At 44.9% G+C, this 144,179-nt stretch overlaps 3 protein-coding genes across 5 annotated transcripts in view; 1 reads left to right on the top strand and 2 right to left on the bottom strand.

The window, feature by feature from the left end:
- Positions 1–19,247: 19,247 nt before the first annotated feature.
- RAB43 (RAB43, member RAS oncogene family) lies at positions 19,248–44,287 on the top strand. The gene is made up of 3 exons (XM_006258175.4): positions 19,248–19,540; positions 38,036–38,219; positions 40,020–44,287. The coding sequence occupies exons 1-3, from the start codon at positions 19,340–19,342 to the stop codon at positions 40,268–40,270; spliced, it is 636 nt and encodes a 211-aa protein (XP_006258237.1). The 5' UTR covers positions 19,248–19,339; the 3' UTR covers positions 40,271–44,287.
- Positions 44,288–70,701: 26,414 nt separating this feature from the next.
- LOC102560741 (haloacid dehalogenase-like hydrolase domain-containing 5) lies at positions 70,702–119,259 on the bottom strand. 2 transcript variants are annotated; one of them, XR_009456034.1, is made up of 9 exons: positions 119,106–119,259; positions 115,810–116,019; positions 109,319–109,431; positions 103,280–103,373; positions 85,916–85,949; positions 84,542–84,716; positions 79,528–79,716; positions 75,545–77,298; positions 70,702–75,203 (listed from the first exon to the last, which is right to left on the bottom strand). XR_009456034.1 is itself a non-coding variant. In XM_059715861.1 (8 exons), exons 1-8 carry the CDS (start codon positions 119,235–119,237, stop codon positions 76,899–76,901), a joined length of 1,347 nt encoding a protein of 448 aa, XP_059571844.1. In that variant the 5' UTR covers positions 119,238–119,259; the 3' UTR covers positions 70,702–76,898. The 2 variants fall into 2 exon arrangements, 1 of the variants encoding a protein (XP_059571844.1); XM_059715861.1 differs by having other exon boundaries at positions 70,702–77,298.
- Positions 119,260–135,171: 15,912 nt separating this feature from the next.
- ISY1 (ISY1 splicing factor homolog) overlaps positions 135,172–144,179 on the bottom strand; it is a 19,343-nt gene continuing 10,335 nt past the window's right edge. For both annotated transcript variants that reach the window (XM_006258174.4, XM_059715862.1), the window contains 4 exons: positions 143,885–144,007; positions 139,652–139,764; positions 137,722–137,808; positions 135,172–135,988 (listed from right to left, as the gene is read on the bottom strand). In XM_006258174.4, the coding sequence (XP_006258236.1) occupies positions 135,881–135,988; positions 137,722–137,808; positions 139,652–139,764; positions 143,885–144,007 (431 nt within the window). In that variant the 3' untranslated portion in view covers positions 135,172–135,880. The remainder of the gene's footprint in view (positions 135,989–137,721; positions 137,809–139,651; positions 139,765–143,884; positions 144,008–144,179) is intronic.

Below are 144,179 nucleotides of genomic sequence, written 5' to 3' on the forward strand. Positions count from 1 at the left end.
TTCACCAATTCAACCTCTTTTGGCAACGAGTTCCAGAACTTAATTACCTAGCTGAAAAAGAACTTCCTTTGACTAGTTTTAAATAGGCCTCCTAATGCCCCATTTACTTGCACACTACATGCCCCCAAATAGTACATGTACCTTGTTTTGGGGAAGGAATAATGAAGAAGAAAAGATTTTTTTCAGAATCTTAACTGCCACAGCATGGGCTCAGCATGACTGAATGCTGCCTCCTGGCAGGAGGGACATGCACTCTTCAGCATCAATCTCTAGCTGCAGCTTCAGACATACAGTTCTACTGTTCAGTGGCCATAACAGGGTTAAAACTAACTGTGACCCTGAACAGTACATTCTGCTCCTCTCTCCTGCCTGAGGAGAGAAGCACAGCCTGTAGCAGCCATTATAGGGAGCCATTACATGCTTCAATTCCAGCTTCTCTGCTAAAGATGCACACCCCAGCTTTGGAGGGCTGTTTTTTCTGAGTATATACAGTAATATCCTTGTAAGTCCCTTGTTCTAATATTGTGGGAGATGGTAGATAGCAAATCCCTATTGCTGTCTCCACACCACTCATTAATTTGTAGACCTCTATCATATTTACACCTCAGTTGTCTTTTTCTCTAGGATGACCAGTTCTAGCCTATTTAGTCTCTCCTCGTATGAAGCGTCTTCATGTCCCCGATCATGCTTGTTGCTCTTTTCTGTGCCTTTTCTCATTCTACCTTTTGGAGGTAGGAGGACCAAAACACTCCCGCACTTCATATAGTGTGTGCAACCATGGATTTATACAGTGGCATAATGACATTTTCTGTTTTGTCTTCAATCTTCTTCTTCATTCCTAACACTACATTTGTCTTTTGACAGCTGATGCTGTTTTCAGAAATCTATACACAATGATTCTTAGATCTCTCTCCTAAGCAGTAACTACTAATATAGAGCTTATCATCATGAATGTGCAGTTTTCCCATATACAGCACCTTGCACTTATCAACATTAACTTCATCTGTCAATCTGTTAGCCATTCACTCCATTTTATGAGATCCTTTTGCAATTCATCACAATTAACTTTATTTCTTATCACCATGAATAATTCAGTATCATCCATAAACTTAACCTTATTATTCTCCCCTGCACCCTTTCTAAATAATTTATGAACAGCACAGGTTGCAGAACAGACTCTTGCAGGAACCCACTGCCTCCCTCCCTCCATTGTAACTGACCACTTATTTCTATCTTTGCTTTCTATCCTTTAGCCACTTATTAATCGAAGAATGGACCTTGCCTCTAACGCCATGCCAGGCTAATTTTGTTAAAGGGACAGACAGAAGTGCAACTCCCCGGTCTACCTTATGGCATTTTTCAAAAAGTTAGACAGATCCTCCCAACCCAACAGATGTTCACTGTTGGGTCAGAGGTGTGGGGGATCGAGCTCAATTTGGAGCCAACCCAGCAAGAGAGGCTGCCTGCCTGCAGCCTCTTCCCCCAGCCCTGCGCCATCTCCCCCATCCCGGTGCTGTCTCAGGATGAGAGGGGGAGAAGCCAGGGGAGGGAAGTCCATTCTGAGGTATGCCTAGCTGCACTGGAGTAGGGGGGGGTGGGGGGGGAGTGGAGCAGGTGGATAGGAGCCCCTCACCTTGGGAAGCGGGGGCTCCAATCCACCTGCCCCTGCCTCCAGCATGGCTGGGCAAACGCCAGAATGGACCTCCCTCCCCTGCCTTTTCACCTTCCATCCCGAGACAGCACCAGGGACTGGAGCACTGGAGCAGACAGAAGTTAATGAAGGTGCTCTGCTTTGGAGTGCCTTCACTTGAATCTTCATATAATGAAGCTTAATTTGTGACATGAATGGAGCACTCTGCAGCCATGCTCTTCAGTTTAGGCACAGCTGTAGAGTACTTTCAAGGGGCTGATTATGTGACAAAGCTAATTATTGTCTGTGCCTTTAGAGCCTTTGGTACAGGATTTTGTCAAAGCTTTTGAAAGTCCAGATATACAACAGCAATTGAACAACCCTGATCCATATGCATATCAACACACTTAAAGAGCTCTAGTAGATTTGTGAGGCATGACCTCCCTTTACACCTGCTAGTCACACTTTTTCTGCAACTAAAGTTCTAGGTCTTGAATTCTCTTTCACCTATGCAGCCAATATGCAGCCTGTTGAGCATCCACATTAGAGAAGTACACAGTGACTAGTTATGCTGAACCCAAAAATGTGCACGAGTGCCAAAAATTGCAGTTAAGTGGCTATGTGTCACTTATGCACATGAGGGTGAAATAGGATCTGGCTCTCATCTGATCAAATGCCTAAGGAATCAAGATGATTATAATGCTACTTGATATATCAATGATAACCCTCGCCTGGAATTCTGTATTCAATTCTAGTCATTCTATCTTGGTAAGGGTATAGCAGAATTAGAGAGGAATTGTTTGCTGGGAGAGAAATTATTGCTGAGCAGCAAGAATTTCAAGAAAGGCAAGTATTCATCAGGATACCAAAGTAAATTTCTGGTCTCACAAAAAGCATCATGCAATCTTACATGTACATGAAAACCCTGCAAGAACTCATCTTTTAAGAAATGGACATTGAGAATGAACAGAAGTCTGAAAAGACTTTCATATGAAGAAAGTCTGTTAGGGAGGAAACAAATAAGAAGAGAATTGATACCAAAATCAGGCTGGCTGATAATTTCTATTCATTCTCTTAGTACAAGAATAAGAGGCTATTCAATGAAACTTTAAAATGGCTATTTTGAAAGCAATATAAATATTTTTTCCACATGCAATCAGTTTTGAAATTTGTCAGGTGACATTGTAGTTAAGACGTTAGCAGGATTAGACACTGACATGAGTAATGAAAAATACAGAGACATCACTGTAAATATTTTTTTAAAAATAATTTAGGGATATCATTTTTCAGGATTTACAGCATAAGCCAGTCTCTAATTATTATTGGTGGATCAGAGCAAACTTTCCACAGGGGCATGTTGTTTCATAAGTGTCTACTGCTAGATGTTTTGCACCTTCCTGTGAAACACAGGACAAGTGAGCTATATGGATATTGGACTAAATGGATTATCAGCATGATTCTGTCTGAAAATCCCTATATTTCTATGGAAACTGAGTCACCAAGAGTAGCCAGAGATCAAAAATCAGCCCTAGATTGCAGTTAATTCCCTGATCGAGTCAGGTCAAAAATATAGTCCTATGAACAGAGTATATCAAATGCCATGATAAAATTTAGCATAAAGTGCCTTAAAGGAAGATGAACTAGAAATTAACTGTAGTCTACTGAAATTTTAGATATTCTTAAGGACTAAAATGAAATAATTCATGAAATCCTGGCAACATCCTCTGTGCAATTATAATACAATATCTGCATAACTTCAAATGTATTGTATTTTATACAACACCTCTCATCCCAGAGGATCCCAAAGAATTACCTACATTCCATATATACAGCTCCCCTAAAATGAAGGTCCAGCAGCCAGTGAGAATATTACACTAAGCAGCAATAATTGCAAGAAGTGCAAGTACTCATCAGGATACCAAAGTAAAATTCTGTTCTGATGGAAAGTACCATGCAATCTTACATGAACATGAAGACCCTGCAAGAACTCATCTTTTAAGATTTCAAATTCATTTAGTCTGAAACAGTTTCCCCCTCTTAGAAGGATAAAGAGACAGACAGTTGGAGGTGGGGAAGGGTTGTGGATTATGTAAACTCCTAGGTCATTTCATGTTACATCTTTTGCATTTCACATAATAGAAGTAATAGGAAGAACTATGTGGGCACAGTGTGGGGTCCAAATAACTGTCAAGATATAGTTAACCATGTTATCTCTACCCTCTCGTCAAGATATACTCTTGACAGAAGAGTATGTAACCGGCTTCTGATGGCTTCTGGTTCACAGCAGTTGGGTGCTGAAGGAGGGAGAGGAGGCTGACTGGGCATACATGCAGGCTCTCAGCACACGTGTGCCCCCTGCAACATACCTGAGGTGGCAGAGGCTGAGAAGCAACAGCAGGGGCAGCAGCAGCTGATCCCCCAAAGGTAAGTGGGGCAGGAGCCAGTGCAGCTGCAGAGGATCCGGAGGGGAAGCCCCCGGATCCCTCTTTGCTGAGCCAGGCAGGGAGCCGCACTCCCGAGCTGCGAGTGAACAGAGCACGCAAACAGGTGCGCTCTGTAAGGGTGCGCCAGCATTCGCACTGGCATTCGCGCAGGTGGAAGCAGGCAGGGCAGCAAGACAGTCTTCCTCAGGAGGGAGGAGGCTCCACCAACAAGGAGAGAGGTAACGATCTGTAAGCCATGGTGATGACTCACAGTGCTGCCAGGGGCCCTGCCCCAGTGCACCCTTCCGGGGTTCCTCTGAGGCTTCCACCCAGACAGAGCCCTTGGGGGGCCTGGCGACCACCTGCCCCCCCGAGCTGTGGGGGTGGCTGGGTGGAATCCCCGGAGGTGGGACTGAGGTCTGGTGACTCCCCCGCCTGCCCCTCTTGTGAGCTTCTTCAGGCTCTGGTAGGTGGCAGAGCTCCAGGCTGAGGTGAGCATGCTGCGGGGGATCTGGGTGGTGGAGGATGAAATTGATATGTATTTCTGTTCTCTGCAGGGACACGAATCCACCGGAGAGACCCCGCGTGCACAACGCCCAACTAATCGGTGGCAGCAGGTTCCTGTCAAGGCCAGGGCAGCTCGTACAACTGCTGTGCCTGCTCCCCAGACACCCCTTGGGAACAGGTATGTGGCCCTGGCCCCCCTGGAGGAGGAGGCAGAAGAACAGGTCCCCAGAGAAATTGAAGCCGCTCAACCTACATCTCCGGCTTGGAAGAGGCACACCCTGAGAAGGAGACGTAAAGTTCTGGTCATTGGGGACTCCATCCTGAGGGGAACCGATAGTCCAATCTGTCGCTCGGAGCCCCTGTCATGGCAAGTCTGCTGCATGCCCAGAGCGAGGATTCACAACATTACAGAGACCATCCCTAAAATCATCAAGCCCTCTGACTACTACCCACTTGTTGTGGTCCATGTGGGTACAAATGATGCATCCAAGGGCAAGCCGGATAATATCATGGAGGACTACAAGGCCTTGGGACACCAACTGAAGAAGACGGGAGCCCAGGTGGTATTTTCCTCCATTCTCCCGGTAAGCGGAAGGGGTAGGCGTCATGAGGCCTGCATTGACGTGGTTAACCGGTGGCTTTGGAGCTGGTGCCACAAGGCAGGCTTCGGGTTTTTTGACAATGATCCATGTTTTTGTATGGAGGGCATGCTGGGGTGGGATGGGCTTCACCTCTCCCCTAAGGGCAGACGTATCATTTCTTCTAGGTTGTCTGATCTCGTATGGCGGGCTTTAAACTAGCTTCGCCGGGGGAAGGGGCTGCTTCGAGTGGAGAGGATGCTTCACCAGCATGCATGGTGACATGCTGGAAGGGAAGTCGAGGTAAGCATCAATGTCCTGGGAGTAGAGGGCCACAACTGTCCTGGGAGTGGGAGGGAGGCACATGCATCCTCAGGAGGCTTCAAGTGCCTCTACACTAATGCTTGTAGTACGGGGAGTAAGCAGAAGGAACTGTGCCTCCTGATTGCAAGTAAGAACCCAGACTTAGTAGGGCTCACAGAAACCTGGTAGGACCCCATCTATGACTGGGCAGCGGGCATTTGGGGATACACCCTATATAGAAGAGACAGGACAGAGAGGAAAGGTGGGGGGGTTGCGCTCTATGTCAAAGAGCACCTCATATCATCAAGGATTAGCTTTGGGTTAGAGGAGGGTGGGGCAGAGACACTATCGGTCAAAATACAAGGGAGGCGTGGCAAAAGGGACCTTATGGTGGGTGTCTACTACAGACCACCCAACCAGGGGGAAGAGCTGGACCAGGACTTCTCCAGTCAGCTTAGGGAGGATGTTAGGTCAAGGGATGTTATTGTCATGGGTGACCTAAACTACCCAGACATTTGCTGGGAGGAGCAGACAGCCAGGTCTGACCGCTCGCGTAGGATCCTGGCTGTATTACAGGACTTTCACCTTATCCAGGAAGTGCACAGCCCCATTAGGGGTAACGCCTTGCTGGACCTGGTCCTGGCCACGGGGGATGACCTGGTGAGGGGACTGCAGGTCCCTGACCACCTGGACAATAGCAATCATCACCTGCTGGATTTCACTATCCAACGCAGGATGTCAAGGGCTTACACCAAGGCTAAAGCCCTTGACTTCAGAAGGGCCAACTTCAATGAGCTTAGGAGACTAGTGGGGGAGGCACTGAGGGTCCAGAAGGTAGAGGAGATGGGAGTCCATGAGGGATGGTCGTACCTTAAGGGGGCAATCCTCCAGGCCCAAAGGATAACAGTCCCTGAGAGAAGCAAGGTGGGTAAGAGTGCTCAGAAACCCCCTTGGCTCAGCAAGGGCATTTAGCGATGCCTGAGGACTAAAAGGGGAGTGTACAACCAGTGGAAGGGAGGAGCTATCACCAAGGAGGAGTACTCCTCCTCAGTCCATGAGCGTAGGAGGGCTATTAGGAAGGCCAAGGCAGAGATGGAACTCAGGCTAGCGTCCAGGATTAAGGACAACAAAAAGTCCTTTTTCAAGTACATTGGGAGCAAGAAGAGGGCACCAGGCAATGTAGGGCCCCTGCAAGATGCAAATGGTAATCTTATGGCTACACCAGACAAGAAAGCTGATATTTTTAACAGTTTCTTTGCCTCTGTTTTCTTGAAAAGGGACCGGGACATCCCACCTACCAGAGGTAGGGACAGTCTCGAGGATAGCTCTGTCAGGGCTTCAGTCAGTGCAGATGTAGTTAGGGATCTTCTGGAAGGGCTAGACATTTTTAAATCTGCAGGTCCAGATGCCCTCCACCCAAGGGTGTTGAGGGAGCTGGCAGGGGTCATCATGGAGCCCTTGGCCAGGCTGCATGAGCATTTGTGCTCATCTGGCCAGGTGCCGGGGGATTGGAAACTGGCTAATGTGGTCTCAATTTTCAAGAAAGGGAGGAAGGAGGACCCAAGTAACTATAGGCCTATAAGCCTCACCTCGGTGCTCAGGAAGATCTTGGAGAGAATCATCAAGGAGCACATCTGTGGGGGGCCTGCAGGGGAGATCATGCTCAGGGGCAATCAGCATGGGTTCATCAAAGGCAGGTCCCGCCTGACCAACCTAATTCCCTTTTATGACCAAGTAACTAAATCCTTGGATGATGATGTCGCCATGGACGTAGTCTTTCTAGACTTTAAGAAGGCCTTTGACACTGTCTCTCACCCCATCCTCATCAATAAATTAAGTGACTGTGGCATTGATGCCTACACAGTTGGATGGGTAAAAAATTGGCTGATGGGGCGCACCCAGAGTAGTAGTGGACGGGTTGTACTCAACCTGGTGACATGTGAGCTATGGGGTACCCCAGGGCTCGGTTCTCAGGCCTGCACTGTTTAACATCTTCATCAGCAACTTGGACAAGGGGGTGGAAAGCACGCTGTCCAAGTGTGCTGATGACACTAAGATGTGGGGCAAGATGGACACACTTGAAGAGAGAGAGAGGCTGCAAATAGATTTAGACAGACTACAAAAGTGGGCAGGTGAGAATAGGATGGGGTTCAATGTGTCCAGTTTTGGGCTCCACAATTCAAAAAGGATGTGGAGAAGCTTGAGAGAGTCCAGAGAAGAGCCATGCGCATGATCAGAGGTCAGGGAAGCAGACCCTACGATGACAGGCTGAGAGCCCTGGGGCTCTTTAGCCTGAAAAAGCGCAGGCTCAGGGGTGATCTGATGGCCACCTATAGGTTTATCAGGGGTGACCACCAGTATCTGGGGGAACATTTGTTCACCAGAGCGCCCCAAGGGATGACGAGGTCGAATGGTCACAAACTACTTCAAGACCGTTTCAGGCTGGACATAAGGAAGAATTTCTTTAGTGTCCGAGCCCCCAAGGTCTGGAACAGCCTGCCACCAGAGGTGGTTCAAGCGCCTTCATTGAACACCTTCAAGATGAAACTGGATGCTTATCTTGCTGGGATCCTATGACCCCAGCTAACTTCCTGCCCTTTGGGCAGGGGGCTGGACTCGATGATCTTCTGAGGTCCCTTCCAGCCCTAATGTCTATGAAATCTATGAAATGTAGATAAATGCAGGGTGCTGCACCTTGGGAGAAGGAATCCACAGCATGCATACAGGCTGGGGAGTTCCCCTCTTGGAGGCACAGAGGTGGAACGGGATCTTGGAGTCATTAATTGACTCCAAGATGAACATGAGCCGCCAATGCCAGACAGCAGCCAGCAAGGCCAGCCATACCTTGTCATGCATCCAAAGATGCATCTCAAGCCGGTCCAGAGAGGTGATACTCCCCATCTATGCGGCTTTGGTCAGGCCGCAGTTGGAGTACTGCATCCAGTACTGGGCGCCACACTTCAAAAGGGATGTGGCCAGCCTGGAGAGGGTTCAGACGGCCACCCGCTTGGTGAGAGGGCAGCAGGACAGGCCCTATGAGGAGAGACTGAGGGACCAGAACCTGTTCAGCCTCAGCAAGAGGAGGCTGAGGGGGGACCTGGTGGCTGCCTACAAACTCATCATGGGAAATCAACAGCAAATAGGCAGAGCCCTTTTCTCCCCAGCACCACCTGGGGTGACAAGGAACAATGGTAATAAGCTGATGGAGAATAGGTTTAGGTTAGAGATCAGAAGGCAATATTTTACAATTAGGGTGGCCAAAATCTGGAACCGACTTCCCAGGGAAGTGGTCCTCGCTCCTACCTTGGGCAAATTCAAGAGGAGGTTGGATGATCACCTGTCTGGGGTCTTGTGAACCCAGCATTCATTCCTGCCTGTGGCAGGGGGTCAGGCTAGATGATCTGTTCAGGTCCCTCCTGACCTTAGCTACTATGAAACTATAGATAACAGGGCCACTAGAGGTCTAAAATAGGTACTGCCCAATTCCTATCTATTCTTGAAGATGCATCCTCAGCCACTAGTGGCAAATACAGGTTGATGTGCTTCTCCAGGAACCACATCAAGCTGACAGAAATTGATAACTGACAGTCCCCAGTAGTAATCTGTCAAACAACCTGACTCTGAAGACAGTAAACACTTACAGTTTCACCAGAATCTCTTTGGTTATTGGAACTTCAGAAATAATTGAGTAGATATATTTTACAAAATCTGTTTCAGCTAAATAAAGATGTTGGAAATTGGTATGGTTTGAATGGGCCCCCTGAAGTGCCAAGTCTGCTCTTCTGGTCTTCATGATAAAACCAAAGCACCCGATTGGTTTTCATTCTACGAGAGACAGACAAGGGAAAGAGCAGCATGACTGAGGCTGATTAAAAACCATAAGAAACTAAGTGGACTATACTTTGTATTTTATTCATATAGAAGAAGAATAAAGTCTATAGAAATAAATTATACAAGAGCTCTATACGGTGACAGTCTGGTGCCTACAACTGGGACATCTGAAACAACTGGAAATAGCTTTTGCCTTATAATACTCAGAACAATTAACTCTAGAAACTGCTTGTATATAACTAAAATTCATGTTGCCAGCTTGCTCTAACTCAGCTGGTAATAAATTCAACAGTTGTCATATTGGACACTTTAGCTTTTCAGATGACTGACTTTGCAAAGTACTAGTAGAGCCCTATCTTCCTGGTAACAAGCATCCATGAAGGAGACTAACAGATGTAATTGCATTGAGGGGTTGTTGGTTGTAGCCGTGTTGGTCTACAAACATAGGCAGGCAATGTTCTCTGGGTAGATCTTTTATTAGACCAACTAAATAGTTAGAAAAAAGTTTTTTGCAAGCTTTCTAGTACAAACACCCTTCTTCAGGCAAACTGCATCAATGCACTCAATCGCTGCAGCCACTTCTGGGAGTGGCTGTGGCTGCTTCTGGGAGTGGCTGCAGCAATCAGCTGGCACTTGCAGGGTGGGTACCGGCACTCCCACCTGCCCCCCTTGCCCATCACCTAAGCGGTGAGCGTGGCTAGGCAGGGGAAGTACCAGCGCTCTCAGGGAATGTACGCGCACCCCCTAAACATTGCCACTGCCTCCTTTGCTAGAAAATGTGGCTATAAAAACAAGTGATATTTAATCACTGGTAACCTGGCTAGGCTGTCATAGAATCACAGAAAATTAGGGTTGGAAAGGACCTCAGGAGGTCATCTAGTCCAAAGCCCTGGTCAAAGCAGGACGAGCCCCAACTAGATCATCCCAGCCAAGGCTCTGTCTAGCTGGGTCTTGAAAACCTCCAAGGATGAAGATTGCACCAGCTCTCTGGGTAACCTGTTCCAGTGTTTTGCTCCCTCCTAGTGAGAAAATTGTTTTACTATCTAACCTATACTTCCTTGAACCAGTAATCCAGATGTGGCCTCACCAGTGCTGAAAGAGGGGAATAGTCACTTCCCTTGACCTACTGGCAACACACCTACCAATGTATCCCAGTATGCCATTAGCTTTCTTGGCAACAAGGGCACACTGCTGGCTCATATTCAGGTTATTGTCCACTGTAACCCCCAGTTCCTTTTCTGCAGAGCTGCTGCCCAACCAGTGAGCCCCCAGCCTGTACTGGTGCATGGGATTGTTCTGTCCTGAGTGCAGGACTCTGCACTTGTCCTTGATAAACCTCAGATTTCTTTTGGCCCAATCCTCCAATTTGTCTAAGTCACTCTGAATCCTAACCCTACCCTCCAGCATATCTACTATTCCCTCAGCTTTGTATTATATGCAAACCTGCTGAAGGTACACCCTATGCCATCTTCCAGATCATTGATGAAGACATTGAACAAAACCGGTCCCATGACCGACCCTGGAGCTCTCCATTTGATACCAGCTGTCAACTAGACATTGAGCTTTTGATTACCACTCTCTAAGCCCAATGCTTCAGTCAGTTTTCCATCTAGCTTACAGTCCATTAATTCAGCCCATAGTTCCTTAGCTTGCCTGCAAGAATGTTTCCCCCACAAATTGTGCCCCTCCAGACCCAGGAGGCACCAGTCACCCCTGACAGAGGATGCAGAAAAGGCTGAAGTGCTCAATGCCTTTTTTGCCTCAGTCTTCACAGGCAAGGTCAGCTCTCAGATTAGTGCACTAGGCAGCACAATTTGGGGAGGAGGTGAGCAGCCCTCAGTGCTGAAAGAACAGGTTAGGGACTATTAAGAAAAGCTGTACATGTACAAGTCCATAGGGCTGGATGGGATGCACCTGAGGGTGCTGAGGGAGTTGGCTGATGTGATTGCAAACCGCTGGCCATCATCTTTGAAAACTCATTGCTATTAGGAGAGGTCCTGCATGATTGGAAAAGGGCAAACATAATGCCCATATTTAAGAAAGGCAAAAAGGAGGATCCAGGGAACTACAGACTAGTCAGCCTCATCTCAGTCCCTGGAAAAATCAAGGAGCAGATCCTTAAGGAATCCATTCCTAACCACGTGGAGGAGGAGAAGTGATTAGGAACAGCAAGCATGGATTCACCAGCAGCAAGTCATGTCTGACCAACCTGATTGCCTTCTGTGATGAGATGACTGGCTCTGTGGATGCAAGGAGACTAGTGGATGTGGTGTACTTTGAATTTAGCAAGGCTTTCGGTATGGTCTCCCACAACATTCTCCAGTAGTGCTGTGTGGCACTGTGATGCTACTGTGCAGTAGTAATGAGCTACTGTGCAGTCAGCATCGTCAGAAAGCTGTTTGGGAACGTGTGTATGCAAGTACTAAATGACTGTGCAGTAACAACTGCACAGTCCGCATCTTATGTAGACACACCCACTAAGTCCATGTCAGGCAACGATGGGAACAGGAACATAATTTCAAGTTTGTTTTTTTTTTAAATCACATTTTGCAGATAGCTCCTGTCCCTCAGAGATAAAATATTTCACCACTTTTTGGTGTCTTGTATATACCAGCATAGCAAAACAGGGTTCAGCTGTGAGCCTAGCAGGATATAAGGCTGCTAAAATACAAAACATTTCAAATCTTTTTTTCCATATTTAACCAAAAAACACTGAAGGAAAGACTCAATTTCCTAAGGATTCTCAACATATCAAACAACATGACTCCAAGATACAGTATATGAGCTGAAAAGACTGAATTTTCTTCAAAATTTGTCTTGGAAGAAAGTGAATGTAGTGTCCAAATATGGTTTTCATTAATCTCTTTGGCTACAGTTGTATACCAATAATGAAAGTTATTAAATAGTAACATTAGCTACTATATATACACCATTGTGGTAGTTATATAAACTTCTTACCACATAGCTACACATGGTTGTGGAATGCATTTAGCATTTCTTCCTGCATAAAGGTCTTACCTCCTGCTCCTTTGAATGGCACAGCAAATAACAAAGCTACAAAAGTATACAACTTTGCAAGTCATTTTCACAGGGGGCAAACCCTTTTTTAGAACCACTATATATCTTTATTTAGAAAGTGTCACCTTAACTCTATCTTACAGCCTGAGGGCACCTTCAAAACAAGGAAAGCTATGTTATAACAGGACAAATTCATAGTCCAAAATCCACCATACAATGCTGTCAGAGTCTATGACAACTACACCTGGACAGAGGCACTCCAGTGCAAACTCTTTCTGAGGCCTGAACACCACATCCTTCACAGACTAAACCAACTGATATGATTAGAGGTGGTGAGGAAAGGTCAAGGCACCCTCAAGATTCACTAATTCAACTCATTTCCTGCAGGTTTGATCTTATGGCAAACAAACCACCACCTCCCTTCAATGATGAATCTCTGTTCAAGAGAGGTGAAATGTAAAGTGGGTATGAATCAAGCCCATTTTGCTTTATCTGAGGTCTGTGTGAGTATGTTGTAGCTGCTGACAGCGACAGACACTAGGGAACAGTCAAGATAGAGATGTTAACATACAAAATATTTCTATTTACAGTTTTTAACTTACACTGGAGCTGATGAAAGATCCCACAGTTAATTATTCAAATTACTGTATTACTCCATTACTTCATGGGGACTCTTGGCAGACCCTACGATGACAGGCTGAGAGCCCTGGGGCTCTTTAGCCTGGAAAAGTGCAGGCTCAGGGGTGATCTGATGGCCACCTATAAGTTTATCAGGGGTGACCACCAGTGTCTGGGGGAACATTTGTTCACCAGAGCGCCCCAAGTGATGACGACTAGGTCGAATGGTCATAAACTACTACAAGACCGTTTCAGGCTGGACATAAGGAAGAATTTCTTTACTGTCCGAGCCCCCAAGGTCTGGAACAGCCTGCCACTGGAGGTGGTTCAAGTGCCTACATTGAACACCTTCAAGAGCAAACTGGATGCTCATCTTGCTGGGATCCTATGAACCCAGCTGACTTCCTGCCCTTTGGGCAGGGGGCTGGACTCGATGATCTTCCGAGGTCCCTTCCAGCCCTAATGTCTATGAAATCTATGAAATCTATGACAAGCAGCAGCAATAACAATGTAGAACAGACTGTAGTTTTGTGTTGTTCTGAAATGCACACTGAAGCAACACATCTAATTTTACAGTAAAGCTTTGAAAGCTTGTATAACTATACCAACCATGTAGTTGGTCCAATAAAGTCTATAACCCACCAAAATCCTTATCTCTCCAGTAAATCTACACCATACAGTTCTGAACATTTTCTTAGAGACTGTCATTCCTAGTAACATGCCTTTCTGAGAAGTCCACTTTTCTAATGAAGCTTAGATTCCATCACTGATCTTTTCAATAGTACAATATAAATAAATAGAAGCAAGTTAACAATACAACAACCCTGTAACAGGGGACCTTCTCAGGGCCGATTTGCCTTTGGCCTGCCCACCTGTTTCTGGGCCAGCCGCCGGCCTTCTTGCCTGCCATGCCTTGTTGTTATCTAATTAATGATCTTAATTAGGCTGGAGGCTGCCCATTTCTTGCCCTGATGCCAGGGAACACTATCTGCGGCTCTGTACCTCCCCTACACTGCAGCCTATGCCTCATAGATGGCATCCGCTGGTGTTAATCTCACTGGCCTCACACTGGGCCCCAGACTTCTCTAATTAGGACCCCACCAAGACCCCTCCATTCTGGCAGCCTACCCCACCTTCATTCAGGCTATCTAGCTCCCTGAAACTATTTTCCTCTCTCGGGTGTGGTTCCCCCCAGGACCTTTGACCATATAGGTCCTAGCCTCACCTCTAAGGCCAGTTGGAAACCCCAGGCTCTCTTAGCTTTGGGCATCCCTTGTGGTGGGTCCCTGGCCCTTTTGACCATTCTGGTCCTGGCCCCAGCACTGACCAGCCGAGGGTACTCTCTCTATCAGGTCTGACTCTCTAGTCCCACTCTCTTCCCGGGGGTCTGCCCTCTGGGCCCTAGTAGCAAGTGACCCACCTGGTTGTGGGGGCTGGGGTTAAGGCACCCCGACCCACCTTTCACTGGGGTGGTAACTAGCTTGGCATTTCCTGGGGGCTCCCACGCCACTGAGAGCCCCATCAGGCCACCCACTCCCGGCAGGTTGCAGTTTTAGGTCATGCCCAGGACCAGGAGCCTCCTAGCCATCCCCTACAGCTCCTCCCTTACCTCAAGTGTGTTCCAAGAAGCCTCACAGAAAGGAGATGTCACAGTGCTCAGCCTGGAATCAGCAGACAGAACTCACTAAATAGAGAAAACCATCTGAAGAGAGGTCATAGCTGAAGAATTTAAGAAATGAATTGATTCAATACCAGCTCAAAGCAACATTCTCAGGTTAGTCTCTTATCACATCTCAGTCATAAATTAAAGCTGCCTTCAGCTAGCCCAAGTATGAGAGGACAAGGCCTATCATCTCCCCTCTGTGATAATACTGCTAAATATATTTGCACATTGCAAGTTTCTTGCATGTGCAGCTATGGGGCCATTTCAGCAGAATTTAATAAATGTAACAGAAGATAAAATCTGGCACCTTTTTAGATACAAAATAAAAATCTTCTGAGGACATAAGTAATGTCAAAGTACGTCATTAGAATGGTCCAGTGTTATTAATGCACCTAGATAATAGCCATATATTTCATAAACAAAAGAGTGTGCCTGTTAAAGCAATATTGCATTTCACAGATAGTCTAACAACCAGGCAGTTAAAAATACAAGCAGAAATTTTCAGAATTTCAGATGACATTTATCTCAAACAGTTGCCAAGAAAATAAGTACATTTCATGTAGCCCTTGCTGGTTTGAGACATATCTGAGCAACACAGTACATTGCACACTGTGCAAAATAATATAGACCTGAGTATTATATTGCCATTCTGGAAACAAACCACAGCCAGATTGACAGCTATCAAAAGGAAGTCCAACAAGGCAACTCAACAAAACTTCCCATGTCTTATAAAAGAAGCTGATGAATAATGTTATAGTTGCACCTGTCCAACCATATGTATTAATATCTTCAAAGTATCTTCATATTCAATACCAATATTGATCTGGGTTCTATAATGAGCATAGTGTGGGTGGATCCTTGCACCCACGAGCGCTGAAGGACACAGCCACTGAACAATAATGATTAATGTCTCAAAAATTATTCATAATAAGTGAGTCCCTTTAAAGCTTTTAATTTACTCTCTGTCTACATGAAGATTAAGTCATTTGGGTCCCTGTCCAAACTGGAGCATTAGAAAACTCAAAATTTGAGCAACCCAATACTGAAACAAGTAAGGATAAGACTAGAACCCCTAGAAAAACTTTCTACTAAGCTAGGACCAAGAAAACCCAGCCTTATGCCCAAGAAGGCCACAAGTCAAGGCAGGGCTGAGTTCACTAAGTGGATGGGTGGGTTGGGCAGCAGGCTGGGTGGGATAGATGAAGTCAGGAATGCTGGGGGAAGGAGTGGGGCTACAAAAAATGGGTGGGATTTGTAGATTAAAAGGCAGAAGTGTTAGGTACATCAGAACTACACCATTGAAGAGATACCCTCTGTGCAAAGGAATTCTGTTTGTATGATAGGAATTTTCCCCAGTGGAAAAGCCTATCCTTGGTGGGGTAGTTCTGCAGTCCTGCCTTGCTGGGTGTGGGCAAGTGTCCTTCCTTTGGCTAAGACCAAGTGTGATGAGGGCATCTGAACTCCCAGGCCCAGGCATCTTACTATTCTTGAAACTGCCCAAGGAGTTTCACCTGACCTTCTGGGACCTGGCAGGGCCAGACCTGCTGGCGCTCTTCTGAGAGTGCCTGCAGGAGGGCCGGCTGGGCGCGGGGATGGACCAGGGCCTCATGACCCTCCTGTACAAGAAGGGTCTGAGAGGGGAGTTGAAGAACTGGAGGTTAATCACCCTCCTGAATTTCAATTACAAGTGGCTGGCCAAAGTTTTGGCCGAGTGATTCAAATTCATCCTAGGTGCAGTAATTCATGAGGACCAGTCATGTAGGGTGCTGAGACATTAGATCCACAGAGCCCTGGTGCAACTGAGAGATGTGCTCCAGCTGCAGAGGGAGAGATGGCAGAGCATTGCTGTCCTAAACCTGGACCTGGAGAAGGCCTTTCGACAGTGTCCCACTGGTTCCTGTTCCAGATGCTGGAGTAGATGGGAATCCCCCCGACCTTTGTCAGCTGGATCAGGACCCTCTACACAGATGGGAGCAGCTAAGACAACGGCTTCCTGAGAGCTCAGATCATAGTGGAGTGGGGGGTTTGGCAGGGCTGCCTGCTCTCCCCAGTCCTGTTGGTCTGCACCACTGAACCCCTGGCCCAGTGCCTGAGGCAGAACCCAGGGATCCATGGAGTCCACATCCTGGGTAGCAGCAATCAAGAGGCCAAGGTCCTGGCCTACATGGATGACTTGAACATCCTGTGCTGGAACACGTGGTCAGTACAGACAGCCCTGTGGCACGTGCAAGTATACGAGGCAGTGGCGGATGCCAAGCTCAACATGAGCAAGAGCACCTGCCTTACCATGGGTGAGCTCGGGGATCTCAAGTCCCTGGGGGTCTCTGTCCCCCGTGAGGGAGTCAAGATCCTTGGGACAGATTTTGACTCCAAGCTGAGTGGCAGACCAGCGTGGGAGAAGACAGAGGCAAAAGTAAAGCAGAGACTGGGGCTGTGGCACATGTGCTCCCTTTCCTTGGGGGGAAGGCAGTGTTTTTACCGGTGCTTTTGTACACCACACTGGTCTTCCCCACTTTGAGCGCATCAGCCACAGGATCCAGAGGGCTGTGTGCTTTTTCTTCTGCAGTCCAGATGAGAAAAGGTTGTCAGGAAGACCCTGTACAAGGACAAGAGAGCCAGGGGCAGGGGCATGCCAGACATCCTCCTGTACCTATGGTCAGGTACGCAAGCCAGATCTGCAAGCTGGTGACGGGCACAGAATCCAAAACCACCTGCCTGGTGAGCTATTTTGCAGGGCACATTCTGAGACATGTGGGGGGGGTTCACCCCAACCAACCACAGACCCTGGATCATGGGCTCACCATGGTTACACAAGATCCTAAACCACAGTTTGTATGGCCTGCAGAGTGAGCATGAGCAATCAATCACATGAAGATCCAGGAGACAGTGAGGCTGAGGGATATCGTGTCACCCATGGACCTGCTTCCGGGCAACATGAGCCAGGCCGTGTGGGAATGTATTGACCACAAGGACCTGTGCAAAGATCACAGGGACCTGAACTGGCTGATAGCCCATTGAGCCCTGCCAGTGAGGGCCCGGAGACATAGAGAGGGACAGCCAGAGAGACCCAGCTGCCCATGGCCCAACTGACACGGAGCCACTGAGACGATCAGCCACCTCCTCTGGCTCTGCACCTGTGCCAAGGAGGCATAGAACAGGGTGAAGCAGCTCTGCGAAGCGGTAACTGGTGCCAGCCAGCTAACCAGAGAAGCGGCACTGTACAGGCACCTTGCCAAACTCCTGGAAAGCCTGTCAGCCCATTTTGACCAGTTTGCGTTCTGCATCAGGAGTGCCCCGTGGAAAGCCAAGAACCTCCTGATGTACAGGCAAACGAATGTAGACGTGGTAGACTGTCTGAAAATGGCTCTGAGCGAACTCCAGACCTACTACCGAAATTGGCAGTAGAGGATGCAGCCAAAGCCACCTGGCACAGAGACACTTGGCAAAGGATTTTCCAACTCCCCCCTAGTGGGGAAGTGAGCTGTGACAGCGAGGAAGAGGAAGAGACAAACGGAACCGAGGACAGCAACAGCAGCAGCGAGTTCTCCAGCAGGAGCTGGAGCAACAGCAACAAGGACAACAGGTGAACTGAGTCTGTGACCCCGAAAGTGGGTTGGGGATGAAGGAAATGGGTTGCCTGGTCTAAGAGACCAGTGCCTGTGTGTGTGTGTGTGTGTGTGGTGCACAGATGCAGATATTGTAATGGTTTTGGGTGGCCAGCGGGCCTTTGTACAGGTGCACTGGAGCATGGGTGCGGATATTGTAACGGGTTATGGTTTTCTTTCTGGTGTGATACTAGGAGTGTAGATATATATAACCAGATAGATAGATAGATAGATAGATAGATAGATAGATAGATAGATAGATAGATAGATTTTTCTCTTTTCCAAAAAATAGTCTGAACTCCCAGGCTTCTGGGAGGATGCCAGGAGTCCTGAATCCCCAGGCCAGTGGACATAAGATGCTGGAGGCCTGGGACATAGGATGCTGACCCAGCTGAGGTTACATGGCCCACAGATACTTGTAGACAGTTACTGATCTTTCCACAATTGGATTTGGAATTGAATTGGCCACTGGAAATATACATATAAAAAACTCCTCCACAGTGCTGGAGAGAGAAACTAAAAATCAAGGCGAAAGGCAGGGTGCTAGCAATGCTGAAGAGTGAGAATGGGAAAGGGAAGCGTTGCCTTCTTCCTCTGAAGTGAAGAGTCTCTGGGCTGGTGGCGCATGGGGGTAAGAGAGAGCAGCAGAGCACAGGGCCAGAAGTGGGAATGGCCACAGTGACCCGAGGAGGGTCGGGCAAAGGCCAGGCGCGCAGAGAGGGGCCAGCAGGGCTGTCACAAACTGCTTCCTTTCCCCCAGGCCCCGTGTCCCCGCCGCCACCCGGGGGTGGCCATTTCTGACACGTCCCCACGGCTCCGGCTGTGCCCGTCCCGCGCTGGTCCGAGGGGAGCGGCGCTCTTCCCAGCCGGGAGCCCCCGGCGCCTGGGACCCGCACGGAGCGGCCGCGGCCGGGCCCCGCTGCCAGGCAGGGGCGGGGGCGGGGGCGCGGGGTGCGGCCGGGAGGCGCTGAGGGGAGGGAAGGGAAGGGAAGGGTGCCGCCTCTACCCAGCCCGGCCCCGGGGCAGCTTGTCCCTGCCGCAGGAGCCGGGCCGGCGGGCAGGCGCTGAGGGCAGGGGCGGGCCCGGGGCGGGGCCGGCGAGAGGCGGCGCTGCGCAGAGCCCGGCTCCGGCGCGGAGGGCGGCAGGCCGGAGTCCGCAGCGCCATGCCCGGCCCGGGGGCGCCGGCGGACGCGGAGGAGACATACGATTTCCTCTTCAAGCTGGTGCTGATCGGCGACGCCAGCGTGGGCAAGACATGCCTGGTGCAGCGCTTCAAGACCGGGGCCTTCGCCGAGCGCCAGGGCAGCACCATCGGCGTGGACTTCACCATGAAGAGCCTCGAGATCCAGGGCAAGCGCGTCAAGGTGAGGCCCGGCGGGCTCAGCCCGAGCCCTGCGCTCGCCCGGCCCGGCCCGGCCCGGCCGCCCTTTGTTCCTTCCTGATCTGGGAGGTTCCCCGGGGCACTCGGCCCTTCGGAGCCCGCCCCCGCGGCGCCAGCCCCGCTGGGCCCACACCTCGCCCGAGCCGGGCCGGGCCGGGCCGGGCCGGGCCTGGGAGCAGCGCTGGGGAGCGCGGGGTGTACCGTCTGCACTGCCTGCAGCCACCGCCTCAGCCTCCAGACACCCCTCGAGAGACTCGAAGCAGCCTCAGAAAATGCTGCCTCTTCGTTTTTCTTGACTGCCAAAAAAAAATGGAGCAGTTTTTTCTGCTACCAAGAGCTTGGACAGCCCCTGTGGGTCAGTGCTCCTAGCACTGCCGAGGCCTTCTTTGGCATCTGTTGGTTTAACTTGTCCATCACATATGTGCACTTGATGGTGCCAACATTGCCATGCGGCACCCCTGAAAGGCTCTCACGGCACCCTGGTTAAGAATCACTGCCACAGAGATGCTTGTAGTCATAGATGTATTTACCTGCAGCATGCTGGTGGGGTGCAGCCCCCTTTGCTCACCCTGCCCCCCAGGCTGTGCAGCTCAGCTACAGTCTAGAAAAGGAGCCCAACTTCATAAAGTTTCGTGGGATGAAAGGGGCTATATAAATGTCATGGTTAAGGTCCTGCTATTTTATAGCAAAATGACTGAATGCATGCATGGAAGTTTATGGAGAGATTGACACATGAATCGTGCCCTAAAGGCACTGCCTACTAGGGCCCCTGCAGGTGTATTTTGGTTTGTTTTGCAGCTATGTGCCAACAAAGGGATCATAAAACATAGTTTTGGAAGAGACCGTCCAGGCTGAGTCCAGTCTGCCGTGTCCACAGGCAACCAGTTTTTCAAAGGGGTGAGGGGCAAGCATACTTCTATCACTCATACCACTGTCCCAAAGCACCTATAAAAATGTAATGTGACAGGTAAAGAGCCCCACCAATGTTTTGCCACTGTGATGTAGAAAATTAAGTTAAAATGTCCTTAGATGACCCTAAGAAGAGAATCATGCTTCACAGCACAGGAAGGCAAAAAAAGCAAGCCCTCAGTCTATTCTCCCCTACTCTTGTTTTCTGACCCTGAGTCTTCCCATGAGCTCTTCTTCCTCCCGAGTTGATATTGGCAAGCAGAATGGGCAACAACCCCTGGAAACAATAGTAAAAACGTAGGGGAAAAAAGTCAGTTGTTGGGGCTAGGAATAGGGGGCTCAGAGTCAGGGAATGTTTTGTGTCTTACGAGGCATTCTTTGCAGGTATTTCAATCCATTTCCCAGTTTTGTGAACTGCTGGTATTAGCAGTTAAAGCAAAAAGCATGTTTCCTTCTTCATCTACATTAAGTTCCTCTTTGCTTTTCACTTAGTTAAGATCAAAACTTTGCTCAATTTATATGCCAAGCACACACACTGTGACAAATGTGTCTCTTCCTTGTGCCAGGGGTCGCTACTAGGGTCTCGAGGAATGAGGTAACTTCAGCTCAAGGACTAAACCAGACTTCTTAGAGACTCCCTTTCATATTGTCCATCTTTCTACCATACCTATTTCAGAACTTTTAGGCATTATTGCAGGGAAAATAATCTACACTTGCATCTAGTCTGCCTTTAGCTCCAGAAAGTAGGCATAGCTCTTAACTGTTTGAGTTAGACATGGAGCCAGAGATCAGATCAGAACATGCCCAGAATACAAGTGTTTGGAACTGAGGGGTTTTTGTTTGTTTTTTTTTTCTTTTTGGTCTGTTAAGATATATGCAAAATTCAGAACCAGATCTAAATCCAGAGTTTCCCAGACATGGTCAGGCCTATCTAATCTAAATAGGCTTGTTATTTAAGCCTATTTACAGGAAATGAAGAATATGAAAGCATTTATTTTAGTTGTGGTTAAATTGTAGTTAAATGTGACACAGTCAAGCTTGTAGGCCTCGTATACTTTCAAAAACATGATTTCAGTGCAAAAAAAAATTCCAGCAAGCAGTTTGATTTCTTTCTAGCTATATAAACATATCGCCTTACAACCCATAAACAAACAGGCCAGTACATGCAGTAGGACAGAGATGCTACATATTAATACTCATTTTCTTGCACATCATACAAAACTTATTTGTTGTGACCTGAATGAGCTTTTTGCAAAAAAAAAAAAGAAGTTAATTATAAGGCTATGTCTGAACAACAAGAGACATTTAATAAGTTTGTTTAAAGTAAAGGGTTTTTTGGCCGTTCATATGCTCACAAAATGATACTGGGTAACTCTTGCTGCTTCAGCTTCTGGATTTCTGCTGCTAAATGGAGCCTCTCCAAGCTCTGGAAAGTAGTTTAGGTATAAGAAGCAGTTAGAGTGTTTAGAAGGCCTTTCATAATTATAGCATATACTAAAAATTCCCACAGTGGTACCTAACCCCCTGTGGTCTGGCTTAATTGTCCATCTGGCTAGGTGACCTTGCAAATATAGTAGAGCATGAATCAGCCAGTGTGGTTTTTGGCCAGGCATTGAAACAAACAATAGATGTTAAGGTTGTTTGTTAAGCGAGCAGTGGTGCTTGCTGTCTAGGACATTACCTATCTTGGTAAATGTTCCAATTATTTAGCGCTTCCAATAGTATTTGGAGGACAGCTTTTTTAAAAACACAGCTGTTGCACCTTTCTTGCGCAAGAGAGAAAGGAGCGTATTGCAAAGTCATCCTCCACCTTCCTGTAGAATTTTAAATGTGGCTTTTTCTATTTATGAGTGCATGTGTCACTTTAAGTGTCTTGAATGATATTTCAGGTACTTTCTACTTCATCTGTGCCAAAGTTTAGTCAGCTTTGGGCTTACTGCTTGAGAAAGGGGTTCACAAAGTGTCCTATAAATAGAAGTTAAAGCACTGATGGAGCAGTAAAAACGTCCCCACTATGCCACAAGTCTGACCTGTGTGGGGGCATAACCTCCAGGGAATTAAATAATAAACACTCTTTGCGCAGTCAGTCCTTTGTTTCTTTGCTTGATCAGTCAGTCAGATTGCCAATTGTGCTGGGTTTTTTGAGATGTGGGCCTCTGTGTGCTGGGAATTGCACTAGCCAGCAGTGTGTGTGGCAGGCTCCCTGGAGCCTTGAGGCCCTGACTCTGGGGCAGTCTATGTGGCATGGAGCCAAGCACACAAGCAAAGAGCAGGATAGTGGGTCCTATTGGTACTTCAAGATCAAATAGTCTCTGACAGACACTTCTGTTCTGGCAAATCAGCAAATTCTGATGAAAAATATCTTTTTCTGAATGTTTCCTTGCATCTCCATTATAAAGCGAAGAGCCAGAAGCCCTACCTTCATCAACTAGTGTCAGAGGGTTCTGTTCAGCTTGTCTGAAAGTTTTAACACATAAGATGTAGCTATATTCCTTTAGCCAGGATAATAATCTTGAGGACAGAGGGTGGGGCTTTCAAGAAGTACTCAGTGTTGACCTAACTGTTCCTTGTTCAAGACAGTGATTATATTCCTAGCAATAAAATAATTTGGCAAAGATAAAATATTTTAGAACCCTTATTTTACCTTAAGAAAGGGATCATTTTAAAACCAGAGAAGTACAATTTTACATGATAATAGGCAAGGATGTTACTAAGGAAAATGCATAAATCATTGTTAGCATAATAACAAAATTCCCTTTATTTCTGTTCATTTGCCACTTTACAAGTAGAAATTTTCTTAGGTCACTTTTCAGCAACTTATTTTAGCAGAAAATTAACAATAATATGGATTAAATGTAACATTATACTGGACATTTTGAAGAACTGCATCTACTGCTGAATGAGAAAAGAAAATAACTTAAAAATACAGATCAGTTGATCTGTGTTAATACATGAAGAATATCCTTCAGTTTGTCCTAAAATAGAATCTCTCAGTTTACTTATTTAAACAGTCAAAGCCAAAATTAAAGCAGTAGTATAGCAAGGCAGCAGTTCAGAAGTCTTAATTAGGCTATTCATTGTACAAGCGCACACAAGCAAACATTCCTCAATTATTACCTTAACATAAGGTCTAAGATAAAATAGCTTCAGGTATCATTTGTAAAGACAGTTATACTTTAATGCATATTAAACAGCTTATTGCCCAAGGCCCCAAGTGGACTGACTCCTGAAATTGCTTTCAAAGGTTTGAACCACAGATATGGAACTTAGACAATGAAGTTAACAGTGACTTTCTTTGACATGAAAAGGACAACAGTTTAACTTAAACTTCTGTTTAAAAGCTTTGCCCACTATGTTTTTAGTAATGTATAAGCTTGTAATAACTCTAAGCTTAGAGTTTTTTTTTTAATTTGTGTACTTTGTTCTTTTAACAGCACTTTATGTGTAGTTAATTTTGTTTATGTAGTCAGTTTTCCCTGTCAGAGAATGTCTTTCATAAAGCAGAGGAGAGAGAAGCATTAAAAACAGGAAATAGCTTCTGTAACATGCATACTTTATGGAGAAGTAGATTTTTTAAATTTAGGTGTTGATTTGAATTCTCCCATCTCCCTGGGGCATCTCTGTCTGGGGTGATTATGTGTGTTAAACTTCTAGGTCAATACCCATAGTTTGGACTATTTTTAACCAAAAGTCTGATTATTTCACTTTAAAAAGTTGCACTTTTTTTACAATACAGAAATAAAATGTTCATAACCTGTAAATAAGACAACTCTGGTAGAATACAGATGGTGCTTTCAGTGGTGTCTTCAAATTATCATTTTCATCTGCTGTGTTTAGTCATTTTCCAAACAAGAGACACAGGTCCTGTCCTGTCCAAAAGGCTCACAGTTGGGGAAAAAATACAGACTTGATAAAATGTGTTATGTAAGCGGCAGGAACTCTTGTGGGTAATCTCTTTTACTGAATTTATTGAATGGTTGGAATAGACATAGGCAAGCTTTCAGGTAGCATAGCACCCTTCCTATGTTTATACCAACCATACAGTTGGTTCAGTAATTCTTGTGAGTGATTTCCATTTTTTACTTCTTGCATATCTCCTGGACCATCATGCTAACAGCACCACCTCAACACCAAAATGTGTTGTCAGTGATATGGGGAAAAATGGAAGTTCAGTACAATTTAAAGGACTAATATTCTTAGTGAAGCTTGAAGGTCAGGTATGAGTGTTATTTCCATTCCTTTTGAATTGATTAGATGTTTATTAGAGATCTAAATATTCCAATGTTATAGATTCATAGATTCATAGATGTTAGGGTCGGAAGGGACCTCAATAGATCATCAAGTCCGACCCCCTGCATAAGCAGGAAAGAGTGCTGGGTCTAGACGACCCCAGCTAGATACTCGTCTAACCTCCTCTTGAAGACCCCCAGGGTAGGGGAGAGCACCACTTCTCTTGGGAGCCCATTCCAGTCCTTGGCCACTCTAACTGTGAAGAAGTTCTTTCTTATGTCCAGTCTAAATCTGCTCTCTACTAGCTTGTGGCCATTGTTTCTTGTAACCCCCGGGGGCGCCTTGGTGAATAAATCCTCACCAATTCCCTTCTGTGCCCCCGTGATGAACTTAAAGGCAGCCACAAGGTCGCCTCTCAACCTTCTCTTGCGGAGGCTGAAAAGGTCCAGTTTCTCTAGCCTCTCCTCGTAGGGCTTGGTCTGCAGGCCCTTGACCATACGAGTTGCCCTTCGCTGCACCCTCTCCAGGTTATCCGCATCCTTCTTGAAGTGTGGCGCCCAGAATTGCACGCAGTACTCCAACGCGGTCTGACCAGCGCCCTATAGAGGGGAAGTATCACCTCCCTGGACCTATTTGTCATGCATCTGCTGATGCACGATAAAGTGCCATTGGCTTTTCTGATGGCTTCGTCACACTGCCGGCTCATGTTCATCTTGGAGTCCACTAGGACTCCAAGATCCCTTTCCACCTCTGTGCCACCCAGCAGGTCATTCCCTAGGCTGTAGGTGTGCTGGACATTTTTCCTCCCTAGGTGCAGCACTTTGCATTTCTCCTTGTTGAACTGCATCCTGTTGTTTTCTGCCCACTTGTCCAACCTATCCAGGTCTGCCTGCAGCTGTTCCCTGCCCTCCGGCGTGTCCACTTCTCCCCATAGCTTTGTGTCATCTGCAAACTTGGACAGAGTACATTTCACTCCCACGTCCAAGTCGCTGATGAAGACATTAAAGAGTATCGGTCCAAGGACCGAACCCTGCGGGACCCCACTGCCCACACCCTTCCAGGTCGAGACCGACCCATTTACCACGACTCTTTGGGTGCGACCCTCTAGCCAATTCGCCACCCACCGGACTGTGCAGTCATCCACATCACAGCCTCTTAACTTGTTCACCAGTATGGGGTGGGATACCGTATCGAAGACCTTCCTGAAGTCTAAGTATACGACATCCACCCCTCCTCCTGTGTCCAGGCGTTTTGTAACCTGGTCATAGAAAGAGACTAGGTTGGTCAGGCATGATCTGCCCGCCACAAACCCATGCTGGTTTCCCCTCAGCATAATTTGCCCTGCCGGGCTCTCACAAATGTGAGCCTTGATAATTTTTTCAAATACTTTACCAAGGATGGAGGTGAGACTGACGGGCCTATAGTTGCCCGGGTCCTCCTTCCTCCCCTTTTTGAAAATGGGGACCACGTTAGCCCTTTTCCAGTCCTCCGGGACTTGGCCCGTGCACCACGAGCATTCGAATATTCCCGCCAGTGGCTCTGCAATGATGTTGGCCAGTGCCTTCAGCACCCTCGGATGGAGCTCATCTGGGCCTGCCGACTTAAAGGCATCCAGTTCTTCCAAATGACTCTGCACCATCTCAGGATCTACATATGGAAGTCTGGCGCCTTGCTGCTGCCTCTCTACAACCCCAGTGAGAGACTTGTCGTGCCCCTCACTTAGGAACACTGAGGCAAAGAACTTGTTGAGGAGTTCAGCCTTGTCCCCCCTATCTGTCACCAATTGTTTCTGCCCATTTAGCAGTGGTCCTATTCCTCCCTGGGCCTTCCTTTTACTCCCAATATATCTAAAAAACAATTTCTTGTTGTCCTTTACTTGGGTTGCCATCCTCAGCTCCATGGTAGCTTTGGCCCGCCTAACTGCCTCCCTACAAGCACGAGCAGAGGAGGTATATTCATCTTTAGTGATCTCACCCTGTTTCCACTTCTTATGTGCTCCCCTTTTGGCCCTTAGGCTGCCCTGGATTTCTCTGGTCAGCCATGGAAGCCTCCTGGCCCCTTTCCCTCTTTTGCCTCGCTCGGGGATCATCTTGCTTTGTGCCCGAAGGATCGTTTCCTTTAGGCACAGCCACCCTTCTTGGGCACCCATCCCATCAAAACTCCTACTCTGCAGTGCTTCCTTGACTAATCGCCTGAGTGCAATGAGATCAGCTTTCCTAAAGTCTAGCACTTTCACCCTACTAGTTACCTTACCCACTTGCCGTCTTATGTTGAATTCTATTATAAGGTGATCACTGTCTCCCAGATAGCTACCGATCCGGAGGTCCCCTATCATGTCATCTCCCATTGCCAATACCAGATCCAGTATGGCATTCCCCCTAGTAGGACCATGCTCCTCCTGTGTTAGGTGGAGGTCCTGTACACAAGTTAGAAACTTGCGTGAGCGATGGGACCTTGCTGTCTGCGTCTCCCAGCAGATGTCCCGGTAGTTTAGGTCCCCCATGACTACCGCCTCTTTAGCTTTTATGGTCTCCGAGAGTTGCCTCAGGAGCCCCGCATCTATTTCTTCCCCTTGGTGTGGGGGTCTGTAACAGACCCCTACCACCAAATCCCTTTCTCCTTGCCCCCCATGTAGCCTAACCCACAATCCTTCTACTTCCTCAACCTCGGATTCTGTCTTGATGAGGGTTGATGTGTATTGCTCACTGACATAAAGTGCAACCCCCCCCCCCCCCCCCCTTCTTCCCCAACCTGTCCTTTCTATACAATCTATAGCCCTCAATATGTACCGCCCAGTCATGGGATGAATCCCACCAGGTCTCTGTTAGCCCCACTAAGTCATAGGTGTTTAGTGCAAGCAGGAGCGCTAGTTCATCCTGCTTGTTCCCCATGCTCCTAGCATTAGTATATAGGCACTTGAGCCCTGCGACTGGTGCCTTTGCTGCCCCCCCGCTCCAAGTCCCATGGGGCCCATTGCTTCTTACCTTCTTGTTCCTTACCTGTTCTGTAGTGCTGGCCTCCCCATGGCTTTCAGGTTCCCAATGTTCTCCTTCTTCAGGCTGGGCTGTCCTTGTGGGTGCCACATGGTTTGGTGGTCCACAGCTTCCCCTGCCCTCGTACTCCCCTCCCCCCGACGAGCCTAGTTTAAAGCCCGCCGGAGGAGATCCGCCAACCTAGAAGAAAACACACGCTTACCTTTGGGGGACAGGTGAAGCCCAAAGGTAAGCGTGTGTTTTCTTCTAGGTTGGCGGATCTCCTCCGGCGGGCTTTAGTTACCCACTTTTATTTATTTTGTGCCTAATGTCAACATTTGAGGAACAACAGTGTTTTGCTGTCTTTGCATATATTTGTGACATACTATACTATACTTCTTGAGCATTAGTGTTGTATAGAAAAGGGGTATCAAACATACGGTCTTTGGGCTAGATTTGGCACACATGGCATATATTTACAGTATAAGTTTATTCAGAAAAAAAAAAGGAAATGTCAGCACTCATGGCTGTAGCACTGACCTTCCCAAGTGAGACCCAAGTGAAACTGGTGCAGTGCCGTCCATCTGAATCTACAGATAACCTAAAACTAGAAATTCTGATCACAGTCTAACTGGAGTATCAACTGTGATGCCCAAAGATTACACATGAGTGGAAACATGACCTCAGTCTTTAAGTCAGGGATGTCAAACTCATCTGGCCCTGCATGCTAGATGAGTGGTGCAGGACTAGTCTACAGGCTGGATGAATGGCATGTGGCCAGTCTCTTGGGGCAGATTGGGCCCACAGACACCCCCCCCCCCCCCCACCCTACTCCCCCCTGCTGGATCCAGTGCATGTGTCACTTGCTCTGGCTGAGACTGCACCACATGCAGGACCTTCTCCAGCCTGTCCAGGACCCATGCTGCATGTGGTGCCTACCCAAGAGTGGGTCTTGCATGCACTGCAGGTCCCAGACCCTGCATGCAGGGCCAGTCTGGCATGTGCAATATGCAGCATGTAGGTCAACTCCAGACCCAAAAGTAGCATTGGGGACCAGATGATGGGATTGCTGGCCAGACCTGGCTCACAGGCTGTATCTTTAACACCCCTGTTTTAAATGAATGAAGGAGGGCAGCAGGAAAGGATAAAGAAGGGGAAAGAAAGCCAAACAAACCAGGTAAGACACAAGGTCAGGAAAAAAGAGAAGACAGATTGGGGTGGGGAGGCAGGGCAGAAATGATGTTGTCCTGAAAAATAAATTAAACTAAAACATTTATTATATGAAGGCCATGTCCTCTCTTTGATACCCTGGCCTGGACATTGTGAACTAAGGTAGAATTTCAGGCAGCTTGTAAGTGAATTTGACATCCCAGTGTTGGACCAAACAAACCAAAGCAACATTCTCTGCAAACTCAATTTTTTTTAAAATGTCATGATAGGCTGAAACATTATTTCCTTTCAGGTTCTATACAATAATACAGTTACACATCTAAACAGGTCTATCCAACTTCAAAGTGACTGGGGGCCACAGGGCCTGCAGGCTGCACATCCCTACGTGTGCATGCAGGTAAGCACTGCCCCCTTCTCCACTGCACTGCACATGCAGGTGGGCTCTTCCCCATCCGCCATGGCACTCTGCCTCACCTCAGGCTCCCCTGTGGCACTGTGCCACATGGGCTTTCCAGTCTGACATCTCTCTTAGCACTGTGGGCTGTGCCACCCATGGTGTGCTGCCCCACCTGCAGGAGGCAAACAGCAGAAGCCAGGGGAGGGAGGGGGAGCTCCAACACCCCACCTGCTGCTGGAGCAGTAGCAGCAGCAGCCTTGTAGGAGCCTGGGGACTGCATGTTTATCCTTCATGGGCCACATGTAGTCAGACCACCAGTTGGACAGCCCTGAATTAGGTGATAAGGGGCATGTCTACACAAGATGTTTACTGCAGAGTTGCCTAATTAGTTCTACAGTAAATGTTTCAGTGTCTACACGTGTGGCCCTTTTAGGTTTCAGGAAACCAATAAACCCCACAGCAGGTTAGTACTTGCAAAATCAAGTACTTTCCTGCTTCAGAGTTTTTTCATGTGCAGCAATGCACGTGTAGATGGTGACCCAGCTGGCTGAGACACAAGGCTGCTTCAGTGTGGGGGCTGCCTGCCAGCTAGCTCCGTACTGCAGCATTGCCCCAGCCAGCTCCTCTGCAGCATGTTGAGCTGAGTCAGAGCATCCCCAGGCAGGTAGGCTGCCCCCCTCCCCCAAGCCTCTGCCAGGTGGGGCTGCTCCAACATGGCTCAAGGTGCTGCAGTCCCAGGTACATGTGTAAATGCAGAGCCCAGGAGCAATAAACTTAGGCACAATATGTACCAGAGTTTTTTGCTGCCCATTAATACACATGTGTTGATGTGGCCAAGGAGGCATCAACTGATCAAACTTTGGTTTTGTTCTTGTTGGCATCAATTGTATAAATGTGACACAGTAAAACTTATTTAAAAATACATTTAGAAATTTGTTGGCATCCATAAATGTTGTAGTTTGCCATTTAATATGAAAAGGCTTAACAGTGAGTTGATTTAGCATCACTTACAAAGAAGCGTTTCACTACTGAAATTTTTTGAAGCTGCTACACTTTGCACTTTACACAGTCTCTTGAAACTGCTACACTTTCCCCTGTCACCTTTATAATAGAAGTCAACAACTAAATACTTTCTAGAAGTGATAGTCTTGCACATTTTTTTCCAAGTTCCTTGAGGTCTTTCTTCAAGTGAATCTCTGTAGCAAGAAAGAGCTGTTTGGAACCCCTGGAAATACTTGTTTTTTCTGTTCCAGAGTAAAATTCCCTTCTCAAGTAAAACTTCCTTTGGACATTTCCTGCAGAACTTACATTGATCAATCCTGTCTTGTAGCAAATGATAACTTTGGATCAAAGTTTCTTCAGGGCCAGTCCAAGATTATGGAATTACACTTCCATGGAAATGAAGGACCACCACAGACCTTATTCTGTTCTGCTTTAAGCGCAAGGCACATTTCTTGGAACTTGCCTTCCCTAACATAATACCTATGGATGCATCCCCACAAGCGCTCACATGCGGGGGTATGCATTTCCAGTGGGACAAATAGTAGTGGCACATATTTGTGCCCCGGGCATGCCCCTGTATGCGTGCTCCAGCGTGTGGCAAAGGGACCTGGGTGGAGTAGGGGAGTTGGGTCAACATCAGTACTGGCCCCAGCAGCTTTACCTAGGTCCTGGGGGCCACCCAAGCCAGCAGTGGTGCTCAGCCTACCTCTTAGAGCCTGGCCAGCAACCAGAGCCAAGGCCGGCTAGGCTCTGGTTTCTAGCGGCACGCATTGCTGCCATGTACACCACGCCGCTTTTTTTTAGTCACGGGGGGGTGGGGTTTGACACCGGAATTTCCTGGGATCTCCTGGTGTCAAAAAAAACAACAACCTGGCATGCTGCAAATTAGCACGGCATATGGGTACATATGCACCACATGTGGATTGCGGCACTTCATATGCTTTTGATGTGCAACAAACCACAAGTGCATGCTTGTGGGAACGTCCCCTATATTCAAAGTTTGAATTATGATCTCAGGGGGGCTGAGCCCCCCCCCATAAGAGATGAGAGTCCCCCAATAAGATTTGAAAATCATAACCAGGGGGGGTCTCTGATTTTAAGGCATTGTGATGGGCAGCCAATTTTCTTTTTGCAGATCCCCCAAGACTCAAAGTATAATTCGAACTCTGCCTGTATGTCTATGTATACACAAATGTGCATGTTCAAAAACATCCTAGTTTGCTTCTTGCATACATATCTGTCCTAGAGAGATTACAAGAGAGAACAAATAGGTGAAACATGTTAGTCATATTGCTTGATGCACTATACTTGTATCGAGGCACCCAATATTACTAGTGATAACTGCAATATTAAACCTATATAGAATCGCATTCTTTCTACTTGTGGCAAAAAGTCACTGCACAGCCTATAGCTGTTATAACAAGACGTTTGTATGGTGCTGTATTACAGTGTTTCTGTGCATCATTTTCAGTATTTGAAACCCTGCTGCATTTTTACTTGCTAGCTCCCCTGGGATGAGTAAAGTGCCGTTTTGCTAGCCTATAATAGCAAAATAAAGCATTTCTAAATGGCTTTTACATTATAAGAAGAGAGAGTTCTTCATACTGGGATGGAAACTCCATTGGGATACAAACAGCAGAATTGCTGCCAGATAGGAAGGGTGGTGACAAGACTTTATGAACACAGGGGTATTGGAAAGACTAAGTATTTATGCTAGGAGAATACATGCCTGCATTTTCTAATACCACTGTTTTACAGGAAAGTTAGCTTTAGAGCCTAAGAAAGTACTTAGGGATTCTATAGCCTTTTTCTTGAAGTACATGCAATTGCTAAATCTTTGCTGACTAGATGGAAGTGCAGGATATATTTGTGATGATCTGGAGAATCTGTTTGTGCAGCTTATGAATTCTGTACCAAGTTTCCAACTGTTTTGAATGTGTTCTTTATTTTCTTTTGTCCTTCAGATCTGTTGGCCTGAAACTCCAAAATGTGTTATATAGATCTAGCAATAGAGAGGCATCAAAGATGGATTCTCTGTTCAAACATCCCAAGTGCCACTAAGACCAACAGAATTGGCATTAGAGAAGTTACCTTAGCCACCAAAAAAAAAATCAGTTGCCAGGGGTCTGTGATCACTTGACGAGGCTGATCAGAATGTTACCTGACCAAAGGACAGAAGCTATTAAGAGATGGGATATGGGGCAGCAGAGACCCAGCCATTTGAAGCAGTGTCTCAGTGGAAGCTGCCTGTCCCAGGAGCCTGATAACATAGGGCAAAACCCAGCCTACCTGACCACAAAGGGACTTCCAAGGAAAAGCAGAACTAGGACTTGGGAAATGTGTTCTGATAGCCTGTAGTCTTGGGTACTTTGTCTATTAGACAATTTGTAGTCTATTTAGAAATGGAACAAACCTGTTTACCCCTTTCCTGGAATTTGGCCAAAGGTGATCTAGGTTATGGTGGGAGTCTGAAGGGTGAACACTAAAGCAGTTGGACTGTGGGTTTTAGGTCTCAGGAAGGCTCCTAGGCAGAGTGTCTTCACCTTCAGACTAGGGGAATGCCCGTGCTCCACTCAGACCCCAGAAGCTTAGAATACCTGGGGATACGATGACTAGATCCCCTGACAGCACTTGGCCAGATTTGGTCACTTCAAGGATTGTCCGTATTTTTCCTTATTCAGGCTTCATTCTTGGAAATGCAAATTATGATAATACATCATACCTGAGGAAGAGTTGATTCACCATGTTCTTTTGTACTAGGTAGGGTGGTCCTTGCAGTTGCATCTGTCAAGATGTATCATACCATTTTGATATATCAGTGCTGAAAATATTAAAGAAAAGAATGGTTTTGTTTTGTCCCATTCTGTCCCCTTCCTCTGGCCACCACCAATTTGTAAAAACCCCTTTCAGCTGTTATTTTAGCCTCACTGTGGCATAACTCAAAATAGCACAGCCCAAAATATACCTGATAAAGGGTAAAATGTATGTTATTCAGCATTCAAGCCATCAAACTGTGCAAAAACAAGAACAGAATGCTATAATGTCTGCAATTCTAAGTGTTACATACAATATACTTATTGTACAGTATCTACTACAAAAATAAGTAGCAAAGTAGTATGCTCTGTTTAGTGTGTTGTCTCCCAGCACGAGACAGTTGTAAAGCCTGCACAACCTAAAAAATTCAAAGAAAAAAAGTAAAGTAAAATAGCCAACACCTGCTGTAAAAATATTCAGTAGTGAAACCATGATGAAGCCAGGTGGTTCTCTTTTTCCAGTCCAAGTATTCTCTCACACTCCCTTAGAACAGTAAATATTTATCATCTCTCCTTTACTCTATGCTCATTTGTTCCTGGTGATAATCCCCTGAGAACTTGCTAATAATTTTAGTGCGTGTAATAAGTTTAGTGCGTGTAATAACAGGTACTAATTTAATGTTCACTAATTGACTCACATCTTTTAAGTGATGCTAATGCACAGTAGATTAATTCTGCTGCACATTAGCATGGCTTTCGCTGTGACGCGCTAATGTGCAGTAGAATTAGTCTATGATACTTTTAGTGTCTTATGTAGAGGCACCCACTATCTAGCTATTTTGGGCTCCTTAATGGATTTGTTTGACCCAAATCCATATTCCCCAACAATCCTAACATCTCTCTCTCTCTCCCTCTCCCTCTCTCTCTCTCTCTCTCTCTCTCTCTCTATGTGTTTTTGAGTGTTGTTGCCAAGGTAATTACAAAAACAAAAAATGTTTAAAAACAGTTAAGGTTGCTAAGTGACAAATGTAGCTTCTTATCATATCAATTATAAAGCCCAAGCACTTAAGGCAGGGAAATGAATAAATAAGGACTTCATATCTTACATTGTATATATAAACATATTGTTATGAAATACAAAAGAATATTTAATCACAACCTTAATTACAACCTAGGGGTTTTACAGTTAGTCTTTTATGTATTTGGTTTTCTTTTTAATTTCAGTATCTATTACCCCTTTTCTCCCCCCTGCCCTCCAGGATATTCTAAATGAGAAGCAATAGAAAATTTACTGAAAAGTCTACTCTTTAGTATTGTTTCTTGCTGCCAGTGATGTGTATGTGATTTAAAAGTGGAAAATGTGTAGAATTAAGTATGTGACTTGCTTTTGAAGTCAGTATATTCCTATAGATCTTTCATGGGGTTTTTTTAGCAGAATTTTGTGACTCCACCATTTGAAACTACTGGAAAAATATTTTGGATGAGAATTAAGGTTTCTGTAGTGACAAGTGCATTTTTATGGCATAGACATATGGTATGCCATGGTATGTTTTATGATGTTTTTGAATGATTTCCCTGATTAAGAGTTCAGATTTTCCAATTAGGCTGTGTAAATATAATAACTGTATTACCCTTTAGCAACAATCTTTTTTTAAATTATTCTTTTTTTTAGTATTTGCAGACTGTATATGCCTAGGTGCAGTAGGACTCTGAGAGCAGCCATGACACCCCCTTGTGGGCATCCAAAGCTGCCTCACTCTGGCTCCTCAGGATGTGCTCCTCCCTGACTTGTCTGCCTCACCTGGATCTGATTGGTAGGTTGCTTTGGGAAGCTAGAGTCCCTGAGTGAGCCTGCTGGATCGATACTCATTCTAGTCTAGTTCCATCTGTTTAACCAGACACACCAGTCTTGGTTGTGCCAAGAGACTTGCTGACCAACACACTGTGCCTTGCTGGCATCTGTGTCACAAGGACACTAATCACAGCCTTCTGCCCCTAATCATGCCTTAAGGGCATGAATCATGGCTTCCGGTTGCCCCCACAGCCACACCCATGCCCCACAGGTCTTATTACTCTGTTTCATGCATCAGGCCCTCTGGCCCTACCTTCACTCCACTCACCCAGCCCTCCAGGCCCCTGGGCCTGGCAGGGATATTCTAGCTCACCAGGTCCCAGATCTTGGCAAAACTCCTGCCTCTATCTCAGCCTACTGTGATTCTGCCCACTCAGCCTACAGGGCCCCTGGCCCCAACAGGGCTCTAATGTGGTGTCTACCCTTATAGGATGGAATGCCTCTTAGGCACCCTATCTTGGCCTCCACAGTCCCAGTAGCCACAAATCAAGCCTCCAGTTAAACAAACCTACCAGTCTTTAACTTAAAGTGTAAACCTCACCTTCTGTCTCTTCATTTCTGCAGACACCTTCCCCTGTCTTCTTGCTTTCCCCCAGCCTCCAGGGTACCATCCTGGGTCTGCAGCTTTCATTCTAGCAGCCTACACTGTCAGGACCTCCTCTGCCTACAGAGATCAGGTCCAGCCTGGGTCTGGGCTTATATTCCCCAGGACCACCACCCCTTCTAGTCACATATTTCCCAACCCTGCGCAAGGGTTTCTTCTTAGCCTTAATCAACCTGCATTGCAGTCCCCACTCAACTACCTATCCAGCACTCTGTCCTGTTGCAGTGCAACTTGCTCCCAAGTAGTCATCTGTAGGCTCCTGTCTTTCTGCTGCTTCAACCACTTACTTTCTGGCAGCTAGCCCTGTTCCAGATGCTCAGTGAGGCTAGGGACAGACATTCAAAAATCCTGAGCCTGAACTGAATCAATCTTTACAGGTTAGTCTAACCTGCCTAGGCTGAATCACTTTGTAACTGCACAGACATGCAGGCACATGCCTGCAGTGGCTCAGGCTAGAAGCCGGTGGGCACTAGAGCAGCCCTTCCTTCCCTTCTAGTGCTGAGTTGAGGGGGGCATGGCAGGAGCTCTGATTAGCCCAGCATGGAATTGATAACAGTGTTTATCTCCCAATTAAGAGAACAACAGAGGAGTATTACCAGCTACTTGTTGATTCTGCCTGTTGATTCAGCACAGACCATAGTCAGCATGTGGTGTGCTAGCTAATACACAGACACCTCCTCAGGAGGGAAGAGGGGAATTCCTGCTTAGCAGGGACTGGTGAGGGGAGCAGGGAAGCAGCCTGCAGTCTCTGGAGCTCCAGCCAGGGAGCAGAGGGGAGGGGTCAGCCCTGCTGTGGAGCAGAGAGCCCCGCCCATCCCAGAGAATGTGCCAGGATGCTGGGGGTGTCTGGTTTATCTTAAACCAGCTAGGGGTCTGGGACAGACATTGTATAAACTGGTTTGAGCCAAATCAATTAAGTCTGATTCAACCAAGTTTATCTCAAACCGGTTTCAGCCATTCTCAAACTGGTTTATGTGCACTGAACATCTGCTCTATTACAGGTTTAAACCAGTTTCTGATCACTTAAACCGGTCTATGTGTAATGTCTGTCCCTAGCCTGATTGCAACCCTACTGAGCTGCCCTTTCCTTTAAAATAATAGGGACTAGAAGCCCTCTGTTACAGTAGGGCATTGGTAGTGGGATGTTACTTCATTTCTTTCTTTTTTTTAAGTAAAAGAAGACATCTTTATAAACTCTGAATGGGAGAGGGCAGGTTAGCAATCAAACTGAGTTATGTGAGCCAAAATGATAATGGCTCCAATTTTCCTCATTTAGTATACTGCTGACAAGATACAGGCTCTCAAGATAATTATATATGTACGGGAAGCTCAGCCCACAGTCACTATATCACGATAAACCTCAGCAATTTAAGAGTCTTGTAATGAGCTGGCAGCCTCTGAAACCCTCTATAAGACTGCAGAAGGACAAAAAATAATATTTTATGTTGTTTGCTATGAGTCTTAGAATACTTTCTTCTGAAGTATCCACTCCAACACAGGATACAAAACTGGCCATTCTGGTGAGGCCTCACATGGAGTACTGTATCTAGTTTTGGACCCCACACATCAAGAAGGATGTGGACAGTTTGGAAGGAGTCTAGTACAGGGCAACAAAAATGGTCAGGGGCCAGGAAGGCGAGACTTATGAAGAAAGACCGAAAAAACTAGGGTTGTGTAGCTTGGAGAAGAGAAGATGGGAGGGATTTAATGAAGAGCGATTATAGAGAGAATGGAGATGGGCTTCTCTCTGTGGCTGTAAGGGTCAGGACTAGAAGCAACTGCCTCAAACTGCAGCACAGGACATTTAGGCTGGAGATTTGGAGGAACTTTCCAACTATGAGAGTGGGTCAGGCATCAGCACGGGCCACCCAGAGAAGCAGTGGAATCTCCACCCTTGGAAACTTTCAGAAGCAGGTTAGACAGTCAGTTGGCTGGGACAGTGTAGTTGGGGATGATGCTGAATTGAGCAGGGGCCTGGATTAGAAATGACTTTGAGGTCTCTTCCAGGCCTGCTTTTCTATGATCCTGTGTCATTGGATTTAAATGAGAGCATAGCAGTTTAGACAGCCATGTTACTACCAACTTAAAATGTTTGTTTAACCACCTAAATAGGATGACCGAGAGACATTCAGTCCTGAAACACATCTTCCTAATACCTAAAGATTTTTTTTAGGTCAAAACTTCAGATACCCAAGCAAAAAAGACTTGGCTTTCTGAGTTGTTGAGTATTCTAAGCGGCTGTTGTCTTCAGTGAAAGGTGGAACTGGTAGTACATCTTTTACATTAGTGTCTAAATATAGATTTAGGTGCTAGCCTTACTCAGTCAAGTGTGAAAATGTTGCCCTGAGTACATCATTCTCATCACAAATCAGGGCTGTAGGGTTTTTATATAAAAAGTGAATTACATTGTATATAGATTTTCTGTAAAGAAACAGAACTCCTGTCCTGTTAACCAGAAGAACTCAATGCATGTTTTTTTCAGTCTCAACTCGGCCATCTTCATTAAGAAGTAAAACGACTTAAGTTGAAAAAAGTCAGCACCCCCTCTGTAAACTAGCCAGCATCTCACCACATGCTTGTTATGTTTAGTTGCAGATCTGGGACACAGCAGGCCAGGAGAGATTCCGAACCATCACCCAGAGCTACTACCGGAGCGCCAACGGAGCAATCCTGGCCTATGACATCAGCAAGAAGGGCTCTTTCCAGTCCATTCCTCGCTGGATCGAGGACGTGAGGAAGTACGCTGGCTCCAACATCGTACAGTTGCTGATTGGTGAGTTTGGAATATGAATGAAATGCTTAGCACTACAAAGCAATGCACAGGTAGTTGCACTAGGGAAACAACAGTTTTATCTCTCTCTTACAGAAGTCAAAAGAGTAGACATAGTTGTGAATGTTCTGAGGAAACATACTTTTGTCAGAAACTGCCAGTTCATTTCAACTGAAACATTTTTTGGAAATGTATCTGTTTTGATGAATGCCTGACCAAATGAAGGTAGGTTTGTGTCCAAAACCTGCCTGAGCTGCTACCAGCTGTTTTGGCACAGCATTAGGGACCCCAGGCTTCTGTATTTTATTTTTACTGTGTAACTGCCCTGGGGCCAAGGATCCCAGGGCTTCCTTGGTCTAGGGCTGTCCTATTATGTGGTTTGCCCTTTGATTGAGGAAAAGGATAGTATAGCCAGGGTTCCCCAAGAGGGAGTCTGGGAGTTGGGAGAACTTTAGGGCTCTCAGAGGTAATGGGCTCCCTGCTGCAGAACCAGGAGTTTCAGCTATAAACCTTCTCAGCCACATCTCTCAGGGCTTTAAGTCTTTTGGTTCCCTGCAGTACATTAAGGCTGACATGGAGCTCAGAAGCACTGGAAGCCACAGCTGAGCCAGGGCCCTTAGAGCTAAAATTTTATTTAATTATGAATATTTTAAATAAAATATTTTGCCCAACAGTTAAGAAATAATTATTTTTACCTTCCATGAAGATTGATGACTCCTTTCCAAACCAAAAGTTACTTCAGAATGTCCCTCAAAGGGACAGTTATGCTAAAGAAGGCTAAATGGCCTATCTATCCTGCAGTTCTGTGGAAGCACTTTGGGGGCGCTCAGTGTGAACATGTTTGCTGTAAATAGTTTCCTAAGACGTCTAGGTACCCTTTTCACTCCAGAGGAAAATGGCAGTCGTAGCCCAAACTTCTGATCAGCTCTAGGTGCAGTCACTTTCAGAGGTAAGGGTTGACCCCAAGAATTTCTACTTCTGTTTTCCTATTTCAATCATGCTACCACAGCACATATGTTCATTCTTAATGAGAAGAGGGTCTGACATCCTCAGCCTCTAGTCCTAACTTGTAAATAGCTTATTGGCTGGTGAGTACATTACTTACTTTAAACAGTAATGTTCAGCGTCTTATGTCATGGCTTAGTCTGGCATGTACCATTTTACCACATTATAAACCTTAAGATTTCCTGAACTCATTTCATGCTAAATAGTGGTTTCCTTTGCTGTTCATCTTTCGTTAACTCAGCCATCTCTGATTTTCCTCATTGTGTAATGATGTTACAGTAAGCCTGAATTTCACATCTAAAAAATGCACAGACTGTAGTGCATTGAATGTGCAGATACAGGTAAGATAGCTGCATGTTCAGCATGAGTGTTAGATGTGTAGTCATATTTCTGAATGTCTGAAAAGTAAGCCTTGTGTATAATTTTGTTTCTTATGAGAAATAACTGTTTTCTGTGCTCTGTAAGCACAGAAATGTGAATTGTGTTTCCTGAGTCCAAAGAGGGACTAGTATTTTAATTTTATATAATATTTTGAATCATTCAGTTTCTGCAGAAGAACAACTCTTACTTGGTCTCACTTTGAGTTTCCATTCCTTTCCCCAAAAATGGCTGTGGCTTTTGATTTCCAGCTTATTTTCTCTGCCTTACCGGTCTCCAGCTGTTGCACTCCAGTCTCACTTCCATGGGTCCTGCTACTGTCTGTTCTCTTCTGCACATCACATCTCTCTGCTTAACATTTGCTCTGATATCAGTAATCATGAGAAGTCAGTCTGTAAATAATTTCACTTTTTTTGCCAGGAAACAAGTCTGACCTAAGTGACCTTCGAGAGGTTCAGCTGGAGGAAGCCCAGAGTCTGGCTGAACACTATGATATCATCTGTGCCATAGAGACTTCTGCGAAAGACTCCAGCAATGTGGAGGAGGCTTTTGTGAAGATGGCCACAGAGCTCATGATGAGGCATGGAGGCCCAATGTTCAGTGAGAAAAACACAGACAGCATCAAGCTTGATAGTAAAGATGTGGTAGAGGGCTGGGGGTGTGGCTGCTGATATGAACTAGCTGATATTCCTAACTTAACTGGAATTTAGATGGTGCTTCAACCTAATGCTGAGTAGCCCAGTAGCTGTATTCTCCTCCTGTGAAAGCAGCATTTTTGTAGAAATTAGACACCAGTGCAATGAGGATTATGTCTCTGATTTTTAAAAAGGGACTCTATTAAGGTTTAGCTCTAAAAGTCAACCTTGACATTTACTTTTTCTTTGTTTCCATCATTTTCTTTGCTGTAACCTTCACAGTGAATTGTGAATCTGAGGAAAGCAGCTTGGAATTGATTGTTGGAGGCTTCGGGGCTGATAGCAGCTGAACAAGAACTTGCCACACAACTGCAGTCCTAAGCCCTTTGGTACACGATACCTGGCAAAGATGGTCACTATTTATATTTTAGGTTATTCAACCTTGATGGTGTCTCTTTATTCTTAACATTCCACCTGTGACCAGAGTCAGATCCTAGCAGGGATGGAGAGAATCTGTGGCAAAAGTGTCTGAAGTATCAAAATGTTTGATTATTTTAAATGTGGGACCAAACAGCATTCATCTGACTTAGGCACTGGACTGCAGTGGAAGCTCTCTCCTTGCAAGTGAAATGTGGCATGCAGATTGCTAGCTAATGCTGGTAAAAGCCAAAGAGACAGCCCTTCTCTCAGATACTTTTTTTAAACTACCTTTATTACAAATAGTGAATTCAGCCTGAGCAATACTGGATGCCTGATTGCGTGACAGTATGGGGCAGACATTTAATTCCTTTAAATTCAACCTTGAAGGAAGAGGGGTTTGATTTATTTCATTCCTTTTTTTGCACAGCAAATAGCTCCTCTTCCAAGTCGGTGTCATTGAGTTTTTACCTTCAGCTTTATTCATTTCATTCCATAAACTCAGTGTCAGCACCACTGGAAATAATACAAACTGGAAAAACCTTGAACAGACTTTGCTAGCCATGAGCTCTTTTAATGTGCCTAACTGTCACATACAAAGTATCTCTGGTCATGCATGTTTAGCAATAGTTGTGTTGTGAGGGGGGTTACTGCACAAATGCCAGAACTAGAACTTTCTCCCATTCCTTAACTACAGTCTGGGCATTTTATGGGAAATGGTATTTCAGCCTAGCTGAGAACTGCGTGAAACATGGCTCTTGACTGTAGGAGAATACAGAGCCTTTTCTTGACAAGCACATGTTCTCATGTACTCATCTGGTTCCCTCTTCCACAATCACAATTTGCCAATTGCTTTTCATTTCTTGCGGCAAAAAAAATCTTTAACTATTTCTCAAAAGTCTGCAATAGGAACTAGATTTGATTTAATAATCCTGTTAAATAGAAGTGACCTGAAGATGTAGCTGTCGGTTTAAAGCTTATATTGTATGTGCAGTTAGAAAGTGCTGATGCCAGCAGCTTACTCTGGATTTACTCTTTCAAGCACCTTACAAGCTTGGATTTACAAAGGGAATGAAAGCAGGATTTTTTTAAGTTTGTAGTTTTAAACCAAGGTTTGCAGAAGTAACAAGTGATTTTTGCAACTCCAAACACTTCTGAGGGGTCTGATTTTTAGAAATGCTGAGCATCCACTCTTTAGAATTTGGGCAGCTATACAACTGAAGCACCCAAAATCACTAGTTAGGAATCTTGACCCCAAAGCATAGTGTGGGTTATTATTATTTGAAGTACACTAATTTATAGCCATTCCATACAAAGCATGAAAGTCAGGAAGAGCAGAAAAGGGCTAGTGGCCCCTGTTTTAAATGCATCAAAAATATTCTTGTGGAACATACTAAACTGTTCTGTGTACTTTGTCTTGATTTTTAACTATGAAGTAGATAACTAAAAAGATCTGTGAATGCTTTGTAGGCTTTGCTTGTGATTGAAGAAGATAGTTTTCACTTCAAGTTTTATAATTGTAAGAGTAAAGAGGCCTTAAAATTTTCAGCTAGTTTAGTTTTTACATTTCTAATGTTTTATATGGAAATGCAGGGTGAGGTACAAGTAGGGATTTTTGTTTTACATAGGACATTTTTCCAGGATAGCCCCTGGACTCCTACTTCCAAAGAGAAGAGACACTGAGTGCCCCACAGTAGCTAAACACTGGAGATGGAGTTTTCCAGAACTCCAGGTGACTAACTTATCTGTTGCTACACAGCAAACCTAATACCCAACTTCTAAGACATCTTAAAAGTCTGCAATCTTAGAAAAAGGAAGGTAATCCAATTTAAAACTAAAACTAAACTAAAATTTAATCCCAAAATCCTTAAGCCAACCCCTCTCCACCCCCTTCCTTCCCTGCCCATTTAGCTACCACAGCAAAAGTAGCATTTCAGATGCTCTCCTCCTGTTTGATGTTTAGTTTCTGTAACATGGGTATTTTTATTTCCTCCTTATAAATGTGAGTTTATAATACAAAAAAGGACAAACCCTTAAGTTGCAGAATATTCGCAGGTATAAGCATCATTTGTCACCTTCTCCTTTAGTTTGCAGCTATGGGCCCACTCTGGCAAATTTCTGTGCTCGTACATGATCTCACATCAGTCAGGAGTCGCATCATGGGCAGGATTAGTGCCAAAGTCCATATTTCAAACCCTGCTGGTAAGAACTCCTGTCTGTGTTTAAGAACAGCAGTGCTGAAAATTCTTAAATCACACCTGAGAGCTTAGATCGTGATGCAACCCGGACTGGATCAAGAGCTTTAAAAGACTGGATTGCGCTGCCATTGCAGTCGGTGAAAGTTTGGCCCTGTATTGTCAGTGGAGGCAGAATTGAACCTGAGATGTGCCAGAAGACTAAAGAGCATGACATGCTCTCAGATATTCAACAGTGGTCAGTAAGCGAGCAGAAATCTAGCACTTTAATTTTCGAGTCCTTGCCTTTGTTCATCTGATATTTCAGCACCATCACTGAAGTATGAGAACCTGCCTGCAGAAGTTAGCCTGCTTCAGTTAGAAAGTATAAAATGCAGTGCAGTGTGGGTTTGTTCCCCGTGCCTTCAGAGGAAGGATACAGTTTAGCTTCTTTCATTTTGCTGTAACATGCCATAGCTACAGTTGAGTCAGCTCTGCCTTCTGACTTAAAAACACCTGACAACCATTATACATGTTTGCATGGCCTACCTACCTGAATAAGGGAACAAACAGAAGACTTGATTTATCCAAGTCAGGTTGACTCTTATCAATGGCATAACATTCAGATTCACAATAGACAGTTTCATTTACTCTGGTGGGCAGAGGGAGCACACCATTCAAATCCATTGGCCTAATAATAGCATAGTCCTCACTAGGTTCATGGTTCCTTGAAGAGAAGTTTAGTTAACTGAAAACCTAAGTTGTATCTTAAAAAAGAATTTCTGTTAAAGATGATTTATGGTTTAACTAACCTTGGATGCATAAATCATATCCACATCTATGCAACTTAAGCATTAGGAGTGCAGTCCAGCTCAACTTTCTTGGGCTAATCCTTTTGAAACCAAAAGGTAATTGGAATGAGGAGGCTGAGCAGGATTTGGCCCTAGCTTTACAGGCACAACACCATGTTTTGAAATCTCAGGTTAGGAATGTGCAATGATGTAGATCGAATGAGTGATTCAGTAGCATATGATCAGAGTTCATGTCACAAATATTTGCTAAGAACCCTGTTTACTGGAGTTGAATATTAACAAAACTATATACAGCCTTTTGTGTAATGCAGGAATTGCTTTTAGGTAGATCTTCTTAGGCTACCATTATTCATATTTGTATTTATCATTGATTTTGGCAGTGTGCAAAGGTTGCTAAGCACTGTAAAACCACAAAAAGGGACATTAGTCCTTTCCCCGAACCACTTATAGAGCAAATTTCAGTGGCAAACACTGAAATAAAGAGCACTTAGAGTTTTGTTCCCTTTTGTGTGAACAATATTTTCCCTGTATCAGTATTGCTATAACTTTTAAATTTGTCTTCTATTGCTTATACAGTCCATCATGATGGGTAGAATTTGTACAAAAAATTATAATTGTATCATTTTCAAATAAATGTGTGTCAGCACAGACTCCTGCTAATATTTGTTTTGTAAAACAAATTTTAAGAGACTAAATACCCAAGACTGAAAGAATCTCCTGACTAGAGAATCAGTTTTACTACATTCAAGGTCAGGTCATGTTCCTTGGTGTGTGTGGTAACCTGATTAATAGCATGTGACCCAGCTGCCACTTCATGGAGTTCCACAAGCTTTAGTGGAGCTTTAGCATTACAGGCAAGCCCACTTAATGCTCTTAATTGATTCCTGAAAAAACAAGTATTAAATTAAATGAGAGTGAAGTGAAAACAAAAGTATTTGACAACCCAAGATGGTGACCACAATTATTTTTAATGACCCATGATTGTGACCGTAATGAAACTTGCTGAGCACTAAGTGAAATAAGGTATCAATTTAAAATGAGCGTTATAGCAAAATAGCACTAAGCAAAACAGTGTTAAGCAGGGGTTTAAAATTTTTCCTCGCCTCTGGAGTTCTAGGATGCCTAGTACAATATCAACAATACCTAGTAGGATCAGATTTACTTGAACAGTAAGTTTGATTGTTATGGGGTCTGATGGGAGGTGTCCAGAGCAGCAGTATCTTCCAAAAATATTAAAGCCTTTTCCTCAAATTTGTCTTTGAGATTTGCACCTCCAGTATTTAATATTTTATAGTTCAGAATAATATCCAGATGGGCATTTGATTATCTGTTGTCATCTCACATCAGTCCCAATCTGCAGCATTATCCTCATCTTGCCATAGCTTTCTGTGAAAACAGTTATCTTGTTACAATATAGTTGAGGCACGAACATTCGTTAAAATGTGAATCTTTTCAAATGTAAAAGTCATTTTTCATCTGTTAAGTTCCAAAGCTGTCAAAATTATTTCCTGTCAGCCAGTGTGGTGTACCATGCTCAGGCATTTATTAACTGAGTGCATCATGTCATGCTGCCTTGTTTAAATAGTGTGCTGGAGGAAAACTGCAAGAACAATGCATTCTTTGTGAAAGGTGAAGGGTGACTGTCCTTTGATATCTCCCAAGCTTGGAGTCTACGTAGTTTTATCACATGCCAGTTCTGTTCTATGTAGGAACATTCAGGAAGTAAACCAGGCTCCAGACTGAGAAGAACACACAGCTGTAGGAGAAGCTAAAGAGGATTGGAATTAGGGGTTGGTATCATTTTGTGGGGAGGGGGTAGCTCTATGAGAATCACAGATCCATGAGCTCCATTCTCACGAGTAGACAGAGGCAGTTAGCCGTATTAGTCTGCCTTCTACCCTCTAGTGCCATAATACCAGAGCATGTCATAATCTATAGCCTTTTTCTCCTCATGGCACACCTCTGGGGTATAAAAAGGCTATTCTCATCTTTTCAAATGGAGATGTAAGGCCCTGAGAGACTACCTATAGCCCCACAGGAAGACTGTGACAGTCTCAAGGCTTGGGCTAATACCCTAACAATTGGCCTTGGTCTTCTAGCTATCCTACAGTAGCTGGATGGAAGCACTTAGCTTTTGCTAGTTTGATAGTCACCTCAGTTACCCATATGGATTATTTTAATATTCATAGGATGGTAATACCAGAGTTCCCAAGCAGAATTGATATCCCACCATAGTAGACAAGACACTGACTCAAAGCCAGACCCTCATTTCAGATGCAATCTATGGGTATCATTCCAACAACATAAAAAAGGCTTTAAGGCTGACTTTCCAGGACTGTCATTCAATGTAATTTCTATGCTAATTGCTCCTCACAGATACAATGTAAAGGTCAGGGCTGGGAACCAGGAGATGATGGTCCTTTGATCTTGGGGACTCTAAATTATTCCAGAACTGGCCAATCCTAAAGCTGAATTTGTAGGCTACCAAGTGACATGGGAACTGAGCAGTACATAACTACATCAGTACTGAGGTTCAAGGAGATGATCTGTAGATGTCTTCTGGGCTGATCAGAGTGCTCCTCAGCCATAGTCATGGATCTTTTTTGTTACTTTTACTATGTGTTTGGTCAAAAGGGCAAGAAGTGTTTGGTTTTTATTTTACTATTAGATTGAGGGTGACTAGAAGTTGCCTGTAACCAGTGGGGATGAAGTTAAAGCATCTTTCCCATGTATAGAAACCTTGTGAAGAACTATTATATGGTGTACATGCTGAACTAATAGACAGATATATATGACATATCTGGCTACAAAGTTGTACAATACTTAGCCCTCAATCACTCATGTGTACAAAATACAAGTTTCCCCCCAGCCTATTCTGATGTCCCTTCTAAATGAAGAACTATGCTAAGATTGCTTTGTTTGATCCTGGTGTCTACCTGCAAATGATCAAACGATTCCACATAACTTCCCACAGAGGGAGGCTTACCAATGTCCTGAGTAACATTTTCTCCCATTGTAAAGTATCCCATTAAGCACACCAACAGTCACCAGCATTTAACCAGTTACTTCGGAGACAGTTTTGAAACACTTGAGGGAAATTTTTGCTTGGCAAAGAGCAGCTAAACCCACATCTCAAATCAAAACTAACAGCTCTTCAAAGTAAATACAAACTAAATAAAGGGACCATGTTTAAACATTTCTTTTGCAAGTCACCTTTAAGACAGGTCAGTGGAGTTCTTTCTAACATTGGGCTGCCCAGCTAGTGAAGAGTAGTAGATCATGCAGCACTTACTCAGATAGGTTGGAGATAGTGGTCTTTGAGCCATGACATAGTTAGATTTCATAGACATTAGGGCTGGAAGGGACCTTGGAAGATCATTGAGACCAGCCCCCCGCCCAAAGCGTAGGAAGTCAGATGGGGTCATAGGATCCCAGCAAGATAAGCATCCAATTTACTCTTGAAGGTGTTCAATGTAGGTGCTTGTACCACCTCTGATGGCAGGCTATTCCAGACCTTGGGGGCTCAGACAGTAAAGAAATTCTTCCTTATGTCCAGCCTGAAACGGTCTTGCAGGAGTTTATAACTGTTCGACCTCATCATCCCTTGGGGTGCTTTGTTGAACAAATGTTCCCCCGGATACTGGTGGTCACCCCTGATAAACTTATAGGTGGCCATCAGATCACCCCTGAGCCTGCGCTTTTCTAGGCTAAAGAGCCTCATAGATCTCAGCCTGTCGTTGTAAGGTCTGTTTTCCTGACCTCTGATCATGCACATGGCTCTTCTCTGGACTCTCTCAAGCTTCTCCACACCCTTTTTGAATTGTGGGGCCCAAAACTGGACGCAGTACTCCAGCTGTGGCCTCACCAAGGCTGAGTACAACAGGAGAATGACGTCCTGGGATTTGCTTGAGAAGCATCTATGGATGCAAGCCAGCGTGTTGGTCGCTTTACTAGCCACAGCATTGCATTGCAGGCTCATGATGACCCCCCCAAGTATCTTTCTTCTGTACTACTAGCCAGCGTAGCACAGCCAAGCCTATAAGGATACTGCAGGTTTTTCCTCCCAAGGTGGAGAACCTTGGATTTTTCAGTGTTAAATGCCATCAGGTTCTTGTCCACCCATTTCATGAGCCTGTTCAGGTCAGCGTGGATTGCCCCCTGTCTTCAGGTGTGGATGCTTTGCCCCAAAGTTTGGTGTCATCAGTGAACTTTGCCAGTCCGCTTCCGACTCCAATTTCCACATCATTAATGAAGATGTTGAACAATATACCCATATATTGTTCAGAGCCTTGGGGGACCCCACTGGTCACAGCGCACCATGACAATTGACTTCCATCAATTGCCACCCTCTGGGTCCAACCGTGGAGCCAATTCCCCAGCCAGCAGATCATGGTGGACCCAAGGCCACAATTGGCCAGTTTCACCAAGAGATGATCATGGGATACCAGATCAAAGGCTTTTTTGAAGTCAAGATGTATGACATCGATCTCTTATCCCTTGTCCAGGTGATAGGTCACCTGGTCAAAAAAGGAAATGAGATTGGTCAAGCAAGACCTACCTGCAACAAACCTGAGCTGGCTATCCCTCAGGATGTTGGCGTCGGCCAGGCCATTAAGGCTGGCCTCTTTAATCAACTTTTCTAAGATCTTCCCCAGGATAAACGTCAGGCTGATGGGCCTATAGTTTGCCGGATCCACTTTCCTCCCTTTTTTGAAGATAGGCACCACATTGGCCTTATATTGTAGATAGACTCTCTGCCTCCAGCTGCTGCTGTGAGGGGGAAGTTCACAAGAGCTCTATTTAAGGGTATGGACAGATACATATATAGATAAAGCACTTAAAATCCCACTTCAATTTGTAGTACTTCATTAGAGCAGTCATGTAACTGCCACTACGCTGAAGTGTTGAAGACTCATTCCTGTTTCACTGAAGTCTTCTTTTATATGGTTCAGGCTGATTTGTAGTGCTGTAACACTGTGTATCATTTGTCTGCTCAATTTTTATAGTGCTTTAAAGTTGTTTAATGTGCTGTAAATGTTGCATCTGTCCATGCCCTGAAGCACTGTCTTACAGCTGATCTTATTCTTGCTTTAGGGACCAGGAAATCCCTAAGCACCCAACACTTAAAATCATGTTCATATGATACCAGCATGATGATTGCTGACCTGGTGTTTACCTCACTTTGTGGGACTGTGATGGTCAGGAAAAACATGGAGTGTAGCATCTGTCTTTTAGCGAAGGCCCAGAGTCTGAGCTGAGAGACTAATTTCCACACTTCTTTGGGCAGGTAGTCAGAACATTTCCCTGGCTTTTAAGATATTTTTGAGACTGTTACCTGAGACCTAGTTTAAACCATAAAAGCCAGCTCCACTGCCTTTAATGTTTGAGGGATAGTTCAAGTAAGAACTGGACAGTGGGATCAGGCTTTAGGCTATGGGTGTGCAAAATACAGGCCATGGACCAGATCTGGCCTGCCAGGTAACTGGATCCGGTGCAGCTGCTCCCTCAGCACTCCGCATAGGACCAAGTCACACCCAGTTAGCAAACACACCTTCTGGTGGGCCTGTTCCCCAGGCAGTTGCAGCTGTCCCTGCCTCCAGAGATGGCTCCTGTTCCAGCTATGGCTCTTGCTCCAGCTATTGCCCCTGCTGCACTGCACCACACTGCACCATGCTGGGCAAGCAGCTTCAGCCAGGCAGCTCCAGCCCCAGTGTGCAGGGCTCCAGCTCCAGCTCTAAACTGCCTTCCAGTGGAGGGTGGCTGGGAGCTGGATCCCCAAAAGCTGGGGCAGGAACCACCTGACTGAAGCTGTCCACCTGCTGGGAGCAGCATGGCAGGGGCAGGGGCAGGAGCATGGAGGTGGGGGGAGCAGAACAGCACCCAGCTGGGCTGCAGGCACCAGTGGAAGCATAGCACAGGCTGCCCCAGTGTGGCTCAGTCCCAGGTGGAGTGCCAGGGGGCAGCACAGACTGCACCACCCAGGCAAACTCTGCTGCATACACCCCTGTTCCCTCTCACCAATGGCAGGCTCCTGTGACCTAGTGTTCAGGCAGCACCTCCCCACATGTACCTCTCCCCCACCCCACAGTGGCAGGGGCATATAAGGAGCAGACCCTGGCTCCAGGCACTGCCCCACAACCTTGCCCCATGATCCTAGCTTTGCCCACCCCCTCTTACTCCTGAACCCTGCTCTGTGCCTACCTACAGCCCCATAGGGAGGTTTGGTGAGTTGCTGCAGCAAAGGTTTGGCAAGTGAGATGTGAAGTGGGTGGTACTGACCTGGCCCCCAACAGCTCATCAGAACTTCTCATGTGGCACTTGAGCCCAAATAATTGCCCCTCCTTGCTTTAAGCAGAGCTGCTTTTACATTGGATTAATTCTTCTATCCTAGGTTTAGCAGGCTTCTAAACCAATGATACTCCCTTCCAGACAATGATATACAAACAGCAGATGGAATCTACTGTAGAGTAGGTGATGGTAAACATAATTCTTTCTGCGCTTGGAGGGCAGTGGTGGGGGGAGAGGGTCTTTTCTGTAAGTAGCAAACTGTCCTAAGTCATTACATGTGATGAGCAATACACACTTGTCTGAGGATATGGCGAGTGCCATCTTCAGGGCAGGGTTCAAAATACGGAGGGGTTTGGGGGGGGTTGAGCCCCCCCCAATAAAGATGAAAGTCCCTGGCCCACCTGGCGCCTTTCTAAGCAGCTCAAGCAGCGGCGGACCCCCCCCATGTTGGAGCATAATTTGAACCCTGATCTTGGGCATATCCAAAATTGTGCTTACAAGCACAGGTATAGAAAATTGTAAAGTATGGGTATGCAAACTTGTACTTGCCTTTGAAGCCACTTTAAAAAAAAAAAGTGACACAATTTTTTTAAAGGTATTTAGATACCCAAAGATGCAAATGTTTTTGCATTGGAAATACCACTGAGTAGTTCTCTCCCACTGTAGTACAGGAACAAACAACTGGTCACTTCAGTAGAGACATAGCAGTGCAGTGCCATACCCAGGGCAGCTGCATGGCACTTGGGGCAGCACCATCTCCTGCCATGACATTTGCAGCAGCCCTGCTACTGTGGCAACAATTGCTTTTGTGTCCTCCTACCTGGGGCTGTTGCCTCAATCATCCTGTCCCCTCAGGTAAACTGCTTTTCTTTTGCATTTCCAAAAATGCTCTGTCAAAAAACAGATCCTATTATGAAAGCCAGAGCTAAAAAGAAGAGGGTTTATGGTTCTAATAACACACGTTATTAGTTTCCCACCCCATTCTTAATTCAACCTCTCATTAATAAATTAACTATTTTAAATTGTAAATGTGTAGTTTATTTTTAAATGGAGAAATAGTTTAAGTAAGGGAAGAAATTTGTTATGTGATTACAGATTTTATATGTTTTAACAGCAAGGATACAGTGATGAGAACAGGATCTCTGGCCTGGTTAGTTTAAGAGATGCCCCACAATAGAATTATATATTATAAGAAACTGTGATAAATAAAACTCATGGGTGTAGAACAGTATGACAATTCCAGTGTCAAGTGATAAATACACCAGCTCAAAGTCAGATCTGGTTCTCAGTTATACTGATCTAAATCCAATGGATAAGATCTGACTGTAGCCTCTCTGTCAGAAGTGAGTTGGGGCAAATTTGTGGGTTCAGTCATATGTAGAAGAAAACATGGTTCTGTTGCTTGTAATATTTGAAAGGAAGCTTTGTTTTATAAATTTTCATTGAGAAGTACTGAGACTTTTGATACCCTAAAATGCACAGTGCTTCTTTTGTAATAGTGCCTCATTTGTTGATGTCTGACAGTTAGAAAATCTAGTGTCCCCCAACTGCACAGTCCTCAGTAGTTATACATCATTCAGGTAAGTCTGGCTCATGCACTTGGGGGGGGCAGGAGGGAAGCTCTAATTCATATTGAATTTGTTCAGTGTATTTCAAAATGTCTTACCAGGTTTGGCAAATATCAGTGTTAAAGTCCTCTGCGTTTTTTAAGACTGATCTATTACTAATTGTTTAAGTTTCTGTAAGAAATGCAGACCTCATGTTTCTGATCACAGTTAACCATTTTGCTTTGAAACTTTCCTATCACAATATTGATCAGACCTTTTGGAAAGCAAGACAACAAGGGAACAAATTTGCATATTGAAGTAATTTTTATATGTTAACTTCATCTATTTATGAATTTGTTATAAAAAAGTTTATTTTTTAAAATATGAAACCTGCTTTTTTGTAAATTTTAGCAAAGCCTATAGTGGATACATTGTACTATGTATCATTAAACAGATTTAATTAAAATAAGCACTTGGCAATTTGCATGGTCTTTATTATTATTTAACATAAATACATGTCACCAAGAGTTTGTGTTGTTAGAAGTTTAAAGCCATTAGATGTCATTATCTAATTTCCTCCCATTTGTCAAAACCTCAATACTGTCTTGCACAAATATAATTGATGTTCACTTTGCTAAAGATAAAAAATTATTCTCCCTACTGCTAGTCTCAGTTTAGGATGAGAAGCTAAAAGTGGAGACTTGTTGGAAGCACACACCAGGTGCTTTTATGACCAGGTTATGAAATGCCTGGACACAGGAGGAGGAGTGGATGTCGTATACTTGGACTTCAGGAAGGCCTTCGATACGGTATCCCACCCCGTACTGGTGAACAAGTTAAGAGGCTGTGACTTGGATGACTACACAGTCTGGTGGGTGGCTAATTGGCTAGAGGGTCGCACCCAAAGAGTCATGGTGGATGGGTCAGTATCAACCTGGAAGCGTGTGGGCAGTGGGGTCCCGCAGGGCTCGGTCCTTGGACCGATACTCTTTAATGTCTTCATCAGCGACTTGGACGAGGGAGTGAAGTGTACTCTGTCCAAGTTTGCAGATGACACAAAGCTATTGGGAGAAGTGGACACACCGGAGGGCAGGGAACAGCTGCAAACAGACCTGGACAGGTTGGACAAGTGGGTAGAAAACAGCAGAATGCAATTCAACAAGGAGAAATGCAAAGTGCTGCACCTAGGGAGGAGAAATGTCCAGCATACCTACAGCCTAGGGAATGACCTGCTGGGTGGCACAGAAGTGGAAAGGGATCTTGGAGTCCACTAGGACTCCAAGATGAACATGAGCCGGCAGTGTGACGAAGCCATCAGAAAAGCCAATGGCACTTTATCGTGCATCAGCAGATGCATGACGAATAGATCCAAGGAGGTGATACTTCCCCTCTATCAGGTGCTGGTCAGACCGCAGTTGGAGTACTGCGTGCAATTCTGGGTGCCGCACTTCAAGAGGGATGCGGATAACCTGGAGAGGGTCCAGAGAAGGGCCACTCGTATGATTAAGGGCCTGCAGACCAAGCCTTACGAGGAGAGACTAGAGAACCTGGACCTTTTCAGCCTCTGCAAGACAAGGTTGAGGCGCGACCTTGTGGCCGCCTATAAGTTCATCACGGGGGCACAGAAGGGAATTGGTGAGTATTTATTCACCAAGGCACCCCTGGGGGTTACAAGAAACAATGGCCACAAGCTAGCAGAGAGCAGATTTAGACTGGACATAAGGAAGAACTTCTTCACAGTTCGAGTGGCCAAGGTCTGGAACGGGCTCCCAAGGGAGGTGGTGCTCTCCCCTACCCTGGGGGTCTTCAAGAGGAGGTTAGACGAGTATCTAGCTGGGGTCGTCTAGACCCAGCACTCTTTCCTGCTTATGCAGGGGGTCGGACTTGATGATCTATTGAGGTCCCTTCCGACCCTAACATCTATGAATCACACAGGGATACTTGGCTCTGAAGAGCACCTCTTGAGGCTGGCATCTTGATGATTGTAGTAGGGAAAAGCAGGACCTAGATTTACCTCAGTCAGCTAATTAGTAGGGCTGTGCGAAGCTTTGGTCCCCAATTCAATTCGGCAGAGATTTGGCTCAATTTGGTGGCCGAATCTGAATAGAATCAGAGAACCCTTTAATCTCTCCAAATCGAATCAGAACCTTCTGAATCAATTTGGAGAGATTCAGAAAGATTCGGAGATTCAGACAGAGGCAGCTTTAAAATGTTTTTTCTACATACCTCTAGGTAGCAGGGGCTTGTGAATGCTGCAGTGCTGTGGCGGCTGAAGTTTCCCACAGAAGTGCAGGGGGCTCCCCTGTGTGCTCAGCAGCAGACCCAGAAGTGGAGCAGAAGCACTTCTGGTTCACTTCCGGGTCTGCTGGGGAGCGTGCCGGGGGGCCCCCCACGCCCCTCTGGCTCTGACTGGTGCCTCCTGGGTCTGGGGGGGCACCTGGGATCCCCTGCGGCCAATCCCTGAGTTGGGGTTCACCCCTGCATGCACACCGGCAGACCTGGAAGTGGACCAGAAGTGCTTCTGGTCCACTTTTGGGTTCGCCACCAAGCACATGAAGGACACTCCCCCCCCCCCCCCCCCCCCCCCCCACACACACACACACACACACACACACACACACACACACACACTCCTGTGGGATGCTCCAGGTGCCCCAGCATCGCGGCAATCATGAGCCGTGCCTGCTACCTCAAGGTATATAGAAAAAACAAAGTTGTCTCTATGGCTGAATCACCGAATCTTTCCAAATCATCATCAAATCTTCAGATTCGGCCGAATCAAATTGGGGACAGCAATCTGAATCAATTAATCAAATCGCTGTCCCTGATTCGGGCCAAATCCAAATTGAATGGGGCTGGCTTTGCACACCCCTACTAATTAGTATATTTTAATTAAAATAGAGCAAGTTCCCTCCTACTCCATCTGTCTCATGCACCTTTTTGCTATATTGCCACTTGCACACTTAAAAATAGATCCTTCTTCTCCAAGCTAGGGGCCTAATTCTGGGCAGTACCAAGCATCATAATCCCCCTCTGACTTCAGTGTGAGTGGCTTGCGCCCACCTATGAAAGCACTGCAGTAGCCTACAGTAAAATGGCCCTGCACCAGGGCTGATGGTGTAGTATCCTAGGCTATTGTGAAATGCACCAATAATTTCTTCCATATACTGGTACAAAGCACCTCTCAGGATCAGGCCCTACATTACCATGTCAACACTACCCTTCTGAGTGCTACAGTAAGACCACAGGAACTTCCCATGGGGATAAGAAACTATGTTAGAACACAGTTGAACTTCTCACTTAGTGTTGCCCCCAAAATACTTACCTGCTTTCAAACTCTTCCTTAACAAATTACTTCATTACTTTCAGGGGCATCTTGACTTCACAACCTTAACCTTATTTATTTGGATGTAATTTTACACAGCCATTGGCATACATGATGTTTTGGATATTCCTTTGGTATCAACAGCATCTGTAGTACAAGCCTGACAGGCAGTGGTGAAGTCTGTTCAGCCTTCATACCTACTGATCTTGTCAGTGCACGCCCACAATATAGTCCACATGTGCAAAGGAACCAAAATAAAACACTGTATCCCAAATAAGTAAAAAATGGTAAGGTTCAGCACTCTAAAACAAGGCCATAATGATTAATGCAGGTCTCAAACACAGGCAAGCCCAGAACTGTTGTAACATTCTTGGAACCATCAACATGAAAGTTTGTGGGAAAACCAAGAGCCTCAGAGATAATGTAACATTTTTGACAGCATAATAACAAAATACATTTGCCTGCATGCCAATTTGTACCAAGTTTATAACATGCTATGCTGAACTCGGAGTCTAACAGTTCTTTTGTGTATATGGCCTGGGTCAATATAACTGGCCTGGTTTGGTGTCCTACCACCCAGGTCTCTTTGTGGAAACACATCCCAAAGTGCTCTATGCCATGTAAAAGAACACATGATCTTCTGACTGTGGCAACAGCTGCTGAGGCATGTGATGAGGCATATGATCCAGATTTCCCCAGCATGCACTTCATATAGACATCATCATGAAGCTTTGAACATGTAAACAACCAAGTTAACAAAAGGCTAGAAAAAGTGCTGCTCTGCTCTGTACAGAATCGTTACTTATAGCCAAGGGGCAGGTATAAGGGGTGGGCTTGTGACATTTATTGGACTTTGTCATTTAAACAGTGCCTTAGCTTTGGCTGGATAAAAGTGGAAAAGCTTGAGAGGACAGGGGTTGTTTCTGTAAATCCATGCTCATTTATACAGGTGCCTATAAGCAATCACTCTGGAAGTTTCACAGCTTAGTTTTTGCATTCTTTGTAACACTTCCTTTGCAGTACCCAAGCTTTTGGGGCAGTCCCTTTCTGTCTGCAAGCCTCTCTCCACCCCAACCACCTCAGTGTGCCAAGCTCTCTTCATTATGTAGTTTGCATCCTGCAGGAAGCTGCACTTACATTTTTGTGTATGCAAGCTCTTGAGCTATTTTATTTTTCTCCTACCAGGAACTTTGTTGTTTAGGCAGAAGAATTTATACCTACAAATATGCTCCCACAAAACAAGAGGCTGGGCTAAAGTCCTACTGATCAGCCAGCTATTGGCCTCCTTTCTAGGAGGGTGGCATGGCTACTCAATTGATTTTAAATATGCAATAACAGCTTAAATTGTAGCAGTGAGTTAAACTGTCTGTTAGGCATGTTCAATATTAGTGCTAGGATGATGACAGCTTTTGAGTCTGGCACAAAGAACAGCAGAAACCAAAGATGAGAACTTAATTAAGGACCTCACCAGAGAGTTACAGCTCAGCTAACAGATCCAGCTGAAGTTATTTTGTCTGTCATTCACGCTGTTTTTTTTTTTTTATAAAAAATTAACCACAAACCGTTGAAGCTCTGCAGGCACAGCCAGACTCATACAAGATTGTGTCTCCTTTAATGGTTGGCATAGCTGTACAATCTACAGTCACAGGATGAAGTCTTTCCTATCCTTTTCTTTAGAAAGTGTTGTTCATTCTGGAACTCGAGGTACTTGGCACACAGAGGTCTGAGATGGAGGGTTTTTGTTTTGTTTTTTTTCAACCCCCATTTTATCAGGCAAATAAACAGTACAACAGACAAGGAAGATAATAGACTATTATTGCTTTTGCCTGACAGCAGAACTGTTACCTTGTGATGGGTGAGGCTCATCTTACCCAGCTGGGGAGCTTGGCAAGCTCTGATGGATTCACCAGAAAGGACAGGGTGCAATGGATAAGAGCCTCTTATCTCCAACTCTTTCCTGTCAGGTGCAGTTTTTATATCCCAGAGGTTCCCTCTGCTGCCCACCATGTTGCCCACTTGCCAGCAATACTCAGTAACCTATGTCTGTCTGCCACGACCATTTATAGAATCTCCAACAAAACAAACATACATATGAACTACGCACAAATCACTGAAGGCTACAGACAGCAGACAGTTCAGCCCAGAAACATGGATTTTGATGCCATGGGAAATCAACTCAAAGGTCAAATAATACCACTCTAAGCCCACAAAGCTTCCAGCAGCTGTGCCACCTTGTATTTCTTGTGGCTAGCATATCCAAAGATGTTCCAGGGCACAGCGTCTGCCAAAGAAGGGGGAACTTCTGCATTTGTAAGTCAGGCTGAAGCAGCTGGTTTTTCTTTCAAAATGGTTTTCTCCCATATGCAGCAATAAGTTTGAAAAGACCTGTCCTCTACTATAAACAATACATTAGGAGCAGCATGATAAACATCCCAGAGCTGTAGGACATCCCTCTCTAGAAAGAACTTCTTTGCTTTGTTAAGTATTGCAATAAGCTTATTCATCCGAGTCACTTTGATAAACAGTTCTAGGAGCTTTCAGTACTGTACATTTTGGGTGTGGACCTTCTGATGGACCAGCCACCAAATTAGTGAACACCTAGTTGAGGTGCAGACAGTGGGAGGGTTGAGGTCCACTCTGACATTCTTGATTAACACCAGTGCCATGAGGACTTAGTCACAAGCTTGGATCGTAGTGCTATTAGGGACACAACAGGAAGAACTGTCCTTTCTCCAGCTGGAAAGTCTGTTTATCAGGACTTCTGCACACAAAGTCCAGCAGCAAGATTGCCTATATCTAATATATACTACTGTAACGGACTGCCAATGTGGGCTCACCAGATTGGCTTGAGATACTTACCCGGGCTAGAAACAGTGCCGGTGAACTCTGAGCAACCCCAAGGGTGGAGCAGGGGAGCCCTGCCCTGTGGAAAAGGAGAAGCCGATCTAAAGAAGGGGTTTTCAATCCCCTCATTCGCATGGAAGGGGGATGGCCAGAGTTGTGGGCCAGCCACCCTGAGCCCTGGTTGACAGGTTTGCAAGCCAGGAAGGGACTGCCAGAGGGGATACAAGCAAGTCGAACTGGCTTGGGGGGGCTGCTGACAGTGACTCCGGGGAATGACCTGGAGGCCTAAGAAGAGCTGGGATGAGCCGACACATCAGAGGGCGCAGAGAGACCCCTCTGAAGAGCCTTGAAGGCCCTGGGAAAAGAAAGCAGTGGCAGTCGGCCGTGCCTCCAGCCCTGCAGCAAAGGGAGCCGCGGCCAGGCCTTGGGGCAGAGAGCTGGTGCCCCAACGCCCCATCACAGTGTGCTGGACGTGCCAGGTATCCAGGAGGCTAGTGGTGGCATTCAGCCCCCCACTCCACTGCGGAAAAGCAGCAGCAGCCAGGAGCATAGGCGGCATCTTTATCTGAAGCAGGGAGCTGGGCTGGGGAAACCCCTTACCTTACCCAGGGAAGCAGGACAGCAGCAGGCAAGGCATTGGGATCTTGAGGAGTGGCAGAGCGCCAGGACGAGGGTCCCTGGGAGCTCGGGGCACAGGCCGACACTTGGAGCGGGATTGGCAAGCTGTGAGGTGTGTGGGGCACCTGGCTAGTCATCTGGAGCAGGTGTTTAGAGCAGTAACCCCTGGGAGCTGCCTGTGCTGATGACCCTCTGCCACTGACTGCCCCAGAGGGGACTCAGTCCTATCCCTTATTCTGCAGCTGATTGTCATCGAATGGAATCCCTGAGCTTTGTCCTTGGGTCATGCCAATTGCTGCAGGAGTAACTGTTGCTTGCCAGCGAAGGTCACCCTTGAGCCTCTTTGAGGGGTTGGGGTTTGATACAATTTGATTGCTGCAGACCAGAAGAGCCTACACTGTTGCAGTCTGTCGCTTATTGGGAAGACTGTTGGAGCTGCTGGAAGTGAGCACCCTGCTTCCTTGCTGCAGCATCTCAGCAGTGGCTGAAAGCTGCCAGTTACCCTACCTGTGGTTCTTGAGTCAAGGGTTTACTGATGCATTCTGGTTTGTTTTGTGATTCTGGAAATGACATTTAAGTTCACTTGTAAATAACTTTTCCTATTATTCTTATTTTGTAAATAGTTAAATCAGTTAAGTGTTAGACCTTCTTGGGACCACGGGCTGCTCTGTGTGGAGCAGGGGCCAGCTGGAAAGTAAGCTGGTGGTGGCCGGAAGCCCTGCCCCACTCTTACCACACCATCCCTGATATTTGGGCAGGGGTGGCAACTATTGGGCTGTCACCCGGGCTACACTACCATGGAACAATTATTAGACCTAGTGATGGGCTGACAGCAAACTCATAGCGATTAATATTTAAACATGCATGGTCATCTGAGACAATGGACCGAGCATGCAATCACCGACACATCCACACAGCTCCACTGCTCAGCATTAAATATAAATACTAGAAATTTGGGGAGATACACATTCATTGTTATTACTGTGTTTGTCATTGGAACTTACAAGTACCCCAAACTAACAATGGATATTGTAAGGGAAACATTACCCACATTCATTTGTGCTACTGGTATTAGTAGGTCTGAAAGTACATAGGTACTTTCTTGATAATGTCTCACTTTCTGAATGCTCTTTCTGTCAGAACTTTGGTAGCAGCAGTGGTTAGGGTCATCCCCGGTGGGAACTGTTTCTATGCATTTTATAAAAGAATTAACTAACGGATATCTATTACTTTTCACCGTTTGTGGCAGAAGTTCCATGTAGTTTATCTGGATACTGCTGTACAATCACATCCCCTCATTAAGGTCACAGCCTTCAATGTATGGTCACTCTTGTTTCATTTTTTTCTCCATTTTAAGATATTGTGTTAGGGTAGTTGTCACCTCAGCAGTATAGCATGGTTGCATACAAAATCTTATAAAAAAATCCAGGGATGTTCTAATTGCCTATTTCACCTGTATCATGACAGGTTCCATTTGTGAAGACCTGAAGGGACTTTAGCTACTCCCTCATATAATCATCTACCCCTCATATAATTATCTAAACTCTTTTTGATCCCTGAGTGATGAATCATAGGAGAGCATCAAAATATAGTGCAGTAAAAGCTAACCACATCTTAATTACTCAGTATCAACCATCTGAGCATGCTTGAACAACCACTCCCTGATGTTGTCCAGGTCTGCTGTTCCAAGTAATTATGCTGCAGGTGGTGGTGGAGGTTGTGATTGCTGTGGTTGTGGTGGTGGTTGTTTGTTGTTTTTCTGGGCTGTAACCTGCAGTTTTAGTAGTTACGGTAACCCATTTTCCTACCGTATGTGAAGAAGCTGGCTTCGCCTGATTTCCGCATGTTCCAGGAGCTGCTCATTCCCTTTTTATGATCTCTTCAATTAGTATAGGGACTGCCCTTAGTTGTGATCTCTTATGGAACTGAAATTATGATTATCACCCTCATAAATACAGAATTCAAGACAGAAATCAAAATCACTGCTGCTGTTGTTCTCTACCTCCAAATCATCATCCTGATCCTGACTTCAGCATAATCTGTATAACATTTATCTGTACATTCATGTCCAAGTAACAATGGAGTGTATCTAAGATGGTTTCAGGGGCATTTGGCAGTAGGGTTTCACTGTGTGTTGTCAACCATGTGGAGAACAATGGAAGATGGGCAGATTTTTCTGCACCACCTGCTTCTTCTCCATTTAGTTCTCTCATGTCTATAAATTTTGTCAGCAAAGGATTCAAACACTTCTGGTGCCACAAGAATATTCTTATCCTCATTGTTATGATCTTTGAGCATCACTCCAGTTTTCTCACTAACCTCCATCAACTTTTCTAATATATCGGGATCCTCATACTCTTGTTCTAGCAGTGATTTGTCATCTTATTACTGAGGTCTCATTGGCTATATGCACTGCACACCAATAATAGGTGATGGCAGACTAGCTAGCATTCCTTCATGCAACTGCTGCAATTCAAATGGCATGAAGAATATCAATGTTTGGAGATTTGTTTATTTATTTCTGTATTTGCTAAACCTTTCTTCATCATTGTAGATCTATATTTTGTCTTGGTAGTATGAATAATTCCTTTATTTAATGTCTGCAACAGAGATGCATTTGGGTAGAAAGAATTCTGCTTACTCATTTTCTAACGTCTTGGGCTCTGAATTGTAGGAAGTAGTTATTAGGGGGCTGCGAAACGGGCCATATTCGATTCAGATTTGGATTCGTATTCAGCCCGAATTGGGGCCAGTGATTCGATTTGTTGATTCAGATCACTGCCCCCGATTTGATTCGGCTGAATCCAAATATGAAGATTTGATGCCAATTCGGAAAGCTTTCGCGATTCAGTCATAGACACAACTTTAAATGTTTTTTCTACATACCTTGAGGTACCAGGCATGGCTCATTAATGCTGTGATGGTGGAGCAGATGGAGCATCCAACAGGAGTGTGGGGGGGGACCCCCACGTTCTCAGCAGCGAACCTGGTCAAGGACCGGAAGTACTTCCAGTCCACTTCCAGGTCTGCTGGAGAGTGCGCTGGGCTCCCCCCCCCCCCATGCCCCTGCTGGCTCAGCGATTGGCCACAGGGGGACCCCAGGTGCCCCCCAGGCCCAGGAGGCACCAGTCAGAGCCGAAGGAGCCCCCCCGTGTGCTCCCTGGCAGACCTGGAAGTGCTTTTGGTCCACTTCCGAGTCTGCTGCCAAATGCACTGGGGAGCCCCCCGTGCTCCTGTGGGATGCTGCATCCGCTCCAGCATCACAGCATTCATGAGCTACCTGGTACCTTGAGGTATGTAGAAAAAACTTTTAAAGCTGTGTCTATGTCCGAATCGCCAAATCTTCTCGAATCAATTTGGAGCGTTCCGATTTGAGTCGGAGAGATTAAAGAGTCTCCCGATTCAATTCAGATTCAGAGATTCAGTCACTGAATCAGGCTGAATCCAATCAGGGACCGAAGCTTTGCACAGCCCTAATAGTTATCCATGAGCAACAAATTTTTTTTGCTCAATGCATGAACAACAATTTTTTTTGTACCTTCTTCATCCTAGCATGGAGCCTGAGAGCCATCCTTTGAACTGTTCAGTGGTAACCCAAGTCTTTGGCATTGAACCAATAATTACAAAGCCAAAGGTACCTACATCTGCCTGTGAAATTATTATTTTTTAAGCCTCAGTCATGCAGCTGAATTAAGTGTGCACACTCCTGCATGCAGAGTAGACTTCTCTTATCAAAGGTGGTCTGTAAGGTCTTGCTGTCACTGGATGCAAATGTGTTACTGGAACTCAATACACTCCAGTCCTTTGATTTAGCTTTTAACAGTTTTTACAGCTGAAATTAAATCCTACATTGCCCCAATAAAAAGTCTTAAATGTAACAAGAGCCATTGCGTTACACACCATGCATCACTGAAACATCCATTTTTAGAAGTTACAACCTGACAAATTAACAGCAGTCTGGGGCAGGCACTTACACAGCTGGGGCGGGGCACAGGACAGAGCCATGAGTGGCTCATCCAGGGGCACAGAGGGGGTAGCAGCTTCCACTGCTGCATGCACCCTCGGAGGGCATGAGGGATGTGTGCCCCTGGATCTGTATGCAGGGCAAAGGCAGGTTGCTGCTGTGGGCTCTTCCTGGTGGGGTGGTTGAGCTGGGGCTGCACTTGGGGCATCCAGTGGCACACTGAGAAGGGGACTACAGCAAATTCTGGGGTGGCTGCAGCCCCCCCCCCCCCCCGTTACTCCCTCCCAGCGCTGCCACTGCCTGCCCCGAGCACAGCCCAGCCCAGCCCAGCCCAGCCCCATTCTGGGAGGACTTCAGTACTGCCCTGGCCCCAACCTGCAATGGCAGCCCACCCTCGCCCCACACACGGATCCAGGGGCAAATGCCCCCCATGCCTTCCTAGGGTGCGCATAATGGCAGAAGCCACCCCCGCCCCCCCACACACCCCCTCGGACAAGCCTCTCATGGCTCCATCCTGTGCTCTGCCCCAGCTGTACAGTGCCTACCTCTACTCCAGCCCCACTCCCTCCCTCAGTGCAGGGGCCTTGATCTGCCACCCCCTCACTCCTTCCTTCACAACAGACTTACCAGTTAGATGCTGCTCTCCAACATGCCCGGTTGCATATTGGCAATCGGATCGGTTGATATGGCTTGTTAAAAATTGGCCATTGGTATCAGCCCAAAAAAAAAAAAAAAATCAATATCAGTGCACCCCTATTAATGACATTACATCATGTTGGAGAAAAAGTCTCCCAGAATAGCTTCAATCAGAGTTGGCAATCCTATCTGCAGTATTGCATACACTGCACATGTAGGTATTCTTCGCGCTGCTACTTTGTGGGGGCAGGGGTTTGACCCTGGGAGATCCCAGGGTCAAAAAGACCCATGCCTAAACAAGTGGGGCAGTGCACATAGCAGCAGTGCGCATGCCCAGAACTGGAGCCTGGCCATCCAGAGCCATGCTCTGGTTGCTGACCAGGCTTCCTGTTGCAGGATCACCATGGCTACAGCTCCTGGAGGTCTCCTGGACCCCAGGTAAGGCTGGTGGGGCCAGCACAGTTGCTGGCCCCAGCCTTCCCTACCCCACCTGGGCAGTGTGCCACATGCCAGAGCGTATGTGGCATGGGTGTTCCCCCAGGACAAGTCACAGTGGCACACATTGTGCTGCTGCTACTTGTCCCCAGGGAAACACACAGTCTCACTTGTGGGGATGTGCTCAATGGATTCAAAATAATCTCTTCTAAGGGCAGGGGTATATTAAATAAAGGCTCAATTAATTGGTTTTATTAGGTTGGTTGGAGAAGATAAAAAGGCCACTTTAAGAAAAAGTAAAAAGAATTATTTTTATTTCAAAAGGAATAAAACCAAAATGTATTATGGAAGTTGCTCTGAAAGTGTGTATTACATGAATACCACTTATTTAGCCATCCTATTATTTTTTTTTAAATACATGCCCAAAAACTTTACTGAGTTTAGAGGCAAGATTTTTCTATTCATATGTGACCACTATAAAGTCAAGTAAAAGTACCAATTGAAGCAAAATTAATATTCACAATACTTTATGTCCCCTTCTTTATATCTGAACAGTTTAATACCCATGACATCCAGAGGCTCCTGGATTCCATAGCGGTCACCATTTGACTAAGAATGGTAGGGAATTTGTATTCAATTAAGGCTGCGATATATAACCAAGGTGCAGTGGCACTATGGGGTGCCTTGAGATCCTTTCAAGGGTGCCACACATTAGTGCCATTAGGCATACAAACATGATTCAGTGTTAAAAACTTCCTGACTTGTTATGGTCTTTCTTTCTGGGTTCTTTGCAATTAAAGATTTGCTCTATTATACTTCTGCAGTGAAAACATGAGTGAAAATTAAGACCTGGTATTTTCTGAGGGGTGTCTTGAGTCTAAAAAGGTTGAGAACCACTAAATTAAGGAGACTCTTTTTAAAGTAAAAAAAAGATAAACTTAGCTCTGAAGCTGTTAGTACATGGATTAAAGTCTAGAAAGCCGTTAAAAATTAGCATTTTTTTTAAATTAGTAAATACAGCCTAATGTCCTTATTCTATTGCTGGAAGAAAAAAAATTCCATCTGAACTTACCCAGCTCTGCCTGTTATCCCTCCTGCAATAGCCAAAGAAATTGCCCGTGAAGAGCTATGACTACCTGAAAAAGAGTTGCTGAATAGCTTTCCTCTGTTGCCCTCCAGTGGCTCATGCAGATTTTCTCTTACAAACAGAGAAACTGAACACTGAATCTCATGTCCAGTAAGATTCTCCTACCAGTTCAAGATACGTGAGATAGTAAGTGATAGCAACACCGGCAATATGTTTCTACACCGATTAAATTCTTGAAAAAGGTTTGCTTAATGTCTGCAACACTGAAAGCATTTTTCAATTTAAAAAAAATATGCCCCTGTGTGATGGTACCACTTATGTCTGAAGTCTTATTTTAGCCCTTATTTTTCACATTGCTCAGTCTTGGGACTCTCGCAGTATACAGGCAGTCCTCAGACTTATGACACCACTGGTTCCTGAAAACTGCGAATTAAGTCGAAACGTTGTAACTCGGAATCGATTTTCCCATAGGAAACAATGTTATAAATGGGGGATTGGTTCCTGAACCAAGGCCTGATACCCTATTTTCACCAAAAATAACCCAGAATTTTGTGCTCAATCAATTATAGATGAGTAATATAGCTACATTAATGTATTTATATTGTAAATAGCAATCATTGATTTGGAAGGACTTCTTTGAGGAGACTTTGCTGGATGTTTTGAAGTGCTCTTCATTGGACATTTGAAGGGTTCTTGGCTGGAGTCTTCTCACAAGTCTTGGCTGCAGGTTTTTCTGGAGTCTTGTCTACTTTCTTAAAGAAAATGTCCAAGGAAGTTTGGACAGATGTTCTCTAGGGAGATGGGCAACACAGCGAACTTGTTCATTGGCATGGTTTGGCGTCAGATCAAGTGTTGTAAAGTTGAAACTGACGTCAGAAAGTTGAAACAGGGTGTCAATTTATAAACGTTGCAAGTGAGAAACATTGTAACTCGAAATGTTGCAAGTCAAGGACTGCCTGTATTCCAACTCTCTCCTGCCACGTCCTGATTCATTTGGATGTTATTAGTCAGGAGGTGTTACTTAAATTTCTTTTCTGCAGTCGGACACAGGCAATCTACATAGAGATTTATCTGAGTTATAACCTCTCCTGTATCTCTCTCTCAGATGACACCCAAAAATCATGTCATCAATTGGACTGGAGTCTTACTTGGGTTATACAGTTTTCTTTATTGTTTTTACGATTTATTTAACATCTATAACCAGCTCATAGTCAGACAAACCATGGTTATTTCCCACCATTGTATGTAACTCTTAATTTTTACTTTAGGAATATTTAATTGGATCGAGTCTCAGATAATATACCATTTGGAGTAAAGGTAACTGAACAGTTCAAATGTGACCAGGATACTTTTTCATATCTGTCTTTTTCTTATAATTCCCTTCTATCTCCAGGTGATATCTGGTCTTACTAGATCCCTTGGGACACTCCCATTTTATTTTGTTTTGAAGGGCGAGAGAGTAGCCATCACTAGGGCTCCCTCATTCCTCAAACCCCCTAGAGTCCGATTAACTCAGCTCAAATGTCCAAACACACACAAAAAGGGAAAACAATACGGTCAACTTTCACTGGGACCCCCCCCCCCCCTTTTTTTTTTTTTTTTAACCTCCCTGCCTGCCATCTGACACCTCCAGGGAAGGACTTCTACCTGATTAACATATCAAAGAGCTACTCAGCACAGCTCACAAAGACACTCTCATGGACCCAGAGGGACAGCCTTCCATCTTCAACTCCCTCTGTGCAAAAATGAAGTTTATTTCCTACCTATGGGGATATTTTACCATCTTGTACCATCTATACTTTTCCCAGAGCCTGACAAAGGGACTTTGATCCTGAAAGCTTGCAGAAAAGGACAATTTTCTTGCCATTTTCCAGTTGGTCTAATGAAAGGTATCATTTTGGAACCAAGAGTTCTAGTTTTTCTGTTTGTTCTTCTCCCTGTGAATTTTCAGTTTAATCTTCTGTATGTTAGCACAGGTTCAAAACAAATGCCAGGAAGTGCCTGCATCCCACAACGACCTGCAGCCAGGCAATTAAGATGCTTCCCTGGGGGACGTGGATTTAAGTCTTCTCAGACCAAAAGGGGCACTTCCACATCTGGAGCTAGTATTCTAGCTACTGAGCAACTGTATAAGAGAGAGTCTCACTGCCCTAAGGCAAGGTTCAATGACAAACAGGCAGATTTAATGATCCGATTTGCATGGAACTAAGCACATGCAACTATGAAAAATACACTGAGTACTCAACATACTCCCTTGCTCTTTTCATACTCTTGGTAAAAATCATGAACTCCTCTACATTAGCAGTAGAGGAGAATGGAATAATGGTCTTTGTTTTAAAACACTGAATGTGCTCTGCCCTTGTTCAACTTCAGGAACAGGCAGCTGCCCACTATGAATTCATACAGGAAAGTGCCTGCAGCATATTTGGATAAGCACAAGAATTTAGAAAGTATGGTGGGAAATGCAGTCCAAATCTTGTATCCTTAGGGAAAACAGTTGCTAAAGATTCTTTCTGCCCCAAAATCCATATGCAATCTCTCATTTGGAAACTTGGCCTATGGTTTTGCTAGTAGTTATGCAGCTTGAGCAAAAAAATTCCATAGCAGCAGGACCAGGAGAAAACTAGATGTCTTTGAGCTGGTTGGGAATTTTGACAAACTTTATAAATATAAGTAATAGTTCATCCAAACCAAAGCTCTTCACAGGACAAGAAGTCTCAGTGACTGTCTAGTTTTACTTTAAAAAATAAACTGAATTAGCCAAAAACATGATCTCCATAAGGGAATCAAAAATATTATTCAAACACTTTTTATAGTAAAAAAAAATAATAATTTGGATTGGTGAACTTAAACATTTTTTTGTTTCATAAAGATTTGGGACTCGCTTTTTCTCCCAAATCAGAAAAAGATAGAAAAAGTCTGAAGTTCTCATAGGACAGGAGAATAGTTTTCTGCTTATCCCTACAATTCATTTTATGAACATGCTGTCCTTAACTACAATGGTCTCCTTGGTGATCTATACACGTGCTCCATGGTGTGCATGTGTGGAGGGTGAATTCTTAACTAGAGCAGCTCTAAGACCTGCTCTAATTAAGGTACCCAGGGCATCGCATGTATTCAATGTCCTGCACTTCAGTATGGTGGTAGGGGTGCTTGAACTAAAGCTTGTTGAATGAACTTTAGTTCAAGTGCCCCCACCGCCATTTTGAAGCACAGGGATGCTGAATAGATGTGCTGCAGAAGCTGCTAGAAATTAACATGTTCTAGCAAAATCAATTTAATTAATGACATCACTGAGTCTGCTCTAATGCTAATTAGCACACAATGGAGCAGACGTCCAGCATGTGCATTGTGCCCCTTGGAATCATTATATGCCAACTAGTATATTTAGCAAAGCAGGTCTAAGCAAGTCCAATAATCATTGCATTTACTTGAATCTAAGACAAGTTCCTTTCCCCCCTACCCTGCTCCCCCAATCAGCATGGCAAAAAAAGCCCATCTTGGATTCACATACAGAAGGAGGGGCGGGGGCAGGCAGCTGCTGTGGCTCTGACTCCGGCCTTGAGTGCTGGTCAGGGCCAAAGTCAGAGCCACAGCAGCCTCCTACCCCCACCCACACTTGTCCTCTGCAGCTTCTTCCCCTCCCTTCCCCTGCTTACTGTCAGGCACAGTTGGGTTCAGGCTTAGGTTCCCTCCTGGGCATAGAGCATATACAAACTCTGTACCCTGCTTGGCCAATTAGCAGCACTGACATTGCTGCACTGCCTCAGTCCAGCCAAGACTGCTACATGGCCTTCGCCTGGCCAATCAGCAGCTTCCATGTACTGTGCTGTAGGAGGGAACACAGCCTAAGCAGTCTTTGGCAGCAGAGGAGAAGGGGAGGTGGGGGGTGAAGAAGCAGAGACTGGAGAGGAGGGGAAAAGGGGCAGAAACTGTGGGGAGTGTCAGAACCAAGTAGTTGTATGCCTATGGCACAGTGGAACATTCCTTTGGTTTGATACATGTGCCTTAGTGAAATCTCCCGCCATAGTGGAACATTCTGCTGTCAATCATTCTGAATGTTATGGCACAGTGGAAAATTCTGCTGGTGGCAGTAACTAGGTCACAGTGGAAAATTCCGCTATGTCAGAACCCAGTAACTATATGCCACAGTAATGGAAAGTTACAGCTTAGAAAAAAGTTCCCGCCAACTTTATGCAAACACACACACCACCATTGGCCGATTCTAAATTATTCATATTTGGTGACTAGCGATTGGCCTTCTAGCTATATAAAAGGTAAATCAGTTTCTGCCCACGTCGGAGAACTCTGCATATTTCTCCACGTTGGAGAACTCCGCACAAAGAGAACTCCTCACACACCTTGAAGTTGGAGAACTCAGAAAGCTCCACACATTTCTCAGAGTAAACTTGGCGGACTGATCACCCACCAGCGACTCCCTGTCACCAACCTACCCGACATACCCCCACGTCTTGCATGCTTGCTCAGCCGTTCACGGACGTCTCATCTAGAAATCAGAAAACTTTCATCTTGTTCGGTTTGCAACTGTAATCTAAGCCAGTTCTTCTTCCTGCGCTGTGTACACCGACGGCATAAGTAAATAATTTCTTTATTCAACCAATATGCATCAGTGCCTAATTCCGCTCCATCGGTCAAAAGTACCCACCTGCCGTTTCGGGCTACTGGCCACAGCCCGGCCTACCACTCGACCGCCACAGGGAGGTGGAGGTGAGGGGGATGCCAATGGTGGGGGCACAGGAAAGCTGCAGGGGGAGAAGTAGTAGGGCAGAGGGCAAGGGGCCACCTGATCCCCCCCCCCCCCCGAGCAACCCAGGAGATGAATTAAGACAACTTCCAATAATTAGATTCTATACCTCAAAAATTATAACCAATAAATACATTTTCCATGTATAGAACCTAATTGAGGGGTCACCTTAGATTTGAATAAGTACAGTACATTAGTCTCTTGCCTTGTACAGTCTTTGCACATTTTCACATCTTTAATGCTGTTTTCTTCCTCAGCTTTAAAACTTCAGCTCAGTGATGGGCATATTCAGTCTTAGCATTCTGCACTGACGGGAGTGAATTTGAAAGCAACTACCATTCAACTCTGATTATCATCATATTAATAGCCCCTTTTCCCCTATTAGTGAGTCAAAAGGGCAAATGTCACCTCTTCCCCTGTATGAAACGGGCCTCTTGGCCCCTCTATGTAGCACTAGAAGCACCTTCAATCCTTCACTGGGTTTCATATTGTCCTCAGTCTCACTTCTCAGTTTATAAAATCTTTGGGCTTCAATTGGTTATTTCATGCTCTAGCCAGTCTTCCTACTTGCCTTTTTTCATTGTTACTCTGCTTCTTGTTCCAATAACAGGCTGGGGAGTAGGCATTATGAGGCTAGGTTGCCGGGGGGAATGCATTCTAGGGAACAGCTCCAACCATTGCATACCTTTTCCCTCTTCCTCCTCACATTGCTTATCAGCAACTCCCAAGACGGCCTTGGGATGAGCCACTTTGCAAATCTTCCCTGCATAGCCATCAATTAGTTAAAAAGTTGCAACATATTTGTGTGCTCACATATCAAGATAAGCTCTCATCCTGCTTCTTAAGCAGAAACAGGGTATGGTACAGAACAAACAGTTCCTTTATGCTCTGTACCTTTACATTCCCTTTCTGCCCTCCCTGCAGAGACTGCTGTTCAGCCTCTTAGTGAATGCTCTGGAGTGAACACCTGGCTAGTCCTTGGAAGTCCAAATAGTAGTCACATGCTTTTAGATTAACTTTGTGACCAAGATTGTTGATTATCTTTTAAACAGGTAGGGACTTTCTCCCAGTCAGCTCCATGGAAGATTCTCTATGGAAAACAGCAGCATTCTTTCCCACAAATTTCCACCAAATTTTAACATTGCATAATGTTTCATCTGTGCTTAGATGCCTATTATTACAAATGAATCAGCTTTATAGATGCATATGCTTACATCAGTATGGAACAGCAATTATCTTTGTTGAAGACAAAAAATATTTAGTTTGTTTGAGGGTCATCTCTCATTACACTTCTATGCAAATAGATTAGGAAAATAAATAAAATAGGGCTTTGGTTAGACCAAAATCATTTGGTCTAACCAAAAATATACATAGATAAAGGGTTTTCCTCAATCTATAGATTGTGTCACATTTAATGAAGGACTAATGAGATGTCAAAAAGCAACTAAAATTTGTTTTATACGCAGTATATTATATTAATTCTGATTAATCCCTCTCTAACTGTTGTTCAAACTCTTGAAAAAAAAAAAAAAAGCACACATTGTACCAAAGTATATATAATTTGGGATTAAAACACTGCAAGTTTAATATTAGTTAAAAAATAAGCACATGACAATTAAAAAAAAAAAAAGGAACAACACTACCAATAATAAAAACATGCCCATCCAAAGAATGAAGACTGAGTCTGCTATACAGGAACATGTCCTCCAAGACAACTGAATGCTTAACTCCCACTGGTACCTTATGTTTGTCCGAGTGGCTTCATAAATAAATGACTCCAGTCATGAGTATCGCAAAGAGTTCTGCCAGACTGGCAGGCACAGAATATGTGAATAAAATTTTACTTTGTTTACAATACATTGATATTGGTACATGTAACAGACAGTAACTTTAGATTCACATATGCAGATTCAACACACCCACATCTCTTGCAGAATTCAATCATGGACATTAGGTACCTAAAATAAAAACTTGAAGTCTTGGTCACTTACCTTAACCGTCTTTACAGTACATTTTAAATCAACAATTGCTAATATGTTTGTGCAATAGCTTCCTTAATTTAAGGCTTAAATACAATGAGAACAATGCTACGAATCCTGCCTATTTCAGTGCAGTAAATTTAGGAGCTTAAGACTGATGGAAGAATGAGATGGTGGGAGGGATGGAGGGGGTGGAGGGAAGATTTAAAAAATGGAATAGGAGAAATTGGAAGTGCATTATTAGAAATAAAATCACCAGCTACAAAATGTCAGTTTTGGAGACTGCCTTGACAGGACCAGCTGAAAACATTGTCCTTCCTGGTCTCTTTCTTACCTAGATTAACATAATATCAATTTGACTCCTTCCCAGTGGAATAACTAAAAAGAATCCCCATCTTCACCAAGTACTCAGGACGACTTGTAACCAAGACCCTTCAATCAGTAATCACCAACGGGAGATATTCTTTTAGAAATTCCTATATGCGAATACTCATTCTCCATTTCTTGAACAAAATCCCCCATTATGCTTCAAATTGTTGTACAATGGTCAGAGCACACCGATTGCAGTAAATGTGCCAAGACCACAAGTATTTTGATAATTTATTGCTTTTACTACACTACAGTGTACAAAAGTTAGGATTCTGCATCATTTCCAAGGTTAACATGAGCCACAGAACAAAAAGGGTTATTTTTGTTTGTTTGTTAGTTAGAGCATCACTTTCATTTCCATGAAGTTAAAACAAATCCTAATAACCACACTCCTCTCTAAGGCTGTTTATACTGCAATACTCAACTTTGCTCTATTGCTACCTAAACTAGCTAGGTTAAAGCTAAGACATGGCAGGATAGACAATAAATACAAAATTATACAAGCCCACCCAGGGATCCTAGGTACTTGGGTAGCTGAAACCTGTGCCTCTGCTTCATACTTGGTAATTGCTCTCTGAAACATCTGCAAAACTACCTCTTCCTTCAGCCCCCAGACTGATGCACCCTTTACCCCCAACCCACTGAGGAGAGGCATGTGGAGATGGGGAAGCAGGCAGCCCAGCCCATCTCCCTGTGCCAAGGTGCACTACACCCCAGCCAGCCACAGATCAGCTGGCTGGGACGCAGTGTAACTCAAGATGTGGAAGAAGGCAGCAGTGGGCTGGTGCTTCCCTGTCTCAGCGTGCTTCAGTGTGGGAGACCCCACAGCATGTGGAGATGGGGAAGCAGGCAGCCCCATCTTTGCATTTGTCCCGTTGAACGCTATTTTCTCATACTTTGCACTGCTTTTTTTCCCCCCCAGGTTTTTTTTTTTTTTGCTCCCAGAAAATCCCAGTAGCAAATTTTGCCCCCATGCTGTAAATTAGTACTGCACATGGTTTAATGAGCAACACATGTGGTTTGAGCAGCAAGTGTCTGGATGCACCCTTATTGTGCTAATCACCTCATCCCCTCGTACTTTTTCCACCCCAGTCCATCAGCATCTATTTGTCATTTTATAGAGATTGGCCCTCTTTGGGACAGGGACAGTCTTTGCTTAGCGTTTAAAAATAGTGGGACCCAAGTCCATGACAAGGGCTCCTAGACACTGATTATGAAAATCACTACACTACATTGATACCTGATATAGCTAGATTAAAACTAGCTTGAATGCACTAGCGAGTAATAGATATGTAGCAAAATAGCCTAATTATTTGCAAACAGATCTGCTGAGAAAATGTTTGCGAGATATCTGAAGTAGGAGTTAATAGTTAATTGATTTTAATAAGCTGCATGTGTTATTTATAAATTAGAGAGTAAATGCTAAAGCTTGAGAGCTTCTTTTTTTGTATATGTGAAAGCCCACAAACACATGAACAAATTAGATACTTTTCTTCATCCACCTCCATTGTTCTCTCCAGATTGAATGTTAAGAGGCTGTTTCAAACAGTTTCCTCTTGTAACCATTAAATTCTCTAATGTGCCTCCGTGTCAAAATGCCATCACTTTAGCAGTCCTGGTCTTTCACATTTTCCTAAATACAATCTCTATCTGTAAGTGTTCAGTACTTAGATTTGTTCCACCATACTGCTGAGAAACAGGCATATGCCTATTTGTTATCACACAGAGCCAAAAAAGCAGTAAACACTATTGGGTGACTGTACATGAGCATGGAGGCTGCTCGATTGATTGAGTCTGCTTGAGTGTGGTAGTTACCACACTCCAGAAGCCTCCCATCATGTGCATCAGTGCCCCTGGGCCTAAAAAAAAAAATGGTGGCAGGAGCACTCAAACTAAAGCTCATCAAACAAGCTTTAGTTCAAGTGCCCCTGATGCCATTTTTAAATATGGGGACACTGATACACGGGACACTAATGCTTTAATTAGAGCAACTCCTGGAGCCACTCTAATTAAAAAGTCCCCCTCCCCTCCCCTTCCCCACCCCCAGCTTGTGTAGAAGTGTCCCTTGTGCTCTCTTAAAACAATGGAGCAGAAAACACTCCACTTAAAACACAATTGTTAAACCTGGACTAACAGAGGTAAACAAGATGCAATAAAGTTGATTTGACCACGCTTGGAGTGAGAGAATCAACAATCCTAAGGATAGAGAAGAGATTCAATAAGTTTGTGAAGACTAAACTTTCTCAAAATAGACTTCACAGCTGCAATCTTCTTGCCTTGTTTACTTCGTTAGATTTTTTTTTTTTTAAAGTTAAAGTTATGGTGCTAGTGAAATAAAGTGGAAAGCACTCAGAGCTCTTTCACTTAATATCGCAGGTTTTTTGGTTCCTCTCGCCCCGTGTCTATACAGTGCTTCATTTGTACAAAGAGCTTAGCAACAGATGCAGACTCTGGTATTTATTTGTGTGAACTTCCAAGCCACAACAGATTCCATGGGCATGAAGTGACAAAAGAACGTAAACTGAGGTTTCTGTACCATTGGTGCAACCTCTGCTATAGTTAGGTTAGCTATTTTAGGACAGGTACAAAGCCTGTTCCATAAGTACACTTCCCACCATGCTGTACTAGATTAAGGCAGAGTATTTCAGAAGGCATTCTCTTTGTGTTAAATGTTAAAAACATTTTATAAAAACAGTAACCGACTAAAATAAATTAAACACCAAGACAAAACAGGTAGAAGATCAATGACCTGTTAAGACAAACATATGGTACCACAACAAAAGAAAAACTCTGTTGCATATTAAAGTAGAGACAGGTTAGTTAACACAGTGGTTTGAAGTTTCAAGTAAAAAAACTGGACACACTTTGCCCAAATAGCTCTTGCATACATTTTGCACATAAATTCAGCTGAATGAAGAAAACACCACATTTTCTTGCATACAACATGTAAGTTGTTTTTGGATGGCACAATGTAGGGAAAAAAGATTTTTTTCAGATTTATGGCTGACTGTGTGACAAAGTCAGTCCTCCTGGGAACACACTGTCCAGGAAGTATGGCATCCCAGGAGACAGTCTGGGAGAAGCACATCACTACAACATACGCTTTTGCACGGGCAGTGTGACAGGGGGCCTCCCCGGGGCCGGGCTCCGTGGCCCGCCTGCCTGTCACCGTGACAGGGGGCCTACTCAGGGCCGAGGTCTTCATGGCCCACCCACCTGTCCTTGGGCAACCGCCCGCCTATCTCGTCCACCATGCCTTTGATGATAATTGATTCAATCCGATGTCAATTAAGCGGGAGGCTGCCCATTCGTGCCCCGATGCCAGGGGGCACTCTCTGCAGCTCCAACCTCCCCTAATACCGCAGCCCAAGCCTCACAGACAGCATCATGGTGTTCACATCGTCACCGGCCCCACAATCATCCACACAGGACCCCTCTATGATCCTCTCCTATCAGGCGGCCACTCTGCCGTCATCCAGGCTACCTAGCCCCCCCGAAGCCATGTTCCCCTCTCGGGTGTGGTCCCCCCGGGACCTTCGGCCACTTGCCCTGGCCCACCTCCAGGCCAGTCGGGACCCCAGGCCCCCGGCTCTTGGGTGTTCCTCGCAGTGGGCCCCTGGCCCTTTTGACTCCCATAGTCCTGGCCCCAGCTTGGGCCAGTCGAGGGTACTCTCCCCTTCGGGCTGGGTCTCTAGCAGCTCACTTGCCCCTAGGAGAAAGGGAGTAGTGGCACGGTGAGGCCCAAGGATGCAACCACAGCACCATGCCCTGTACTCAATCACGCTCTCAGGGTCCGCCCTCTCTGGGCCCCTCACAACACTGGCCCTCTGGGCCCCCCAACAAACCCAAGGGTAACCCACCCGGTGGTGGTGGGAGCTAGGGGTTAAGGCGCCCCGACCTGCCTTTCACCAGGATAGTAACTGGCCTGGTATTTCCTGGGGGCTCCCGCGCCACAGAGCCCCACCAGGCCACCCAGTCCTGGCAGGGTGCAGTTTCAGGTCATGCCCAGGACCAGGAGCCTCCTACCAACCCCTTGCAGCTCCCCCTTACCTCCAGTTCGTTCTCAGCAGCCCTTCAGCCAGGCGATGTTGCTGCCTGGCCTCCTGCAGCCAAATGCCCTGCTTATATAGGCAGCCCTTGCCTCTAAAATGGCTGCCCTAATCAGGCACCTGGAGGCTGCCAGCTCCAGGCCCTTAAAGTGGCAGACACACCCTGTGCTCTGCCACAGGCAGCAATAATGTTAATTCTTTATTGTAATTAGTTCTTTATAAAGTTCTTGTAAATAAAGTGTTTCCACATCACAAGCCTCATCAAGATACTACCAGCAGGTCACTCACTGCTTCAGGCACAATCTATAGTTCTCAGCCAATAGGTATGGCTGAGAGAGGTTTAACAGGACTCCATTCTTTCAGTATGCTGAGCCAGACAAGTGGCATCTAGATATCTTGGCATACAAATAGTGTCTCCAAGAGTGCTCCTCTTCCAATGAAGAAACCAGCTTAGGTTTCCCATTTAGGATGTCCTCCAGTTTTGGGGGCTGATTTTGGAGGGGAAATATGCATGTCATATGCAAAAAATACAGTACTCACAATATGACTATAGTTAAAATTCTTAACTAAAGTTATATGGATTATAGCATTTTCATATATTTCTGAGACTATGGAAAAAGAAAGTTAGTTCTGGTGCACTATATAGAAGACCCCAGTTTAGTCTCCCTCTTAGATCAGCTGTTTCAGTAACCAGAAATTCCAGAAATGGTACTGGCTACTAAGCATTTATACTAGCTCTCATGGGCATCCCTGAGAGCAAACTGAAAAGCTGAGGGCAGCAATTGTAGTTGCAAGCCTAAGTGGAAAGAGATGTATATACAGATACACAATTAAGAGTGGACAAGTACAGAGAGGGAGAGTCAAGGATGCACATTACTTGCTTTTAACCTGAGGCAAAGTATGGGAAGGAAAGCTTATTACTTATGGAGCACCAGAGAAGTATACAGGGCACTGCACCAGCCAAAGTCTACTTGGGTTATTTGAACTACTTAATTGCCACTCCTCAAACTCCTGCATGCACCCAATTAGAGACTAACTCCTTCAGCAAATGAACAGAGGAATAAAGTAAACATGTGAGAATTAAAAACAAAACAAAACAAACCCCCCCACACACAATATGACAGTTCCCCAAGACATTATGCAAGATGACAAACTTAAAAACACGCACACACATAAAGGGTGGAATAGGATGACAATGAAGTGCTATTAAAACACATAGGAAGTGTTTTGCTAAAAGTATTAAAATTAAAGGGTTAAATGTGCTAGAAAGCCACAGTTTGTGCTGTGCTACATGCCCCAGTTTGCTTTTGGAAGAGAAGCACAGAGCTAGGAAATCCTTAGAGAGTACTGGTTTTTCAATTAGGTGCAAAATTCTCTAGTTGGAAGATCAGGTCTACAGCAGCAGCAACATCTGGTACAATATGATCTGGTTCAATCAAGGCAGGATCAAATCTAAAATCTCTGTGACCGTGGAACACTGTTTCAGTTACACTCTCCCCAGTCTCAGGGGACACCTCTGCATGAGGATTATAAACTCCAGTACAGACAAGAATAGATCTACAACTAGTGGCAGTGGCAGATGCTAGTTCACTTTCCCAAGTGTTGCTTATTTCATCATCCTGAGAAACAGTAGTAGATCTTGTGCCTGCAGCAACTTTGGCTTGAACACGTGCTTTGGAACCTCTTCTGGAGTTCTTTTCTTCAAGGTAACGATTGTAAAGGTTAGCGCCATAGATATCAGTCATTAGATTGTCCCTGGAAAGCCAAAAGTGTGATTTCATCAACAGAGCAACTCATGAGTTATTTCAGATATACAGAAGATCTTTTGTTTACCAAAGAAAAAATGAGTCTCATGTCCCACATAAATCACAATGAAATAATCAATTATGAACTCACATAAGTAGACAAAAAGAGAAAAGTGTCATAACCCAACAGTTGCTATTATTATTACACCACTTGTGTCAATCAACATGATCAATGAAAGCAATGCAACACAAGTCATTCTGAGTACTTCAGACTGCAGCAGGCCAAGAAAAAGTAAATCCGCAAAAAACAAGCAAACAAAAAACCCAAGCAAACTCCCAAGCAAATGGATATAAACTACTTGGGAAAAAATTTAGGCTGGAAGTTAGAAGTTTCTAATCAGAACGATGAGGTTCCAGAACTGCTTTCTGTGGAAATTTAGTGGGACAATAAGGGCTCTGCAGAATGCTCAAGACATGCAAGTGTTCCCCTCCTGGAACTGTGAGACCTCCCTCTTTTCCCCCAACAGAACTAGAGGCCTCCTGCAACTCCTTGCCAGACCAGGAGACTACAGGCAGAGGCATGCAATGATTCCTGTGGCCCAGCTGTGGGGATATCTGAACACACAGGAAAACATTCATTGGTTGTCTGTACCATTATTCCCCTACTGGGAAGAAAGGGAGATGGAGGGGAAGTGGAGAACTGTGGGATGCTGAAGGACCAATCAACCCTGCTGCACTCCCTATATCAAGCAGATGTAACTGAAAGCATTTCAAAATAGTTGTTGTTTACTCCACAGTTATTTTTGGAGCTCTTTACAGGGCATATACTCCCCCTCTGAAATGCTTCAAAGACATCTGAAGCACTTCAAAAAGTGATATAGGTCCTGGGTCAGCAGCAACCTTTATATAGGGGTTGCAAGTCGAGATGCACCGATACATCAGTCCGATATTGGATTGGCACCAATATAAAGAACATTGACTGTATCAGAAATTGGCCTGATGTGGCTGATAATGTGGCCAATAAGTGGCCCCGTGAATGCCCGCAACCACAGTGCAGCACGTAGATGGCAAGGAGCACGGCCTGGCAGCTTGGACAGTTGCTTGCAGCTGGTAAGTCTGTTGTGGTGGAAGGGGAGGGGGGAGGGAAGAGGTGAGGGAGGGAATGGGGTGGGGCAGGCACTGCCCAGCTGGGACGGGGTGCAGGATGCAGCCACGGGTTGTCTGGGGGATGTGGGGAAGTTGGAGGTGGCTCCTGCTAGTATGCACATCCTAGGAGGGCATAGGGGGTGTGCCCCCCAGATCTGCACAGGGTGGGGTGGGCAGTGGCAGCACTGGGAGAGGGAGTTGGGGGGGGACACAATGGCAAATTTTGGGGTGGTTGCAGCCCCCCCAAACATAACCTCCCTCCCAGTGCCACCACTGCCTGCCCTGAGTGCAGCCTGGCCCAGCTCCCCCCAGAAAGAGCCCAGTGCAGCCCTGGCCCCAGCCCGCAGCTGTAGCCTGCCACGCCACACCCCAATCCAGGGGCGTGAGCCCCCCATGCCCTCCCACGGTATTCGGAGCAGTGGGAGCTGCCCCTCCCCTCCTTGCGCCCCCTAGATGAACCATGGCTGTCCTGCACACGCCCCAGCTGGGCAGCACCTACCCTAGCTGCAACCCCAGCCCCACTCCCTCCCTCATTGCAGGGGCCTTGATCTGCATCCCCCCCTCCATGCCCCTTTCCTTCCCGTTCTCCTTCCACCACAACAGACTTACCAGCCAAACGCTGCTCTTTTAGCTGCCAGGCTACATATCAGAAACTGGATCAGTATTGGCCAATATGCCTCCTTAAAAATCAGCTATCTGTATTGGCCCCAAAAATTTCTAATTGCTGCACCCCCAGATGCAAGCACTTCCCCACATGGAGAAATGGAATGCCAAAGCAAGCAATGAGGAGTGGGGGAATAAAAACAGAAAAGATGCAACTGCTCCCTTTGAAAGAGTCCAATGCAGGGAAAAAGCTTTGTGAATGATCTGCCAGCTAAGAAGGCTTGTTCTAAGGGCTGACATCAGCAACTTTCCAGTCAGAAACAGATTTTTACAAAAAGTTGTTTAACAGAAAATCTGAAAGTTCAATTTATCACATCTCCTCCCCTCTCCCAATAAAACAAAATAGTAGAAGCCACACCATTTTTCTTGCTAGTGTTTGTGCTGTGAAATATTTCCTGACAGCTCTATATTTAATGATTCAATCCCTTACCCAATAGCATAAAGAGACTGAATAGGCTTCTTCCACTGTCTTTCTGCTGCTTGTGTTCTGATGAGGTACTCTGCATAATGATAGGTCAGTTCACTAGGTTTGCCCATCAAAGCCTCATATTTAAGTTCCTTGCCAGTGATCTTCTTGTAAATGTTTTCCAAGCAAACCATAAATGTTCCATGCCCAAATCTGGAGAGATAAACACTATTAAAAACCAAGCTGGACTAGGTACATACAAAAAATAAACTAGAGATTGCGATGTAATGGACTTTTGGCAATATTAAGCAATACTAGTCTAAACCACTTTTCTCTGATTACATAAGTAGTTTATATGCCACATTTCTTCAATTGTTCCACTGAAATGTAGTAGTGATCAAGAGACTGATGAATCAAGGACAATGATCGATAGTAGCAGTTTGTAAAAGAACAGCAGCAGTAGCATGGTCTAATTTTAAAGGTGGAACCAAGAAAACTACATCAACAATTTCTTGCATTCCAAGCAAACAGCTTTACTTTCTAAAGGAATGCACTGCATGGCATGATACATACATTTTCAACAAGAAAGTCTGTTGAATTTCAGCAATAGATAGAGAAGAAATAGTGGAAGGGGTGATTAAAAAAAATCATGCAGAACTATATGTAAGCTCCCCTAGCTCAGACTACATGAAATATACTGAAGTCTATTTTGTGGTACTGCAAGGAAAGAAAAGTTGTATTGGTCTGTTCTTGAGGAAAAAATGTTACACGGGAGCCCATAATTTCCAACATGCCTTCTGAAAACGATGGCAACTTTTATACCCAATTGCTAGTGAACTGAGATACTGGCACCAACAGCAGCAACAAAATCAGTGCAGCAGTTTAGATTAAAGCGATACCCAGGAACGAAAGGCAAATTTGTTGTGCTGCCAAACTTAAGGAATGGCTTTAGGGATCATATAATTTCTAACCAAGAGGACTAAGGAAATCCTCAATAATCAAGCACATCTTAAGGAGTTTTGTTTATCAGCCATACAGATTACTTTATAACCAGAGCTTTCCTAAAGACTAGAAATACAGTGCATTTGAACTGAGTTTAGTGGCTTAAGTGGCCTGGTTTCTGAAAACTTCATAATAAAGCATCTCAACACACAGGCATATTAAAATGCAACTTGACAGCAATATCTTAAAAACCATCCTGGAGAGCTAAGATCATTTAGGTTCTAGTGCATATGCAAGACTAATGTGAAACTCAGATTTCCATTCTTTTTTAACATATCATGAAATAAAAGCACATTGTACAGAACAAAATAAGGGCTTATGGGAAGGAAGTCTAGAGCTTATGTGTATGATATAGTGTTTCTGGTCTCAGAATAAGCCATTTGGGATTTTTCCAAGTGGCAGATAAATCAGTGCAAATGTTTCTATTTAAATCCCTTTTTAGGTATTGATTGGAATTGCTCTGGGTGATTATTGGATGATCATGTCATTATGGCCAATAATGGATAGATGTTAGCTTTTGCCAATGCTAATGTCACTGCCAATTAAGGAAGAAACAAGCTTGTGTCTTCATCCAAATTCTGGCTCTTTAGTAAAGGAAATATGGCCAAATATTGACGGTAGACTTTCGGTACTAACTAAAGTCCAAGGCTGCCCTTGCTGAAGTCAAGAGCACCACTCACACTCACTTCAACAGAACAGGACACATGATTTACAAGACAACATTCTTCTTTACTTGTAAGAAAAAAAAATTAAAAGACTTAATTGAAAATATTCAAAGTTTTCTATTTGGACAATGAAAAAAATTAAATGAAAAAAAAAAAGACTAAAGTCAGTGAACCTCAGGTTTTCCTGCACAAGAACAGTGCAGCGATGTTTGGAAAACATGTTTCACTATTAAAAATCATTTACATACTGGTAATAGAACATCATAAACCATTTCAACTGAATCAAGTTTTGAGGTCAAAATTCTCTCTTCAGAATTTGCCACGTGCTCATCATTTTAGACCAACCTTCAAGACTTTAATCCTACTACTTCTAAATGCAGGGATGATTATTTCCAAGTAATTCCTCAGAGAACTAAATACATACAAAGGTTTTGCAATTCAGCTTGATTGCAACTCAATCAGATATCCAATAGTGTGAAGAGCTGGTGTGCATTACAAGTCTACTTCTACAAATATGTGTTAAAAGCACTTGGACTGTATTTGGCAGATTGTTATTTTTAACAAAGAGATTGTCAGATGATCAGACAGGCTACTTGTAAGAACTGATGTGTTAAAAAAGGACCAGTTATTTACCTTGAAAAGGAAATTTTGTGTAATGGACATCCCACAAAAGGGAACGTTGTAGACTAAAATGGGGTCTACAAGTTTGTAATTTTCCCTCCCCTTCTCCCTGAGGTTTACATGATCAGCCACAAGGAGATGCTAAGGTAGAAAGGGTGGGAAAAAGAATTTCATATTTTATTTTCAACTGTTGACATCTTGAGAGTTAACGCTACAGATTCAGCTCAATACAGAGGCAATCCTAGGAAAGTTTCTACCTTCAAACAGCAGGTTCAGAGAAGAGAAGATAAATTTGCTCTCTACACAGTAAAATCTGCTGTAAAGATCTTTAAGCCAGCAGTGAAATGTGGGGCAGGCAAAGAGAGAAGGGATCTAGAATGCTGCTGGGGCAGACCTACTGCTGTGGGAAGGAGGACAGTAAATAGGGGATTAACAACATACCCCCAGGTGTTACTAACCCCCTCCTGCAGCTGCCAGCCTTTTCATCACTACATTTACCTTTGTCAGTTGCTGCTGGAAACAAAAATCAGGGCCTGCTGCAGCAGGGATGTGTATGAGGGTCTCAATTGGCAGGTGCTGCACTAGCTCCCCCTCCCCCCCCCCCCCCCCCTTTCCAAAAGCAGCAGCATCTGGTCCAGCATCTGTGTGAGGCTGCCTTGAGCCCCATTGCCCTGAACCTGGACCTCTGCAGAAGTTCTTCATGGAGGATTAGAAGTGTGAGGCTGATTCCCCCTGGGAGCTGGTCACAGCAACATCTCTCTCAGCAGCAGATTTGGCCCTGGAGATAAACCAGTGATCATCTACTGGGGTGCCACAAGATCCTTTTAAGGGGGCCATGGCAGCCCCTATGTGAGGAGTTAAAGTGCTTGCTGCTCGTTCTGCTGGGTGCTGCATGCTTGCTCCAGCATCCCATGGACAAGCAAAGCCCATGGCTACTCCTCTAGGGACTCCTGGCCCCTAGCAAGCCCTTTACTAACTGTCCCTGCAGTGCAGGCGGGGCACTCTGCCACAGGTAGATGGGCAGGGGACCACAGTCTTCAACTGGGCTCATTCCCCAATCCTCCCACGTACCCACAGCTGCCAGAAGAGGCCATAGAGGCAAGTGGCTCTGATCATGCTGTTGCACAAGTCCCTGAAGGAGCAGCCACAGTGACAAGGCTGAATTCCCCCACTTAAGTACAGACCTGGGGCAGATGGCGGATAGAGCAGGGCTCAGCAGGGTCCTGAGCCCAATGCCCTCCTCTAGTACTTTTATCTGTACCTCCAGTCACCCTCTTCCAACTCAGGCAGGGACAACTGCCTCATTCAGGGGTGGAATGACCCACCCCAAAGCTCCCAGATCTGCCCCACTGACCAGTTACTGCCAGTACCAAGCACCATGCTGTGACATTTTCTCAGGGATGCCCTTCTGCTGCTGCTACCTGCCCTGCCACCCAGTAGGTACAGACAGAAGTTCAGCTCCCTGCTGCAACTCACAGCATTTTGCACAAAGTGTCATGAGTTACAGTGACTCCCCCAGAACCAACAGATGTTCGCTGTTGGGTCCTGGGGGATTCAGCTGCAATTTAGAGCAGCTGTGAGTCTGCAGGGTGGAGTGGGTGGATTGGAGCCCTCCAGCCTTTGTAGAGCTCCAGTCCACCCACCCCACCCTCCAGCACTAGCTGAAAAAAATCCAGACTAAACTCCCCCCCACTCCCTTCCCCGCCCTCCCATTCTGAAGACAGTACTGGGAGCAAGGCTGAGCTGCGTCAGTCCAGACCTGCTCCCAGCATGCACAGACACAAGTTACTGAAGACATTCCATTTTGGAGCGTCTTCATCTGAACCCTCATGCAATGAAGGTTCAGACTGTCATGGGATCAGGCCCTTTTAAAGTGCTCTGCAGACACACACTTGTGTTTGGTCATGGCTGTCGAGTGCTTTCAGGGGCCAGATTGGGCACAAATTGTTACTTCTGTTTGTGCCTTTTAAGGGTGCTAAAGTGTGAGGAGATAAGCACTGTAATAACTGTATTTGTTTTTGAAATAAGGTGCTGCTAAATTCAGAAAAGTTATGTAAACCTTACCACTACACCTCTGCTTTGAGCTGAGAGAGAGTCAGAGTATGGATAAGACACTGCTTCCATACTGGAGAAAACTAGCACAAACTGAAATTCTTCCCTATAAATATTTGTTAATTACCAGCATTCCTAAAATTCTGTCTCTCAGCCTCGTCTATAGTTTCATCCAGGTATCAAATCATGATGAATGTGACATTATGGGGTATAAATCTAGATAATAAACAATACTGTTACATTAGCCAGAGGAAAATATCTATATTAGCAATTCAGAGGGGTTTTGTACCATCCATTCTTTTTCTGCTTACCGTTTTGGCTGTGCTTTAGGCAGAGTACAGCTGGCTTTATACGGCAGTGTTGAAGCTAATGAAAGGTGACTCAATACTATATAATAGTGGTGGGACGTGGGAAGGAAAAGTGGTTGAGGGCTTAAAGCAACTCTTACAACTTGGAAAAACTGGTGGAAAAGTGCAAGTATGCAAACCCTGCAAGAACATAAATGTGATAATCTGCAAGTACTGCCAAGTGTGTTATTTCTTCAAAGCCCTGCTTGGGGACTTTTTGCCTACTGTGAAGATTAGCTCACATGGAAACTTAGTATGACACACTTCCTGAATTTATTAGGAACTTTTATGAGGGATATGGAGAAGCCCAGAACAGATTTTTAATCATGTATGTGTTACAGCAATATCTACCTTGGAGACTGAGCTTCAGCTACCCACATTAGGTCCATATTACAAGCAAGAACAGGTATATGTGGGTATTTTGCATGATGATATGGATTTCCTGGGTAGCCACTTGTCAGCAAAACATCTATAATCAACTGGAGATTTGTTTCCCATCTGATTGGCTCCCCAAACAAAACAACAGCTGCAAGAATAAAAACATTTGTGAAACGTAATTAGTTACTCTTGTAGATTATTTGCTATAAGAAATAAATAGAAATGTCAAGTTGATTTAAAAAGACCTGTACATTTAAAAAAAAAGTCAGTAAAAACAATGGAATGTCAATAAATATATAGATTTCAATCTACCTTTAGATTTACCTTTACCAATTTACCTTTACCTTTTACACCTCCTTTGTAAACAGAAATAAACCCAGAAATTAACACTTAATAAACAATAATCCATACATTTGACACAATTACTTTTTCCACATGTTGTCCCATCCCACTGAACAGTATTAGCTCCTCAGACTAAATTTATAGTTATTAAAAAACATTTAAAATGTAATGCATTACATTCAGTATGATAAATGCTGAATTAAACTCCACCAGAACTGCCATTTGTCCTCTCACAAATCTACAATATGCATGTTTATATTCTTAGTTAATTTTTTTTTTTTTTTGGATTTCTAGGAATAAATCACTGGATAGACTTGGCTTGGGCATTTTTCTTTCATGCTTGGGTCTAGTATCCTACTCCCCAGGTTTCAAGTGGGCTACAGGTGGGGGGGGTAAAGCTAGAAACAGAACAGTAGAATGCTTTGCTGCCATTATGTCAATTACTGCGTTGAGTAGTATAAGACGGATTCAGTTGGATTCCATTCAAAGCCAGCCTTCCTTTCCAGAAGGAAAGCAGCTCCTCACCACCTCTCCCACTCCTCAGAGGTACATGGGTGAAAAATGCACACCTATAAAAATGGCAGACTTTGCTACACATCACAGGTTCCAGCAGTCATTCATTTCATGTGCAAATACCAGAATTCTTTAAGCCAATCATCTAGGTTATCAATGCGACATTCAATAATTTACAACATTAAGCTTAAGTTTACAGTAAAATGATGGTACTTAATCCTGTAACTGTCTTGAATAGCTAAGTGGAAGCAACGTTTGGGGATTTTTTTTTTTTTTGATGATCCCTTTTATGGACAAGCTGTCAGCCACCAAGTGGGTCCTAAGGAAGAACACGTTGTACCTGACAGCTTGTCTAACATGTCTCCCAACTATACAGTTGGTCCAATAAAAGTTAATCACCAAAAAAGTACTTTGCTTCTCACATTTTTGGACCATCATAGCTACAACACCACTCCAACCCTGAATAGATAAATGAAGATAACACATACTGACCCTCAATTTTGGGAAGGTCCACAGCTGGGGAGTGCTGCATTGAGAAAAAGAAAGAAGGTAAATATCTTCTCCTAGATTTAACAGAAGTAAGTTCAAAGCATTATTCCTCTGACTATTCCCTGCAGCACTGATAGGAGATGCACTTTACATTTTCATATAAGTATTAGATCTTGATATCACCTTGCACAAAATGTAACAGTTTGTAGGACTTAAGTGTGATGTTGGGGCAACAGCCAGAAGCAGAGACTGAATCTGTATATTCTATATTCTCAATTCTGCTGTCTTTACTCCTCAAATTTACCCATCTAGAAAATAAGAATAATTACTTTTCTACCAGGGATATTGCAAGGCATTAATATTTATAGGGGTGGTACCCCACATTTTAAAACAATATTTTGTACGAAGATGTTTTATAAAACTGCTACACAAAGTAAAGCCAGAGTATTTGTTTTGTACCACCTTGGATTCATAGATTGGAAGGGGCTGGAAGGGACCTCGCAAGATCGTCAGGTCCAGCCCCCCTGCACTAGGCAGGAAAGACAATTGGGGTCAGGTGACCCCAGCAAGATGACTGTCCAGTCTCCTCTTGAAGATTTCCAGGGTAGGTGATTGCACCACCTCTGAAATGAGCTTATTCCACAGTCTGGACACCCTAACTGTGAAGAAGTGTTTCCTAGTGTTAAGACTATAACGGTCTTCCAGGAGTTTGTGGCCATTACTCCTGGTTTTCACCAAGGGTGCCCTGGTGAACAGTTGTTCACTGAACCCTTGATGTATTCCCCTGATGTAGCAGTACGCTGCTACCAAGTCCCCTCTTAGCCTTCTCTTTTTTAGGCTGAAGAGGCCCAAGTCCCTCAGGCTTTTCTTGTATGGCTTGCCTTGCAAGTCTCCGATCATATGGATGGCTCTTCTCTGGACTCTCAAACTTTTCCACGTCCTTGTTGAAGTGTGACGCCTAGAACTGGATGCAGTACCCCAGCTGTGGTCTCACCAGTGCTGAGTAAAGTGGAAGAATCACTTTTTTAGTTTTGCTTGAGATGCATCCGTTGATGCATGCCAGAGTATTGTTTGCCATGTTGGCTACAGCATTACACTTACGGCTCATGTTCATACCATGGTCTGTTATTATCCCAGGTCCCTTTCAGTTGTGGTGCTAGTCAGTTTGATGCCACTGAGGCTGTAAGTATGTTGGGGGTTGTTCGTTCCCAGATGGAGTGCTTTACACTTCTCCATGTTGAACTTCATCTGGTTCCAATCCGCCCAACTTCCCAGCCTGTCTAGTAGGCCTGTATGAATAAGCAGTTACTCGACCCAGCTTCAGATCCAGCCACTTTGGATGTCAACGATCCAGAGCTCCAGATCAGTTTCCCACTTCAATCCAGCCAAAGTGGCTCCCAAGCTTTGGAGCTCCCTTGGAGATCAATGAAATATCTATAACTTTGCTATTTTTGTCTGATTTGCATGAATCTTGCAGGGGTGGTAGCCTCTGCTGAGAGCATGAAGCTGGCCAAGTTTCAGGAAGATAGGTGCAGGGGCTTGGGGGGAACTGTACCCCAAATTCTTTAAAACAAAACTCATGTTACATGTATGTGTTACACCACAGGGGGGTGAAAACTGCAGGGGTGGTAACCCCTGCTGAGGCCACAAAGCCTGCCAAGTTGCAAGATAGGTGTAAGGGTTTGGGGGGGAACTGTACCTCATGCTGCTGACAGGCAAAACTTGTGACATAGATGACCCTGTGTGTGTTAAGGCTCAGTGGGCTGAAAACTGCAGGGGTGGTGGCCTCTGCTGAGGCCACAAAGCCTGCCAGCTGTGTGTGTACAGGGCTACTGGGGCCCTGCAACTCTCGCTGCTAACAGGCAAAACTTGTTATGTAGGTGGGTGACACTGTGTGTGTGTTAAGGTGCACCCTTCCTGGCGCTGGGGCCTCTGCAAAACACGGCAGTGTGTCCCAGTGAGGCCTCCTCCCCCACTATAGCCTCAGGGACAGTCCAACACTTTACATGACAACAAGTAAAATAACTTAGCTGGCTCAACACCAGTAGCATCAGCAGCAGCAGCAAAGGTACGCAAGGGGAACTGTCACAGCCTTTCTTTTTATAAAGGAAGTGAGAGCAAGAAGTAAAGATGTTGTGTTGTGTTGGACATATGATGTTACTCACGGTGTGTGATGGCTTGTCTTGTGTTTTCATAATAAAAATATACATACAAAAACAAGGAGTACTTAAAAAAAATGTATCTTTGGAAGCTTTAGGGTTGAAAACCCCTTTGTCAGGCAGTTGGTTCTGGATGGAAAGAATAGTAAAGAAGCCAGAGGCTGGCCCGGCCCACAGTGCAGGCAAGAAAGCCAGTCAGTGAAAATGGAAATGCAGGCGTCAGGGGGTGAGGGACAGGCTGGAGTGGGGGACCAAATTACAATGCAAACCACTTTTCAGAGCTGGGCCTATGAACTGCACTTCATCAGCCTCCTAGGTAGTAGGTACAGAAACTCATGGACTCAATATACACAGTGGAGTTCTGGCGCACTGCAACCTGCCAGACATCTGACACCCCAGGCACCTCTGCACTTTTACCTGAGCTGCTACATCTCCTTTTCCCCCCCTACCCCCAACCCCATCATGTCCCTTACCCCCTGATGCCTGCATTTCCATTTTCACTGACTAGCTTTCTTGCCTGCATTACGGGCCAGGCCAGCCTCTGGCTTCTTTACTATATCTTCCATCGAGAACCAACAGCAGGTACCTCCTCAGCCTGACAAAGGGGTTTTCAACGCAAAAGCTAGCATCCCAGGCAGCTAAGCTGAGCTCACCAGGAGCCTCACAACTGCACTGCAACCAGCAAGCATCAGGCCTGTCAAAGACATGACAAGTCTGAGTGTTCCCCAGCCAGGACTTTGTGCATGCATGCATTAGGTGGAGATTATGGTGCCTCCTACCTGCCTTTCACAAGGGGATCATTGGTCCTGGCATTTACAGGGCTGCCACACAACCAGCAGTCCCACCAGGCCTCCCTATCTTGGCAGGGTACAGTTTTAGTGGTCATGCCAAGGACCTGGGGCCTCTTCCTTCCCCATAGCCCCAGTCCCATACCTCCAAGTTCATCCTGGCAGGGGAATGAGCTCAGCAGGGACATGTTCTTCCCCTGCTGGCTGGTGATGCAGTTAGTGCCCCCTCCAGCTGAGAGTAGGGCATTACTCGGCTTTTAAAAAAAACTCAAAAAAGGAAACTAGTGCAGACGGAGTGAGGAGTGATGGAGTCAGTCCGTCTGCAGGTGGAGCTTGGGGAAGCCCAGCAGCGGGAGGTTCACCTATAGGAACACCAGTTGCTCCACCAAAGCAGGATCCAAGCAGGTGCGGTGGGGTGTCACAATATCCCTAGCAATGCTGAACACCCTCTTCCTTGGAACACTGGTTGGTAGACAGGACAGGTGTTGTTGGGCAACTGTGGCCAGATGCTGCTACATCTGGCTGCAGCTTGCCCAGTAGACCAAGGGGTCAGTCCAGCGGCTCCACATCCTCAGCAAGATAGGTAGCCACTGAAGCCTCTGTGCTACCTGCCCATGACCAACATTGGCAGTGGCTAGCATGGAGGAGACTGGCTGGTGCTGGGAGTGCTGGCACAGGAAAGTGGATCCCCCTCTTCCACAACCCCTCACCTCTGCACTTTGGCCTCCCTGACTTCATTGACCAGCACCTGCATCCAGTGATCGAGGGTTTTGGTGCTGCCAATGCACATGCTTCCCTTCACCCTTGGGTCGCACATGCCTGCCATCATGTGGACCGTACAAGACCGCAAGGGATCCAGCCATCTCCTAATGCCCTCCTTCAGCCGCCTCACCAGTGCCTGCACATCTGGTGACAGCAGCCTGCCCCAGCCAGGAACATTGATCCCCTGGAACTTCTCCATTTGGTTTTCCAGTTCCCTCACTAGGGGGATCACGTGGCTGAGGGCATCACCAGTGCTAAGGGTCTTGGTGGCCTCGATGAAGGGCTTGAGGACCACCAAGATCTGGGAGATGGTACCCCACTCAGGTCTGTTTAGGGGACCACTGATCTCAATCTCCCCAAGTAGGGCCATCTCATGGATGGCATTCTGTTGCTCCACCAGCCTTTCAAGCATCAGGTATGTGGAGTTCCACTGAGTCTCCACATCCTGCATGATTCAGTGCTGTGGGATGCTGAACTCTGTCTGTTTCTCCCACAGCATCTTGCCCCACTTGATGCTGAGGTGGAAGTAGCCTGCCATCTTCCTGCATTTCTAAATCAGCTGGCTTGTAGCAGCAGCAGTGGTCATGCCGTGACTGGCAGCCCTGTCCTCCTCCAAGGCATCCCTCACTATGAGGTGCAGCCTGTGTGCCACACAGCGGATGCCAACAAAGTTGGCATCACAGACAGCCTTCACCATATTGGCCCCATTGTTGGTGATCATGAACCCATGGGTGAGCTCAGCCTGCCCAACGAACCATCCCTGCACCATGTGGTTCGTGGCCCCCATGATCTCCCTGGCCACGTAGGACTCATCCAGCACCTCGGCTTGCAGTAGAGCCCACCGACGGTCTGACTGATTGCACCAGTGCCCCGTGAGGGAGAGGTAGGCATGATCACCACCCCAGCTGCTCCAGATGTCAGAGGTAAAGTGCAAGGCTACCTGTGGCCCTGCCTTGCGCAGCTCCTCCCTCAAGTACTTCCTGCATGCCTCATACAGGGAGGGCACCACCATCATGCTAAAGGTGGTGCATGCAGGCACTTTGTAAGATAGGGCCAGAAGTGCTACGAACCACCTGAACCCTGGTTACTCAACTAAGGAGAAGGGCTGGCTATCCAGAGCAAGCATCGGCCCAGTGCTCTGGGTGATCTTGCTCGCCTTGGAAATATGCCCCCATTTCTGTCCACCTTTCCCTCACTGGTCCAGGGTGGCCTGCCTCTGCTTTGGGGGGAAGGGGGCTTTGGAGCAAGTGTGGGACTTCCCTTTCGGCACACTCACACTGGTGCCAGGCTGAGCAGGAAGAAGGGCAAGTGGGTGCTGCCTCCTCAGATGCAGCAGCATCGCCATGGTGGAAAAGTGTCTCACATCCTTGCCATGGCTCATGTGCCTTCAGCAGTGCTGGCAGATAGCAAACCTGGCATCATCTGCCAGCTCAAAATGCTCCCACACTACACTACTCCCCTGTTTCTGGGTTGAGGGTGAGGATCCTGCCTTATCCCACTCCTCAGCAGGCTGAGACTCAACAGCAGGAGGAGCTGCCTCAGCCGAGCCAATTGCCTCCACATCCTTAGCCTCCTCCGAGGTGCTGCTTTCTGAAGGAGACCTGGGTCCAGGGGAAATTTGAAGGGTATGGAGCACAAACTGATTCCTCCTCAGTCCCCAGAATTGCTTGGAGCCAGCATGCTCAGCATCCCTGGTTCCAGCTCCAGCTCCTCCTCTGACAGTGGGAGGCTCACGCTGAGAGGACATCGGAGTGGAGGAGACAGTGATTCCACTGCTGGTGGCCACTTCTGGACTGAGTGGAGGTGGTGCAGGTGCGGGGACATCAGGTGCAGGCACTGCTCCCATGTCCTTGCTTCCACTGGCAGCACTGATGTCATGGCTGCTCAGGAAGAGAATGCGTCTCTGTTTGGCAGCGGGGGGGGGGGGGTGTTGCTTGCAGCTCTAGCTCTCCCCCTACCCCTTCTCCCTCCCCTGCCAGAAGACCTGGCACCTGCATTTCCAGCACGCTTCATATTAATCTTTTCTGTGCTGCAAAAGGCTGCTGTGTGTGTGTCACTCCTTTTGTGTTGTGTGTTTTATTCCCTCTGTTGCGTGCGTGCACTGGACTCTTCTTTGATTGTTTGCTTCAGAGTTAAGAGCTATGTAAAAATTGTGCACTGTCTGTCTGTCTTTTTCTCCTATGAATATCTGATGTTTCTTCTTTAGCGTGTGTGCATGTGTGCCTCCCTGCAGTGATGGATCATGCTGGCAGGGAAAACACAGCTTTCTTTTTTCAAAGTTTGCAAAAAAAAAAAAAAAAAAAAAGAGCAAATATAAATTGAAAGAAATGAATTGAATAGTATTAAGAGATGCTAAGCTAAACTAAACTAAGCTAAATCCTACCCAGTCCTTTCTAACAACAAAAAGGAGCAGGCAAGTTCAACTACTGAGTAAAGCAACCAGGCCAAGATGCCCGTGTCTGCTATGATACCTTTCTCACACAGTTACTAAGAGGGAACAAGCCTGCAAAAGGCACAGCATGCCTCCAAACAGAGGCTTTTATGTTGTTTCTAGGTCCCTCCCCCCAGACATGGTCATTGGAAAGGCAGCCAGAGAAAAATCCTTCTCACTGGCCACCTACACGTCAGTCGTCCCCCCACCCCCCCGCCATTCCCCCTCCCTCTTCTAACTTTCACTTTCAGCCTCTGAAGTGCTTCAGAAGTTCTGAACCACTTCAGAAAGCCTGAATGAGCCAGCGCTTCGCTCCGGGCATGCTGCTTTGGATGCTGAAGCGTCCAAATCAGCCCCGGATCTGAAGTGCAGTCCAAAGCCTCGCACAGTCCTACTGTCTAGGTCCACCTGTATCTGTAGTCTATCTTCAGGCATGACCATGCTCCCCTATAACTTGGTGTCATCCGCAAACTTGGCCAGTGAGCTCTTTACCCCCACATCCAAATCATTGATAAAGATGTTGAAAAGCACTGGAAGAAGCACGGACCTCTGAGGAACACCACTAGCCACTTCTTGCCAGGATTACACAGATCCGTTTATTAGAACTCTCTGGGTCCTACCCTGCAGCCAGCTTCCTACACACATAACTGTTGAACAGTTAAGCCTGCAATCCTCCAATTTTCCCATGAGAACATCATGGGATACCAGATCAAAGGCTTTTTGGAAGTCTAGGTATACCATGTCAACCTCCTCTCTCTTATCCAGGTGGCAAATTACCTGGTCATAGAAGGAGATGAGATTAGTAAGACAAGACCTACCCACAATGAAGCCATGCTAGCTGTCATTCAGAATCCTACCTTCTGCAAGTGTATCGTACATAGACTTCTTAACAAATTTTTCCAGGATTTTCCCTGGGATAGAAGTTAGGCTAATTGGCCTATAGTTGCCTGGGTTCTCTCTCTTCCCCATCTTGAAGATGGGCACAACATTGGCCCTCTTCCAGTCTTTAGGGACCTCCCCGGAGCACCATGTGTTTTGGAAGAGTTTCACCAGAGGCCGTGCGATGACTTTGGCCAGCTCCCTTAGCACTCTTGTATGAAGTTCATTTGGTCCTGCTGACTTATAAATGTCTCCTTCTAACCAATCATGCACCAGCATAATATCAACAGTAGGAAGGCGGTCATTCCCACCATGCCCCTTCTGAACCTTATCTAGTAGGCCTGTGCGAGTAGGCAGCTATTCAATTTGGCTTTGGATCCGGCAGCTTCAGGTGCCAATGATCCGATCCAGAGCTCCGGACAGGGTTCCCGCTTTGATCCGGCCGAAGCGGCTCTGAAGCTTTGGAGCCGCCTCAGACATCCGGCCATAGGGTATAATGGGGAAATCAATGAAATATCTATAACTTTGTTGTTTTTTGTCTGATTTAGATGAAACTCACAGGGGTGGTAGCCTCTTCTGAAAGCATGAATCCTGCCAAGTTTCAAGGAGATAGGTGCAGGGGTTTGGGGGGAACTGCACCCCAAATTCTTGAAAGCAAAACTAATGTCATGTCTATGTGTTAAACCACAGGGGGGTGAAAACTGCAGGGGTGGTAGTCCCTGGTGAGGTCACAAAGCCTGCCAAATTTCAAGAAGATTGGTGCAGGGGTTTGGGGCTACCCCCCCCCCCCCCCCTGCAAATTTCATCCAAATGAGACAAAAAAACAACAAAGTTATAGATATTTAATTGCTTCCCCATTATACCCTATGACCGGATCTCCGAAGAGTTTCAGAAGCTCCAAACTGCTTCAGAAAGCCTAATGAAGCCAGCACTTCGATCCGGACATCCGGATCCGACGCATGGTCCAAAGCCTCGCACAGCCCTATTATCTAGTATGATTTTCCCCTTAGTCCAGTGAAATACTGAAGGAAAAGTAGTTATTCAGGTGTTCAGTTCTCCTGAGTTATTCAGGAGCTCTTTCTCCTGAGTGTTGGTAGCCAGCTATCCTGAGTCATAGGACAGCCTCACACTTCCATTTGTTTTCCTTCTGTTCCCTGCATACTTAAAGGAGGACTTCTTATTGTCCTTGATTTCTGTTGCTAGTTTAAATTCAGTCACCGCCTTAGCCTTTCTAATCTGCTGCTACAAGTGCAGGCCATTGTTGTACAGTCCTCCTTGGGGACTGTCCCAAGCTTCCATAGTTGTTATACCCCTTTCTTCTTTTTCAAGAGGACCATGATATCCCTATTAAGCCAAGAGGACTTACCAGCCCTTCTGCTACCTTTCCTCCGCATGGGAATGGACTTCTTTTGGGCTTCGAGGATCACATCCTTTAGGAACAATCACTCTTCATGTACTCCTTTCACCTGCAGTCTCTAGCCCCGCAGGGCTTCTTCTACTATAGCCCTGAGCCTGTTGAAATTCACTTTTTTTGAAGTCCAAAACTTCAGCTCTGCAGGCTGATTTGCCTGCCTTGCGATGGATAGTGAACGTGATGGTTTCATAGTCGCTATCACCCAGGCTACCATCTATATTCAATTTGCTCACCAGATCATCTCCTTTGGCCAAGACCAAGTCTAGGACAGCATTATCTCTGGTTGGCCCATGCACTTCCTGGGTCAGGTAGAGCTACCTTACCCTCTCTGCCCAATGACTATAAAAGTTCTAATACCTTGAACTCTGCATCTTTGTTTGGTAGGTGAAAGGTGAAATAACTAACTGTATGAGATGGTTGAGATAGGGATAATCCTGCCTCAGGTAGGGGGTGGACTAGATGACCTCCAGATATCCCTAGGTTTTCTATGATAGACAGGCTGAACCTCAACAAGTCACTCCCTGGCTTTTGTTGTCTGTGCCTTTATCCAAGTATGGTTCCAATGATAATTATAACATGCAGGGAATTGGTTCAATCTATTTAGGTTTCTGTAAAGAACTAAATTAAATAAAGCCAGAAAACAGATACACTTTCCTAATCATCTCCTTCCAAATATAAATGCAAGATTTCTTTCCAGAGGAAAGTATTAGGTTCTCAGTTGTATTTTGTCCTATAAAAAAAATGACTTTTCATAAAAACCGAGACTTGCCAGACTTGCAAAAGAACAGCTGAAGTGTAATGGCTTTTTCAGACGAGCAACTAGCAATGTTACTGAGTATGTATAACACTTGTAGAAAATGTATACAAGTTGAAGGAGAGTCTGCACCTAGTTAATAAATTACATTCTAAATTAATTTAGTTAATAAATTATACATTCTAAATTAAGCCATTTCATTTCAATTCAAATTTACTTGGCACAATATTATTATTTATTCTACACAATATGAGCAGGCATTGGCTTGCTCATGCTCAGCAAGCCCCAGCCTATCTTTAAAATACCCTGTTATTCAATTGTAAAGTACAAGAGAGAAAAGTACTTTTCCCCTGAACATTTAAGCAATAGATTTTAGCAATCATGAAAGTTGAGAGATTGATAAACTACTCTAGGTTCTCTGTTTAGTCATATAACACAGAAAGCCATGGCAAAAATACAGCAAGCTTCTTAGGGTATGTACACACCAGAGTTATAGAGAGACTGCAGCGCAGTATAGAGATATTGAAGCTAGCTCTAAAATTTAACTAGCTGAGCTATCCTAGTAGCAGCATAGAGCATGGCATGGGTTAATCTACATTGCTTCATGGCTGCAGTATAGACATACCTACCCCTAATCCCATTAAGAAACCCCAAAACTAACCTAAGGAGATCACATCTCTTGCGAGTGTTCATTTTCCACACAGATGGGCTTCTATAGAAACTGCCAACAAGAATATTAGTGTTAGTGATCAGTGGGGGTGTTGTCAGTGGAGCTTGTTTCAGTTAAGCCTTACAGACTAGTTTGTTTTGTACTGAAGCAATAAAACAAGCTTATATTCAAGATGCCAAAGGCTAACTAAAATAGTTAAGAAATAGTAGAATATTTTAAGGCAAGCATACCTTGGTTCCCCTCACACCTTCAATAAGCACTTTTATTGATAATACATATTTCTTCATCCAACTGTCAGAAGGATTAGTTTGAAGTACTGTGTTGATATAGTATGCAAATGATCCTGAATTAACATGGTCCATGGACACCAAGAATATATTACTCCAATTGTTGCATTCCCATTTAACATTTCTAAGGACATGAAAGGGTCACCATTACTAGCAATGATCAGTCTTTTTTCTTCCCACACTATCTTTCTTGAGATGAGCAAGATACTCTGTAGCCTAATTAGTAACACCATTTTTTTCTAATAGTAGCTACTGTGTTAACTTTAGGTGCACTATAACATGTTAGACTGTTCCATCAGCATCCTTTTAGTTTCCTCATGGACCTCACATATATGACTGCTTTCTCAATTGTTGAAATCTATTCTGTGATCAATAAATATCAACTGGCTGAGTAAAACCTATACCTTTAAATATCGATAAGAGAACAAGGAACTTCAATAGTTTTGTTAATTCACACTTGCAGATGTACCAGAATTTTTCTTAAGCTTTTATCATATGCTACATCAAGTCAACAATAAGAAGAATATCTGAGGATGGGCAAAGCAAACCCTGTTTTCTGTCACAAACAGAAGGACAAATGGGTGATGAAACCTAGCTCTGATGATGCATTTGCTAGTTTTAGTCATCAACCTCCAAATGTCACCAGTCCGCGCTGGACTAAGTTTCCGTGTCAGGTTAAGAGTTGTCATTGTGTATGATCTCCAGTGGAGAGCATGGACCTGGGTTAAGCATTCCTGATTGCCTGCTCTGAAAAACAGGGAGAATTTTGACTGTTCAATCAGTAAGATTTTGGACTTTAAAAATCAATCATTGTTGCTCCCTTTAAAGCAAGTTACACCTGCTTTAAAGGGAGCAACATTGCATGATTTCCTATTTGGTAGCTTGGTATTTCCTTCACTGTCCCACTAGGACTTTAAAGATTTTTTAAAAAGCCAAAAACCCCCCACTTCTGCCCTGAATTTGGACAAACTAACGGATAACCCAAAAATGTGCAGATGAGGTCAGTTAAAAAACTTCTTTTCATCATGTTGTGTTTTGATTACAACTTTTTAGTATCAATTAACTAGAATTTTAGGTAATAAAGCTTCCCTCCACCAGTATTTTTCAAAAACAGCTTTGTCAGAACTGATCCTTCCAATGAATTGGTGTTTTCTGACAAACACCTTTAATACTTAGTGCAAGCTTTGCTACCCATGTGCCTGCACCTTTGAGGCTGTATTGAAATAGTATTTCAGTGAAGGGGAGGATCTTTTGTAGCTACTTCACAAGTCCTAGGGAAAGCCACTTAAAGCTTTTGCTGCTGCTACAGCTATCCCTACAGTACTGGAATACTTTATCTTCCCTCCCAGACACAAAACTTGCCTCCCACCCCCTCACCCCCCACAAAACTCCCTCAAAAAACAAAAAAAAAAAAGGCCTTGCCAGTTGGGACACATGCATTTAACTAGGTTCCACAGGGGATGGCAATCAAAACCCTCCAGCAACCAAGCACCCAGTCTAGAGGGGAAAGGATTCAAAGAAGCAACTTAACTCTGGGAAAGAGCCAGTGAGCTACAGGAGTGGAACAAGTAGCGCAAAAGGGAAGCGAGTAGGTCAAAATGCAAAATATGTCTGATGAGAAGTATGGGGAATAAACAAGATGAGCTGGAAGCTGCAGCCTGTGAAAAGAATGATGATCTGACTGATATCACAAAGACCTGGTGGGAAAGCTCTTATTAGGACTGAAATGTCAACATAGGGGGTTACACTGATTGGGAAGGACAGGGTTGGGACAAAAGGCAATGGTGTTGTTGCCTTGTATGTCAAACGCACACACTTGTTCCCTGGTTCAGGAGGAAGATGATAGTCAAGCAGAATGCATTTGGGTGAAGATGAAAAGTGATGCAGCACTGTTATAATGATGCAGATTTATTATAGGCCACCAAATTAGGATGAGGAGGTGGATGAGGCACTCTTCAAGCAGGTGACAAATCTATCCAAAAGCTATGGGATAGTATTGATGGGTGTGGGGGAGACTTCAGTTTTTCAGAGATCTGCTGGAAGAACAATGCAGCCAAACAGTGTCAAGCTAGTTCCTAACGTGTGGAGGATATAAGTAGGGAATCATCTATTTTGGATCTTGTCCTTGACCAACAGGAAAGAACTGGTAGAGGATGTGAAGGTGATAAATAACTTGGGAGAAAGTGATCATAATATAATAGAATTCCAGATCCTGAGACAGGGAAAGCACGAGGTCAGCAAAATTAGGATGCTATATTTCAAGAGGCAGATTTCATCTGACTCAAGGAGTTAATAAGTATGGTGCCATGGGAAGACGGACCAAAGGATAAAAAGGTACCTAGGAGAGCTGGGAGCTCCGAGCAGGCACAATATTGGAGACCCGAAAAGAAACTGTCCTGATACAACGGAAGCACAAGAAGAATGGCCAGAGACCAACATGGCTGCACAAGGAGCTTCTAATATATCTCAAATGCAAAAGGAAAGCATATGGGCAATGGAAGAATGGCCAGGTCACCAAGGACACGTACTAGGAAACAGCAAGAACCTGCAGGGACAAAATCAGGAAGGGAAAGATACAGAATGAGCTGCCCCAGGCAAAGGAGCTTAAAGACAACAAGAAGAGGTTCTATAAGTATGTTGGAAACAAAGTATGTAAGAAAACAAAGACCAAAGATCCCCCTGTTAAACCAGGGGGAACTCCTAACCAAAAATTCAAAGAAGGCAGGTCTACTCAACAGCTACCTTGCCTCAGTTTCCACAAAAAATTAAGCTGCAGTCAGACATCTAATAAGGAGTAACTGGATAAAGAAGGGGACAAGTTGAGGGAGGAGATAAAGAGATGGAGAGCTTTTGTTGGGTTAAAATTCATTCAAATCAGCAGGGTAACACAAACTTCATCCCAGCATACTAAAGGACATCTTGGAGCCCTTGGCAAGAACCTCCATAAAGTCATGGGAGGTGGGCCAGGTACCAGAGAACTAGAAAAGGGCCAGCGTTTCCCCCTCTTTAAAAAAGGAAAGGAGGAGAACCACAGAACAGTTGGCCTCACCTGAATACCTGAGACATTACTGGAACATACAATAAGGAAGACCATTTACAAGCATCTGGAGGATTAAAAGGTTTATCACAAGCAGTCAGCATGGATTTATAAAAAACAAATCATGTCAACCAAACTTGGTCTCCTTCTTTGACAAAGTAACTACTTGGGTGGTGTGCGGGCCGGGCCCCGATCCCGCCCTCGTCGCCATATGCGGCGGTGATTCCGATCCTATTCTGGCTGCCATGGGCAAGCCGGGGGCGAACCGGGGTCGTACTGGACCCGTCTCCAGTGCACGCGGGCTGTGGCTGTCAGCCTGGGCACGCGGGGTGGGAGAAAACCACGAAGCGGCTTGCGCACGTGAGTTAGAATTAGTCATGGAGGTGTAACAGTTGATTGAAAAGATTGTTTACTTACACCCAAAGATGGTATCGGTGTAGGCTGGATAAGTTTCCAGGCACAGCTCCCGCTTGAACCCTCGTTGGAGGACTCTGACCAAAAGATTGCTCCCACGGAGTTTGCTAGGCTCCGCGGGTCCGGTTAAGTTGGGCTCGAAAAGTTTCCCCAGAGTTATTTAGGCTCCGCGGGTCCGATAAGTTTTCCCCGGAGTTTGCTAGGCTCCGCGGGGTCTGAAGTTACAGGAAAGGGATACGTCTGGGATTGCGCTCGGCGACGGGGAGAGGCGAGAAGCGAAAGCTCCGTAGGCTCGGTTCTATTGCCTCTCTTGCCTGCTTAGGGGAGGCGCATCGGGTCCGCGAGGGTCCACAGCGCTTGGAGATCTTCACACAGAATCTCTCTCTCTTCCTCCCTCCTCCGGCTTGGGCGGAAACTACCCAAGCCTTTTGTACGGCTAGCAAGCCAATCGCTAGCCGCCATGTGTGCCTAAATTAGGAGTCGGCCAATAACATGGCGCAGACCCTAATACAAATGGCGGGAACTTCTTTACAGCGTGCATCACTACGATGCAAAAGAGATGCACACTGCAAAGAAGCTGCAATTCGGCAGGAAATCCCCCGTTGCACCAGAGCTCTCTCTAGCAGCAGAGAGCTCTACCGTGCAAAGAAAGCAACAAATTTGGTGGGAAATAATTTAGCAGTGCTGAAGCGCATGCACAAACAAAAAATCATAACTTTGGGTTGTGACAGGTGAGTGAAGGGAATGCTGTGGATACACTGTATCTGGACTTCAGGAAAACCCCTGACAAGGTCCCACACAACCCTCTTAAAAACAAACTGGAGAAAAGCAGGCTAGATAAAACTTCTACAAGGTGGATAAGATAACTGGCTCAATAGCTGTAAGCAAAGGGTAATTATTAATAGGTCCATGTCAGAATGACAGGAGGTTTCAAGTGGAGACCCACAGGGGTCTGTCCTAGGTCCAGTGGTGTTCAACACTGGGCCCAGGACAAGAGATTTGGATGCTGGCATAAGAAAGCTTCTTGCACAAGTTTCCGGACGACACAAAACTAGGAAGGACTGAGAACATACTGGAGGAGTCAAGCACAATTCAGAAGGATTTTGACAGATTAGAAAATTGGGCTAGAGCTAACAGGATGAAGTTAAATTTGAACAAATGCCAGGTGTTACATCTCTGGAAGAATAATAAAAAACAAATATGAAATGGGTGACACATGACTGCATAGTAGCACTACAGAAAAAGGACTTGGGAGTCTTGATAGATCACAGACTCAGTATAAGTCTGCAGTATGATGCAGCCGCACAAAAGGCCAATGCAGTTTTTGGATGCATCAATAGAAGTATTATGTTCAAGACATGGGAGGCAATAGCACCTCTACTCAGCACTGGTCAGGACTTATCCGGAGTACTGTGTGCAGTTCTGCATTAAAAAGGACTTGGAGAAGTTAGAGGGTCCAGAGGTAGGCAAAGATGATAAAAGGTTTGAAAAGCAAGTCATATGGGGAGAGGCTGAAGGAGCTAGGCATGTTCAACTTGCAGAAAATATGCTTAAGAGGGGACATAAAGGGCTGCCATAAAGAAGAGGGAAAGCATCTTTTCTCTCTTGCTGTGGAAAGGAAGACACAGAGCAATGGTTTGAAGATGCAGCAAAGTAAGTTTAGACTAGATATCCAGAAAAACTTCTTCACTGTTAGAACAGTGAGGCAGTGGAATAGACTGCCTAGGGAAGTTGTGGACTCTCCAACACTGGAGATGTTCAAGAAGTTGGACAGTCACTAGTCAGGGATTATCTAGACAAAGCTATGCCTATGTTCTATTATGGGTACTTCCCATACTTCTGGGCTTTGTTGGTTGCTCCCACACACACACACTTTCTGCTACACGTGCAGGGTGTTTTTAAGCCTTCCTCAGAGACACTGGGGGTTGGCTACATACAAGGTTAGGGATTTTGACTGGGGTGTGCCAGTGCTCTTGCTGAGACCAAAGCTGGAGGTTCCTGGCTAGATGGTCTTGCCTTTCTGCTCAGGGTCAGATCAATCGCCATTTTAGGGGTCAGGAAGGATTGATCAGATTGGTATGGACTATGGGAGCTTTTGCCTTCATCTGTAGTGGGGGTGGGGGAGAAGGGGGTTCTATCTGGGATTTCCTGAGCATGTACTGACATTTCATAGAAGCAGGATGTTGCTTGACACGGTTCTCCTGCTTTACTTGTGGCAGGTTAGGCTATTGTGTCAGGGTTGATGGTAGTTTTATGTAGAGTTTAGATTATGGATTATATAGGATGGTTGGATAGGGATAATTCTTCCTCAGGCAAGGGGCTGGAGGTGACCTCTGGAGGTACCTTCCATCCCTACTTCTCTATGATTAAGCAGAGAAGCTGTCCTTCTTGCTGGAAAAGAAGCAAGCCTGGAGACAACATGCAGCTGCCAAGATGTCTGCCCCTTGTGTTTGGTTTAGCAAGCTGAAAGGGCAGGAGTCTTGTTAACCCTCTCAGCCATAGATAAGGGCTGAGCACTGTCACTTGTGGCTGAAGCAGCAAGTGAACTGCTGATAGTATTTTGATAAGGCTTTTGATGTGGAAATGATGCTTCACTTACAGAAATGCATATAAAAAGCTATTTACAATAAATACTGTCAATCTTGCTACTACCTTTGCAAATGTCTGGGGCCTAACCTCACATGAAACAGTAAGTCCCCCTGGGAACCCAGACTGTTTCAGGAATTGTGGCATGCCAAGGAACAGTCTGGATGAGGCAACAGGAATTTCCTGCCACACCAGGCAGTTTCTTGTACTTCTTGAATACTATGCTTGCAGAAAGACTTACTCTGCCACAGTCAGCCAGGGCTCCGGAAAGTCTTTTACCCTATATATTCTACCTTCTAAAAAACAAGGTGAATTTTAGTTTTTATTTGGTGGGGGGAGGCATTGTATGCAACAGATAATAGTATATCCTAGTATGCTATAAATAGACAGAGGGCTTCATTAAGCAAGCCTGTGAGCCTCCCGTCCCATTTCAGTTAAAGGTAATTTAAATCAGGAAAGCTTACATATGCCAGCATAATCAGTTTTGTTACAGCTTATGGGGTAAGCAAGTAAGCAATGGCTTTGGAAGGAATATAACAAATCACTGTAACCACACAACTTAGCAGTAATAACTTACCAATATTGTCACAATCCTGCAGGGAAGAAAAAAAAAAAAAATCTTCTTTCCACTTTTCTTCAGAAATCATGAAGTCTGCTATACTGGGAAGTTTATCAGGCAACTGAACAAAATCCAATGTTCTTTGTATATATTTTGCTATAGATAAGTAAGGCTGGAAGGAACCTCAGGGCCATCTAGTCCAAGCCCCTACTCAAAGCAGGCCCATCCCTTTCTAAGCCATTCTAGACAAGCATTTGTCTAAACCTGTTCTTCTGAACTTCAAGAACAAATTCATATAAACTACCAGGCAAAGTCTGAAACAACAGACACACACTCTAACTTGCCACAGGTACAGAAGGCAGATGAGGGCATTGTCAATATACTAGGTTATAGATCAAAAGCTGCAATTGAGTACTCAATCACTGAGTCAGTGTGAATCCTAGTGACAAGATGACCTATTAGAAAAATCTATTCAATAGCTTTAGCATTGCAGTGAGCCAAGAACTGAGGTAGAAATCAAATTCAAAAGCACAATACAAAAGAGAATAAACTAATGCTATTAAGTAATCATTGACAATACTGAGTATTAGCCAACAGCCACAGAAAAGTTTCAATACAAATACTCACCAAAATTTTAGGCCTTCTGTCATGGTCCACCATATCCAGCAAAGGGTACATCTCCCGTAGCATATCAATAGTAATAGGCCGACAAAAACCCAAACTGTAAAACTCCAGTTAAGGACACAAAAATATATACATATTTCTATATCTTAATTTTAAGATCATAAAGTCAACAAATTGTAATATATCAAGTTACAATCCTGGCAACACAAATCACATGAGAATACAATACAAGAAGTCAGAGACCCTAACTTCATTTTAATCTATATCATGAAAGAAGTTACTTCACTTGGATTTGGGCTTGCTTTGTAGCTTTACTAGGACAACTCACATAAACAGAAGTGGTGAAAAAGCATGCATTTTAGAACCCAACATCACTGTAACATCTTATTTTGCATTTGCTTAAAAGGGAACCCTGAAGTTCATCAGAAGTTATAGCTAAATAACCATTGTAAAATGTTATTTGCAAATCATATTTTGGCTACTCGAGTATTTAGATTTTGATAGAAGGAAATTATGGGTGTGAAAAGATGTAGCCTTTGTGCCTCCACAAAAATGTTCATGGGGGCACAAATGCCAAACAGATCTTTGCGCCCCTTTTCATGCCAGAAATACCCAAAATTTGTGGCCATGACACAGGTGTGCATTGTGCCGCTATCTTGTGGCTGGCATCTGTTTTAGGGTGGAAAAGCACAGGCAGCCTGGGACTGCCTGCACTCTTCAGTCTACCCAGCTGACATGCCTGGGGCCCAATCCTGCGCACCCCAGTAGCAGAAATTCCTGGGGTCCCTGAAGCCTCAATAGTGCCTGCCTGGATTTCCCCATTTGGGATTCCCAGGGCATGTGTCCACACTCCAGTGTGGTCCCAGGCTTGGATCACCTATCAGCAAACTGGCAGTCCCAGCCCCATGACTACACAGGATCCAGCTCTCCCTGCTTGCAGAGATGTGCCCTGGAGGTTCCCCAGGGGGCACATCTGCAAGCAGGGAACACATCACCTGTTGCCCCACAGGATAAAGAAGGCAGGACAACAAGCAACATGCATTTCACACAATGAAGCTGATCAGGATTTGTCCCAGCACAACTGATCTGATTCAATGGGCGATGTTTATTTGTACCTTAAGAAACCATTAATTGCACCTTAAAAGTGTGTGTGGGGGGGGGGAGAATTTAAAAAGGAAGGTGAAAGAAAAACCTCCTACACTGAATGAGATTATGAAGCAATCTTCTAATTTTCATAGCAATACCCTTAAGAAACAGAATTCCATTAAATCTAAACCTTAATGGAGTAATTCATAGAACACTTGTTTGTTTATGAGTAGTACAAACATCCAATGCTCAGTACTAGCAAAACCTGCCCTCAAATGTATGCAAAAATACAAGAAGGATCAAAAACTATTTAAGAAGCTGACCATTTGTTTCTTTCTGATGAAGTATGTCTTACATTCAAAAGCTTGTCCAAAGTTATTCCAATCATGAACTTGGGCTATTAAACAGATATGGCCATAAAAAAAAAAATCCTCCCTTTCATACCAGGATCTGAGTCATTCATAAAGATTTTAAAATCTTTGAAAGTACGTGTTCAGTATAAGTCTAATTATACCTGAGGTTTATATTGTAGATACAATCGTGAATTTGAAAATTAATGTAAGAGATCCCATCATGCTGTTTCTTACTATGCCTGAATGTTTATAGTTGTCCAAAGAGTATTCTTGGTAACTAGCTTTAAATTTTCAAATGGATAATGGAAGCAAAGTATCAAGAATATTTTGTCTTGTTTAAATAAAATTCCAATCTGAACATCTGTTTTTAAAGTTTAATGAAAATTTCAATTTAGTGAAAAGGTCCTGAATTTGAAGATAATGCCAGATTCAATGCATATATAAAAAGACAAATTATAAAATTACTTTCTCCATAAACATCACCAAGCATAAATGTTCTGGGGTGCTCAGATCATGTGATGGCCTTAGCTATATCCATGTAGATTCCTTAATTATGTCCTCAGTGTCACCCATGCAACCCTCTTGTCCTCAAGGTGTGTGCATATTTGGTCTAGCTGTAACTTGTATTTCGCCAACAATTCTGTTAAAACACACGCAGAACAGAGTTTCTCTTACTCTCTGATGCACTGCTCTTGCAGGACTACCAGGAATGCAGAGTAGTATAACATTTTATCCAGTAAGCACAGTAGATAGGATTCTGATAACAAGCAGGGAAGCTATTTAAACATTATGTCACCATTAGTTATTTTTCAAATGTAAAAAACAGTCTTAGAGAAATTAACTCTGAAAGTTGAAGTTTTCCAGGAAACAAGTAGAATAGCCCAATATGCTTCCCCTCCCACAAGCGATGAGTATCAGGTATGCTTTATTTATAACAGGAAGAATATTCTTCTGGTGGGTGGTACTATTACCTGCTCTAGGGCCCCCTCTACACATTATACTTAAAGTGAGATTAACTAATTAACCATACCTTAAACTGTGACTCAAGCTATATGTTTAACCAGTTAAGGGAATGACAAAACAAGCAATAAGATACAAAGTTATTTCACAAAAAATGTTAACAACTTTATAGCTGGTTCTAATCATGCCATTAATTAAACCTGTGGCTAAGTGCTCCCCTCTGGCTGGTAGCCCCATCACCTGAGGGGCTCCAAGCCAAAGGGATGCACCACCAGCATTCCCAGAACTGCTGCTGCTGTGAGTCTCATCAGCTGCTGGGCTTGCAGCAGTGGAAGCATTCTTTCCACTGCTGGACAGCGCTGTCCCCACGGCCAGCCCTGCAGCCAACAGCACTGCCTCTGATGCCTGACAAGGCTTGCAGTGGTGGCAGCATTCCCAGCACTGCCCCTGCTGTGAGCCTCACAGCCATGAAAGCTGGCACAGGGGGGGCCTGGGATCATGACTCTGGATTCCTCCTGCACCAGTGATAAGGCATGATAGGATCTAATCAATGAATGATCCCACAATTGCGCCTCCTGCCATGTGCACGTGTCATGGCAGGAGGCACAATTATGTGAATTGCGCATGTTAAAATCCCATTGTGCCTTTACCTATATTTGTAAAGGGGCCCTAGAGAAACGAACCAACACCAGAGCAAACAAACACATCAAACTTTGCTCATGTCTAAGTAATCGTGTCCCTCTTTGCTTACTGAAATATGCCTAATGTTACAACAAATCTCATTTTCAAGAAAAAAGCTTAAGTTTTTATTAAAGGAAAAATGTTGTCTCAGAGAAGCCACAGACACTGGCTTGTGACCGAGTTGAATCAGTGGGATGTAAAAATGTAGAAGTTTCTGGAAGCACTAGGGGTTGATTAATTCAAGCTCTCAGACATGTAGACAGATCAAAAGAAGCTTCAGCCACCTTGGGAACAATTACATATCCTGGCTTGAACTGGCTGAGGAAGGCTACCCAGCAAAGGACTAAGAAGGGTATAAAGCAGTGATGTTCAGCCTGTGGCTTATGGGCTGGAAGCGGCCTGCAGAGCATGAAGGAATGGTCTGTTGCCTCACATGATGTCCCTGCCTGAGCTCCCCAGCACATCAGCATGGCTGAGTGTGCAGAGCTAGAGCAATGCTTTTCTCTGCTGCCCTTGGCCCATTTCAGATTTTAATGTTTGTTTGATTCATTTATAAAAAGGTTGGTCACCAAGGGTTTAAAGTGCTCAGCTTGACTTAGGGCTAGCAGCACTCCCTTTTGATCCACGAACTAGGCCAAAGTGACACAGAAGAACAAATAATCGATGAATTTGTCTGTACCTGGCAAGATAGTATGGAAGCAGTTTTATTATTACTATGACAAATGTTTTCCCTGTAACATTTTTGTCCTAAAAGAAATAGTACTGTGTTTTATGAAGGATATTTGGTCCCCTGTCATTATCTCTGACAGCACCAAAACACACGTGCTGTACTGAAGTCAAACTTGCTAAGGTAATTCAAGTGAGTCATAAAAGAGACTATAGTCAAAAACCTTTTAAAAAGTCTTATAGTTTCATAGTAGCTAGGGTCAGGAGGGACCTGATCAGATCATCTAGCCTGACCCCCTGCCACAGGCAGGAATGAATGCTGGGTTCACAAGACCCCAGACAGGTGATCGTCCAACCTCCTCTTGAATTTGTCCAAGGTAGGGGTGAGGACCACTTCCCTGGGAAGTTGGTTCCAGATTTTGGCCACCCTAACTGTAAAATATTGCCTTCTGATCTCTAAACTGAACCTATTCTCCATCAGCTTATTACCATTGTTCCTTGTCACCCCAGGTGGTGCTGGGGAGAAAAGGGCTCTACCTATTTGCTGTTGATCTCCCCTGATGAGTTTGTAGGCAGCCACCAGGTCCCCCCTCAGCCTCCTCTTGCTGGGACCTGAACCTGTTCAGCCTCTCAGTCTCTCCTTGTAGGGCCTGTCCTGCTGCCCTCTCACCAAGTGGATGGCCCTCCTCTGAACCCTCTCCAGGCTGGCCACATCTCTTTTGAAGTGCAGCACCCAGTACTGGACACAGTACTCCAACTGCAGTCTGACCAAAGTCACATAGAGGGGGAGTATCACCTCTCTGGACTGGCTTGAGATGCACCTTTGGATGCATGACAAGGTATGGCTGGCCTTGCCTGCTGCTGTCTGGCATTGGTGGCTCATGTTCATCTTGGAGTCAATAATGACTCCAAGATCCTGTTCCGCCTCTGTGCTTTCAAGAAGGGAACTCCACAGCCTTTATCTATGCTGTGAATTCCTTCTCCCAAGGTGCAGCACCCTGCATTTATCTACGTTGAACCCCATCCTATTCTCACCTGCTCACTTTTGTAGTCTGTCTAAATCTATTTGCAGCCTCTCTCTCTCTTCAAGTGTGTCCACCTCGCCCCACATCTTAGTGTCATCAGCAAACTTGAACAGTGTGCTTAAAGGTTTTGGATCCTTACTCAAGAAACAGAGGACAGCTCTAGACCTGCGATTTGAGTGAGGCTTTCTAGAAGAGGCCATTGGGATTTCAACAGTGTAACTAGCCCTGAAACTGAGAGTCTTATCTATACTACCACATTTTAAATAGAACAGAGACTTGAAAGTCGCTGAATCCTAAGAAATACTTAGCCTCTGCAGTGTCAGACAATCATGTTTTATCATACATAGTCCTGTCATGAAAGGTAAAATGCATAATACCACCTTATAATATTGTATGCAAAATTAGTAAAGACAATGCCTGCCATACGAAAGGATTAGAATGGTTTAAAGCAGGAGTGGCCGACCTATGGCATGGGTGCCACAAGAAGCCTTTGTGTGCATGCAGACTGGGGAGAGGACACGCAGCACAGTAGCAGATGAGACAGGAAGCAGAAAGAAAAATAGTAGATCAGGCAGGGAGAACAATGAAAGAAACAGAATGCAGAGCAGTAGATCAGGAAGGGAAAGGGGATTGAAGTTGCACTTAGAAAGGGTTCAAGGCTAATTGTGGCAAGCCTGCCAAAAATGGGTCTTGCCCCCACTGGTTTTGAGCTCTCCTGTCTTTATGCATCTCATTATTTTCAATTAAACATTTATTTAATTCCCAGAAACAAAAAATATTGCTTTCTAAGGGAAGTTTCAAACTTAAAGACCGACTTCACAGCATAAAATCCCTTTTAGAGAAATTCACTCTGAAAATTGAAGTCATTAGGGATAAACGATATAACCCAAGAAAGAAAATTTGTTAAAAGCAAGTTTATTTCAAGAACAGGCCTGTGAAATGGTTCTGGAAATATATTCCTAGTTACCAGATAACAATATCTCAAGATTCATTCTCAGGGCAGTCCCTTAAGAAGTGATTAGTCATTTTCATACAAGTTCAAGTATTTCTGTACCCTGGTATAAAAAAAGGTTAAGTAAAGAAGAGTGAAAAACAAAACAAAACAAAGAGGTACTGCACCATACCAACAATGTTAGCAGTTTTGAACAAAGAAACAAACACTGTGTTCAGTTTCTAACACTGTCTAAAATACATTTTAACATTTCACTGAAAAAGATGAACTAGATGAATGAAAATACTTAAAAACATAAAATGTCCTTTTAAAAGGATACCAATTGGCAATATCCAGAAGTGGTCCTTGCCCAGACACAAGAACGCATTTGTCATGATAACGTTTGAACATTCTCAAAGGACTATGAGACAGCATGACCTGGTCTTGTGAAATCTGTTTGGGATAAAATAAGAACACACCATTTCTTTCAAATGCATTTTTAATTTTAGGCTGAAAAAACATTTACAGGGTCGATCAATACACTGATGCCAGTGGTTTCTGATTTCATTACCCTGCAAAAAAACCCCCCGTTTTTCTTTTTCTATTTATTTTTAAATGCATTTCCTCCCCTTCCCTTTTCTCTCCCTCTCTATTCCCTATAGATAAGTATAAGTAAGCTAAGATGTAGGATAAGCTTTAACATTTTATTTTAGGTAGTAAGTTTTATTTTTCTCTCCCTTCTTTGCAAATAAGTTCCCTGCTACTTTGATATCAATACCCACTGTTTTATAAGTTATAATTATTATGTTCGTACTGCTTTTAAATTGTGTGATTACTGTTTTAGGCCTATATGCGTAAGTTAGCGTAAGTCAAGTTTCCATTTTGTATGTCAAGCCTCCATCTTGTGTCCTCTGCCCGGGCATCCCTTGTGTTGCAACTGTATGATTCATGTACCCCTCCCATGTAAATTGGTTCCCGGATGAATGAGAGTGATTGGGAATGATGGAAACACAATGGTAGCGGGCCTCTACTGAATGGCCTGTAATGACCAGGCCATCACCTCGCATTGATTCATCCAGGAACCACGGAACTCACCCAGGAACAGAGACAAAAACCCAGCATTTGAAAGACAAAAGACCCTGGAGAACCAGCAACTCTACCATTGTACCCCACCGTTACAGACACCCGAAACTGCATATCCCTGCATGGAGCATACATACTCAGTGCACCAGGGGCTGACCCTTGTCTGGGCATGCCTCCTGTCACTAGGGTCACACAAGATCTGCCCCTATAAAAAGCAGCAGTGAAGACAGATCCAGTGGGACACCCTCTCCATCTGGACCAGCACCATGCCACACCACCTATCCACCCAGAGGCCCTGCTGGTGACCCCCGTCTGGACAACACCTACTGGACAAGGACCCCTTTCCAGCCTGGACTGGTAGCTATCAACCCCCACCCCATCTTCAACCAAGGACTTGGGCTCTGGTTCTCTTCCCTAGCTGGACTCCAACCCTTCCACTGAGTCTCTTTCTCCTGCTGCCATTGTGACTGTGTGCGCGTGTGCGTGAACCAATAACTTCATGGGGCTGTGTAGTGTGTTGTCTATTTAATAAAACTGTTATTTGGACCCCTAAATTGGGTTTTGCTTTACTATGGTTTGGCCCCGCTCCAATCTCTGCTCCTCGCCCCTCTAACTTCTGTCTCATTTCTCCCTCTCCTGCTTCTGGCTCTCCGCCACCTCCAACACCTGTCCTGAGCTCCTCTCTGCCTCCAAACCCCTTGTTTCTTTGCCACCATCTCAACCCCACTGCCTTTTCCTTTTCCCCTGAGCAACCAGGTTTCTGCCTCAGTTTCTTTCCTGGCTGTCTCCTCCTTGCCATCACTTATCTCCCCGCCCCCCCCCCCCCCCCCCAAAATCTCAGCTGTCTGCCTCAGTTTCCAGCCCCAGTCTACCTTAAATAAATCCAAGCCTCAGTTCCTCAGCCAGCTTCTCTGTAGTCTACTGGTTCTAATCCCAGTTCTGGCAACTTTCACTCCCTACACTTTAACTCTTTCTCTCTCACCTGAACCTTCCCCCAAGTATCCCAAATACCCCAAGCACACACATACACACTGTACCATCCAAGTTAGGAACTTACCTGTGTAGGGGTGTGCGTGTGTGTGTATATATATGTCATTGTGTGCATGATATACGAATTAGTGATCCGTGCCTAACTTTTGGGGTGTATAGTGTATGTGCTTGGATTGGTGATAGGTATGCATGTGCCTAGGCTGGTTTGGATGTGCCTGAGCTGGTAGTGTGTGTGTGTACCTGATTTGTGTATTTGTATATGTGCAATTGTGTCACACCCTCCTGTCTAACAGTGCAATATTGAGATCCTGAGAGTTGGCCTGACCCCACAGGGCAACATTTTATGGTGGAGAATGCAGGCATATTGCAGGTGTTAGCGGGAGTGAGAAGTGTGGGTTGGGTGAGCTAGTGTGCCTGTGTATTTGATGCCTGCCTGTGTTGTATTTGAAGCATTGCTGTTACTGTAGGAACACCTACACCATTACCGTTGTGATTATAGAACTCGCCCCAGAGCAGGGTGGGCATACCCAGTGTAGGGTCAGCATTATAGAACTCGCCCCAGAGCGGGGTGGGCATACCCAGTGTAGGGTCAGCATTGTTAAGAGGAACTCCTGCAGGACAGGGGCTCGAGCACCCACAGCACTATAGAACTCACCCCAGAGCGGGGTAGGCATACCCAGTGTAGGGTCGGCTTTGTTAAGGGGAACTCCTGCAGGACAGGGGCTCGAGCACCCACAGTGCTTTCTTTGTTGTTATTATTGTGTCTGTTGTTGTTGTAGGGCACAGAAGTCCAGGAACCAGCATGTTCAGGCACAAAACCCCCACACCAGGCATAAGTGATCACAGCACTAAAGGGGTGAAAAAGGAGGAGGCAGGTCCTCTCCAGCAGAAATGCTTGTAAGATTGTTTTGTCTTGAGGCTTTTGAGATTTTGTATCTTGAGCTTTGAGGTGTCTAAAATTTTGAGTTTTGAGTTTATTGCTGGCTGTAAGCTACTGTTTGGTGGATGACACTGGGTTTTGTTTACTGTGAAGAGATAGTATAGTCTAGTATTTAGACCTGAGTAAAAAGGGTAGCAACCTGGTTCTCTGACTTCCCTCTTTTGTGCCAGATTTGGGACATAAGGGAGATCCAGTTCTTGAAAAGTGCTGGGTCTGGGCAGGTTGAAAACCATTATGATTGAAACTGCCCCCCACAGCTTGTGCCTGTATTGTTACAGCCTTATGTGAGGGAGTTAAAGAAAATTTCACTAGGAAAGATGCATGGTTCACTCATTCAAGGTTTGTTTCCTTACATATAGAGATTCAGAAAGCAAGGAGCTGTGATAGAGAGAGGGAAAGGAAAAAGATAGAGGGAAGTGGGAAAACAGGCTGTGAGGCAGCTGTGAAAGAGAGATGTGGAAAGTGTTTAGAAAGAAAGGAGAGAATAATAGATTAACAGAGTTTAAATGCTAGAGCAGGTAGGAGGAAACAGTAAGCATGCAATTTTAGGAATGACTACTCTAGAGCAGGGAAAAGATGCAGTTGCTTTAAGGAAAAGTTGTGTCCTGATCTCAGAGTGCCTGAGGTCATGCTGTGGTCTGTTTGGGTTAAGTACAACACCCTATATCACTGGTTCAATAAGAAGTCAGTAGCAGAGAAGACTAAGTTCTGTGCTAGAGACTGTGAATGTTTGTAGCACAAGTAAAGCCAAGAGATTGCAGGGATTGTTGAGGTGTTTGTGCAAAACAGTGTTGTGTGTTTGCTTTGTGCCTGTGTTGCAAGGCAGAGACTCCTAGAAGTGTAAAAGTATACCCTTATTGGTAATGAGGGTGAGATGTAAGAACATGAAAAAGGCTTTCTAAGCAAAAATTCTGAGGGAGAAAGTGTCCCTCTGAAGGATGCCAATGCCCTTGTTGCAGTTGGGCCAGGTTGTCACTTTAAAGATGAGTTTTTCAGGAGGGCTCCACAGAGCAATTAATTTTGGGAGCCTCCTTGTTAAATAAATCACCTGACCCTCAAGGAATCAGGTGAACAGTCTTTTCTATCCTGCCGGCCACCTTTCTTGGCTAGCAGGAAGGAATGGCTCTGAGCCACTGGACAATACGCAATGGACAGGCTGATCAGTGCCCACCCCAATGTTGAGGCAGGAAAAGGCCAGAAAAGTCCTCAACTTGGGATGGCCACCCTCCTGTAGGTAACTGCTCCACTTTTTCAGTATAAAAGAAAAGCACCCCAAGAATGAAAAACGATGTGTGCACCACCACTGCAAATGTCAGCACTGTACATTTGTAAATATTAGCCACTGCAAGGAGTTTTCCTTGGCAGGTTTGTGTGTGTTTGTTTTCTTTTACAGAAACCACAGTGTAATCAAAGGTGACAGATAAGCCATGAGGCCTCATTGCCACCAGCAGCATCTTCCTTATCACAGCCATGGCAAAATAAATAAATAAATAAATAAATAAAAATTGTCTCGTGTGTTTGTGTTATAAGCTTTGTGTCTGTTTGTTTGGTTTGTTTTAAGTTGTCACAGTTTAAATACATATGATATCATAAAGATATAATAAAAGTCATTGGTAATACCCCCTCTAAAAATTGAATCGGTCTGTGGATCCCAGACCACTTCCATCCGGTTGGACTGGAAAGTTGTTCTGATATTTGAAAAAAAAGGGCAGCAATTCTCAAAAAAGTTTAAGATTCCACTTGGTTAGCAAAATGATATTTATTAAAGGTTATGTGTATTTTGTTGTTGGGGGAGTTGTTTATTTGTTTCCCCCCTACTCTAAACTATCTGATGTCAGAATGTTTTGTTTTTGGTTTGTTTTTATTTGTTTGTTTGTCTGTACTTCTCTTAAGGATATAAATGCTATTTAGAATACCAGTATAACAAGATGCATGTAAAAACTGCATTCAAAGTCATATTTTAATTAGCAAAGAGACAACTATACCATTGTAACTGTTCAAATCAACCTCATTATGTTATTTTCTTTCTCTTCCACCCCTCAAGGTTTTTCTCTTTCAATATCTTTTAACTGCCTAAGTTTTGTTTTAACCTCAAACCAGCTGAAGATGACACACCTCCTTTCTATATAGCTGGATGCAACAGGGGGGCCTACTTGGGCCGATCTCCATGGCCCGCCCACCTGTTCTTGGGCTAACCACCTGCCTTCTCGCCTGCCATGCCTTGATGTTAATTGATTAATTAACTGATGTCAGTTAAGCGGGAGGCTACCCATTTTGGTGCCCCGATGCCACGGGGCGCTCTCTGCGGCTCCTTTTCTCCTCTACACTGCAGCCCAAGCCTCGCAGATGGCATCTTGATGTTCACATAAATCACCAGCCCCCACACTGGGCCCCAGAATCCTCCTAACAGGACCCCTCCACGATCCCTCCCTTCAGGCGGCCTACCCTGCCTTCATTCAGGCTACCTAGCTCGCTGAAACTATTTTCCCCTCTCAGGTGTGGTCCCCCCGGGACCTCTGGCTACCAGCCCTGGCCCACTTCCAGGCCAGCTGAGACCCCAGACCTCCGGCTCTTGGGTGCCCCTCATGGTGGGCCCCTGGCCCTTTTGACCGTCCTGGTCCTGGCCCCAGCACGGGCCAGTTGAGGGTACTCTCTTGTTCAGGTCCGAGTCTCTAGCCCCTCAATCTCTCCAGGGGTCTGCCCTCTGGGCCCTTCACACAAACACAGGTTTTACCCACCCGGTCGTGGGGGCTAGGGGTTAAGGCACCCCGACCCACCTTTCACAGGGGTGGTAACTGGCCTGGCATTTCCTGGGGGCTCCCACGCCACTGAGAGCCCCACCAGGCCTCCCACTCCCGGCAGGGTGCAGTTTTAGGTCGTGCCCAGGACCAGGAGCCTCCTTACCATCCCCTACAGCTCCTCCCTTACCTCCAAATGATCTCAGCAGCCCTCCGGCCAGGCGATGTTGTTGCCTGGCCTCCAGCTGCCAAACTGCCCTGTTTATACAGGCAGCCCTTGACTCAAAATGGCTGCCCTCATCAGGCACCTAGTGGCTGCCAGCTCCAGGCCCTTAAAGTGGCAGGCGCACACAGTGCCCTGCCACACTGGACAATGGTGTACCTGAGCTGGTAGTGTGTGTGTATGCACCTAATTGATTTGTGTGTTTGTATATGTGCAATTGTGTCACACCCTCCTGTCTAACAGTGCAATATTGAGATCCTGAGAGTTGGCCTGACCCCGCAGGGCAACACCCAAAACTCACTATAGAAAATGGTGCTTCCCAAACATACCCTTGATACATCATTCTGTTTTTACCATAATTTCCTAGCCAAAAATACTAAACATGATACAAGGCAGAAAAAAGTTTAAGATTATTAAACTTACAAATGGACAGATCACACACCCCTTTTATCTTTTAGAACTCCTTTATTCATAGGGTTTTCAGTGTCAGGTCTGTACAATCAGCTAAGACACACCATTAATTGACCAAGTCCAGGAACAGGGAGTTAGGAACACCTTCATCCTAACCTTAGCAAGGTAGTGAGAAACACATAGGTCCCATTGGGAATTTAAGATATTCCATTAGTAATAGCTGCTTGTAATAATATCTTACACCAATATACTCCTTCCAACCAAATTATTTCAAGGACTTTACAAAGCATGTCTTTTCTAATAGTAAACATTGTTAATTGAAAAGCTGAAATGTATTTAGTGCAGGATCCTCCCTTTATAATATTCACCCAAGAAAACCAACAAAAAAAACCAACAAAACAACCCCCCTCTTCCCCCCAAAATACCCACAATTAAGAGTTACTCACTGGCACTCCCAGAATATGAGACAACTGATCAGCTTTTTTCTGGCGAAGACAGTTCCCTGCATTGGTGACAAACACAACAGGCACCAAGAAATGTCCTTGAGAATTTACCAGCTTTTGAAAAGCTACTTTAGCAGCAGGAATTGGAGTCTTTCCTCGTACCAATACTCCATCGATGTCAAAAAGAAAGCCAAAAGTAGGCTGCACATGAGGCTGCAAGGACAAAAAAAAAAGGTGAAAAAAAGTAGTTTATTATTTTCATCATTACACACATTCAATAAAAATTACAGTACCCTGCCCTGATAGCACAATCGTTCTGCTCTCTCCAGGTTGCTTATAAGAGTAATCAGTGATCAAATAGTCTCCTTAAAGTAACATACTGTTTCAGATAAATTCAAGACTAAAAAATATAATGTCGTTTTCCATTGGCTCTGGGAAAGCTGATTTTCACAGACTCCCTCCACAGAGTTAATGTCAATCTACCTCTCTATATAGCTACGGACAAGAGACTCCTAAACTCCCCCACCGCCCCCCAATTTTTTTCCTCAACTATTTTAGAGTTCTTCTGACCGCTAGGTTCCTAAGTTTGGTAAAGATTTGCCCATTGCTAGAGACTACACATACAATTCTTAAAGCTAGCATTTTTTCCTAGTCCTGCTTACGCTTTGGGTGTCTTTACCTATTGCACTGCCTTCCTATTTACTCTTCTCATAACCTGGTTCCAGCCATAAGTAGAGGTCAAATTAGCATGTGGATCCTGGGGGGGGGGAGGGGGGGGGCAGGAGAAGAGTGTATCTGGAGTCCACACACATACAGTGCTGTACTGTGGGGTTACGATGACCTGAAAATATGATAAATAATGAGCCTTTTGGCTTTGGACTAATATGTCATGCATAGTTTGTGCTATATCTCAGTCGGTTAAAAAAAAAAAGTGCCACTTAAAAGTTTGTTTACAGAGTACCTGTGCTAAAACTGGCAGCAGTTTCAAAAAGGTAAAATGCATCAATTCTGAATGAGCTAAGCATATGGGTACCTGTAGTAACTTGTCTAGATGCAAATTACTACAAATACGTTGATTTTAAGGTCATTGTTTTCAAATCTGTCTCCCTCTCACGGGGATAGAAGACAAGGGGGCTACCTGACCCTCCCCCTGGAGATTTATTTCCCCTGCGGTAGCACAGCCCCGTAGCCCTCCTTTTAAAGTGCCGGGAGTCTGGGGCTGGGCGGGGGATGGGTTTGGGCAGCGTAGGCATGGGGGCTTCCCGTGGCTCCCCCAGCTGGAGCAGAGGCAGGCACAGCCACAGGAGCCGCAGGAGAAGACCCCATGGCTGCCCTGCCTGGCCCCATCCCCCACCTGGCCCCAGACTCCCGGCATGTTAAAAGGAGGGCTGAGGGGCTGTGCCGGACTCTTGCCAGGGGCACCTCCAAAACATTCCGAAACATTTTGGATGGTTTTGTTTCATTTCCGAGATGTTTCAGAGCCTTCTGTTTCGTTTCAGATTCAGTGTTTTGGGTGCCAAAATGGGCCGAAATGAAACGGCTGCCGAAATTTCACACAGCCCTGTGAACTGTGCAGTAACTTAACACTGCGTAGTAGCTGGACAAAACCTGTGCTAATAGGCTACTGCACAGTAGCACAAGTTACTGTACATTTAGTACTTGATAATCCAAGTACTAAACTTAATGCGCAGTAACTATGGCACATTAACGAACATGTACACCCAACGAGAATACTTCCTCATCTCAAATGAAAAAAAAAGAAAATAAATATTTGCAAAGAACCCTGATATTAACAATAATAAGTCACATAAAGCCCATAAGAAAATTAACAACTCTACCTTCAAAAACATTTGGAATGGTGTGAGGTAAAAAAGGTCATACACTAAATAACGGAGAGAAAAAACCCCAGTGTAACTGCTTATTATGAACCAGGCTAGACAAAGGTCCTGTTACAAAAAATAACCTATCAACACATAATTAAAAACTTGTATTCATAAAGCATAACTGACAAGGGGTCTGATAAAATGTTGATCAGATGAAAGTTTTAAAAAATGCCAGATTTAAGAAGTCAAAAGTTTTTCTTTTAATTATGCTGTTTGTTTAACAGTACAGCAAGACAGCAAAGACAAACTAGCCACATACACATGCAAGCCAGAGACTAGCTAAAACAGAAGGTGACAGCTGCCAGATAAGATCTTATTAATCCATGTCCTCCAAACACCCTGCTTCACCAACTCCCTTACACACCCAAAGGCCCCTACCTCCCCCACCAAACAAAAAGCCAAGACAATGCCTTAGAAACCTTGTCAAGGACCAGATACCCTTATGCTGTAATAATCAATAATTACAACTAGGAGTCCAATGGAAAGTCACATTTCTAGCTTACAACACCAGAAAGAGAGGGAGCTGTTATAGAAAAGTTTTGCTGGTGTGCTCATCCAGAGCCGCCACCTCTTCCTTTTGAGAAAGGACCAGTGCTTCTTTATGACCTTCCATGCTCTCATCCAGACAGACCGACATCATCCACATTAGCTTCCTTCATTCCTTGGAGTCTCAGAACAGCAGAGACTCCCTGTGCCTGAAGAAGGGTGCTTGTGCCCAAAAGCTTGCAAAAAACTTTTTCCCAACTACTTGGCTGGTTTAATGAAAGATACCACATCTACCCAAAGAAGCTTGCCTGTCTGACATCATCCACATTTTCATGTACACAAAGCACAAATTAACCCATCCTTCATCTCCCTGCAAGTTCAAAGCTATATTTAATAACATCTAGAAAATACACCAACATCTTTCTGTCACACTGACACATCACCTGTTTTCTAACAGATTTCTTTGACTTCCCTTTCAACTTCAAGCTATTTTGTCTGAATCCTGAACTGATTTAGAATTCATTGTAATCAGGAATCCAGACAAATGAACCAGCAACACGACCTGACCTTGCATTACTCCATCTGTGAGGAGAGTCAGGTGTTAAGATGGGAAATGAATGATGGTTTTTTGTTTGTTTGTTTAACTCATCAAAACAGGGACAAATTAAGACACAAATGAATCTGGGAGAGAATTCGACAGAGGAGATCCCTGCCACAGAAGCCAGTCCGGTTTAATCCGGAACGAGATGGAGACAGATTACCGGTTCCAAAGTTTTTGCATGAGGTCACTGGGTCAACCCTCAGAGTCTGACGCGCGCCGCGACCCCCGGCGGAGCGCGCACCCAGCTCCGCTCCCGCGGCCGCTCTCGGGACCCGGCGCCGCGACGCTGGAAGACGCCGGCGGCGCGTGGGCGGCAGCGCCCGCGTTACCTGAGCACCGGCCACGGCTTCCTGCGGCGGCGGCGGGGGGCAGGGGCCGCACAGCCCCCGGGGCCCGGGCCTGGCCCCGCCGCCCAGCGCCCCTCGCAGCGAGCGGCCGAGCGGCGGCAGCGCGATCCGCATGGCGCCAGCAGCACGGCAGCCCCAGCCCAGCCAGTCTGTCAGCTCCCGCGCGCCGGCTACACCCGCTGCCGCGTCACGGCCGGGGCGGGGCCTGAAGGTGAGGGCGGGGCTTCCCGGGTGCAGGGCGAGGCGGCTCTGACGGGGCTGCGGAACCGGCGCTGGCTTGGGCGTCTGCGGCTGCGGCCCGGGACCGGCTGGGCGACACTCGGGGCCGGAATCGGGGTCACCCCGCCCGGCCGGCGGCGGCGGTGCAGCGCGGGGAGCGGGACCTCCGCAGCCTCCGCCCCACGAGGTGGCAGCTGGAGCTCCCGCCCCGGGGCCGGCGGGCGGGGGAGGCCCCAGCGCCCCAGTGACAGGCCGGGGGCGCAGGCTCGAGGCTACGGCAGAGGGCGCGGGGCCTGTCCCCTTCCACCGGGCCGAGTAGCTCTTGGACACGAGCGGGGACGGGGACAAGCAAAGAGCATCTGCCGCCGTGCGCTCAGCTCTGCCAGCGCCACCTCACAGTCCTTCGGAGGCAGCTTTGATGCTGCTCAGGGCCGAGGAGTTTGTAAGCCCAAAAGCAGCTGCAGAAATCTCTTGCTCTTGCCGCTGCCTGGTTTACCGGCTTTACACACGGCAGACTTCTGTCTAAAGTCCTAACAGCAGGAGCGGTATTGCGCTGGTCTCCAGGCAGAGCTCCATAACACAAAATTGACCAGTATCATGAAACAACAACAAAAAGACCAACATAAAATGCCAGTACCCAAACATTACGTTTTATAAAAGTTACTGGTTATGATTTTAGCCCCTCGGGGGTCTCTTCACAAACAAAGAGCGATGGTTTTACACACATGACAAGAACCTGTCTTGCTCAGGTTTGTCAGGGCCGGGGGCAGTGTCTCCGCTGTATCTTCTGGCTGCTGAAAGATGTCAAGAAAAAGACAAGGATGGGGGGCATTAGTTACTGGATACACAGAGAAAACTATTCTATTAAAAAAAATGCATTGTGTGGCCTCTCTAATGAACTCTCACAGTCCACTGTCAACCTGCAGGCAACAATTATGATTGTAGCAATCATCAGGTTTAATAAAAACAAGGCGAGAAAGAAATAACATCAAACTTTAATTGTGCAGCAGCGAACAGATAACCTTTCCCCCCCAACTAGAGGGACCATCTCCTAATTCCCAACTTCCTCACTCTTTTAAATTATAAGACAGAGCAAAAGGCTTTGACTGGCTGCTTTAATGCAGCTTCTTTAAATGCCCTGCACCCCTGCCTGAAATAGACTTTTGTGGGTTGGATACAAGCTCTTTGGAGGCCAGATTTGGCCCGTGGACCATAGGTGGCTGACACTTGATCTACAGAGGTGAGGTTACTAGCAGGGTGTCCTCCTCAAACTGTGGTGAGCAGCCAGAACATTCACAAGGGTCTCTGTCTTTCCATGTGCTCACAAATTTCCAACTTCTATAGTTTGAATCTCAAATTCTTCCAAGTTCCTTTTCCTTCACCAATTTTGATACCATGTTGTGATTATCAGTTTCAGTAAAAACAGGCATGCACAAATGAGAAAAAAAAAACCCTAACTTTAAATTGCAGCCAACAAGCAACACTTTCATGTGCTTCTGTCTTTATACCAACTTCCTTGTAACCAAGGGTGCTTGTACATGTGACAACATTGCCATATAAATGTGATGTAAATCTCCCTTTGTGTAGTTTAATGGTGTTGCACTTTACATGTATGCAAGGTTTGGGTGCCCCAAATTATTCCTCATCATAACAAACTAAACCACATCCCAATGTTTGACACAACACAAATTGCACCAATACAGCCAAAAATCTGTCATGTATGCATGGAAATTCACTGAATTATACGTACTGAGCCTCTTCATCCGCTGGGTGTTGCTACAGGTTTTGTGTGGTGAGCCCCTTTGCCCACCAGGTGTCGCTACAATTTGCAGGTACTTACATTTGCAGTGTAATTTGCAGGTATTTGTGTGTAATGAATGTTTTAGCACACCAGATGTAGCTGCAGAGCCTGCCATGGATCAACCTTCTGCTGACCTCGTTTTCTTAGTTCTTTAAATAAATATTTCAAGCAAACCATTTTATGTTAGTTGTCTCCAATTTCACTGTACTGACAGCTAGGGTGTGTTGTGGGGTTGAAGATCGGGGTGGTTGAACTATGATAGGCATCCATGAGCACAGGAGCAGAGTAACATTTAGTAAAGTCACCTTACCAATTTCCCCAGGTCTACAACCCCCACCTTTTAAATGAGATGCCCTGAGCAGTAAAACAATGTGGGTGCTCAGCAGAACATTGAAATGGCAACACCCCAAATTCAGGTTTGGGTGGCTAATGTGGGTGTCAGGTCCCTGCCTTATATTTCTTAATAGGTCCCATTTTCACAGCCAGAGCTAGGCACCTGCTAGAAGCAACCAGTAAAATTGCACTCCCAATTTTGCCAGGTTGCAGCAGGGGTGATGCATAGGGGGTGCATGTGGGTGCACATGTACCCCCTGAGCATGACGGTGCACCCGCTGTAAAAAGGCACCGTTGACACTGTCAGTGGCACCTGTGGGTGCTTGCCACTCGTCACCCTGCTGCTGACACTGCCGGTGGCATCTGCAGGCGGTCCACAGTTCCCATTGGCCTCGGTCGACGCTGGCGGCAGCGGCTGCGGGTGGTCACCGACCCTTGGTTGGCGCTTGCCACTGCCCCCTGCCCCTCCCGCTGCCAACAACACCAATGGTGTCTGCGGGAGCTCCCCCACTTACCATTGCTGCCCTCCCACCGCCACCATGCTCCCACCATTGCCATACCCACCCCCAGCCACCAGGGGCACATGCCGTTCAGGTCTCACAGCACCCCCTTTTTACATAAGACACCCTCAGCGATAAAACAATGTGGGTGCTCGCCAGAACACTTAAACAGCCGAATCCTGAATTCTGAGTTGGATGGCTGTTGCAGGTGTCCGGTCCCCGCACCCTATTTCTTAATAGGTCCCATTATCACAGCCACAACTAGGTGCCAGAACCCAAGACTAAAAAGACACTAACAGTTTTGCCAGGTCTCACAGCACCACCTTTTTACATGAGATGCCCTTAGCAGTAAAACAATGTGGGCACCCAGCAGAACTTAAATGCCTGAACCCCAAATTCAGGTTCGGTTGGCTACTGTGGATGTCAGGTTGCCGCCCCATCTTTCCCAATATGTCCCATTAACACATCCAAAGCTATGCCAAGCATCCAGAGCAATTGCTGCCAGGGCAGTGGTTGAAGGGCCAGCAGCAATTCCTTTGATGCTTGCATACGACCATTCAGTACAACAGGTGTGCCAGAGGTGGCCACAGCGTCACCTACCCTGCAAAAGTCCACAGACTGTCCTGATACCATAGCAGGCAGTGCCATAGCCAGCCTTCACTCAACCACTCAGAGGCAGGGGGTGAGTGCTCACAGCAGCTACAGGAAATGAAGAACCAAGACAAAGAAATTACCTTGAACATGACTCAACCTCCATGTGGTCTTTCTTGAACATCCCAAAGGAGGAGGATGCACCACTCTGCCATGAACCTGACCCTGGAGTTGTTCTGCACCCCCATGCCCAGGGACTTATAAGTTATGGGAAAGGGACATTAAATGGTTTTGAGTGACTAGGGCTTATGTGGATGGGAGTGAGTGAGGGAGGGGGTTAGTGTTGGAAGTGGCAAATATGTCCACTGCTTGCAGTTGCACAATGTTTCACATACATGGGGGTGTACGTGCAGGGCCGCCTCTTGAAGTTGCTTGTTTTTTTTCCTGTTACCAGCTACTGCATCCACACATGTGCCTGAAGCTCAGACACTAGCACACGCTTGAGTTGAGTGAAGGCCTAAGCACTGCTGCAAGCAGCAGCATTCAAGGAAAGGCATGATGGAGGCTTTGGTGGCGGCCCTCTCAATTGCGAGGACAGGCCACTGATCATTTGGGCGATGAAATGCTCAAGTCATTTCTAAAGATTGTAGAGAGGCAGCAGTTCACCAGGAGATCACGGCCAGTATAATAAGATTCTTTGACCTAGCTGATAAGTTCTGCCTGAATGCAGAGCGGAGCCGGCATCAGGAGGGAAAGTTTAGAAAGGAGCTCCTTAAATGACTGACCAAGAGCCCCATTGAGATGAAGTCACTGACAGGTTCTGTGCCTGTGAAGGAGGGGCACCCCTCCTCTAGCCACAGAATGAAAGTACCAGTATGATTTAGGGACAAAGGAGAAGTTGAGACAGAAGGGGCTTGGGGGGGAGAAGACCCTGTGATGGGTTGCATTGCATTCTTAGCTGTGATTGAATTGCTCATGCTTCCAAAAGAAAACCTATGCGAGGTTGAGACAGAGGTTGCAAGGGGCGGGGGAAGGAGGACAGTAACAGGTGGGCGATGGGATCTTTACCAGTGAGTTACTTGCTTATACTTCTATAGCAAAACCAAGGAAAAAGGTTGAGACAGAGGGTGCAGGGGAGGGGGAGGGGAACAGGGCCAATGATGGTTGATAGGTTTTTAGCAGTGCGTGAATGAATTAGGTTTTCCTGTGGAAGGATGAGTAAGTGAGGTTGAGCCAGAGGGTGCAAGGGTGGGGTGGAGGGGCAATGAAGGGTGATGGGTTTTTAGCTGTTATTGCATTTCTTTTGTTCTGCTTCATTTTACTGATATTTCAATAAAGTCTTAGATTAATTTCAAAAGAATTTTCTTCTATGTCTTGCTGCTGACATGGGAAGGGTTGCAGCGGTGTGGCCTGCCTGCACGCGCCCTAGCCCCAGGTTGCACCCTCACAGCACACAGAGAGGCAGGAGGGAAACACTATAAGAATTTTTTATTTTGAACTGTCTGTGCTTCTAAGGCCGTGCAGGCAATGGCCTCTCAGATGCCCAGCAAGGTGTCAATTGCTGCGGTAATGTCATCCTCAGTGGCAGGGGGCAGGAACATGTAGCAGTGCAAGGGGTATCCATCCAGCCATCAGCAGAGGTTGTGTGGCAGCCCAGATTTGTCCCCAGCACTATCATGGCTCAGGGTCCCAAACCAGGAGTACAGGTATGCCTGGAGCACCAGCAGGATGAGCAGGAGCAGGGCCTAGTGGCTTGGGCTGCCCTCTGTCTGCAGATTATCACACACTAACTGGGGGACGCACTGTAGGGGCATGCTCAGTGTGCAGCACTGGCATGAGGGGGAGCCATCCCCTGTCACCTTCCAAGAGAGGGCCCCTGCATGGAGGGTGGGGGTGTGGCCAGCCCCTGACCTGTTGTTTGGGAACCATGCATAGCCCCAAGCAGCGCTGTGTGGTGTGACAGGATCAGGAGCCGGAGCCACAGCTGGAGTCAAGGCAAGAAAAACAGCCCTGCCAGGCCAAGCCAGTTTCCCCTTGCCTCCAGCAGCTACTTCCTCTCCTATTCCTGCCACTGCTGTGCCACTCCGGGAGGCAGTGGGGGGAGCTTCAGCCCCACACATGGAGATCCAGCTGCAGCCCCTGGATGACTTCTGCCTTCCAAGGCGTCCAGGATCTGGAGCCGGAGCTCCACATGCTGGCAGAAGCTGCGGGGCTGAAGCTTCTTGCCCCCCACTTCCGCAGAGTGGTGTGGTACAGCTGCAGCAGTGGCAGCTGGAGGCAAGGGGGCAGAAGAGCACCCTGCTGGTTGTGCACATGCAGCCCTGGGTGCTGCACAGGGCAGGGGGTGTGGCAGTGGCTGCCAAGCTCGAGGTCACCGCCAAGCTGCCCAGGAAGCCTGCTCCCCAGCCAGTACCCCCTCCCACCCCCCAACCTCTGCTGCTGGGCCAGGCTGTCATGCAGGTGCAGTGGACTGGGAAGGGCCCTACCCAACCAGCTTGGGCTCCATGACAGCCCCACCCAGCTTGGGTGCAGGGAGCCACACAGCCCCTGCAGCCCTAGCCCCAGCTGTAGCCTGCTGCAGATCCAGACCTGGCAGCCCAGTCCAGGCTGGTCCCTCTGCCTCCACCCTCAGCAGCACTCACAGGGAACCCTGGAAGGGGAAGAGGGGTGGGACCAGCACTGCTCTCTGGAGCAGAGAGCACAGCCCAGCCCAGGGCTGTAAAGCTTCTAGGATGCTGTGGAACTTTGATTTAACTTAAATCAGGAAGGGGTCTGAGATAAAGTTGCATAAATGAGTTTGACCCAAATCAGTTCAACCTAGTTGATGGTGGTTTCAGACTTAAAATAGTAATTTGGAAACTGGTTTATGTGCACTGAATTTATGTTCTATTACAGGTTTAAACCGGTTTCTGATCATTTAAACTGGTTTGTTTGTAACTACTGTCCCTAGCCTAAGAGTGCTCAGCAGGCATATCTCAGGAAGAGGCACATTAGGCTTCAGACCTAAATTTAAAACCAATACTATATGCTAAACCCTTAATAGATGACTATTTTTGTACACCAGTAATTCTCAATCAAGATGCCATGGCACACTAGGGTGCCTTGAAATCCTTTCAAGGGTGCCATAGTGTTAAACAACAACATCCTGACCTGCTGTGGTCTTTCCAAATTCTTTGCAGCAGAAAAATTGCTCTATTATTTTTCTGTAATCAATAAGAAAAAACTAAGAGCTGGCATTTTCTGAGGGGTGCCTTGAACCTAAAAGCATTTGAAAAAAAAAAATCACTGCTGTACACATTACCTGAGTGGAAATAATGCATCAAAACAAACAGGCCGCCCTAACCACATTACAGATATACTAGCCAAGTTCTCTCAGTATTAGGATAGATAGGGATTATTACCATAAGACCCTACAGCAGTTTCTGTGGTACTAGGAAAGTGAGTTTCCCCACTGTCAAAGGGCAATTATTCTCAAAATTTACCATATATCAAGACACCCTCCACCATTTAGCAATGTGGAATGTTTATAACAATCTGGCTATTAGATGGATTGGTTGTGGAACTTCAAAAATATTTAAGGAACTATTTAACTAGGCATAACTATAGGACTTCAGAGAAAGGAAAATAGTGCATTTTTCATCATTTTAAACAAAATCTATTGAAAAGGAACTACCGAGGGGAGGCTTCCTTCAGAAATGAATTTGGAAGTAAAGTGGCAGACAAGGTTCCTTGGGTGAATTTGATATCTTTTATTAGACCAACCCAAATGGTTGGAAAATAGTTATTAAGCAAGCTTTCGGTTCAAAAACCCTTTGTCAGGCTAAGGAAGTTTGGTGTGTGCTCTTCCTGGATGGAAAGAAAAGTAAACAAGCCAGGGGCTGGGCTGGGGAGTCAGTTGCCAGGCAGATTATAATGTATCAAAAATCCAATGTCTATGTTTAGTCCAGGATCTCTAGTATCCAGCAGGTTGATGAAATGGAGCTCATAGGCTTGTCTCTGGGAAGTGTTGTGTAAGTTTCCCTTGAGGATCAGGACTGAGACTGGAGAGAGAATGGCCCGCCTGTGCGAAATGTGCCCCCACCAGTGAAGTGGTGCATTTTTGGAAATTGTTTGGGTAGTTGAGAAATTTTTATTTTTGAATGATTTTCTTTTTGGATTATTCAGCCAAAGCAGAACTTTATTTCATGTGAATTACCAACCAGAACTGAAAAAGAAATTGAAAACAAAAAAATCTGAGTGGAAACATGTTGTTTTTATAGTGGCACAAAGGCCAAGCAAATGGACATCCACGGTTCTTGTCGCACCACAAATGTCCAAGAGTTGTGGCTGCAAAGTAGGTGGTATCAATTTGTGCCACTGTTTAACAGCAGACATCTGTTTCCCTTAAAGCTCATTCTTCAGCTGCCATGGAGAGGAACTCCTGGGCTTGAGTGGCCCAATTCTGTGCACTCCTGGAATGCCTGCATTGGATCAGGCCTCTTAAACTCTTACCTGGCTTTGCTCCACTGAGAGATGTGCTGGTTCAACATTTTGGTGTGATCCTGGAGCGGGGACTGCCAATCAGCTGATTTTCAGCCCCAGGATTGCATGGAAGGCAGCCTTTCCCCTTTACAGAAAAGCATCCTGGAGGGATGTCTCTAAGTAGAGTACACATTGCATGTTGCCCCACAGGATCAAGGGGTGGGACAACAGGTGACATATTTGCCCAATGTCGCAGCACTTCATTTAGTAACATCTATTTCTAGCTTAAGTGAAAGTGACCTGGAAAAGAAATCTTTGGTCTCCTTTTGCCTGGATTCCTCTGTGTATTTCCAAAATTCACCACCTTCTATCACTGTTGGATAAAAAGGCTCAGTAGACCTGATGATCTGTAAGGTCCCTTCCAGCCCCTAACAACTATGAAAACCAAGTTTTACAAGTATGCTGGCTTCTGGAAGAAAACATGCATTATGACAAGTAACATGGATAGGGCAGATGGGAACTGGGAAACTCACCTTGTAACTGAAGGCACATGAGAAATACAGGTTTCTATTTTCCCATATATAAAATATGAACAGTAATAATTGAAACATCAGAACCATTATGTTGAACCATAATTAACCTGAATAGGTACAATTTTACCTGTATTACCTGGTCCTCCTGCCTGTTCCTCATCTTGTTACTCACTTGTTGCCTCTTGATTCAAAGTAGATGGCAAGTTCTTACAGACAGGAAGCACGTCTTGGTATGTTTGCACAATGAACCCCAACCATGGAACTTCGTCATTGCAATCTACATTCACTAGGCTATGAGCAAGACACAATTTAGGGCGTGTCTACACATGACACTAAGTTGCTGTAGCAATGTGCTACAGCGACATAGCATGCACGGGCGTCTACATGTGACCAGCAGCTCCTTTGCCATAGTGATGTGCTCCCCCAGTATAGTGTGCCACTACAGTGAAGTAGCTGCTAAAAATAACCATGTGCCACATATATGGCATTACTTCCTTTTGAAAGTACTAGATCACAGTGCAGCAATGTCACTAACCCATAGACTATATGTTTTATTCCCTCACAGAACTAACAATCAGGTTCAGGCTCTTGTAACTTTGGCAATTCAATTTCATAAGTTACACAATGTACTTAAAATGTGAAGAGACAACTGATTAATACAATGGCTAATGTTTTGGTAAAATTATGTTTATCCACAAAACAGACAAATTCCCAGTGTTCCTTTAACAGGTCTCTTGGTAACACCTGAAGCAGTGCCTGCTTAGAACAAGTGTATGGTTGGTCTGGCTACCAATGCCATGGAAGAATTATCAGAGGACTTGATGCCATAGGATTTAGTTCCTTGCAGCTACAGTATTGCTGTTCTCAACAAGGCTCAAATCTCCAAATCATGTACTGTTGTCTTTCTATGTTAAATTCCTGATCAACTTCCTTATACAAATGCATTCTGAAAACAAGCAATTCTTCTTTTCCTTTTCTGTTTAAGGACAACTCATGGTAGAAACAAACCAAATCAAAGAAACAAAAACCCCTTTTCTTCTCAAAAGGTGTGCCACACCAGATTGTACCAATGATCCAGCAAAACTCTTGGCTTCTCTGATAGTAACATGGATTATCCAAAAACAGGCAACCCTTCTACCCCAATATTACATGTTGCCAGTTATGCAATGGTATAAATATGGAGGGAAATATCCTATTACCCTAAGCATGAGATTTAATTACCCCTTAGTTTGGCATACCTCCAATCACATCTTCATCAACTCCTAGTGTGCTGCTGGAAGGAAGGTCAAGTACCTCAGGACATGTGTGACACTAACATCATCACTCTCTACAAGAACAAGGGAGACAAGGGTGACTGCAAAAATTATAGGGGCATCTTGCCTCAGTGCCACAGGCAAGGCATTTGCCATCATCATCGTGAAATGCTTGCAATAACTTGCAGACAGTGTCTACCCAGAATCACAGTGTGGATTCAGAGCAGGGAGATCAACAGTGGACATGATACTCTTCTTCTGCCAACTGCAAGAAAAATGCAGAGAACAAAAGCCACTGTACATAACATTTGTTGACCTGAAAAAAGCCTTTGACACTGTCCGCAGAGCGGGTTTGTTCAAGGTCCTGGTAAAGATTGGCTGTTCCCCAACATTACTCAGTATGATAGGGTCTTTCCATGAAAACATGCAGGCCTCAGTTCAGTTTGATGGATCAACCTCTGACAGGTTTGAGATGAAGAGTGGAATGAAGCAGGGTTGTTTGCTGGCACCCACTCTTTGGGGTCCTCTTTCCTATGCTGCTGCACTATGCTTTTCATGGTGTGGAGGAAACCGTACACACCTTCATACAAGATCAGATGGCAAACTCTACAACCTAGCACATCTAAAGGCCAAGACAAAAGTGGCTTTGGGAGAGGCATATAATTATTAGGGAGCTCCTTTTTGCTGATGCTGCAATCACTGCCCACGAAGAAGGCCAACTACAAATACTCATGAATCACCTCTTCTATGCTTGCAGGATGTGTGCCCTGACCATCGGTATCAAGAAGACTGTGGTCCTAGGACAGGGTTTTTTCCAGTCACCATCTGTCAGTCTTGACAACACACCTCTTGAGGCAGTGAACAAGTTCTGCTACTTTGGATCCATGGTGAGCTACAACTTCTCTCTACATAAAGAGCTAAATGTGCACATTGGAAAAGCAGGTAGTCCACTTTCAGTGAGCTCTCCAAATTAGCCTGGAACAAGACAAAACTCACAGTCAAAACTAAGCTGCTTGTGTACAAAGCTTGTGTCCTTATGTACAACAGTGAGACATGGTCAACATATGCACATCAAGAAAAGATTCTGGACAGTTTCCACCTATGCTGTTTATAGCTTGTTCTCAATATCAAGCGAGAAAACAGAATCACCAACGCAGAGATCATTGCTGAACCAACCTGCTAACCATCACTGCACTACTCAAACAGAGGTACCTACACTGGCTTGGCCATCTTTGCAGCATGGAAGATAGGCGCATCCCAAAGGACATCCTGTATGAGCAAATCCTGCAGAGGAGGAGCAAGGTGCCCAAAATTGCACTTCTAAGATGTCTGCAAGCAAGATATGCAGGCTTTTGGAAACAACCCAAACCTTTGGGAATTGACCCAAACCTTTGGGAGGCCTTAGCAGAAGACAGGTAGGGTGGCCATCATAGAAGACAGTCTGGTTGTCCTCTGTCTTCTATTGATACGAAACTGGATGTCTTTATGTCCTCTATTGTTCTCTTGAAAAGAAAAATAAAGGACATAAAGGTGTCGGGTTTCATATCAATAGAGTACAGAGTAGCAGAAAACCGGAATGTCCTCTATGATGACCGCCCTAGAGACAGGACAAAGTGGCACTCCTTTCTCAGTCATGGAGTCCAACATCATAATGAGAAATGGTCACTCAAACTACAACAGAAACATGACCAAAGGAAACTGCCTGTTACTAAAGTAGCCCTTAATGACATATACATCTGTGACCACTGTGGCTGGAACTGCAAGTCTAACAAATCTTTACAGCCACAAGAGAAAATGTACCACCAGTCAATAGAATAGCTGCAACATCCACCATCACTTGCTGGTGAAAAGATGCCATCAAAAGTTTGGCATGGGCACAAAATATTGGTCATAACATTATCTACCACCCCTAAACAACAACACATTTTTTAAATTAATTCAGCCATTCATAGCCTGTTTACATACTTTTCAGGATTATGATTATCTATCATTAACATAACAAACAATTTTCTTTATATAGAAAGGCATAAATAAGAAAGACAAATCTGTTTTCACCACATACACACTCCAGGCCCCGGGTTAAGACTGTTGCAGCGCAGTCGTGATGAAGATAGGGATAACAAATGAGGCAATGATGAGAAGACAGCGGTGGTAGAGAATAGGGTAAGAAAGTAGGGCTGTGTGAAGCTTTGGTTGCTGATTCTATTCGGAGAGTTCCCACCTGCCGCTACAGGGAGCTGGACCCAGGCTCTGTGCCAGTACGGGGTGGGGAGGGGGAAGACTGGAGAAGGGGGAAGGGGACCATGGGCCCCCTCTGCCAGGCCCCATCCCCTGCCTGCTCCCTCAGGCCCCCCAAGCGCCCCCTGACCACTCTCCCAGCCCCATCAATGGCTGCCCTGCCCAGCCCCAGCATCCCAGCACTTAAAAAAAAAAAAGGAAAAAGCCCTGCACTCACCAGATGCTGCAGTGACTGTTAGAGCCTCTGGGGGCTCATGGCAGAGCCCCACCATGCAAAGCAGGGCAGCAGGGATCACCCCCACTGCCTGGCAGGAGCCAGTGAGTTCAGGTTTTTTTTGTTGTTTTTTGTTTTTATTTTAAAAGTGCTGGGATGTTGGGGCTGGGTGGGGGATGAGGCCTGTTTGATTCAGAGATGCAGCCAAATCTCCAAATCAGTTTTGGCTGAATCGATTTGGGACTGTGATTCAAATCAGCAGATTGAATCACTGCCCCCCGAATCGGCCGAATCCAAACAGAAGCCAATACCATCCGCTTCACACAGGCCTAAAAGAAAGGTACTAGGGACAAGTTTGGGTAAGACTATGATGCTGGGCTATTAGTTTGAAGTGGGCCAGATGGAAATGTGAAGAGTGAAGGCAGCAGGTTGATAATAGGAAAGTACTCACGTTGAGTTAATAGAAAAACTAAGCAGTGATTTGAAGATAAAGAAGTGAAAAATTCAGAGTATGGAATAAACAGTAAGAAGCGAGAATAGCTAGTAGGCAGCGCAGTAGATAATAGGAAATCTACACAGGGGTCCGTAAGTCCTGCTTGTGATTAGAGTACGCTACAGGTAGAGGTTATGGCAGAGAAAAAAGAAGAAAGCTGAAGTGCATGCTGGCATGGCATTTATGGCTCTAGCATGATAAATATAACCCAAGCTATTGTGTAAGATTAATGCAGAAAGTAAGTCATGATATTAATGGGCGTCATACTAAATGCAGATGAGTGGAGCATACTGCAGGTAAGGAATGTCTGGCAAGCCAAACACCAAATAACTGAAAACAAGGGTAATCATATTGAGGACCTCAAGATCTCCTTATTAATATAATTATGATGATGATGAAGTTCTTGAGTGAAGACTAGAGGGATGCTTACTCATATCTTCAGAACAAGGGGAAATCTATTCTTAGAACAACTTAAATGGACAAGGACTTAACAGTAGAACAGAGCTGACCACAAATTAGGTGAGACAGTTTAATATGCACGTGTGTATAAACGCACAAACAGAAGAAAGAATACTACTAACGCAAAAAGGAAGTTAGCTGTACATGGAAGAAGATAGTGTCTCAGATTACTATTTGCCTCAGACTTAAAATTCAGGTGGGAAATAGCTTTGAAGAAGTTTCTCTGCCAGAGTAAATTTAAGAATACTGTATGCTTGTTTGTCTTATTAAACAAGAGTAGACTGACCCCAAGTTTTGATGTTAGCATTAATGCATGGCTGTACCTCATGACTGACACTAATGTAATTCTATCTAATTAAAAAGTCAAACACCATTTTAATGGATTTTATTTCCCAGGTGTGCACTGCAATTATTCTAGAGCACAAAGCTGAAACCAGATTGCCTGCAAGTGTTGATAATCAAAGCAAAACAAAAAATATTCTTAACCAAGAAAAAGCAAGTAGATGACCTGGTCTAGAAACATTTTGTATTATAATTCCATTGGCTTTAAATAGAACTACTCAGCAGAGTAGGTGGGGGAAAATGAAGTGTAAACCTATTGTGAATAATCAGAAATACATCTGGGGAGGCAGGTGAATTTGCTTCAGGTTTCAAATCCTAGATCTAGGAGGCAGAGGCCTACAGGATTGCAGTTTATGCCGGCAAGAGCCTTTGGTCACTGTTTTCTTTTCAGCATACTAGTATCTGAGAACTAGTATTGACAATTCTCTGCTGCTGCCAACGACTGATAGCATTACTGCATGCTGCTCCCATATTACTTAACTACCTGAACCCAATTGTGGCTCAATATTATTTGGGAGAAGATAGCCCCTTATTTTTCCTTGAGTCAGTCCTTCCTGCAAGTTGATTCAATGCTGCTAGGAAATAAACTAATAAGGGAAACAACTAGCAAGAATTTAACAGAAAGGCCTATTTCCGATTAGAATACTGTGATTTGTTCTTGTTAACCAAGGATGCGTTATGGTAGAAAGCTTGGGAGTAATGTATTGGAAGTTCGCATACATTAAAGATGACTTGCTGAGAAAGCATTTGAGGGGTGCCCAACAGCAAAGCAAAGAAGAAAGCCTCAAGAGATAAGGATACTAAGCAAAAAACTGAATGCAACATAACAAAGCTCCCCTCTACATGTTACAGGTGTTGTGCAATTAACCAGTTAATTGCACAATTACCTGGAGACCAGCTACATATGCAAAATATCTATCACAATAACGATCTCCAACCAGCTAGTTTCACCTTGAAAATGTGTACTAACTGGTTGCTATTGAGCTTCCATTTGCAGGTGTAGCAGGGTCTCACCTGTGGCTGGGAGCCCCAGTAACTGACAGTGGTCCCAGTTGCAGAGGTACACCATGTCCAGTGTAAAACCCCTGAGGCCTACAGATCACAGCAGCCACGATCCCTAGGGCTTGAGAGTTTGTGTGAAAGCTCAACAGACCCTGGCAATCATGGCAGCTGCAAATCCTAGGGCTCAAGCATACAGGAAACCCCTGGGCAAGGATCATGGAAATCCTCTGGCCTGGGGGTTTCCCCACACCCCTGGGGCAAGTGAAATCACCCTGCAATGACCCTCCAGCCCTTGGGGTCTCCTTGTGATCCCATTTCCCAAGTATCAAACAGGGACTAAAGGAGAGCGTCAGATGCACCCTGTACTATTTATGTTGCTAATTGGAGAAAAGACCCTAACACAGAAGAGAGAGAACCATTGTTTAAGAGCTATTTCCTTCCTATAGCATACTTAGCTACCTAGGTGCAATAGTTGCATTCCCTAATTATTGAACAGCAACATGCTTCTGGGGGATGGACCAATAAAGTATTTGCAGCTTTTCTAAACCTCCTAAGCCCCTTTAAAGCATGAACCTTGGTATGCCACCCCTCAATTCTAGTCTGGGATAATGTTAATACAAGATTTTTTGTATAAACCTGCTGAAACTAAGCCTCAAAAGCAAAAGTGGGACAAAGGCCTGAGACAGCTTTTAAAGTTTATGTGGGAAAACAGATTTATTCTTGAATGTCAAACAGTATATGCTGTTGTCTTTCACTCATTGTTCCCCTTCTATAACATTCCCATGAATTTTCCACCAATGTTCTTTGCAGATGAAAGGGAGGAGGAAATTAAATCTTGTTAAGCTGATTGACTCAAATCTTGGTCATGAGCCTGCAGTCAGTCAAATGTACCCAATTAGACAAGAAGCTAAATGAAAAACACAGTCTAAAAAAGTAATATTTTATAATTCAAACGTTTTCTTTAGTTACCAAGTGAAAATAGTCTTTTCTTGTAACTGGTATTTCTTCTCATTTTCAAATTTCTTCTAAAAAGTCCTTCCTTTTTCCTGTTCCTCCTATTTGCTTTATCCTGCTATAAACATAATTGCAAAGTATATGGTGAGAGACATTATACTTTGTATCACATATTCCATTAAGAATTTCTGTTCTATTGTCAAAAAGCATGGAACTCCATTGACTAAACCAAGTTCACGATGCAACCAATACTATGAAGACGTGAGTGAAGTCCTCAAGTTCTCATCGTACTCAGTTTTAGATTAGGACATCTCATGTACAGTACAGTGGATCCTGGAAGTAGCTTCCTGCAGAAACTGAATTTCCTTACCTACCTCCCTGCAGACAGCATCTCTGTTTCTTAAACAGTAATTTCAAATGACTTGCCATTCACATCTGTACAACTCACAGTATTACTTTTAGTAACTTTAAAATTCAAAATAGTTTGAGTAGCTCTGACTTCTTCTCTTGTCCCATAATACAACAGCTAAGAGAGCACCTGGGGACACGCACATCAAACCCCTTAAACAACAGGCTACTTATTATTTCCATTCTCCAGTTATCATTATGAAAAGGGCACAGTTCCTGGAACCCACTTGAAAAATAAAGAAAGAAGTCAATTTGTATAACTGTTTTACTAAGAAATTCTGAACACATTACAAAAGAGAAGTATATTTACAGTAGTTGCTGAAATATCCAGCACTTGAGCAATCCAACCAAGCACCATTACAAGCCATTCATGGATAAGAGCTTTAGGCAGGCTATAAAAAAAACAGCAGTTTGAGCAGAGAAACATACTTAATTCTTCATAATTTTAGATTTTGACTTTTTATGACATTTCCATGGAAACTGCTATTGGTCTCCATCTCTAACAGGCAGCAGACTACTCTACTAATTGAGAACAAGACTGACAGATTCCTGGTCATGTCACTTGTGTTTCTTTCTGAAGCATGAGGAAACTTTGACACGTTGTTCAACCCAGGGAGTAGGTTACTGCAGCACTGAGCATGAGAGAAATGGGAAGTTGGAGAAAGGAACAGAAGCCACCAAAAGCAAGCAGGGAAAAGATGGAGACCAACTTAATTTAGCTGGCATTTTAGAAACAGAGAAAAACCCAAGGCTGGAACAGATAGGAAGACAAACCTACAGAACTGTCTACTAAAAGAAAGGAATGTTTTGAGGAATATGATGCAAGAAAGGCCACTTTTGTCTTGGTGTTTACAGAAGCCAACATGCTTCTTGAGTCTACAGAGATCAAAGAGCCTGTCAGAATGTTGTCAAACTGTTGCTTCAAGAAGGATTAAAAAATACAAGGAGAAGAAATACTACAATCCTAGAAGTCTTTTAGCTTCTTCACTTTGTGCCATAAGAGTTTCACTGGCATACTTCTGAAGAAGCTCCATCTTCTTTCTCCGGACAAGAGCTTCCTCAATCTGTAAATACAAGACATTAAAATACTTAGTCTTCAATTCAGGCCCTGAAATCTAGAACTTCCAGATACAAAGTCAGAAAAAAAGCAGCCAGTGAGGACTAAAAAAAATTTGCTTAATCCAAGTAGAACTGGAGGACACAGTTTTATCAGGCCCAAATAAAAACAGTGTAAAGGCCACCATTGAGACAGAGAGAGAGAGAGAGAGAGAGCGAGCACTCAAGATTTCAGTGCTCTGCCACTGTACTTTAGTATGTAAAGTTTCTGAGACTAAAACATTTTCTATTATACATTAAATATTAGTCCAGAACTCTGATCAGATTAAATTAATTAGGATGTGCTAATTTCCCGTGACAAGGCTTTTCAATAAGATCCTGATACACAAATAGCATTTCAGCTCTAAAAGTAGACTAAATCCACACCACAATAGATTTTTTAATTAAGAATTCTTCTTAACAAAAATCAACTGAAGCCATGTTTCTAACAAATTTCAGATTAAGCATCCTCAGTTGACCTTATTACATACCCATACTCAAATAAATGCTAACATTTTTCTTTTTGAAATGAAAAGAACCTCTAACAACAAAACCTGGATCCAAGTTATTCAGAACTTGAATATTGGCTTGAACCAGCCTTTAGTGTTATACAAAACTTTATTTAGAAATCCAGTGATATATTAAAGACTGTCAGGACTTAAGACTCGACATTTTCTATCTCTCAAAAGCCTTCTAAAGAATGAAAAATTTAAGGTTGGTGTTTATCCCAAGATTGTAGCTCTATAGTTACAATTCTTCTTGCTTTACAACTAGAATGATTATTTGATTTTTTTTAAAAGACATTCTTTGTGAAAGACAAATGACGGTACTGAACACAAAGTAAATGGAATTCTAGCTATACTGATTTGCATCCTTATGGTAAGAGCTTGTTATTGGATCATGTTTTACAACCTAAGAGGTTCACAATCTTAGTTAGTGTGCAGCATTATCTATCATTTTTAGAAACTTCACAAAAGTCAGTAACATCTCATTCCTTCTGAAAAATGTACAGCTTTTCATAGTATCCCAAGATTAGTTTAATTCCCAGGATGAAACTTGTTAGAATGAAATAATATTATGTATCCTGTTTATAGTTTACCAACTCTAGAGAAAAAAAATAATTTTAAATTATATAATCACATATTTTTGCTGTGATGTGTAGATACATTACTGCTAGGCAAATTGCTACAAAAATAAAATAGGAAGCGACCAATTTCAGGCTCATGTAACCAAGGCTGTTTTGGAAAATGGCTACTTGATATCAAGCTAAGCAATCAAAAATTAAAAGTTATTACAGGGGGCAAAACCAGAAATTAAAATGTCACAAATTTGATGAGTCAAAGATAGCAGACTAGGTCTCTCTCTCTTTTTTAAATAATACACCCAAAAAGATTTTCAAAGAAAAAAACCCAAACTTATAGAAAGGTAGAATCTCAGAGGAAAGAAAAGCTAGAAGTACAAATAACATTCTGTGCCACAGTACCCCACTCAGGAAGATGAGTGAACAGAGGTGAATAGAGGTAAAGCAATTGAACCAAGGTCTCACAGCAAGTTCAGTCAGGGAGAGAACCCAGCTGATCTGTCTGGCAGTTTTGTACTACAACCAGTAGACAACACTTTCTATAGGCTGTCTACCATGACTTACAACCTGTATCACAGTAGTGCCAGTGTTCTCATGTGCCTTTGTTTTTTCTTTTCTTACCTCTTGCTGTGATGGCACGGGGACATGAGCAATAAACTTCTGCTGGCCTTCTTCACCTTCTTTTTCTTTGCCATTTTCCTCATCGGACTACAAAATATCATATAAAACTGTTTGTTTTTTAGCTTACATCAACAGGACATTGCATCTAACCCCACCCACCTGCACTTACAGGGGAGAAATCAAATTATGCTTGTAAATAAAGGCCTGAAACATGGACAAAACAGGGAACACTTAATTCTATGCAACAATGGGCAAGCACCACATCACCAAGACCTCACTATTTGAAGACCTAAAACTGGGTTGCTCCTTCCCTTCTTCTCCCTGTGTACAGACGTAGGACCACGTTTTTATTGTTGCCCTGTGGCTATCAGTGGCTGCCAGCAGAATGCAAAGCTAGTTGTCACAGGCAGGGAATAGGGGCTCTACAAAGACAGCCAGGTTCCTCTTCTGTAAAGTGGTCACTCTTGAGAGCTGTCACTATTTCCCTCATTCACTAGATGGGTTTATGCAGGCAGAGAAGACGGGATAGAGCCTATGAGGTCTCAAGCTATGCAAGAGCAATAAGAACATACTCCTGCAGCACTGCTGACTTAACAGGAGATGACAAAATAACCCTACTGCAGGGCATCAGTAACTGTAGGCACAGACAGAAGTCCAGCTCCCTGGTCTAACTCATGGCACTTCACAGACAACAACTTCACAAATTAAACTAACCCTCCCACCCAACAGACATTAGCTGTTGGGTCAGGAGGATGGGGAAATCAAGCTCCAAATCTGGAGCTGATCCAGAGATGCTGTATGTTGCAGCCTCTTCCCCTAGTACTGCCCCCCCCCAGCTACAGTGCTCTCTCAGGATGTGGGGGGGAGGGGGTGAAGAGAAGGGAGGGGAGGAAGCTCAGGCTGGTCTTTACCCAGCCTGCACTGGAGTGGGGAACAGGTGGATTGAAACCCCTCCCCCGCCACCTTGCGTGCAGGGTGGGCAATCCAGCTGGCTGGGCAATCCACAGGCTGTGCAAACACAAGTCCAAGTTCCCTCCCTTGGACAGTGAGGGTTAATTTGTCATGTGATCAGAGCGCTCTGCAGTTGTGTACTTCTGTTAGGGCATGGCTATAGAGTGTTTTCAAGGGGATGATTGCATGGCAAATGTAACTTCTGTCTGTGCCTTGTGAGGAGCAACATGCACTTCCCTGCTGGACTGTGAAGGGAACATGATATCCAACCAGTTCCCTCAGCCCTTAACCCCAACTTAATCTTTCTTCTGTGATTCACAGAAGTCAGTTTGAGTAATTCAGTATCAATAAGATAAAGTGAAATACTACTGTATTGAAAATTCTACCTACAGAGCACATAGGCCTGTGCTTAGAACATTCACTTTTCAGTTATTTTATTTTACAGATTAAGAATTTATGTCAGTAGCCAGTTACTAACAGCTGACCCCAAATGGAAACTCAAAGTTAGTTGTAACTTTTATCCTAGCTATGGGAAAAAGCCTTCTCAGGTTGTCAATTTTCATTACATTCTACATCTGACTTAAGAGTTAGAAGTCCTATTTGAGTATTTAGTTGTACCATGATACACTAAGAGGGGGGCAACCTACAGCCCGGGTGCCACAAGTGGTATGGGTAGCCTGTACATTGCAAGCAGCAGATCAGGAAGGTGGCAGACAGTGCACTAGCGTATAGGGAACGAAGCAGAGCAGCAGAAAGGTCAGGGGGTGAGGATTTGAGTGGTAATTGGGGAGGGTGCGGTGATTAATTTGTGGCATGCCTGTCAAAACGGTTGGCCCCCACTGCACTAAGGTGTGCAAAGGAGGGACACACTATAGTAGCCAATATATTTTTAAGACCAGTGAAGATACTCAAAGCATGCTGCTACTATGCAGGAGTAACATCAATTGCTGTCAAATTTTCATAGTCTCCCACACCATACCTCATCATCATTGACAGCATAAATGTTTTCTTCCTCCTCTTCCTCTTCTTTATCACCTCTTGCAAGTCGTGCCTCTCTCTCCAGTTTCCATTTCTCCACTGCTTCTGCTATGACTGGTTAAAAAAATTGTGATACTAAGTCAACAAGGTATCCAAGGCATGAGTTGAATCTAGGGTTGATGCTAGTTCTGAACTCTTCTACTAAGCTTTTTACTGTACTACCCTTAGCCATGCCTTGTAAACAGACTGAACCAGGGACCTCTCAATATAAAAAAAAACCAAGAGCTTCTAACAGTTTATCTGAAGTACCCAGCTGATTAATGTAAAGGCAATAGCAGACCCACGTAAATGCGGTAGGACCACAAGAGATGGACCAAGTTACATTTTAGCAGACATTGCACCATAACCAGGCTAAAAACCTTGAGCATGACAAAACGTTTAGGTTGGTTAGAGAACTAGGGGTGTGCCAATAAAGATTTTTGGGCCAATAATTAACTAGCCATAATCAGCCAATACTGATCCAATTGCTGATATGTAGCCCAGCAGCTTGGAAAGCAGCATCTGGCTGGCTGCACATACCCCAGGGGAGACATGGGGGCATGTGCCCCAGGGATCTGCATGCAGGGCAAGGGTGGGCTGCCCACTGCATGCTTGGGGCCAGAGGCTGTGCCGGTCTGTTCCTGGTGGAGACTGAGCAGCTATGGGGTGGGCTACAGCCATCCCAAAATTTGCCACAACCCCCCATAGGCCCTCCTCCCAGCACAGCTCAGGCTCAGCCCCCACCTGGAAGAGCCCGGTGCCACCCCCAGCCCCAAGTGCATGGTGCGCAGCACACCCTCGCCTCACGCACATATCTGGGGGACACATGCCCCCTTCATTCCTCCCCCAGGGTGCATGCAGCAGCAGGAGAGCACCCCCCCCCCCCCATGAGCCATGGCTCTGTCCTGCGCCCCGCCCAGGCAGCGTCTGCTGCTGCCCCTTCCCCTACCGCAGCCCCACCCTTACCACAGGGGCCTCTATCTGCCTCCCCTGCACAGACTTACTGGCCAGATGCTGCTCCTCAAGTTGCCAGGCTGCATTCCTGGCTGCATGCATGCTGTGGCTGTGTGCATTCAAGCGGCATTTATCAGCACCGATGCAATATGGACTGATGTATTGGTACACCTCTATAGAGAATATGGTTAGATTACACTCTAGAGCTGTGCTGTGGCCATGTCAAGGGACCATTGCTCTAAACAGTTCCCATGCTACAGAGGTATTTGTAGTGTAAACGGACACGGGAAGACGGGTTTCTGGTAATAAAGACCTGCTGAATACAGCTTTTTAACCTGAGCAACCACTGTATGGTTAGCCATACACTCCTTGCCTCTTTGCATCATTGCTTCCTACTTTACAGCCCATACCAAGTGATTCAAGTTAACTAGAACTAACTGTAAGACTTAAAATGCTCAGAAGTGTTGATGTGTCATTGCACCTGAGGCAAAGGCACCTAAAAATGCTTACAACCTTCATTAACACTAGTATAAGATAATGCAACTATTGCTAAGCTTTCTTTCACCCAGTATTTCAGACTTGAAGTTAAGAGTCCACACCTAAATCTCAAACAAGCCTGCAATGATCAAAGACAGCAAGAGAAGGGTGCGGGGCCTGGGGCAAATCAGCCCATGCAGGACTCCGCCCCCACTCCAATCCCAGACCTGGAGAAGCTGCTGCCACCAGAGAAGGACAGGGGGCAGCGAGCAGCTGGCTGCGGAGAAACTGCTCCGCCGTGCCCCCCAAAGCACAGGGCCCAGGGCAGTTGCCCCAATCCACCCCCACCCCCAGGATGGCCCTGTCAATGACTATTAGCGGATTCGGTGTCATAGCCCTTCTTAACTGAGCAAGGGTAATCAGTCTTATAGCAAAAGACAACAAAGTTTCTGAAAAGTCCCTTGCATGCAGCATAGCTTCCCTGTGCTGTGATAAGAATTGCAAGTCAGAAACCAGAAATTCTTTATCTTTGAGAGCAAGTGGGGATTTATTAGCCTCTTTTATTCATTTAAGACAGCAACTCTAACGACCACTGGCATATTTTTTTGATGTGGGATGGTGAGGCAACTGGTAAAAGAAGAGCTGCTAGTGTGGAAAGCTGTGAAATAAAGTATTTTAGAATATGTCAACTCAATCTCCCATGAACAAGTCTAGGAGACTGTCACACAAAATACAATAGGAGACCTCTGAAATTCCCTTACAAGAAAATAAGGCATGTGATCTTTTTTGCCCTATTAAAGATGCAATAGAAAAAAAAAAAAATCAATCCTTTTGTTTTGGGACAGTTCTTCTTTCACATTTCTCCTTAATATATTTGAAGTTCCAAACCCAACAATTCTAGGTTCTTATAGAGCCTTTTAAGGCACACATAAAAGGTTAAAAAGTCTAATCAAGAACTTTCTGAGCAGGCCAAATCATGAGTAATGAATTATTTAACCACCCAGTAAAAAAGCCTTCCTCATGTGACTACATATCCCTGAACCACCAATATATGGTTTTGCAGTAAGCTTGGAAGTACAAATTCTAAGGTTAAGAAGACAGCATCCCAGAACTTGAATCCTTTAAGTTAACAAAACTAGCCCAAAAGTCTCATGCAGAAAGGGTGCTGGTTGAGTTACTGAAACTCCTGAAGATAGGGAAATGGAGACCAGGTTTTGGTAGAACAACAGCCAGATGGGAAGGTGGTACCTCACCACAGAGCCCAGACTGATTACAAGGCCATCTGCCTAACATTTCACCTCTTCCTGTTTCAACAGGTACCTGGCTCTCATGTTTGTGGAGAGAGCAATGGGAAAAGTCCAGCCCCCTTCCTGCAAAGTGCTTCTGCTCAGCCTTTTTTGATTCCATTGCAAGCTGCCATCTTCTGCTGTCTGTGCCCAGCATCTTGTTAATACCACCATTCCAAATATTGCTATACCCCATTCAAATTGACTAGCTTTATTGTTACCTACTTACAGACTCCCCACATTCTTCCCAGCAGACAAGAGGAAGCTGAATTATACTAACCCCAGGTTCACAGAAATTTGAGAGGAGAGTCCCAGGCTTTTACTGTGGTTGAACAAATTCAAGTCAGCCTAATTCCCCCTCCTATAATACCAAAATCCTAGTGCAGAGAACCTTGCTGAAAAGCAGCATTTCATTACCAATGATAGATTTTCAAAAGAAAAAAAAATTACAATAGCTTAGTTATTTCCTTTTTCGTGTTTTAAATGCAAATATTATGAAAGCAATACATTATTAATTTCCCCCATCCTTGTGACTAGACACAGTTGAGAGCCTGAAGTACACTTAGTTTAACTGGAGTCAGCTGATAGGGAAGACAAGTTGTTTCTACTCTGTGCACCATTCTGGATCAAAAGTAACTTACCAGTCCTATCCAAGTATACTCCCAGAGGTTACTTTTAGGTCAGATTCAGAAAAATTGTTTCCTTAAACAAAAATAGTAATATGAGTATGCAGGACCTAACAGCTCTTTTCAGTATCTCAAGTCTCTCAGAAAAGCAGTTGTCCAGCACCCCTATTGTTGCCTACTTGGAAACCAAGGTACAAAGCTAACTTGCCCAAAGTGTGCTTGAGTGCCTGGAACAGTTCACAGTATGACAGTCTGTTCCTAGTCCTGTGTGTCCTATCCCCTTGCACAATCCAGCTTCACTACTTGCATACTAAGCTCCAGTGTTACATTTTAGCCAACTGTTTGTTCTACTACACAAAAAAGACACCACATGTTTAAGAGAAGGAAAAAGAGAACGATTCTCCTCCTCAAATGAAAGGAAACTAAATTTCCAAGGATTTTGTTTTCTAGTTAAAAAATAAAATAAGTCACAGCTAGCTGAAAAAGTTTCTATTTTGGTGGAATCTCATTCTGAAGGGACAGAAAGATGACAGCCTCCTTTACTCGCTCTTCACATGAAACATAACGGTTAAATAGGACAAAAACCTACCCGAGAGTGTACCACAGGTGATAATTGTAAGCATTTCAAAGAAAGTTATCAAAATCTCAAAAACTGCTTACACAGTTCTTCCATCTGCAGCAAAGATTGCCAACATTCATTGCCAACATGTCAGTGTTGCCAACAAGGCAGTAATCCAGAATTACTTCTTTCCAAGTCGGATTACCAGAACCTATGTGAAACCAGACAAACACCAGCAAGCCTTAAAGCTAAAAACTGCTGCTTTATAATGTACATCAAGTGATCTCTCATACCTTCCTTTTCATGTTCCTGTTCTAGTGGCTCCAAGACACCATCATCTTCATCCCTGTAGCCATAATATTCTGCATCAATTGCTTTCATAAGCTCAGCTCGAGTCTTCCTTGGAGGAGGGAGAGCTGAAAGAACATTACTCAGTCATCCAAAAGAAAATGATGCTCCATATCTTAATAGCTGGTCATGCACATGTGAACCATAAATCAGCCCCACAGTACTAGTCCATCAAAGCAGATCAAATTAACCAAAACAGACAAACAACTATCACTAGCAGTCAAAGAACTCTCTACATTC

This window comes from Alligator mississippiensis, chromosome 12 (genome assembly GCF_030867095.1).
Source record: "Alligator mississippiensis isolate rAllMis1 chromosome 12, rAllMis1, whole genome shotgun sequence".
Taxonomy (NCBI): domain Eukaryota; kingdom Metazoa; phylum Chordata; order Crocodylia; family Alligatoridae; genus Alligator; species Alligator mississippiensis.

What these genes read in the sequence shown, in the direction of transcription:
- RAB43 (XM_006258175.4), top strand. Translation starts at nt 19,340, where the DNA reads ATGCCCGGCCCGGGGGCGCCGGCGGACGCGGAGGAGACATACGATTTC. An exon ending in TCCAGGGCAAGCGCGTCAAG is followed by an intron (nt 19,541 to 38,035) that starts GTGAGGCCCGGC and finishes TGTTATGTTTAG; the next exon opens with TTGCAGATCTGGGACACAGC. An exon ending in CATCGTACAGTTGCTGATTG is followed by an intron (nt 38,220 to 40,019) that starts GTGAGTTTGGAA and finishes TTTTTTTGCCAG; the next exon opens with GAAACAAGTCTGACCTAAGT.
- LOC102560741 (XM_059715861.1), bottom strand. Translation starts at nt 119,237, where the DNA reads ATGCGGATCGCGCTGCCGCCGCTCGGCCGCTCGCTGCGAGGGGCGCTG. An exon ending in ACAGAAGGCCTAAAATTTTG is followed by an intron (nt 85,950 to 103,279) that starts GTGAGTATTTGT and finishes TTCTCAATGCAG; the next exon opens with CACTCCCCAGCTGTGGACCT. An exon ending in GCTGAAGCTCAGTCTCCAAG is followed by an intron (nt 79,717 to 84,541) that starts GTAGATATTGCT and finishes TTATCTCTCCAG; the next exon opens with ATTTGGGCATGGAACATTTA.